At 43.0% G+C, this 144,179-nt stretch overlaps 2 protein-coding genes across 3 annotated transcripts; both read left to right on the top strand.

The window, feature by feature from the left end:
* Positions 1 to 12,883: 12,883 nt before the first annotated feature.
* On the top strand, positions 12,884 to 37,773 carry LOC141154301 (uncharacterized). The gene is made up of 8 exons (XM_073639969.1): positions 12,884 to 13,036; positions 26,275 to 27,058; positions 27,809 to 27,890; positions 28,370 to 28,477; positions 31,675 to 31,814; positions 32,717 to 32,802; positions 32,884 to 33,056; positions 33,576 to 37,773. Exons 2-8 carry the CDS (start codon positions 26,333 to 26,335, stop codon positions 33,758 to 33,760), a joined length of 1,500 nt encoding a protein of 499 aa, XP_073496070.1. The 5' UTR covers positions 12,884 to 13,036; positions 26,275 to 26,332; the 3' UTR covers positions 33,761 to 37,773.
* Positions 37,774 to 58,202: 20,429 nt separating this feature from the next.
* On the top strand, positions 58,203 to 143,709 carry LOC141154300 (semaphorin-3F-like). 2 transcript variants are annotated; one of them, XM_073639968.1, is made up of 19 exons: positions 58,203 to 58,770; positions 61,173 to 61,204; positions 61,623 to 61,734; positions 121,364 to 121,524; positions 122,861 to 122,923; positions 123,399 to 123,518; positions 123,896 to 123,989; positions 124,077 to 124,196; positions 124,408 to 124,547; positions 124,637 to 124,751; positions 132,200 to 132,269; positions 132,510 to 132,654; positions 134,766 to 134,988; positions 135,086 to 135,174; positions 136,115 to 136,156; positions 136,380 to 136,543; positions 137,189 to 137,256; positions 137,348 to 137,481; positions 142,953 to 143,709. In XM_073639968.1, the coding sequence occupies exons 3-19, from the start codon at positions 61,635 to 61,637 to the stop codon at positions 143,196 to 143,198; spliced, it is 2,094 nt and encodes a 697-aa protein (XP_073496069.1). In that variant the 5' UTR covers positions 58,203 to 58,770; positions 61,173 to 61,204; positions 61,623 to 61,634; the 3' UTR covers positions 143,199 to 143,709. The 2 variants fall into 2 exon arrangements, with proteins under 2 accessions (XP_073496069.1, XP_073496068.1); XM_073639967.1 differs by lacking the exon at positions 61,173 to 61,204.
* Positions 143,710 to 144,179: the final 470 nt, after the last annotated feature.

Below are 144,179 nucleotides of genomic sequence, written 5' to 3'. Positions count from 1 at the left end.
AACTGCATCTCACGTCTCCGACTCTCCTTTCTGCACCATCACTACCCCCATCATCCGCACCAGCTGCCCTGAGGCCATACCCCTCCCGTTGGGGGTTATACCACCATCGCTGCACACATACTACCGGCCTCAGCGGACTGTTCTGCAGCGGCGGCCTTGTGACCGCAAATCAACGGGTGGCGTAGTCGACACTGAAACAACATCTACCAAGACTGCCACACACTTAGTTTGACACCCTGGGCACGGACCGGGTCACCGCCACGAGACTACAACCCTCAACAGATCCGGCTCCGGGTATCCCTTGAACATGGCCCAGGGGGCGCGTCACATGCTTAGCAAAACCTAATTAGGGGACCCCTGCTTGCTTCCAGGCATGGCATCACCTCTTGTGAGGGAGGCAATGCCACTGTGGCAACCGGATTCCTGGGGTGCTACATTAGGGTCCCGGGCAGTACTCCATCCTTACCTGAGAGTGGGATACCACACCTCTGGGTGAGATGCAGTACCTCTGTGGCGACTGAACCCGCAGGAGCGCCACATACCCCCCTGGTAAAACACAACACGTCCGCTTGCTGGAACAGAGTAAAAACAAGGTATTTTAGACATACAAAAATTTTTAGATGCATCACTTAGAAGAACAATCTACAACTTTTCTTCCCTTTATGGGAGGCTCATATTCTTTAACGTTACAGGTTTCTTTATCAAAACATTTATAAAACTTTCTCCAATAAAATTTTCTTCACATCTATAAAACATTTTTCACATAAAACAATTTTCAGCTCAATACAGTGAGATCCACAACTGGGGGGTCCATCTCACTGAAGAAGGTGCAATTTGAAGGACTCGTCAGAAAACCCTCAACGTAGGCCCTGGGCGTGTCTGCAGGGCATAGGTGATCGAGCTGTTGGAACACGTCTTCGGCCACACCAAACGGGTTTTTGTTCAATGGTCTTTTTATATAAAACAAATAAGAAGCACTTTAAGTGCAAACTATTTATAAGGGAAAGTTCTTAGCTGCTCACCGTCCACAGACTAAGTGTCCTTCTCCCTTTACCAGGTACACACAAAACTGACAACTAAAACTTTTTAAACACACAGCATTCTTGCTATACCCCTACGGGTAACTATATTCAATTTCTTTTACTTTTAACTGATGATTCAACAGTGGTGCTCCCTCCTGGGAGACACCTGTCCACTGTAGGCTAGCCCAGCCGGGTCGTCATCCTCGGACGCAGAAGCATGTCCTCCTCCTCCACTACCCTGCGTACATGGAGGGCATACTATCCACGTGGTCCCTTGTGCCGGGTATAGGTGACATGGTCATCAGGGTACAGGTCTCGGCCGGGATGTCCTTGCTGGAGATGGGACTCCACGTCTCGCTGGTTCACAAAGAAGTCTTTAGATAATTGCGGCTCTCTTATGAAGCCCCATCCGGCTTCCAGATCGAACTTTACTACAGTCCCTTCTGCACGGGGACTGGGTGTGGCCGGCTTTACCTTGCGGGCCTGGGCCTTCTCCTCCATGTTGAGGGCCTCCATTCTCTCCCACCGCACCTGTCACTCTTGACGTTCCGTTGTTAACTTCTGGAGCTCCCGCCGGCACTGTTCCTCCCTCCGGAGGGCTTCGGTCTCCGTCTCCCTCGGGAACCCCATGAGGTTACCCTTCTGGTTGTCCCACCGGACCTTTTCTCCTCCCTGGCAGGCAACCGGGGCGCGGGGCCGGGGGTACTAGTGGGGCTCTCTGCTGATCCTCGAACTTGGTGGACCAGTCCCACGCAGGGCGCCCATACACGCGGGTGCGGGGAGAGGAGGTTCCGGTAGGGGGCCCAGGAGCAGGTTGTCTCTGCAGGCGCCCGGGGCAGGGGGTTCCAGTAAAGGGCCCAGGAGCAGATCAGCGATGTCAGCGCCCGGGGCAGGGGTGTCGTCATTACCTTCTCCTGCGGCCGCTCCAGCACTGTTTGTCGCCTCCTGGTCCAGGAGAGGCTCCGCCGGGGCTGGTGCGCTGCTTATGGAATGCAGTGTGGACTGCTGCTGGGTCATTAGCTTCTCCAGCAGCTCATCCCTCCAGATGGCGATGGTAGCCTGCTGGGCCTCCTCCATCCGCCGGCCCAGCTCCTGTACCTCTTCGCGGAGGAAACTTGTATCCTCCAGGGATAATTTAGATAATACCCCCTCCAGGTTGAGGGGTGATGCTGCAGGCAGCAGGCCACAGGCCGGAGTTTCAGGCTGGTCTCCTTCCATCGTGCCTGCCGGGTGCGGACTGGCTGCTCTGCTGGAGACTCTGCCCTGTCTCCCAGGTTTCTTCTCTCCTCTCCCCTTTCTGGGGTGGTCCCATGGCTGCTTGCTGTCGGCCACACCTGGGGGCGGCTTCCCCAGACTGATGGACAGATCCAGGTATATGGCCACAGGCGCATGGGGTGGGTTGCGCTTTTGGCGCCATTCTGGGATCCGGCCCACGATGGGAGGTTCTTTGTTGTCCTTGATAATGCACATAATGCCGCCCGTTCTTCTGGGTCGGGTGCCACATTCAGTATAGAACACAGTCTCTAGGCGCACAATACCCGGTGATAACGGGTGGGTTCATATCCTGTTCGTGACCCCAGTTGCAGCGGCCGTGAGGGCCTAGGGTACTCGGTAGCCGGGCCGGTCGTTGCTAGGGGAGATGTCACAGTGGCGGTGACCCAGTCCGTGACCCAGGGTGATCAATGCAAGGGGTTTTTAAAGAAAAGGATTATAGTTTTTATGTTTAATGTTCGTGACGCCACCTGTGGTATGCGGCTATATGGAGCCGCCGCTGCATAGCAGGTCCTCTGGAGCTGTTGTTAATGCTGCAGAGTTGGTTCAGCTCTCCACAGGTAGAGCTAAGCTCCAGGGCGGTGCGGTGATGGTAAATGATGAAGTAACTGTTGTTGTGCAGTGTGGTGCAGAGGATGATGGCGTAGCAATAATTCACAGAGACAGTAGGGTGCAGTCTTCATGGTTTACTCACGATTTTCACGTTGCTCCTGGTTACAACTGCAGTTCATAACCACCCACGTTGTCCGTTGTTTACTCAGGGAGGGGTTCAGCAAACCCTCAGGTAATTTAAGAGCACTTAGTGGGACCCCTTTCTGTGTGTCCCTCCTGGTCGTCTTCCTGCGCTGGCTCTCACCCTCCTGCCCTGCGCCTCGCAAGCAGTGTCCCAAGCCGGTAACCTCAGATCTTGGCGGGCAACCTGGAGTACCCTGGATCCTGTGTGGCTACCTTTTTGGCGATTAATTGCGGCTGTGGCAACTACACCCTAAAAATGTAGAAGCCTCCAGTTTCTAGTTGAATATTGCAATTCTCACTAGTTAGGGGCCGGTCCCCTCTGCGGCCTGATCCTTCCACTCCTGGTAGATTCGGGCATACGGGTGGTCTCCAGCACTTCCCGTACCCCTAGGATCCACTCTTCCTTTCTTGGAGCCTTCCTCCCTGCTCCTCTCCTCTCTTCAGTCAGTCTCACCTCCTGGGCCTCTCTCACTCAGGCCTGCTCCTCCTGAGCAGGGGTCCTGCAGAGCTCCTGCTCCTTTCACTGTCCTCCTCTGACTGATCTGCACTGAACCAAACTGAACTCACACCCAAGATGGCTTCCCCTTTTTATATCCTCCTTCTCAAGTGCTCCCCTGATCTGCTTCTTCCACCCACACCCACTACATGGTTCCCCCTCTCTTGGTTCCCCCGACTCCAGCCAGGGACAGGGCTCAGCAGCGTAGCAGTGCATCTTTCCCCTTCTGCTGGTCTGGAGTAGTGTAGTGTTGGATGCAGGTGTTTGGGTCCCGGGCAGTACTCTCTCTTTACCTGAGAGTGGGATACCACACCTCTGGGTGAGATGCAGTACCTCTGTGGCGCCACACAAGCAGAGCTGAATCCAAAGGGCAGAGACAGACATCCATATAACTTGTGCGAGGATCGCATCATAAACCTTGTACTGGCTCTCTGCCCTCCTGACCTGAGCTTGACAGCTGCATAGAAATACATCATGCTGTCATGCTCAGGTCAGGAGAGATGCCGGCCAGTCCGTTCAGTGCCCTTACAGTGAGGATATTACACGCTGTCAGGATTGGCTACAAGGCTTTATTTTATAATTAAAGGGCTTGTCCAAGTTTGAGATGAAAGTCTGCAGTTACTCAGTGATTACAAGCTTCTGAATTCTCACAGCGTATGCAATGCATACTTTTAGGATTCCCCATTGCCGGTGGCAAGAGTGGATGGTCATGTCAGCACAAGTATGCGATTTGTATACATTCTGACTAGATGTGTCCGGCCTCGTTCAATTTATTGTCATTGAGTGAGGCCACGCATGTCTAGTCGGCATGTGACCACATGTATATAAATCGCCGGCCCGAGAGAATCCTGACAGCGTGCAGTGCGCACTGTGAGAAGTCAGAAGTCTGCAGTCACAGAATTACAGAAGACTCATCACAAACTTGGACAACCCATTTAATGCTCCCAGCAAATAAAAACATAAGAATTGGTCAGTATCACAAATAACATTTACATCCAGGTACCTGATAGATGACGTTGTCTCTGGAGTCGTTCTCTTTCTTTTCTTCTTCATCTTGTCCAGACGCCATAATGACTTTTCCCATCCATAGCTAGTATCTGCAGATTTCCATCTTCTCCGGTCTTCTGCGGCACATCCCCACACGATGCCCTTAAAGATAACAGTGTCATTATAATGCTCCTAAATAAAAAATATCTGCCCTACGCTGAGCCCCTGAATAAATAATTTCCCCTCACTATATTCCCTACACAAAATATCACACCCACACTGTCCCTCTTATAGTACATGCTCTCCACACTGCCCTCTCCTTTCCATACAGAGCCCCCTCCTCACACTGTCCACTCACACTGTGTCCCCCCTATAGGGCCCAGTCTTTATACGGTGCCTCTTAATCACACTCCCCCCTCCTTGGCATACTGTCCCCTCCTGGCTCTGCATTACACTGTCCTCCCATGCTACCCCCCACCCACTACTCAGTCTCTATTCTGTGCCCACTCACTTTGCCCCCCATACTGTCTCCTCACACTATTTCCCCTCCCACTTCATACTGTCTCCTCTCACGTTCCCCTGCTAACCATACTGTCTCCTCATATTTACCCCCTAGCTCTTCATACTGCCTCCTCACACATCCCCTGACTCCCGATACTGTGTCTATACACATCCCATCACCCTTGCTTCCCATACTGTGTCCTTACACATCCCATCACTCTCTCTCCCCATACTGTGTCTGTACGCATCCCATCACCCTCGCTCCCCATACTGTGTCCGTACACATCCCATCACCCTCGCTCCCCATACTGTGACTGCACCCATGCCCCCACTCGCTCCCTATACTGTGTCCACATACATTACCCCTTCACTCCCCATACTGTGTTCGCACCCATCCTCCCCATTTTGAATCCACACCAATCCACCCACTCGCCATACTGTGTCTGCTCCCATCCTCCCCTCATACATCCCCCCAACTCCTCATGCTGTCTGCACCATCCCCCACTCACCATACTGTTTCCTCATACATGTCCGCATCTCCCTTCTTTGTTCCTCATAGTGTCCTCAAATTTGCCTCCAGCTACACCAAATCTCCCCAACCCATTCTCGTTACACTAAATCACCCCCCTACTAAATACCCCCATTCCAAATCACCCCCCACTAAATACCCCCATCCCAAATCATCCCCCCACTAAATACCCATATCTTCCCCCACACACTAAATACCCATATCTCCCCTCACACACTAAATACCCCCACACACATAAAATACACCCATCCCAAATCACCCCTTCCACTAAATACCCCCATCCCAAATCTCCCCTTTCACTAAATACCCCCATCTCAAATCTCCCCTTCCACTAAATACCCCCATCCCAAATCTCCCCTTCCACTAAATACCCCTATCCCAAATCTCCCCTCACGCACTATGCCCACATTCTAAATCACACCACAAGCACATTGAATACAGCACACTATGTCTCCGGTGTCTTCATCTCCAGTGTGGAGCACTTACCATCAATGTGCATTCCTATCTGCACTGCAGCGCCAGTGAGTGACGTCAGCAGCGTGATCACATGACCTGATCACGCTGCTGGCGTCGCTCTGACCCTGCAGTGCAGACAGAGCTTCAATTGCGGGGAGCTGTAGCTTCTCTGAGCAGGCTAAATCAGCCGGTTCAGATGCACAGCCAATAGTTATCCATGTAGTATAATGCTCAGCCGAGAGTCATCCATGTAGTATAATGCACAGCCCATAGTCATCCATGTAGTATAATGCACAGCCCATAGTCATCCATGTAGTATAATGCACAGCCCATAGTCATCCATGTAGTATAATGCACAGCCCATAGCCATCCATGTAGTATAATGCACAGCCCATAGTCATCCATGCATTATAATACACAGCCCATAGTCATCCATGTAGTAGTATGGCCACCGTGTACTCACTGATTTAAAAAAAAATAAAACAAATACTCACCTCTCATCTGCTCCAAGGCCTTGTGGCGTACTCTTCTGAAGCTGGCAGCTGACATCAGCGTGTAAGTGACGGGAGCGCATAACGTCACTGCGGTCACGAGCACACCGACGTGAGCTGCTGACCTCTGTTTTTGTATTGCCGCACATGAATACGATGGGTCTTTGCACTGCAATACACTTTAGTTGAATGTGCGGCCGAGGACGCACATCCAGCTGAAGTGTTTGCTGGCGTCGGCGGGCCCATCCCCCGCAGAACCACCACCCCTATGCGGGACCATTATTCTGTATGGAGGACTATGTGGGGCCCATTATTCTGTATGGAGAACTATGTGGGACCCATTAGTCTGTATGGAGGACTATGTGGGGCCATTATTCTGTATGGAGGACTATGTAGGGCCCATTATTCTGCATGGAGAACTATGTGGGGCCCATTATTCTGTATGGAGGACTATGTGGGGCCATTATTCTGTATAGAGGACTATGTGGGGCCCATTATTCTGTATGGAGGACTATGTGGGGCTCATTATTCTGTACGGGGGACTCTGTGGGGCCCATTATTCTGTATAGAGGACTATGTGAATGTGGCGCCCCTGAGGGTTCAGTCGCCAAAGGGGTATTGCACCTCAGCTTGAGGTGTGGTATCTCCTCTTCCAGGTAAGGATGGAGCACTTCTCGGGACCCTACTTCATCACTCAACACTACACCACTCCTGCCCTGTAGGGGGCCTAAATGCACCAGGGTGCTGCCCAGTCCCGGGATATAGGAGATGGGGGGAACCAAAGATAGGGGGAACCATGTAGTGGGTGAGGGTGGAGGACACACTTTTAGGGTACACTTACTAATTCATATTTAATCTATGGCCATCTTAGATTCAAGGTCTTTGATTGTGATCTTCATCAGTGATTGTGGTCTCCGTCTCTGATTGTGGTCTTGTCATGTCGGTCCATGGAGGTCGCAGCCCAGGCGGAGGAAGCCCAGGAGGCCGTGCGCAACCCAGGAGCGGGTAAGGCGGAAACCCTTATCCCGGGCGCGGGGCGCACTGTACCGCTCCTAAGTATCCTGCCGGCACCCCTGTCCCCGGGCGCCATCATATGGGAGCAGCTATCGGCTCTGGAGGCTGAGGCCCAAGCCACCGCCGTCACCGGAGACCTGTTATGCCTCCCGGCTCCTGGCCCAGAAAGTCCTGCGTTTCATGGGGAATCCACCTGCTCCAACCCGGACTGGTCCGCATTAGTAGGGGGTCCGCAGCAGCTTCCGCTTTTGCCGCTCCCTACACCTCCAGTCACCTGCCCGCCGGCAGACGAGTATGTCTGGGACAACCAGGGGGGCGACCTGATGGGCTTCCCCCAGGAGACCCGGGCGGAAGCGCGGAGGAGGGAGGAGATGTGCCGAAAGCAGCTCCTCCAAATTGACAAGGAGCGACGCCAGAGGGAGGTCCGCTGCGAGCGTCTGGAGGTGCGTACCAAGGCCGCAAAGTCGCGAGCCCGTCAGGCAGAGGCCACCCGTCCAAGCCCCCAGGAGGAAGGCCTAATTGTTCGATTCCACCAGGAGGCCGGATGGGGCTTCATTCGCAGTCCACAGTTCCACTGAGATGTTTTGTAAACCGGAGGGACGTCGAGCCGCGGCTGGAGCAAGGCCACCCAGACCGGAACCTCTACCCGGGGGCGACTTGGTGTCCTACACCCGCCACCACGGGGAGTGTGGGTGGTACGCCCTGGAGATCCACAGGGTGTTTAAGGAGGATACCTCCACTCACCTGCCCACAGAGGACCGGTCAGGCTCCGTCGGCAAAAATGAGCCTTTTCCCTGGTGGGGATGCCGCTTCTAAGCAGCCCCAGGAGATGCATCTCCCTGTTAAGTGAACTGTTTTTGGTTTTCTTTTCTACACCCGGATTTCAGTTTGAAGAGACATTTGTCCCTGCAGACACTAGCAGTAGACAGACTCCCAATTGTATATAGTTTTGCATCTATTTAGGTGCTCCCTATTGGTTTTATGCAAAAACCGCTTCTACTTCTACCTCAGACCTCAGAAGTAAAACCTGTCTGGAGTGGCTCTCCTGGAGATCCAACCCAGGATTTCCATGCCCTGCAGCCACCCCAGGGCCTACGTTGAGGGTTTGGGACAGGTCTCTCATGCTGCTGAGCTGACACTTTTCTACAATGTTTTCTACTAATCTGTCTACATGCATAATGTCTCTTTACTGTTTTTCTACATTTATACTATATTATATTTATATATACAGTACAGACCAAAAGTTTGGACACACCTTCTAATTTAAAGATTTTTCTGTATTTTCATGACTATGTAAATTGTACATTCACACTGAAGGCATCAAAACTATGAATTAACACATGTGGAATTATATACTTAACAAAAAAGTGTGAAACAACTGAAAATATGTCTTACATTCTAGGTTCTTCAAAGTAGCCACCTTTTGCTTTGATGACTGCTTTGCACACTCTTGGCATTCTCTTGATGAGCTTGAAGAGGTAGTCACCGTAAATGGTCTTACAACAATCTTGAAGGAGTTCCCAGAGATGCTTAGCACTTGTTGGCCCTTTTGCCTTCACTCTGTGGTCCAGCTCACCCCAAACCATCTCGATTGGGTTCGGGTCTGGTGACTGTGGAGGCCAGGTCATCTGGCGTAGCACCCCATCACTCTCCTTCTTGGTCAAATAGTCCTTACACAGCCTGGAGGTGTGTTTGGGGTCATTGTCCTGTTGAAAAATAAATGATGGTCCAACTAAACGCAAACCGGATGGAATAGCAAGACGCTGCAAGATTCTGTGGTAGCCATGCTGGTTCAGTATGCCTTCAATTTTGAATAAATCCCCAACAGTCTCACCAGCAAAGCACCCCCACACCATCACACCTCCTCCTCCATGCTTCACGGTGGGAACCAGGCATGTAGAGTCCATCCGTTCACCTTTTCTGCGTCGCACAAAGACATGGTGGTTGGAACCAAAGATCTCAAATTTGGACTCATCAGACCAAAGCACAGATTTCCACTGGTCTAATGTCCATTCCTTGTGTTCTTTAGCCCAAACAAGTCTCTTCTGCTTGTTGCCTGTCCTTAGCAGTGGTTTCCTAGCAGCTATTTTACCATGAAGGCCTGCTGCACAAAGTCTCCTCTTAACAGTTGTTGAAGAGATGTGTCTGCTGCTAGAACTCTGTGTGGCATTGACCTGGTGTATAATCTGAGCTGCTGTTAACCTGTGATTTCTGAGGCTGGTGACTCGGATAAGCTTATCCTCAGAAGCAGAGTGATTCTTGGTCTTCCTTTCCTGGAGCGGTCCTCATGTGAGCCAATTTCTTTGTAGCGCTTGATGGTGTTTGCAACTGCACTTGGGGACGCTTTCAAAGTTTTCCCAATTTTTTGGACTGACTGACCTTCATTTCTTAAAGTAATGATGGCCACTCGTTTTTCTTTACTTAGCTGCTTTTTTCTTGCCATAATACAAATTCTTACAGTCTATTCAGTAGGACTATCAGCTGTGTATCCACCAGACTTCTGCAGAATACAACTGATGGTCCCAACCCCATTTATAAGGCAAGAAATTCAACTTATTAAACCTGACAGGGCACACCTGTGAAGTGAAAACCATTTCCGGTGACTACCTCTTCAAGCTCATCAAGAGAATGCCAAGAGTGTGCAAAGCAGTCATCAAAGCAAAAGGTGGCTACTTTGAAGAACCTAGAATATAAGACATATTTTCAGTTGTTTCACACTTTTTTGTTAAGTTTATAATTCCTCATGTGTTAATTCATAGTTTTGATGCCTTCAGTGTGAATGTACAATTTTCAAAGTCATGAAAATACAGAAAAATCTTTAAATGAGAAGGTGTGTCCAAACTTTTGGTCTGTACTGTATATCATGCAACGTTAAAGTGTCCTTACCTCCCATAAAGGGAAGATTGTTATTGTTATACAAAAATTTGAAATGTCTGTACCACTTTTTACTCTTTTGCAGCCCGCAGACGTGCTGTGTTTCACCAGGGGGGAATGTGGTGCCCCTGAGGGTTCAGTCGCCACAGGGGTACTGCACCTCAGCTTGAGGTGTGGTATCTCCTCTTCCAGGTAAGGATGGAGCACTTCTCGGGACCCTACTTCATCACTCAACACTACACCACTCCTGCCCTGTAGGGGGCCTAAATGCACCAGGGTGCTGCCCCGTCCCGGGATATAGGAGATGGGGGGAACCAAAGATAGCGGGAACCATGTAGTGGGTGAGGGTGGAGGACACACTTTTAGGGTACACTTACTAATTCATATTTAATCTACGGCCATCTTAGATTCAAGGTCTTTGATTGTGATCTTCATCAGTGATTGTGGTCTCCGTCTCTGATTGTGGTCACCCCACCAGAGTTCAGTAATAGGCCTCATCCGACTGAAGATACACGATCCTCGTTCTCTGGCCTTGAGAACTCACCAAGGAGAGGAACACACACCAGAGGGGTCTCGACAGGTGCTCCTGATCTACCAGGAAAGTTCTGGACCCCCTTCCCGGTGGCCGCAGTACGCAGCGAGGAGCAGAGGGAAGCTTTGCGGCTAAAGTACATCTTAATGTGAGTAAAAACCCTGGATGACTTCACACCCCGCTTCAGCCTGTTATTTTCCGCGTGGCACTGCACCCACCATTCCTCATCACACTGCCCTGAGGCCTGCTCTGCCTGCGGGGAGCCGTCCCATCTAAGGTGCCTTTAACACCGGCCTCAGTGGACTGAAGCAGCGCTGGTGTCTATCACCGGAAACCGTAGGTGGCGTAGTCGGAAAATACCACTCAACCCTGAAAAGCCCATTAAATCTTTTATGTGACCGCCCTGGGCACGGACCGGGCCCGGGCTATGACTGCAACCCCAAGACATCTACACTGACCCGGCTCCGAGTAACCCCATTTCCCAGGGAGGGCTGTGAGCGTCACATGGGGCCCATTATTCTGTATGGAGGACTATGTAGGGTCTATTATTCTATATGGAGGACTATGCGGTGCCCATTGTTCTGTATGGAGGACTATGTGGGGCCCATTATTCTGTATGGAGGACTATGTGGGGCCCATTATTCTGTATGGAGTACTATGTGGGGCCCATTATTCTGTACAGAGTACTATGTGGGGCCCATTATTCTGTATAGAGGACTATGTGGGGCCCATTATTCTGTATGGAGGACTATGTGGGGTCCATTATTCTATATGGAGGACTATGTGGGGCCCATTATTCTGTATGGAGGGCTATGTGGAGCCCATTATTCTGTATGGAGGACTATGTGGGGTCCATTATACTGTATACTTGTTGTCCCGCAACTTTGTCCAAGTTTTTCATTTTGGCCATCTGTGTTTGAGTTTGACATCCCTGGTCTAGAGGCATTAGATTGCTGCACGCTAAGCACATTACCGAAATGTACTTTCACATTGCAGCTCCCCTTTTAAAGGTCATCTGCTCCTTTAAAAAAAAAAAGTTGGTTTGGGTGCAGAAGCCTCCCTAAACTTTCTTTATGGAAGGTGGGGGATTTGTTGGCACCCAGATTTTCCAACTCCCCAACGAGGTCTCCCTTTTTACAGGAGCCTTATACAAGCTTTGAGTTGGCATGTAAGATTAAAGGGGTTATTCGGTTTCATGGAAAAAAAAGCTGGCTGAAGTTTAAAAAATCAACATGAGCTTTACTCGCCCTCAACAGGTCCAACACAGCAATCTGTCACTGCAGCACTGACGTCCGGTCAATAGTGAGGCAGCCAATCAGTGAGCTCTGCGGCTTTGCCAGTGAAACAGTGGTACCCTGCCGATGGGCTGTGTCTAATATTGCAGCTTGTTTCCACTGATGAAACAGCTCAGTGCTGCAATACTATATACAACCTGTGGACAGGGGTGGCGCTATTTTGGGAATATGCAGCCATTTTTAACCCTGTATAACCCCTTTAAAGCATCAGTAGGGGACCACGCATTTGTACAGCCTCTGATCAGTAGATACACAATCAAAGCACATTAAATATTTAAAGCCAATAAAACCAAAATTATATTTTCTGCACATATTTAATCCATGAAAGAACGATAACTGGACACAGCTGTGAGCTCCCGGCCGTAACAGTTTGGCACATTCTTATTCCCTGTGAAGTCTGCAGTACAATCCCTGAGGACATCATCAGCAATAACAACTTGTCCCCACCCATCACACAGTTTGCGTTCCAAACCTCGGTCTCATAACAAGCGGCAAACGCACGACTCGGATTTTTCATTCCTATTGGTCAACACAGGTCCTAGGCGTGGTGCACATTACATTTTCTGCAAGATTATTGGTTTAGCCAGAATGATTGACAGTAGGGTAGGACTGGGAGGAAGTGGCTGCCGGTCACGTGATCCCTGCTCGTATTGGGCGGGAGATGCAGCAGGGCCGGAGCCGCCGACGTCACGTTCGTTGGTCACGTGCTGTGTTGTTGACGTGACGTGGCGCCCCGTGACTGGCGCAGAGGTGACAGGGGCGGTGACGTCACGCGGTGACAGTTCTCGTGGTGGCATCGGGGGGGACAAGTTTTTGAGGGGGTCCCTGTGTGGTGAGTTTGTCGTATCGGGGAGAAAGGGACGGGATGCGCTAATGATGTCGTCTGTGTGACGTAGCTCGTTTCTGTGTGGTGTGTGCTGTGCACTGCGGCTGTATTGAAGCAGTTGCTTGGGTACGAGTATATTAGGCTTTCGTGTTGTGTCCTGAACTAATATCCTCCCTAAAAATGTAGTGTTGAAATCCTATGGGAGGCTATACTTATTATGTGTCAAAGTTATGGTTCATACCTGCTGTATTTGCCTGATGTATGCAATATTTGCTTCATACATGCGATATTTACCTCATACATACGATATTTACCTTCCTAGATGTGATATATACCTCATACATGCAATATTTACCTCCCTATATGCGATATTTGCCTCATGCATGCAATATTTACCTCATGCATGCAATATTTGCCTCATGCATGCAATATTTGCCTCATGCATGCAATATTTACCTCATACATGCGATATTTACCTCCCTGTATGTGATATTTACCTCATACATGCGATAATTACCTCCCTATATGTAATATTTGCCTCCCTAAATGTGATATTTACCACATGCATGCAATATTTGCCTCATACATGCAATATTTACCTCATACATGCGATTATTACCTTCCTATATGTGATATTTACCTCATAAATGCGATATTTACCTCCGTGTATGTGATATTTACCTCATACATGTAATATTTGCCTCCCTAAATGTAATATTTACCTGATGCATGCAATATTTACCTCATATATGCGATATTTGCCTCATGCATGCAATATTTACCTCATGCATGCAATATTTGCCTCATGCATGCAATATTTGCCTCATGCATGCAATATTTACCTCATACATGCGATATTTACCTCCCTGTATGTGATATTTACCTCATACATGCAATATTTCCCTCCCTAAATGTGATATTTACCTCATACATGTGATATTTACCTCCCTACGTGCGATTTTTACTTCACTGATATCAAAGTTAGGACTCATACATGTAATATTTACCGCGTATTACATTTAGTGTTTATACATGTAATATTTACCACATAACTGTCAATGATCTGTGTAATGTCGTCCTCTTATGCGCGGAGTCGTCCTCGTACATATGTCAGACTTGCGCTCTATACAAGTTTATGTCTTATTGGGCAGCGATTTACTAATTCTACCTTATGACCTATGAGGTATTTTGGTGCAGTGCTGCCATTTTTCTCAACTGGGTAAGCTCAAATATGTCCATAGAGTTACGTTAGCCAGACAGGTGTGCCCTTTTAATCCTCGACTAGCTGTCCGGTGAGTATACCCCACACCCCAAAAAAGCATAGGAGATAGCTTACTGATGGATTGGGGTCCAATCATTGAATGAAGCGAAGGTGCACATGCTCGACCGCCGCTCCTGTACTTGCATATAGGACTGGTGGACATAGCGGGGCAGGGCTGCCACTAAGAATTTAGGGGCCCCATACTGGCAAAATTTTTGGGCCTCCATTCGTCTAACCTTCTACAGTCCCACCGCCCACTCTTGGAAAAACTCCACTTCTGCACCACGTCCTCACCAATCACACATTACCAGTCCCCATCGAACACCAGATCACACACGTGGCCAGCAGCTTTTTGTTTTGATCAAAAGATTTTTAAAGCTGCCACCATGATAAGGTAGACTCTTCTGGCCGGGCCCTACTCTATTCTGACCTATTAAAATTTTCTTAAAGTATCCAATACTCTTTTTAGGTATATTTTTATTTATTTTTCTTTAAGGGAATGTGTCATATACATTTTTTAAAATGACCAATAATACCACATACAAGGATCAAATACCACCACGCCATGATCAGATCACATATTACCACCACATAGTGACCGAATAATACCACATAGAAGGGACAAAAACCGCCACACCATGACCAGACCACATATTACCACCACATTGTCACCGAATACTACAATACTGATCATTAATAAAAAAACAACAAAAAAAACCCACAATACTAATATTACCATAAGTGCCATTATACACTGGAGCTCTGTACATGGTATACAGTGTATAATGTAAGTGTACTGGTAATATAGTTATCACCAGTAACATTATACAGGAGCTCTGTATACAGTGTACAGGAAATACAGCGATCACCTGTGACATTATACACAGGAGCTCTGTACATAGTATACAGTGTATAGTGTCAGTGTACAGATAACACACTGACTCACCGGTGACGTCTCTAGGTGAAGTCCTTCATCCAGCACAGACTGCCATCACTTCTTCCAGCCAGGACTTGTCTCTGCATGAGGCTATGTGCCCACGATGCAGAAATGCTGCATATTTTTTTCTCTTCTCCCTGGCAGGAAAAACGCATGTGGTTTTTACATGCGTTTTTCCCGCCAGGTAGAAGTGTTTGTCAAGCATTTTTGCATGCGAGTTATCAAGCGCTTTTCCAAGCGATTTTAACATCACTTGGAAAAGTGCTTGACCACTTGGTCACACTATATAAATCCATGCAACCGGCATGGATTTATAGTAGTGTGACCAAGTTAGTTAAAAAAATAAGAATGGTAAAAAATAAAGATTATACTTACCTTCCGATGTCCTCCCTGTGTTTTCTTCGCTGAGTCCGGTATCTTGGGCGGCTCGTGGTGGTGTGGAGGAGCTGCGGTGACTTAATTGAGTCATGTGAAAGGTCATATGACTCAATGACGTCATGGCAGGTCCTTCACACCACCGCGACCCATACAGCCGACCAGACGGAGCGGAGAAAACACCGGGAGGACATCGGAAGGTAAGTATAATCTTTATTTTTTATTTTAAATTCTTTTTTTAACAGTTTCTATTGTACCCAGGTCTGGAGGAGAGTCTCCTCTCCTCCAGACCTGGGTACCATCCGCATATTGAACCGTGTGATATCCGCATGTACAGATGCAGTGATGCAGATATCACGCGGTCCAATGTAAGTCAATGGCGGCGATTACGCTGCGTGTCCGCAAAATTAATGGACATGCTGCTTATTTTTCCACAATGATAATCAGCAGCGGAAATTTCCGCAGCATGTGCACAGCACATGCGGATTATCATTGGGGACCATGGGACACGTATTACCAAGCGTTTTTTAAGCAATTTCGCTGCGGAAATTCCGCTGCAAAAACGCTTGAAAAACGCATAGTGGGCACACAGCCTAAAATAACACAGTTATCTCGAGCACATTCCCCAACTTCTACATTACACAGCTGAATACAGACACCACTGTGTCCCCCCACTAACTGTAAATAGCCACTTTCCCCACCTAATAAATATATAAATTAATTATAACCTGTACTCTTTCCCCCAATTTATTACCAGTCCCACTCCTGCATCCGCAACGCCCCCCACTCTGTACCTCCTGCTCCCCCGATTCATTATATTTACATGCACCCTCTGCCCCAAGTCATTGTTATGTATGTGCTCTCCCCACCCTCTATTCATCATAATGTGCTCTCCCACCTCCCCATGTGCTCTCCCACCTCCCCATGTGCTCTCCCACCTCCCCATGTGCTCTCCCAATTCCCCATGGGCCCTCCCCACCCACCACTCCCAATTCCCCATGTGTTCTCCCCACCCACCACTCCCAATTCCCCATGTGTTCTCCCCACCCACCACTCCCAATTCCCCATGTGTTCTCCCCACCCACCACTCCCAATTCCCCATGTGTTCTCCCCACCCACCACTCCCAATTCCCCATGTGTTCTCCCCACCCACCACTCCCAATTCCCCATGTGTTCTCCCCACCCACCACTCCCAATTCCCCATGTGTTCTCCCCACCCACCACTCCCAATTCCCCACCCACCACTCCCAATTCCCCATGTGTTCTCCCCACCCACCACTCCCAATTCCCCATGTGTTCTCCCCACCCACCACTCCCAATTCCCCATGTGTTCTCCCCACCCACCACTCCCAATTCCCCATGTGTTCTCCCCACCCACCACTCCCAATTCCCCATGTGTTCTCCCCACCCACCACTCCCAATTCCCCATGTGCTCTCCCCACCCACCACTCCCAATTCCCCATGTGCTCTCCCCACCCACCACTCCCAATTCCCCATGTGCTCTCCCTACCCACCACTCCCAATTCCCCATGTGCAGCTCGCCCACCCCCCACTCCCAATTCCCCATGTGCAGCTCGCCCACCCCCCACTCCCAATTCCCATGAGCTCTCCCCACCCACCACTTCCAATTCCCCATGTGCCCACTCCCAATTCCCCACGTGCAGCTTGCCCACCCACCACTCCCAATTCCCCACGTTCAGCTTGCCCACCCACCACTCCCAATTCCCCACGTGCAGCTCGCCCCCACTCCCAATTCCCCACGTGCAGCTCGCCCCCACTCCCAATTCCCCACGTGCAGCTCGCCCCCACTCCCAATTCCCCACGTGCAGCTCGCCCCCACTCCCAATTCCCCACGTGCAGCTCGCCCCCACTCCCAATTCCCCACGTGCAGCTCGCCCCCACTCCCAATTCCCCACGTGCAGCTCGCCCCCACTCCCAATTCCCCACGTGCAGCTCGCCCCCACTCCCAATTCCCCACGTGCAGCTCGCCCCCACTCCCAATTCCCCACGTGCAGCTCGCCCCCACTCCCAATTCCCCACGTGCAGCTCGCCCCCACTCCCAATTCCCCACGTGCAGCTCATCCTCCCACTCCCATTTAATTCTATTTAAAAAAAATTAAGTTGTCATACTTACCTCTCATACGATCCCTGCAGTATCCTGGCGCTCCTGCTGCGACGAGGAGATGCACACTGCCGCCAGGTTCTCCTGACTTTTGGTCAGGTGACAGCGCGTACGTGTTATCACACGACCAGAAGTCAGGAGAAGTATGAAGGAGCTGCTGTAGCTGCGGTGCTCCGGTAAGGAACCCAGTGCCGAGATGTGCGGCGCACGACCCAGCTCTCGGCACGTTATTATAGCATAGGGCCCCGTGAGCAGACGCACAAGAGGGGGGGCCCTGACTGGGCCCAGGCTCCCCCTCTGTACTGCTGCTCACTGGGCCCCATACAGCAGTAAGGGCAGTAATGCCCTGATTGCGGCCCTGTAGCGGAGCGCCGTATTCAGCTTTCTCCGGTATTTCTATAGACGATGAATGGAGAGAAGGTGGAGCGTGCGCACGTCTGCTCTGCTCAAGATGGGCTGCAACGAGTTCCAACTGGAGACCTGGAACCAGAGTCCTGTTCTCTGGATTGCTAGAGATCCTGGACACCCGGTGGTCAGGAAGTTATCCTCCATCCTACAGAAAGGAGATAACTTATGATTTTAGGAATATCACTTAAAGCCTTACTCCATTAACGAAGTTGTCTGGTACTTTTTTTTAAATTGCCCAATGTATTCAGCATGTGGGCTTAAGTATATTTGTAAATACCTTGTGTTGCTGATAATGCCTGTGAGCAGCGCTATCGGTGGCCACTCACAGGCATCACGTTACCCCGCGCTGATGTCACGACAAGTGAGTTGCGACTGAGCGCTGGGGTCCCCGCAGTGGCTCCTGGGTTGTGGGCGGGGTTATTCCCCTCGTCACACCCAGCATCCACCGCACGCTTTCCCAAAGAATGGGGAGAGGGGTAGCGCACGGTGGATGCCGGGTGTGATGCAGGGGAATAACCCCGCCCACAACACAGCAGCCACCAGTGGAATGCGGAAGAGGGACTCTCGGCTGCAGCCTGGATTTGTCGTGACGTCAGCGGATGTCAGTGCCGACTGCAGCCGGGGGTCACGTGATGCCTGTGAGCGGCCAGTGATAGTGCCGCTTACAAGCATTATCTGCAACACAAGATATTTACAGAGATACGGTACTTATGCCCACATGCTGAATACATTGGGCAACTTAAAAAAGTTCCGGACAACCCCTTTAAAGCCCAGCTAATGCTATTAGGCATCTGTCACTGCCTCTTTTACCCTATACAGTGGCTTGCAAATGTATTCACCTCGCCTTGGTATTATTTGTGTTTTGCAACCTCACAATCTGAAATTTCAGTTATTTTTTTTGAGCGTTTGCATCAGTTCATGTAAAGAACATGCTTACAACTTTGAACATTTGTTTTTTTTTTTATCGTGAAGCAAACAACAAATAGGACAAAATAACTGAAAACTTCAGTGTGCGTAACTATACACCCTCCTAAAGTCAGTACTTTGTAGAGCCTCCTTTTGTGGCCATTAGAACTGCAAGTTGCACTATGAGCTTTCCACATGTTGCCACTGGGATTTTTGCCCATTCTTCAAGGCAAAACTGTTCCAGCTACTTCAAGTTAGATGGTTTCCTCTGGTGAATAGCAATCTTCAAGTCTGACCACAGATTCTCAATTGGATTAAGGTCTAGGCTTTGACTAGGCCACTCCAAAACATTTACAAGTTTCCCCTTAAACCATTCGAGTGTTCCTTTAGCAGTATGCTTTGGGTCATTGTCTTGTTGAAAGGTGAACCTCCGTCCCAGTCTCAAATCACTGACAGACTGAAATTGGTTTTGCTGAAGAATATCCCTGAATACAGAATCATCCATCTTCCCCTCAACTTAGACCATTTTCCCTGTCCTTGCTGCCGAAAAACATCCCCACAGCATGCCACCATGTTTCACTGTGGGGATGGTGTTCTTGGGGTGATGAGCTGTGTCTGTTTGGCACCAGATATAGGGTTTACCTTGGTGGCCAAAAAGTTCAATTTTGGTCTCATCTGACCACAGCACCTTCCACCATACTTTTGGGGAGTCTCCCACATGTCTTTTGGCTAACTCAAAGCAAGCCTTATAATTTTTGTTTGTAAGTAAAGGCTTTTTTCTGGCCACTCTTCAATAAAGTCCACCTCAATGGAGTGTACGGCTTATTGTGGCCATATGGACAGATACTCCAGTCTCTCCTTGGGAAATCTGCATCTCCTTCAGGGTTACCTTTGGTCGCTGTGCTACCTTTCTGATTAATTCCCTCCTTGCCCGGGTTGAGAGTTTTGGTGGGCGACCTCTCTTGGCAGGTTTGTTGTGTACTTTGTTCTTTCCATTTGATGATAATGGATTTGATGGTGCTCCCAGGGATCATCAGAGACTGGGATATTTTTTTTATAACCCAACCCGGACTTGTACTTCTCAATAACTTTGTCCCTGACTTGTTTGGAGATCTCCTTGGTCTTCATGGTGTTGTTTGGTTAATGGTGTTGCAGCCTCTGTGGCCTTTCAGAAAAGGTAAAGTCTATATATTGACAGACATGTGACACTTAGATTGCACACAGGTGGCTGTCCTTTCACTAAGCTTGTGAGTTATGAAAGTAATTGCTTGCACCAGAAATTTTTAGGGGCTTCATCGCAAAAGGGTGAATACATATGCACATGGCAATTTTTAGTTACTTGATCCCATAAATTTAATTTATGCATATGTTTTTCTCACTTCACCAACTTAGACTATTTAGTGCTGATGCATCACATACAAATTGGATTAGAAAAATATTTAAACACAGGTGTAATGTAACAAAATAGGTAAAAAGCCAAAGGGGGGTGAATACTTTCACAAGCCACTGTATGTCAGGAGTTTTTCCTCCTGGCATATACATTGAACAAATACTATAAGGCTGTGTGCCCACTATGCATTTTTTTAAGCGTTTCCACAGCGGCAATTCCGCTGCAGAAACGCTTAAAAAACGCTTGGTAAAAGGTCTGCCATGTTCCCCAATGATAATCCGCATGTGCTGTTCACATGCTGCGGAAATTTCCCCTGCTTATTATCATTGCTGAAAAATCCGCAGCACTACCAATTATGTTGCGGAATTGCGTCGTTTTCGTCGCCATTGACTTGCATTGAATCGCATAATATCCGCATCACTACATGTGCACATGCGGATATCATGCGGTTCAACGTGCGGATGGTACCCGGGTTTGGAGAAGAGGAGACTCTCCTCCAGACCCGGGTACCATAGTACCTATAAAAAAAGAATAAAAAAAAATATACATTATACTTACCTTCTGATGGCCCACGGACTTCATAGCTATCCGACCGCTGATGTCGCGTGACCCGTCACATGACTAAATGACGTCATGGCAGGTCCTTTTAGACCACCGCGAGACACCGGGGACACTAGACGGATCAGATAAGGACACCGGGGGCCATCATAAGGTAAGTATAATATTTATTTTTTTACCATTCTTTTACGGTCACACTATATAAATCCATGCCGGTTGCATGGATTTATATAGTGTGACCAAGTTGTCAAGCACTTTCCAAGTGATGCTAAAATCGCTTAGAAAGTGCTTGACAACCTGCATGTCCCTGGCAAGAAAAACGCATGTACAATCCGCATGCGTTTCTTCTGCCAGGGAGATGCAGAAATGCTCAGGAAAAATCCGGAGCATTTCTGCATCGTGGGTACATAGCCTAACAAGTAAAAAAACAACACAAATACTAAAACAGCTAAAAAAAAATGTGATATGTAAGTTGTCCTGTAAGGATCTGTTCACACGGTCAGTATTGGCAGCTCTTTGAACGCAGCATACTTTATGCTGCCTGCGTCCAAAGCACTGGACGCAGGTGAATCCGCATGTGTTCATTGAACACATGCGGATTCACCGCATCCTATACTTTGCACTGATAGAATTTCTCTTGCGGAGAATAGCGTCTCTGCAAGAGAAGTAGACATGCTGCGCTCTGTGAAGTTTCGCCATCTCCGCGGGTGAGCAGCAGGAGCACGGAGAAGCATAGTGGGCATGGGAATTCTTGAAATCCCATCCACTATGCTCTAACATCTGGCTACTGCGTATTGCACGCGGCACAAATGCGCTGCGTCCAATCCGCAGCCATTCCTGACCGTGTGCATGTACCCTTAGGGTATATGGACATCTTTCAGTTTGCAGTCGGTGTTGCTTTGATTACTGGGTTCCAGCTCTTGGCAATCTGCTGTTTTTGCTGAAGGAAGCTGTGGCCAGCCAGGCACTTCCCCTGCAATGGCTGCCAAAGGGGGATCTGTGTGCCCATTTGGCGGTCAGTCAGATATTTAGATGAGAAATGGGTGCTTCTCATAGATGGAAGTCCCTAGTTAGAGGTTTCTCCTTCCCCACTGTGACCTAAAAGGCATGTGGACAGGGATAAGCAATATGACAACCTGTGACCAGCAGTACAGTCTGAGGCTATTTAGTGAAGGCCTTGTAATATAAATATTTTAAAATATACTATTAAAATGAGATGATAAATGTATGATTGCAGAGTCACCCGCCGATCACAAGAATGAAGGTTGTGTGTCCGTATTTAAATGGAGTTGTAGGGCTCATACATGACAACCGCTCCCATAAGTAGTGAATGAAGCTGTGCATGTATCCTACTGCTCCCTTGTTCTTGTGATAGATGGAGAATCCCAGCAGTCGGTCCACACATGGTACGTGAATCATAAACCTTGACACGTGGTTGTGTAAATTAAGGGTTGAGGCTGGCTGCAGACAAGTTTTTAAAAATTGTCCGAGTTTCATAGAATCAAAGAATGTTAGAGTTGGAAGGGACTTTCAGGGTCATTATGTTCAACCCCCTGCTCAATGCGGAATTCACTAAACCATCTCAGACAGATGTCTGTCCAGTCTCTGTTTGAAGACTTCCTTTGAAGAAGAACTTGCCACCTCACGTGGCAGCCTGTTCCACTCATTGATCACCCTCACTGTCAAAAAGCTTTTTCCAATATTTAATCTGTATCTTCTCCCTTTTAGTTTCATCCCATTGCTTCTCGTGTTTCCATGTGCAAATGAGAATAAAGATGATCCCTCTACACTGTGACATCTCTTCAGATATTTGTAGCAATTAAAGGGGTATTCCCATTCTCCAAGATACTATCCCAATATGTAGTAAGTGTAATAATAATATTAGCAAATACCTCCAAATAGAAATGTAGCATAGTTTTTCTGATTCGCTATGTCTTTCCTCATGTAAGCGTTGCAGGACCTTAGGTCAGGGCTGCCACCAGGAATTTCAGGGCCCTAAACTGGCACAAAATTTTCAATTTTGAGACTTCGCAGTGAGTGATCACGAGTGACATTATACACGGGAGCTCTATATAGTGTATAGTGTCAGTGTACATGTAATACACTGACTCACCGGTGACGTCTCTAGGTGAAGTCCTTCATCTTCGCTTTTCTCCTTCATCCAGCACAGACCGCCATCACTTCTTCCAGCCAGGACTCGTCTCTGCATAAAATAACACACAGTTGTCTAGAGCACATTCCCCAACTTTTACATCACACAGCTGAATACAGACGTGCACCCACCATTAATATATAATTAGTCATTATGCAACCCACCATTCCAAATATAAATAGAAATCCACCACTGCGCCCCCCCATAACTATAAATAGCCACTTTCCCCACCTAATAAATATATAAATTAATTAGAACCTGTACTCTTTCCCCCAATTTATTACCAGTCACACTCCTGCATCCTCAACACCCCCCACTCTCCCAATTCATTATATTTACATGCACCCTCTGCCCCAATTCATTGTCATGTCCGTGTTCTCCCCACTCCCACCCTCTATTCATCATCATTTACTCTCCCCCACTCCCAATTCCCCATGTGCTATCCCCACCCCTCCACTCCCATTTCACCATGTGCTCTTCCCACCCTCCACTCCCAGTTCCCCATGCGCACTTCCCACCCTCCACTCCCAGTTCCCCATGCGCACTTCCCACCCTCCACTCCCAATTCACCATGTGCCTTTCCCACCCTCCACTCCCAATTCACCATGTGCTTTTCCCACCCTCCACTCCCAATTCCCAATGTTCTCTTCCCACCCTCCACTCCCAATTCCCAATATTCTCTTCCCAACCTCCACTCCCAATTCCCAATGTTCTCTTCCCAACCTCCACTCCCAGTTCCCCATGCGCACTTCCCACCCTCCTCTTCCAGTTCCCCATGCGCACTTCCCACCCTCCACTCCCAATTCACCATGTGCCTTTCCCACCCTCCACTCCCAATTCACCATGCGCACTTCCCACCCTCCACTCCCAGTTCCCCATGCGCACTTCCCACCCTCCACTCCCAGTTCCCCATGCGCGCTTCCCACCCTCCACTCCCAGTTCCCCATGCGCGCTTCCCACCCTCCACTCCCAGTTCCCCACACGCGCTTCCCACCCTCCACTCCCAGTTCCCCACGCGCGCTTCCCACCCTCCACTCCCAGTTCCCCACGCGCGCTTCCCACCCTCCACTCCCAGTTCCCCACGCGCACTTCCCACCCTCCACTCCCAGTTCCCCACGCGCACTTCCCACCCTCCACTCCCAGTTCCTCACGCGCACTTCCCACCCTCCACTCCCAATTTCCCATGCGCTCTTCCTACCCTTCATGTGCTCATCCGCAAGACCATTTAATGAATTTGATTTAAAAAAATAAAGTTTTCATACTTAACTCTCATACGATCCCTGCAGCTGTGCTGGCATCCTGGCACTCTCTGCAGGTGCGTACTCGATGAGTCATCGCATAGGCGCCTTCACCAGCGCGTCACGGGAGGAGGGACTCCATTGAAGCTGCTGCACAGCTATTCACTGTTGAAGGCTGTGAGCGCTCCGGGGGGGGGTGTCCCTGCGCCAGGAGAGGTACGCTGCCAGATTCTACTGACTTCTGGTCAGGTGACGGCGCGTACGCGATGTCACCTGACCAGAAGTCAGGAGAAGTATGAGGGAGCTGCTGGAGCTGTGTGGCTCCGGTAAGGACTTAGCGCCGAGGTGTGCGCCAGCTCTCGGCACTTTGCTACTGCATGGGGCCTTGTGAGCAGAAGCACAAGAGGGGTCCCCCCCCCTCTGTACTGCTGCTCACTGGGCCCCATACAGCAGTAATGGCAATAATGCCCTGATGGCGGCCCTGCCTTAGGTATCCATGGTTACGACCACTGATATACTGACAGTTAGTTAGCAAGTTGCTAGTGGTCGTAACCATGAATACCTAAGGTCCTGCAATGCCTGCACATGAGGAAAGAGACATAGCGAATCAGAAAAACTATATACTGCATTTCTAATTGGAGGTATTTGCTAATATTATTATTACACCTACCACATATTGGGATAGGATCTTGGAGATGGGAGTACCCCTTTAAGTTTCCTCTTAGCCGTCTTTTTTGCAAGCTAAACATACCCAGATCCTTTAACCGCTCCTCCTAGGACATAGTTTGCAGTCCGCTCATGATCCTATTGGCTCTTCTCTCAACTTGCTCCAGTTTTTTAATGTCTTTTTTAAAATGTGGTGCCCTGAACTGGACAACAGTATTCCAGATGAGGTCTGACGAAGGAGGAGTAGAGGGGGATAATTACTTCACGTGATCTAGACTCTATGCGTCTCTTAATACATCCCACAACTGTTTTTGCGTTTTTGCTGCTGCATCACGTTGTTGACTCATGTGCAGTCTGTGATCTATTAGTATACCCAAGTCTTTTTCACTTTGGATGTTGCTTAGTTCTATTCCTCCCATTCTGTAGATGTAATTTTTGTTTTTCTTGCCCATATGTAGAATCTTGCATTTCTCCTTGTTAAATACCATTCTATTAGTCACTGCCCATTGTTCAAGCTTATCTAGATCCTTCTGAATCCTCTCTGTCTTCTCTAGTTTTAGCCATCCCTCCTAGCTTTGCATCGTCATTTCATTCACAAAAAAAGTGCCATCTGTGTGCCTTTTTTTACGTCCGTGTGTGATCCGTATTCATACGTCAACATTTAAAAAATGTACATGATCAAACACAGTTTGGAAGGTTGATAATATATCCGTAAAAATTGGATCCGATTTTATTTTTATTTTTTTAACGCACCCATAGACCTGCTGCAATTTTTTTTTCTTACTGTCTGTCAACCCGAGAGAAAGATGGTTCATCTTAACAGCCCCATTGAATAACATTGGGAAGTCTTGTGTCCTATCAAAAATCATACAGCACAATTCCTATTTATACACTCGTCTGCATGAGCCCTAAAACTTGGAGGATGGGAATACCTGCTCCTTGGCATTATTCTTGCATGTAATACCTTATATACAGAAGACTGCATAAAGACGCCCTGATTAAACGCAACATTATAGCTCAAGGGCTCATGCATATGGTGTTTTTTTGGTTGTTTTATGGTTGTGACCGTACAAATAAACTTCTATGGTGGCTTCTGTACCTCTCATGTTAGTGGCTCACCCATCTTGCACTGTAGATTTGTTTCTTTTTGCTAGGATGCAAATAATTGATATGATACTTTATAATATGTTACGCTCTTGATATTAAATATTGCCTTGCATTTGATTGTCAGATGATCGGCCATGTGGAGCATTGGTAAAATACTATCAATTCTTTAAAGTTCCTACACGATGAGCTGTCCAGAGAAGAGCGAGGAGTGCTCTCCTCCACCAGCTAAACAGAGAAAAGTTTTGGAGACTGAGGAAAAAAACAATGGAGTTCTTGATCTGCCAGATAGTCAGGAAGCCGAGGCTGCTCAGACATTATGGGAGATGACCAATTGGAGGGAGAATGCAGAAGATAAGGAGCAGACAGGAAATGTTATTCCACACACTCCAGAAAATGGCGCAGTAGAAGACACACATGCGAGGCTACCTGTGTGTACACCCGAGAGGGGAGATACGGGAGAAAGTGCAACAGGAACCCCTCACATCCCTGAAGGTGGTGAAACTGGAGAGAAGAAAACAACACCATCAAAGCCAGACTCATTAAGAAGAGATGCCGCAGGGAATGGAGATTCAGATGATCAACGGAGAAGATGTGCACCGCCGAGCCTAGAGATAGCCGACACAGAAGAGCCGGCTGTTCTGTCACCCCTTTCCTCAGATTCAGAAACAGGTGACCGGCGATCGTGCAGCGAGGGTGATTGCTGCATTGTTTCTGTTGGCACCCAGGCTACTGGCACTGATCGCTCTATGCAAGCTCTGGAGTCAGTGCAACAGGAGCTAAGGTCAGTGAATGAACGGGCCGACCGTGCTCTGCTGCAGCTGAAACGAAGGTATGGACAGCTCAGAAAACCACACATCCAGAAACGCAATGCCATCATACGCACCATCCCAGGTTTTTGGGTCACTGCTGTATCCTAAAACAAATTTGTTATTCTTTTCTTTTGACGTTTTATTTTTCCCCTTCTCTGTGAAGATCGTAAGAATTATTATTTATGTTAAAATAATGCACTACAAAGTATTTTTTTTAATCCGATTGTGGGTTTTAACGACAGTAGATGTCAGTGACCTGGAGAGCGAGTGGTAAGAGGAGTGATATGTGTTGTGGAATTACACAGCTCAGATCACCAGAAGCAGGGCTGTGGAGTCGGAGTCCAAGTCGGAATAGGAGTCGGTATAAAATGGACCGCGACCAGCTCCTAAAATATATAATAAATTGGGTACAGTAGTTCAATGCAGTTTGTGGGGAATATTTTTTTCATAAGAATTTGGGAAATTTATGAAATGTCCTATAAATGTCTGTCCTATTCCTGATCTAAGAGCCTATACTTTTAGCTGAGATTAATCTGTGCTCCAGTAAATTTATCACTTAAACATGAGCCCTGTATGAGGGAGTCGGTGTCATGGAGATTGAGAAGCCGGCGTTGGAGTCAAAATCAGAGGTTTGGCTTACCGACTCCACAGCCCTGACCAGAAGTTCTGTATTTCTTAGGAAGGTTTGGGCATCATAACCTTACTGCGTGAACAAGGCCTAAAAGTGTCTATTATTTCTCTCCAAAAAGTTTTACATTTGATTTTGACATTAAAGTGATCCCATCGTCTAAAGTGTTCATATAATAAGAATTCTTTGAAAATATTTTCCTTAACATAAACCTATTTTAGTTTCTGAATCACCCGCAACTTTCTGCGATGATTGACGACCGTGATGAAGATACATTAAGTTACATGAACAATTTACAGGTAGGTGGATATACCCATTATGTGAACCTGCTGATCTCATACTTGCTTATGCTTAAAGGGGTTTGGTCAATACATAATCTGACGTGAACTTCCTTAGAAAACTGTAGCCCTCTTTTCTTACCAAACCACGTTGGTTCATGGACCCCCTGGGCCCAATTTCTGCAGCCTGTGTATGTGCATTCGCTGAATGCCTTCCGCACCAGCGTGGAAGAGGATGCAGGTATGGAGGCGGTCATGTGGTTAAATCACAGGGTTGTAGAGTCGTGATCTCGGGATCGCTGGTCAGAGCCCAAGCAATCAGCAAGTTATCCTCTATCATATGGATAGGGGATAACTTGTTTTTTGGGGGGGATTAATCCTTTATTGCTGGAAATTACTTGTAGAAAATTCAGATCTCTGCTTAATTTAGCCCATGCAATACTGTGACCTAGATTTTGTTTAGTTTTCTCTGCACCAATATCATGATTTTTAATTTTCAGGTAGAGGACTTTACACACATTAAGTCAAGTTGCAAGATCAAATTCAACTTCAACTCCAATCCTTACTTTAAGAACGATGTGATCATCAAGGAGTTTCAGTATGCTTCCTCTGGTGAGTATTGAGTTGGCAAATCAATCTGGGGGATTGGGATTTCAGTGTGAGGCTGTGTGCCCACAATGCTTTTTTTAAGCGTTTCCGCAGCGGCAAAAACACTGCAGAAACGCTTAAAAAACGCATGGTAGAAGGCCTGCCATGTTCCCCAATGATAATCCGCATGTGCTGTGCACATGCTGCGGAAATTTCCGCTGCGGATTATCATTGCGGAAAAAAACGCAGCACTACCAATTATTTTGCGGAAGTGCTGCGTTTTCGCCGCCATTGACTTGCATTAGAACGCATGGATTACGCATCACTGTATATGTAGATGTGGATTCCATGCGTTCCAATGTGCAAATGGTACTCGGGTCTGGAGAAGAGGAGACTCTCCTCCAGACCCGGGTACCATAGAAACTGTAAAAAAAAGAATAAAATAAAAAATAAATATTATGCTTACCTTCTGACGGCCCCCGCTCTCCTTCTCTTCACTTGCCGGTAGTTCGCGATGGACTGAAGGACCTGCGCTGACGTCATAGTCATGTGGCGGGTCACGCGACGCTGACGTCGGCAGGTCCTTCAGTGTAACGCGATCTGCCGGCAGCCGGGACCGTGAAGCAAGACTGCGAGGGCCATCGGAAGGTAAGTATAAATTTATTTTTTATTTTTTGACTTTCTCTCGGGTCACACTATCTAAATCCATGCTGTTTGCATGGATTTATATAGTGTGACCAAGTTGACAAGCACTTTCCAAGTGATGCTAAAATTGCTTGGAAAGCGCTTGTCAAGTGGCATGCGGAAATGCATGTGAAGAACGCTTCACATCCGCATGTCCCTGGCAGGAAAAACGCACGTACTATCCGCATGCGTTTTTTTTCTGCATCGTGAGCACATAGCCTGACACTCCTCTATTGTGTGCTGAACTATGGGCCAGAATCATCAAGCAATTTTCACCAGAATTCTTCATTAAAACTGCGTGAAATGTTGTAAAATTGGTGCACCACTTGAAGCTGAGCAAAAATGTAGCAACTTTTGACATTTTTATGCCAGTGTCAGTGCGGACATACCAGTCCTGGGATTCAATTCACGCAGCGCGAGCTCTGTCAATCAAGAAGAGGGAAAGTGCTCGGCATGGTGATTGATGAGGCGGAACAGTGCAATAAGCCATAGACCACACCAAGTGTACGCCGGAGCCTCACGGATCCCCAGAACTGGGCTCTGAAATACCCCATTTATTCACTTTGAAACTACTGGATGTAGCCGAGTACATCGTTTGACTCTGGTGGTCCCACTCCTCCGTTCCGGCCAGACATTTCAGAGCTCCATTCTCAAAAATGATGGAGGTCATGGCGGTCATCTACTTTTAATGATGTTTTATGACCCTTTAATGTATGTGAGTGCTTAGCCTCAATGTCATTGATCTGGTCAGTTTTGTGGAATGCAGCTAAATTTTGCATTTACTATTTAGAGAGACAATATGAAATTATGCACAAATATTTTTAGAGCTGTTAATGAAAGGGAGAGGTCCATTCTTGGGGTGGGTAACCTTTTGTCTCTTTGCAGGGATTTAACTGCTTTTTCTGTGATGTTTAGTCATAAGTGGTTCTGAATGTTGTGTATTCCTGAACTTTTGTATGTTTACTGAACAATGAACTTATAAATTACATCTCCTAATGGACAATTGTTTTGTCTTTAACAATGACTAAATTTCTTCCTGGAAAAACATTTGCTTTATTTATATTATCAGTGGTCAAACTAAAAAAACTTCAGAGCAGCCTAATGGTGCATTGTAAAGGGTGCCCACCACCATCTACCTGATTATTTTCTTACTTACCCTACCAATACACGCATAGTATACAAACATAGTACATACGCACAAGAAAAACACACAGAAAAAATATCAATCACCGCGGTTTCTTTTTTTCCTACTCTATTTCAACTACTCATAACTTTTTTTTTATCTTTCCATCAACATAGCCATATGAGTGCTTATTTTTTTTTTGCGGACAAGTTGTCGTTTGGAATTACACCGTTCACTTTACTAGAAAAAATAAATAAATAAAAACCCTGCAGTTTCACATTTGTGTTTTGAGTTTCCTTTCTACAGCGTTCATTTTAATGGTAAAAATTGCCTGTTAGTTTGATTCCCCTGATCTTTTTTTTTTTTTACTTTTTTAGTAACCTAAAGGAAAAAAAATCTGAACTTTTGTAGATGAAAAAAAAATCAGATTTGTGTTGTGATTTTTCAAAACCCATAACTCTTATTTTTTTCAATCTATGGAGCTGTTTGAGGGCTTGTATTTTTCTGAGCTGTAGTTTTTCATGGCACCATGTTGGGGGGAGATACAACGTTTTGATCACTTTTTGGGGGAGCTGCAGCGACTGAAAAAAACTGACAGGTGTTTTTTTTTTTTTTTAAATGACCCTCACCATATGGGTTAAGCAATATCATCATATTTTCGTAAATATTTCACTAAGGAAAAATGGGTGATTCCACTTTTGATTTTTCTTTTTCATTTCTGTAATGTTCCTTAAAAAATGTTTTTATAAGTTGTAATAGGGGGCTTCACCACCAACCCATCGGCACCCTTCAATTATGTTGCAATATGTCATTGGGCGCCCTGTATGGAAGCCCGGCAGGATCGGTTTGTCCGCTGCATTTAAGGGGTTATTGCCAGCAATCAGCACTAGCACCAATCGCTGCTGTTAGAGGCTGTTGCGGCTCTGTATCACAACCCACATATTGAGCCCGCTCCACACACCCCGACACGCTCCATGCTGGATATGTCTACCATAGAGTATTAAAGGTGTTAGGATTGTACAACCTGTCGATAAATATGCCCACTAGAGTTATGTTCACATATATTGAAAGTCCTATGTAAGGACACCACACCACTACCACCTAGCAAAAACTGATGTTGATTATTGTAAATCAACCTGTAGTTAGCTGGTCTAATTTAATGTCATGTTGATTATGTTAAGAGGGATAGGTCTTCTGACAATCTAATACTAGGATGGTTTTCTCTTTGTTTTACTACTATTGCTTTTTAAAACTTCCTTGCAAAAACCATATCATCGTGTCTCAACAAGGCCTTAGCCAAGCAAAACTTTATATATACTGCCCATTACATACTACTGGTAAAGTAACATTGAAATATATAGTTTTCTGTGTAATGCACTGCTCGTAAATACAATTTTCCAATTTATTGTTTCAGGCCGCCTCGCATCTCATTCTACTCCCATTCAGTGGTGGCGAGGGCAGAACCCATCATACCGTGGCAAAAACACTTCTACGCCAAGTTTTTTCAGTTGGTTTTCTGATCACAGCTTCCCTGCTGCTGACCGTATTGCAACAGTAAGATCTAAAAAAAATTTATTAACAAAGGCTGGGACTTCCAACAGACTCCTCCTAGCATGATAGCCACAGGCCTAAGAAATAGAATAAAAAAATGCAGTAATGAACAGAAATTGTCAGCATTTTAACATCATAACTCAAGCAAACCTATAGGAGAAGAATTGCTGCAGACCATGAATTACTCCTTGCAGATTATCAGGTTAACAGGGAACCACAAGATTTATCTGTAAATAATTACTAAAGTCCTGTGATTACTGCATCCTCTGCACCAACCAAGAGAAGGAATGTGGCATGACCAGTTTAATTTCGGCTGGTAGACTTGTAGAAACTTTTGCATCTCCTACTTTATCTGTAACATGGCAGACAAAAATAACCCTCTATTCGTGAAGAGGATGGAGAGGTCTGCAGCACAAACTGCTGACAACTTGAGGGAATGACTCCAAAAACCTACAGTACATACAGATCTGAGGACACTAAGAATTTTTTTTCTATTGTTATTTTTTTTTATTTTGTGGTCCACTTAAAGGAGACCTTCCACCAGTTTGAGAATTTTAAATTGGCTACTTTATGGAATAGTGGCTGGAGAGCTGAATAAAATGTGTTGTTTGTTTTTTTAATTTCTCATTTCAGTTGTGGAGATATTAGCTTATAAAGTTTATGATAGGTCCAAGTGAGGGGGGGTGTACTTTTTCCCCTGCTTGATGTTAACCAATCATAAGCAGGAGGCATCATACAGAGGAAAAAACAAAACATGACCCCATCTCTGCAGCTCTAGTGCAGTATAGAGCAGAGTTGAGTGTGATTACAAACACCCCTGGCAGCTTTCATCTCCCAGCAGTCAGTGGGGAGGGGGAGGTCAGAGCTGACAGCACTTTTGTCACAACCACATATGTTTATTTTAGATAATCAAAGAAGATCTATGGCCAAATCCATTGCAGTACTATCTTATTGGTGAGGGTGAAAGTGACGATCATCCAGCTGAAGACAGGTTAGTAAGTGATGAGAAATTAGTGGATTGTTTCAGTCAGTAATATATTCTGAACACCATGGTTTGTATTGTGTTTTATAGCGATCCAGACAACACTGATGATTGTGTTGTTATCGTTGATGATGACGAAAATGACGATGAGGAAGACGGAGGAGAGGAAAATGAGGAAGATGATGATGATGACGACGACGACGATGATGATGATGAAAACGATGTGCATGAAATATCTGATAATACAGAAAAACACGCAGAAGGTAAATGTTGAAACTTATTAGATGTTAGAGGCTCTAGACTGTTTAGGTCCAAACCTTAACATGGGACTGCAAAGTAAATTATGGGGATTTCCAGGCTGTCTGCACCCAAATTAATGTAATCAATTAGAGGTTCAAGGATTTGGGCACAATTGTTTAGTAGTGGATATGCTCTATACTCATGATTAAATAGTAATATTTGTAAATGAAAGAGCTTTTATTAACAACCACATGATGTAAAGTTGTAGGGCTGGTAGATACCTTGGATGCCTTATCCTAAGGTCAGTTTCCATATCCGGCATTCACGCTCTTTGTACGGACTGCAGTGCCTGGACCAGACACTTGTCTGCACCCTCTCAAAATAACTGTTTGAAGAGTCTACAGTGCTTGAAAGAAGCAATGTTGCAATATCGTGAACGGCAGGATGTATAACCCCTTTAGTTGGCAAGAATTATTTTGTTGCACAGAATGAATATAATATGATATTGGTGTCGTTAAGTACTCTTATTACCTGCTCTCCAGGTACTGATAATGATGACGACGACGATGAAGATGATGATGATGATGATGATGATGATGATGACGACGATGAAGAGTCAGTTCCCGAGGAAATGGTGGAGTCAACTGTTGTTGATGAGACAGATAACATTGTGCTGGATGCGAATGATTCCAACAACTCCTCAGAAGAAGGTGGCGATTCAGAGTAGGATGCAAGGACAATATTAAATAGCGAAATATTTAGTAGATGCAGGGAATCCTTCACCCCACTTAGGAGGCAAGTTGCACTACAGCGAGTAAGGTGTGTAAGAAACTTGGTGAGTTCCACTGGCATTGGAAAAAAAAAAATCTACAAATACTTGTGGGGCTTCTCATGTCCAGCTCCACGAGCATGTCTGATCAGGGACAAGCCATTTATACGCTTTTCTAGTGAACGCTGTGGGGAAAGTGGATGTCTGCTTCTATCCATTGGCAGTATCCATAGAATTTGCACTGCAATGTAGGCACACGGGAGCCAGATATGTAAAAAAAAAAAAATACTGGATTTGTTAAGGTAATTTAAAAAGAAAAAAAAAAAATAGAGAGAAGCTATTTTATCAGTAAATTTTAAGTGTTTTTTTAGATAAATATTTACTTCTTTTTTTTTATAATTCAGGGGAATTGTTTTTCTTGAGTTCTATTTTTTAATCTTACAGTTGGCATCATTATGTGCCACCTAAAAAAAAAAAAAAAAAAAGTACCGAGTAGTGGTCTGCATGCTGCTGTTGGTAACCTTCTCATCTTTCTTCCACTCCTGCACAGAGCATATGTCTCAATTGATACAGGGTGAATCTTTTTCAGTGGTCAGTTTATATTTATTACTTCATCGTTATTCATTCCACATCTGTGCTGTCTGCTGTGGACCTCAACCATACCTTTCCGTGACAAGCCTCAAATCTCTCTATGTGACCTAACACCTTCCTCGCATGGACCACGCCTTTGAAACCTCAAGTCCTGTCTTACCCCGATGACACTTTCAGCAAAAGCTGTGCTTCTCTTAGCACAATAGTGTGTACACTGGCTTACTATGTATGTGTGTATTTATAGAAAGAGAGGTGATTGCTAAAGAACTTGGAAGATCATCCTGCTGTGTGCTTAGTAGTATGTAATACAGCCAGCGCTCAACTCTTTGGTCTTTGATCCACCAGTGCTGTAAGTAGTTGCAGCATCTTAGTTTCCAGATACACAATTATTTTGGATTGATACGCAGGGGTATTTTTATTTTTATAATTTTTTTTAGCAGCAATTTATTTCTCACTTGTACAATTCCTATGCAGGCCACGTGTGAAGACACTGCCCCCTGGTGGCAGTTATGTGGACTTACCGGCATAAGTCACTTTGCATGAGAGTCGCATATTTGAGCAACGCGATATCTATTCTTTCACATACATGGCACTCAGTAAGGATTCGCTTATCCCATCTTTTAATCCCATCTTGCATCTGCATGTAATATACAGCCAAGCAGGATTGATGGTGTTTCTATTTTCACCGTATGTCATATCTTTTTATTGTAATGTATTCCAAGGCAAATTTTGGTTGTCAGGAAGGGTGAAAACAAATAAGATGTGCATCATTGTAGATGAAAAGGGGGTGCTTTGGTGTCTAATGATCTAGCGATCAATCAGTATAGAAACTATGGAACTAAAATGTAGGGTTAGAAGTTGCAAATGCTTCATTTTCAGCTGCTAGGCAGTGTAATGCTCAGGATTATAGTGCACTGATTACCTGTAGGACAGCCTATTCTTTCCGTATTTTATTTACTTAGCACTCTCTCTGTCAGAATATAGCATTGTAAATAGAGTAAAACCTTCTCCTAATTAATTTTTTGGTTAGTCTTCTCTGCATTGCTAAGTAGGCTACCTGTGTAGCTGTGTCTTAGGTTTACTTTGTTAGGATGCTTGGGACATGGGGAGGTACAACCTCCTTACTTTATCAGTTTATCATTCATGGTCTTCGCTTGGGATTAAGCTACTGGGGCAAGTAGCGTTCCTCAATCGGAGGTCAAATCCAGAGGGTTTTTTTTTTTTTTGCAGGATTGCTGCCCATGACAACATCCAAATGAATGACGCCAAGTAAAAGAAGGTCTCTAGACACTGCCGTTTGCTAGATAATCATGTATTATGACTTGCTAAATAATCATGTACTACGACACACATGAAATTACTATTCATAGCACAACACATCCTTAAAACATTGATTCACCTTTGAACATAATTTCCCATGTATACAGTATATATGATAAGTGATGATGTTTATTGCTTGTTCTTTCTTGCTTTTTAATTTACATGTTATTTTATAGCTCACCATTCATTCACAATCCTTTGGCTGTGTGCCCACTATGCGCTTTTCAAGCGTTTTTGCCGCGGAATTTCCACAGCGACAACACTTAATAAACGCTTGGTAATACGTGCCCCATGGTCCCCAATGATAATCCGCATGTGCTGCGGAAATTTCCGCTGCGGATTATCATTGCGGAAAAATAAGCAGCATGTCCATTAATTTTGCGGACACGCAGCGTAATTGCTGCCATTGACTTGCATTGAAACGCATAATATCCGTGTCAGTACATTTGTACACACGGATATTTTGCATTTCTCTGTGCGGATGGTACCCGGGTGTGGATGAGAGGAGACTCTCCTCCAGACCCAGGTACCATAGAACCTGTAAAAAAGAATTTAAAATAAAAAATAAAGATTATACTTACCTTCCGATGTCCTCCCGGTGTTTTCTCCGCTCCGTCTGGTCTGCTGTATGGGTCGCGGTGTTGTGAAGGACCTGCCATGACGTCATTTAGTCATGTGACCTGACACTTGACTCAATGACGTCACCGCAGGTCCTTCACACCACCGCGAGCTGCCTAAGACACCAGACGGAGCGGAGAAAACACCGGGAGGACATCGGAAGGTAAGTATAACTTTTTTTTTTATTATTTTTTACCATTCTTATTCTTTTTTTTTAAACTAACTTGGTCACACTACTATAAATCCATGCCGGTTGCATGGATTTATATAGTGTGAACAAGTTGTCAAGCACTTTTCCAAGTGATGCTAAAATCGCTTGGAAAAGCGCTTGATAACCCGCATTCAGAAATGCATGCAAAATTGCTTGACAAACGCTTCTACCTGGCGGGAAAAATGCATGTAAAATCCGCATGCGTTTTTCCTGCCAGGGAGAAGCGGAAAAAATATGCAGCATTTCTGCATCGTGGGCACATAGCCTTTCAGTACCTGAGCTGAAGTCTCCAATCCATCCCTTGTGGCTCATGTCTGCAGACGGCTTATTTTACTAATGTTTATATACGGACACTATGGGTTAGACCAATACTGTTATCTGTCAAAGAAAAAAAAGGTGAGATTACAGTCATTTCAGTAAAGGGACAGTAAACCTTCAAAATACTTGTAAGGTAAACACAAGATAAAAAGACCATTTTTTCTGTACTTAGGAGGAATTCCAGAGATTTTTTTTTTGTTAATTATTCCTATGTTTAAAGATATTGTCCACCTTTTGGGGAGCAATTTCCATATTTTTTGCTTAAATGTCTGTATTTGGGGCCCACAAATGTTTTGCAATTGTATCACAAAAAAAATTGGCACCATTTGGCTTTTTACAGGTTTTATTTCCCTGTAAATTCACCTTTAGTGTGTTCATAATTTATTTGAGAACTCAGAAATAAGAGTTACAAACCTCCTGTCAGACTGTCATAGTTTCACTGACAGATTCTCAGTTAACTCACAGCCAGCCAGCAATAGACCGTGCAACACTGGCTATTTTTAATATATTTAGCCTCGATTACACACATTTAAATAAAAACTAAAAAAATATCCCCAGAGGTGGACAGACCCTTTCCGTTCATTCTGTGGGAGTTTTTTTTAATTTTTATTTTTTTTTTTTTTTTACATCCTGTCCTTATATGCTATATATGATGTTATAGGTGATGTAACAAAAAATGTTTAAAAAAATCAGAAAATGTCTTCGCATCCCCCCAAATGCACATGAAATCTATGTTGAAAAAGCATTTTTTGTACTAGTCATATTTCATATGTAAGGCTGTGCTATTGTGTGTATTTTTGTGATGTATTATTATTTTTTTTTAATGAGCTTCTTGCTTGCGCTGTGGAAACTTTCTCAAATGCCCTAGGTAAGCGATTTCAGCAAATCTGTGCATTAAAAAAGGTTTCCTAAATTGTCCTGTCAAATCGTATTTGGCAACTACTCCAGCTTAGACGCTTGGGTTAGGACTACAGGGGGACACTGAAATCGCAAACTCACATTGCATATACTTACCATAGATTGGTGTGACTTACTTACCATGGACTGTATTGCAAGACACATGCGACTGCGATTTACTTGCGACTTATTTGCCTTTTGGCCATTTTTTTTTTTTACAGCAAAGTCACAGCTATAAAATAGTTGTGCTACAGCAAGTCGCACAAATGTTTTTGCTGTCACATATCGCTGGGTATCTCAAGCCTAAATCTGGCTAATCAGAGCCCTATTTTTTTTTTGTGTGTTGCGTTGTTCAGCATGGGAACATTAAGAACTTTTGGGAAGCTCATCATTGCTAGCAGAAATTTCTGGCAGTATGCAGGACTGGACCTCTTAGAATTTTTTAAGGATGGTATTTTTTACATCAGTTTTAATAAATGGACCTCTGGCGTAAGATGTTCTTAATTTATTACACATCTTGATTACATGTGTCTAATAAAATGTAGGTTTACACTATAATTTATGCCGCTTTCTGGCATAAATTATTGTACACACATACAAGGATGTACATGGCCTACAATCCTTCCAACCTAGCTTCACCCACATTTTTCTGAAAAAAAAAAGTGGCAGAAAAGGTAAAGAAAAATCTGTGTTGCTCACACATGGCATGCACCAAAATTTTCAACGTGTTTACTGTGGAAAATTGGCGTAGGGGAAATGATAAATTCCCCATTTTCTTAGCTGGTGTTGGGGAGATGTTGACCAATGTATAGTCCTTTTTTTTATGCACAGAGACTCTTACCCTTTTACTGACTTTCCTTTTTTCATTTCAGAATTTTGACTATGTTGAAGGTAAAAGTATAGAATGGAAGCATAAACATGGGGTTATTGACTCCCATTTGGAAAATTAAGTGTTTCCCTATGAATAGGAATGAATATTAGTGATATCCCACTGTTCAATGCAACGAATGGCCAGCTATATACATCAGGCGATGCTCCTGACGTATACTTCGGACTGTGCATGAACAAAGGAGAAACTAAGTCTACTGCATTGATTAATTTGGTTCTATACATTGTATTATTTAATGTTCCCACTTGCTAATATATACAGGGTGTTAATACCAATCCCTGATCGCTGCTGCCCAGGAGGCACTGTTCACGTTCTTTCATTACAGGCTACTCTATATGAACTACCTTCTGGTATATGGCCTGTTAAAGTGCTGTTCTTATCCTGTCCACCCAGCCATGTACAAAAACCATGCTGTAGGCATATTAGTAAGTTGTAGCCCTACTCAAGCTCAGCTGTATACATATATATGCATTGTCGTATTTACATGACACGCGTCCTACACATTGGCCATATTGGCATGATACTGCAATAAAATCTACTGTATCTACCAGTGACTTCTTGGTATATACAGCATCCTTTGCTTATAAACACAGTGTGAGCAATTGTCTTCCTGATTTCTGCAGCTGCTTTTCTTTTCTTTTTTTTCATATTTGTAAACATTACTGTTCATTCTTATGTAAGAGCTAGTAATTTGAGGACAGTGGTTGTAAACATTAAATGGATGTCATTAAAAAGAATACCTTTATAAAAATCTGTTTAAAGAGCCACTGCCCTGAAGTTTTGACCAATAAACCTCACATACTTATTGCCTTTATAGGAAAAACTAGTGGAGATCAGACATGAAGTCAAAAATTTTAATGCATTTGATCCACAACAAACTTCAGTCAGGTGATGCTCATTAATTATGCCATAGTCAGGTTCTCTGTCTGCCATGGTCTATTGCAGAGAACCTTTATACATCTATACTACTTTTTTAATTTATTTTAGTTTTCTCTTTAGCAAAAAGACAACTTGTATCACAGGTTTAGTGGTCATTTCACTATTGCATTTATTATATGCTGATATTACAAAATTTCTGTTTGGCTGCAAGAACTTCCCATACTCGCTATTTGCGTAGATTGAATATCCTGTCGGGTAGAAAAGCACGCTCAGTCCTGTGCTCAATCTACCAGATGTAGAAGTACCTGTATCTCAGTAGTCTAAAAGTTGGAGTGTCTTACTATCCTGTTCTTATGCAAGGACCCAGAGCTCCTCTAGCAGTGGGTTGTGGGTTCATCTTATTATATGGCTTATAGTATATTGTATAATGTATCCTAATGGTGTTTGAATGCTTTTCTTGCTAAATACCCAATACTGTTTTTCTTTTTTTCTGTTTGCAGTTTCCTTTTTCTTCTGTAAAAAAAACAAAACAAAACTTGTTTCTTTCCACAGAGGAGGTTGTTAATTTTTAATAAAATTCTTCCTACTTTATTTGTTTGTGCTCTTCGATCTCCTTAGCGATAATTTAGATTTGGATGCACTATCCGTGTTTAGCAGTAAATGAAATAACATATTAACTAGGGGTAAGTTCTTAGCATCTTATTTGATAAAACATAAGCAATGACTACTCATTTTAGTCTGTTTTCACAAGGGTATGTTCACACATTGAAACAAAAATCAGATTTACATTTCCACGTTGGAAATCAAAAGGCTGACCCCCGCAGATTTGCAGTTTGACTACTGCTCATTTCCACTGCCGATTGTTTTTCCCTCAATGTCTCCAAAATTCATGCTCAACACGACCCATGTGAACATAGACCTTAGGTTTCACTGATGTTTATTTAAAAAAACTGTTTACAATACTGTGCAACAATTTTTAGGCAGCTGTGTAAAAATACTGCAAAGTAGTAATGCTTTAAAAAATAAAGTATAATGGTATATGCACATATTCAGTATTTGCCCCACAAAAATATGCTGCAAATATTGGAGTGTTGGCAGGAAAAACGCTGCATAAAATGCACACATTTTTTATGCTTTTTTTTTTTTCCCCAATTAATTTGAATGGGTGAAAAATGCTGAAAGAATTGACATGCTGCAAATTTGAAGCGGCTTCAAATCTGCTAAGAATAAAAATAAGCAACATGTTGGAGTTTGTTCCAAACATCTTGGAGAACTATCTTCAGATCTTTTTGTGGATGTTGCTTGTGGAAATCCTTTTGCTTTTTCAATTGATCCCAGACAGACTGGATGATATGAGATCAGGGCTCTGTGAGGGTCGTATCATCTCTTCCAGGACTAGATATTTCTTAATGACATTTGCTGTGTATGTTTGTAGTCGTTGTCCTGCTGCAGAATAAATTTGGAGCCTATCGGATGTCTCCCTGATGGTATGGACATGATGGGTAAATATCTGCCTGTATTTCTCAGTACTCCTTAAGACACCTTAAGATGGGCAACGTTAAGAACCGTAGATGCAGTGCAAGCCCAGCAATGCCACAGTCTCAGAACTGGCAGTAGCCAGTGGGACCCAGCTACGTCTACTGTTCAGAGAAATCTGATCATAATAAGTGGTCTTCATGGAGGAATTACGGCCAAAAACTATGCCTTCTCTGATTCACTCCAAATTTATTCAGCAGCAGGATAACAGCCCCAAACATACAGCCAATGGTATTATTAACTTTTCAGTGTAAAGTAGAACATGGAGTCCTGGAAGTGATGATGCGGACCCACAGAGCCCTGATCTCAACATCAAGTCTGTCTGGGATTACAGGAAGACACTGAAGGATTTTCAGAAGTGGTATCCAAAGAAAATCTGTGATTAGTTCTCCAAGATGTTTGGAGCAACTTTTCTGCCAAGTTCTTCCCAAAACTGCGTGTAAGTGAACCTAGAAGAATTGAAGGCAAATAATATTGATAGGATTTTGATTTCTTTTTTGTTAATTCGCATTGCATTTTTTTCATTGATAAACTATTAACACTTTTATTTTTGAAAGCATTCTTAGTTTGCAGAATTTTTTTTACCCACACCTGCCAAAACTTTTATCAGTCCTGTATATGGTTCTCTCGCATCTTCACTATAAATCAAAGTGTTGAAGTCTATGGACACCTTTTGTAATTTTATTAACTAAACGTAACCACTAAGCTTAAGTCTGCATCCAATCTTCATTGCCTTTCCTACCCCTTGATATGCAATTTGCAGCCTAATCCAAGTTTCAGATACTCATTTTGTAAGATTGTTCCTTCTAGTCATATAGGCTGGATGTATGGTCTGCATGTATCCAGGCTCCTGCTGTCTTTACTACTCATATATAAGCACAGCTTCTATCCTGAACAGATTTCTTCTTCATATGCGTTACTCCTTATCTGTAGTGTGTTTTCTTTGACCTCTCTAAGATACTCTCTCCCCTTTCTTTGCTGTTAAAATCTGTGTATATCACCTCTCCCTTCACTGCCGTTATCTTTAAAGCTGAGAGACGAGAACAAAGAACAGGAGCTCTGACGGATCAGCACTTGGATAGATAAAGGAGTTACAGAATCTCTGCAACAGCAAAATGGTATGAATTTTTTTTAATGAAGACTATTTAGAAAGTTGTTTAACTTTGCATTTAAGAAGCAAATCAACAATTAGAAAAATTCTGTACAAATGTCTACGTAGCCTTAAAAATCAGAGAATTTCCCTACACCGGAACATAAAAGGATATGAAATAAATTCTTACTCTGATCATAGACCGTGTTCAGTCACCCTCTACATGCCATAAGCATGTTTGACTGCGGTGAAGTGCTTATCTGTCAACCAGCAAGGCAGCGTCTGACGTTTTACTGTGACCCAGTGTGTAAATGAAATCATTTTTATATGTATAATTTTTTTTAATGCCTATGCTTCAAGGCCCGTTACATACACGCCGCATTCAGGTGGGGCAGCACGAACTTCCTGACTAATTGCCTTTATCATAAAATTGCTATGTATTGACATAAAACTAAGATGAATGTAATGGTGCTTGACTTAAACTTCACACTTTTTTTTTTACTTTGCAACTTCATTTGTAGAAAAATGTGCCACGGAACTTCAAAACATTGTCATACCAACAATAAAAAGGTTTGCGCTGTATTTTCACATCATTAGTTAACTACGTGGCAAATTGAATATCTTTGCAAAGCTACGGTAGGAAATTTGGCTCTTCTTTCTGCTCTGCTAAAGTCATTCTGCACTGTGAGTAAAAAAAACATGTATTGCTACACTAAGTAATATTATTGAGCGCCAGGGACGCCTACCTTTTATACCAACGTAGAGCAATAACTAAACTAATCTAGAGTCTCATATAAGCCAAGGAATTACAGATGATTTCTTAGTATGGTTTACTTATCTCTGCAGTTTTAGAATCATTGTTTTATTACTTTCTCATGACTGTTGCAAAAATAAGCACAGTCACGTATTACTGTTAAAATATAGCAGTCAGGCTATATTCACACTTTGTCGTGGTTTCCTCTCATAAAGGAAGCCCAATAGCCTTCATATTTATAAGTAGGCTCTGTCGTGGTGTCTGTCTCTTCCTGGCAAACTTAGATGAATTTCTGCTGGAGCTTCCAAAGCAAATGCTAACAGAGCCTCAAAAAAAAGCCAAAAATCCTGAGATGGTGAAGTTGTTGACTTAGCATTTTAAAGGAAATCGCTTCACCTAGGCAGATTCCATTGGAGGATCTGTATAAGGCTATGTACGCACTTTCAGGAATTGGTTGCAGAAATTTCTGCAGGGTTTCTGCACCTCTTGGCAGCAAAAACGCTACGGAAAATCTGCATTTTCCGGAGCGGTTTACATGCGTTTTTTGCCTTTCGGATTTGCTATGCGTTTTTTCCAATGCATTGTATAGGCAAAAACGCATGCGGAAATGCACAAAGAATGGACATGCTGCATTTTTTTCCACACATGAAATCCTGAAAATTCCTGATAATCTGCACAGAACTTGCAAAATGTCATAGGAAGTCATGGGATAAGGTATGCAATGCGTTTTTGGCCCATATCTGCGCTGAAAAAAAAAAAACGCACCAAAAATGCACTGTATGCACATAACCTTATGTTGTTTCAAAGATGACATTGTAGGCACCATTGTGTTCAATAGCTGATCAAGGTGCTAAGTAGAAAGTCGCAAGTAGAAATTGTATTTAAAGGGAATCTGTCAGCAGGTTTTTGTTATGTAATCTGACTGCAGCATGAGGTAGGGACTGAGACCCTGATTCCAGGGATGTGTCCCTTAGTTTACTGGGTGCTGCAGTTGTGATAGAATCAGTTTTCTCTGCTGCAGATCTAACCGAGCTCGTAATGCTGAGCTCTGTATAACCCCACCCACCTCACTGATTGGCAGACTTCTGTGTAAATTGACAGAAAGCTGCCAATCAGTGGTGGGGGCGTGGCTGGACCAGGAGACACTAGACATCTAGTCCTATAGTGATAATCTCCTGCTGATAAAACAAACACTGATTTTATTGAAGCAGCCTAAAGCCCCCGTCTCACATAGCGAGATCGCTGCTGTGTCACGGTTTTGGTGACGCAACAGCGACCTCACCAGCGATGTCGCTATGTGTGACACTTTGCAGCGATCAGGCCTCTGCTGTGAGGTCGCTGATCGCTGCAAAGTGTCATGGACCATTTTTTGGTCGTTGCCCTCCCGCTGGTCAGCACACATCGCTGTGTGTGACCAGCGGGAGCAGCGATCAGGCTGGTAACCATGATAAACATCGGGTTACTAGGGGCACACGCGCACCTATTAACCCGTTGTTTATCATGGTTATGAGCGTGTGCCCCTAGTAACCTGATGTTTATCATGGTTACCAGCCTGCTCCTGCTTCAGTAGGCTGGTAACCGGAGCAGGACATCGTGGAAAGAATCTCCCCTGATCGTTGGTGAGCCTGCCTGTGTGACAGCTCACCAGCGACCACATAGCGACGCAGCCACGATCCCTGACAGGTCGTATCGTTGTCGGGATCGTTGCAGCGTCGCGAAGTGTGACGGGGCCTTAAGAAGTGACACATCGCTGGAATCTGAGTCTCTGCTCCTACGTTATGCAACTCTCAATTATATTGCAAAAACCTGCTGACAGAGTCCCTTTAAATCTAGCATTACACTTCTATCTATACCCTATAGACATATATGATTAGATGGTAGTGGTTTCCATGTTTAGTGCTTTAGCTAGAGTGGATAAGTGTCCTTCAGGGAAGCACAGAATCGTGAAGTGTTGACTCTAATATGTATGGCCAGCATCCTGGAAGTTTGTCATGTAACCTCTCTCATTTATGCTGCATGAGGGTTATTTGTTGGATCCCCCCCCCCCTATTTTTCTATATAAGAAAAATGTTTTGAACTCCTTAACCTCTTCTGGGACGTTAACGGCTTCCATTTCAAGCCTATAGGCAAATAATCTTGTTTCACATGGGCTTCACAAGAAATGGGAAGTCTTGATTTTGGTGAGTGCTCATTACAAGTCCCAGAGGCAGACAGTGATTGGTCTCACTGGTCAGATGCTGGGGACAAGATGACATCTCTGTGGGGCAAAGAGCACAAGAGAAGTAAATAAGTTGGAAATGTTACATTTTCATGTTTTTTTTCCCCCCAAATTACAAACAGTGACAGTCTTACTGGAGGAGAGGTAATTTACATATCTTTTTTCCCAGGGATTATTAACTGGTCTATAACTCCTCCCTGCTCTAGCTGCTAGTTTTCAGAAAAAAATATGCTACCATATGACTGTCAAAGTCTTTTCACCCAGCCAACCAGTATACGACTCTGTACTGACAAGTGGCAAGAACCTTAAGGCTATGTGCACACTGTGTGTTTATGATGCGGTAGGTAAATCCGCGCAGAATTGACCCCAAAATCGCATTGCAAACCTTATCTCAGCATATTCTATGAGATTTTGCAAGATCTGTGCACATGATCAGGATTTTTCCTTACAGAATTTCATGTGCGTTAAAAGAAGCAGCATGTCCATTCTTTGTGCGTTTTTGCCTGCATTTTTCCTATACAATGCATTGGAAAAAACGCATGGCAAATCTCCAGGCAAAAATGCATGTTTGTGCTGCCGAGAGGTGCAGAAACGCTCCAGAGATTTCTGCAAGCAAATCCTGATCGTGCGCACATAAGTGGTCTGCAGATGGGCGTCTTTTTTTTTTTTTTTTTTTTTTTCTTTTTCCAGAATAGACTTTGGAAGCTCTGGTTCTGCTAAGGATTTGAATTCTTGTTAAGGTTCGTTAGAAGGTTGGACATAAATTTACACAGTGGTTACTCTAATAGACGCCACTAGAAAGATAGCTTTTTCTTGCAGGAGATCTAATTATTATGTCCTCGTTCATTTTCATTGCCAATACCATGGAAAACAATGATGGAAGAGGGAGCCATCAGCTGATGCTCCCTCTGCTATCATTCTCCCTCTGCGTCTGATGTCACAGCACAGCAAGCGTGATGACTTTACTATTTTGCGCCCGCTGTGCCAAGCAGTGCAGAGCTACAGAAGACACACTGAGGAGACCGGAACAGTGGGAAACAGGGAGAGGTGAGTATTATTCTGTATGGAGGACCTTGTGGGGCCATTATACTGTATGGAGCACTATATGGGACCATTATTCTGTATGGAGCATCATGTGGGGCCGTTATACAGTATGGCCCACCATGTGGGACCCTTATACTGTATGGAGGACTATGTGGGGCCATTATACTGTATGGAGGACTATATGGGGCCCATTATTCTGTATGGAGGACTATGTGGGGCCCATTATACTGTATGGAGGACTATATGGGGCCCATTATTCTGCATGGAGGACTATGTGGGGCCCTTATACTGTATGGAGAACTATGTGGTGCCATTATACTGTATGGAAGATTATATGGAGCCATTATACTGTATGGAGGACTATGTGGGGCCCATTATACTGTATGGAGAACTATGTGGGGCCCATTACACTGTATGGAGAACTATGTGGTGCCATTATACTGTATGGAAGACTATGTGGGGAACATTAAACTCTATTGAGCACTATGTGGGCCCATTATATTGTATGGACGACTATGTGGGTCCATTGTGTTGTATGGGGGACTATGTGGGTTCATTATAATACTGTTTGGAGGACTGTTTGTCCCATTATATTGTACAGAGAACTATGTGGAGTCATTATAATACTGTATGGAGGACTATGTGGGCCATTATTTTGTATGGAGGACTATGTGGAGCCAATATTCTGTATGGAGGACTATGTTGGCCCATTATACTGTATGGAGGACTATGTGGGTCCCATTATATTGTATGGAGGACTATGTGGGGCCCATTATACTGTATGGAGGACTATGTGGGCTATTATACTGTATGGGGGACTGTGTGGGGGGCCATTATAATGTGTGGGATTCACAGTTGGGGCATCATACTGTGTTGGGGTTACTATACTTTGGGGGGTACATAAGGGTCATCATACTGTGCGTCTGGCGGGATTTACTGAGGGACACTTTTGTTGACATACTTTATTATCTGTATTATTTATTCAAGGTTTTTTATCCTTTGTTATTACATATTTAAATTAGGCCGTTGGGCCGTATGTTTTTTACTGCTCTTACATATATTATTCCAGTATACCCCATTTGTGATTGTTTATTTTATTCTAAAATTTATTAATTAAAATGTACTTTGTTCGTGGGACAATCCCTTTAAGTTTGTTTTCATACTAAAAGGCTCTTCGTTATATTTGATAAGGAAAAACTTCCTCCATTGTAGACTCTTTTTAAATGAATATCAAGGTGGCCCGCAACTTTGTCCAAGTTTTTAATTTTGGCCCTCTGTGTGTTTGAGTTTGACATCCCTTCACTATATGGATAAAAGTATCCAGACACACTTATTAATGTTTGAATTCCTGGTGTTTCATCCAGTCCCATTGCCCCGGTGTATAACCTCCGGCTCCTCACTGGCCGTCTGCCTTTATTAACATGTGACAGAATGGCTGGTGGTAAACAGCTCACCCATACCAGTGCAGTCTGCAGCCATCAGTGTAACAAGTCCATTCATTACATTTCTTCGCGCCTAAATATTCCTCCATCACCTGTGAGTGATATTAAGAAGTGGAAGGAACCGCAGCAACTCAGCCACGAAGTGGAGACCCCGTAACGTTACAGAGCGGGGGGCCGAGTGCTGAGGAGCAGAGGGGAGAAAAGTCACCAACGCTCTGCTGACTCCATAACTCCAGAGTCCAGACCTCCTCTGGTATTAACATCAGCACAAACACTGCGCCCCACCCCACTTTATGCAGCCTTACATCACCAAGCACAATGCCGAGTATCAGATGGAGTGGTGTAAAGCCGCCACCACTGGACTCTGGAGGAAACATGTTCTGTGCAGTGACGGATCAAACTTCTCCCTCTGGCATCTGATGGAGGAGTCTGGGTTTGGTGATTCCAGGAGAACGTTACCCCCTGACTGCATTGTGCCTGCTGTACAGATGGTGGAGGAGGATAATGCTATGGGATTATCAGGGGCCGGCCTCAGCCCCTTAGATCCAGTGAAGGTAAATCTTAATGTTTCAGTACAAGAGATTGTGGACAATCGTAGCTTCCAGCTTTGTGGGAACAGTTTGGGGAAGGTACTTTTTTGTTACCCGTGCATGTGCCCAGTGCACAAAATCTATACAGACGTGATTGGGGGAGTTTGGAGGAAGAACATGACCGGCCGCACAGAACCCAGACCTCGGCCCCATCCAACACCTTTGAGATGAAGTAAAACTGAGATTCTGAGTCCGGCCTCCCCACAACATCAGTGTCTGAGCTTTTCTGGATGAAGGGGAAAAATTCCCACAGATGACTCTAAAATCTTGTACAAATCCTCAGAAGAGCAGGAGCTGTTATATCTGCGTAGGGGCTGACTCCATGTTAATGTCTATGTATGTGGAATGGGAGGTCAGAAAAGCTCCTGTAGGTGCAATGTGGAGAGGGCATAAGACTTTTGTCCATATAGCATGTGTTCTGGAAATAAGAGCTGTTCATGCTTTCATTTTGGCAGTCTTGGCACTGAATTGAATATAAACAGTGGACACCGGTTGCTACAATAGATCATGAGATACGTGCAGCCTATAACTGTATAATATCCTGCCAACCTCACACACAAAGATGCAATATCTGACCTATTGCCCAGTGTTTTCAGCTTATAAACTGACAGATAAAACTGCAATCAATGATTTGAATAGCCTAGTTTATCTGCTGTTCACCCTGCTCTCCCCAGCAGAGCAATGACAATGCATAGACTGTAGCGCAACCTCCAAGAATTATCTACTATATAATCGGCTTATCCCGTCTGTCTGTCCGTCCAGGAAATCCCGCGTCGCTGATTGGTCCAGCCGCGGCCAATCAGCGACCCGGGATTTCAGAACAAGTCGGGAGATAGCAGGGCTGACTCCGCCCATGTGGTCATGTGACTCACCAACTGCCCATGACGTACTGAACATGTTTTGTCAGTCACAGTGTGTGATGTACTTCTGTCACGTTTAATGAATACGTTCTGTCAGTCACAGTGCGACATAGTTCAGTCACGTTTACTAAACACGGTCAGTCAGAGCGTGATGTACTTCTGTCACGTTCAGTGAACACGTTCTGTCAGTCACAGTGTGACGTACTTCTGTCACGTTTCATTCACCGTGGTACGCGTAACAGGAGACCCCTGGCTGCAGCCGCAAATAGTCGTGATTTAAGCGGAAGCAAGAGCCGGCTGCAGCCGGGGGAATTACGTGCTGGCTGTGCGTGGTCAGCGATGTTGTCACAAGCAGTATTCACAACATGACGTAATTACAAAATTCATTAGGGGCCCCGGGGGGATACATTGGGGGGTTAATTTAAAGTAGTGCACAACCCATTTAAACACTGCTTCGCTCATTAGTCGTGCCCGATCGGCCGCATACATATTCTAGAATACCCGATGCGTTAGAAACCGGCCACCATCTAGTAGAACTATAATCTGGCACCAATAAAAAATGTACGAGTCCTTATGGTACCTCTGTTCAGCCTAGATACACTCTTCAGTCTTTCAGGCAGTTATGCACACCCCACTCCTGTATTGCTGCATAACTGCTATCGTATTTCAGAAAGCTGAGTGACCGCCATTATAGACAATATACTGGCAGCCATATAGAAACATAGAAAGGTAGAGTTGGAAGGGACCTCCATGGTTATCTGGTCCAACCCCCTGCTCAATGCCGGGTTCACTAAACCATCTCAGACAGATGTCTGTCCAGCCTCCATTTGAAGACTTCCATTAAAGCAGAACTTGCCACCTTTCATGGCAGCCTGTTCCACTCGTTAATCACCCTCATTGTCAAAAAGTTTTTTCTAATATCTAATCTGTATCTTCTCCCATTCAGTTTCATCCCATTGCTTCTAGTCTTTCTTTGGGCAAATGAGAATAAAGCCAATCCCTTTACAGTGTGACAGCCCTTGAGATATTTGTAGACCGCTATTAAGTCTCTTCTCAGTCTTCTCTTTTACAAGCTAAACATTTCCAAATCCTCTAACCGTTCCTCATGGGACATTGTTTGTAGACCGGTCACCATTCTGGTCGCTCTTCTCTGAACTTGCTCCAGTTTGTCTATGTCTTTTTTAAAATGTGGTGCCCAGAACTGGAGACAGTATTCCAGATGAGGTCTGACCAAAGGAGTAGAGGGGGATAATTACTTCACGTGATCTATGCTTCGGTTAATGCAATCCAGAATTGGGTTTGCCTTTTTTGCTGCTGCATCACACTGTTGCCTCGTGCAGTCTGTGATCCATTAGTATACCCAAGTCTTTATCACACATGCTGTTGCTTAGCCCTATTCCTCCCATTCTGCATATGCTTTTTTAATTTTTCTTGCCCAGATGTAGGACTTTGCATTTCTCCCTGTTAATATACCATTCTGTTAGTTGCTGCCCACAGTTCCAGTTTGTTTAGATCTTTTTGAAACCTCTCTCTGTCTTCTCTAGTATTAGCTATCCCTCCTAGTTTTGTGTCATCAGAAAATCATTAGTTTACCCTCAATTCCTTCATCTAAATCATTGATAAAGATGTTGAACAACATAGGGCCCAGGATCGAGCCTTGTGGTACCCCACTTGAGACATTCTTCCAACTGGATGTGCAACCATTAATGACCACTCTTTGGGTCCGATCACTGAGCCAGTTCTGAATCCACCTAACGGTTGCCTTGTCCATTCCATAGTTGGTCATTATTTCAATAAGGAATGTATGAGATACTTTGTCAAATGCTTTGCTGAAGTCAAGATATACTATATCTACTGCGTTTCCCTGATCCACTCAGTCAGTGATTCGGTCATAGAAGGAAATTAAGTTAGTCTGACATGACTCTTATTAGTTATAAATCCATGCTGGCTCTGGTTAATCACTTCATTCTCATAAAGGTACTTGCATACATGTTGTTTAATAATTTGTTCAAAGATCTTTCCTGGTATTGAAGTAAGGCTCACAAGCCTATAGTTCCCTGAATCCACCTTCTTCCCATTACTGCTCAATAAAAAAACTTATGCAAAAACGTATGTGTAATATTATGCAATAACTTTACTAGAGATGGGTTCTCAAGTACTTATAATAACAGGTGATTTTTTTAAATTATTATTGTAGAGGAAAAATGCTCTTCATTTGATTATTTTTTTAAGCAAACTTGCTTTTTTAGTATATTTGAGGCCCCTGTTGCACCTTGTGATATTGCTTGGTGAAAATGAGAGTTTAGACGAACCAGTAACAGGCGAACAAGCTTGTTCTTGACTATCGGCTTGTCTAAACAGGCTAATAATCATCCAAGGAACGTGTAAATCAAGTGCGATGGTTTTAATGCATGCATAATAATGTAAGTAGATGATGTGCTGCCGATAATGCAATCCTTCTATGTGCATAGAATGTCGTGTTATCGTTCTGTGTGCATCGATTGTTCGCCAGCCGGTCTAAATTAACAACCGCTGATTGGCTGGTATATAAGTGGCCTGTATCAGCTCATGTAAAAAAGCCATAAGATTTTAGAAAAGACTACAAAAAAAATATATATTTTTTTAGTTTCTTTTTTTTCCCCCTCTCACAGTGATGTTATTTTTTTTCCACTCATAATCATTCTCCTTCACTTCCTCCTCCTTTCTCTGTCTGTAGCATTTTCGTGAATGGAGGACCATTGCATTGTCCCAGTGAAAGCCTATTGACACATTGTTGTAGCGTAGAAAACACCTGTACTTTTCATTTCATCGTCAGGGCCCTCGTCCAGTCAGCCATGAAGAGAAGGCCTTGTGAGCAGCTGGCCGGAGACGTTGTACACCCCAATGCCAAATATTTAAAGAAAAGGGGGGGGGGGAGTCTGAATGTCATACAAAATAAGCCCAACATGAATGGAACGTTCTTGTGCATTAACTTTTTTGCCCTGAACTTGATGTTTAACTCTTTTTTTTAATCTTTAATGAATATTTAAATTTCTCCATAACATTTAAAATCTACTTTTTTTCAATTTTTATTTTAAAGTCTTAACAACTAGACAGAGGAGAATACAGGAAAGTTTAAAGGATTTGCCGAAGATTAGAAAAATATAGTCTGTTTATTTTTCAACGGAAACAGCGCCACTGTTGTCTGGAAATGAAGTTTAACTCCATTCTCTTGAATGAGTGTAATAATGACATGAGTAATATGCTGGCACAATGCAATTTCAGAATTGTAAATACTTTTTTTTTCTTTAACAAATAATTAATTTGCTATAGTACAGTCATGGCCAAAAGTATTGAGAATGAGACAAATAGTAATTTTTCCAAAGTTTACTGCTTCATTTTTTGTAATGGCAATTTGCATATACTCCTGAATGTCAAAGAGTGATCAGCTTAACAGCAATTACTGTACTTGCAAAGTCAATATTTGCCCAGAAAATGAACTTTAACCCCCAAAACACATTTCAACATCATTGCAGTCCTGCCTTAAAAGGAGCAGCTAACATCGTTTTAGTGATTGATCCATTAACACAGGTGTGGGTGTTGATGAGGACAGGGCTGGCGATTAATCAGTCATGATTAAGTAAGAATGACATCACTGGACACTTTAAAAGGAGGCTGGTTCTTGGTGTCATTGTTTCTCTTCAGTTAACCATGGTTATCTCTAAAGAAACACGTGCAGCCATCATTGCACTGCACAAAATGGCCTAACAGGGAAGAGTATCGCAGCTACAAAGATTGCACCTCAGTCAATAATCTATCGCATCATCAAGAACTTGAAGGAGAGAGCTTCCATTGTTGTCAAAAAGGCTCCAGGGCACCCAAGAAAGACCAGCAAGCGCCAGGACTGTATCTTAAAACTGTTTCAGCTGCGGGATCGGACTACCAGCAGTGCCAAACTTGCTCAGGAATGGCAGCAGGCTGGTGTGAGTGCTTCTGCACGCACTGTGAGGCGGAGACTCTTTGAGCAAGGGCTGGTTTCAAGGAGGGCAGCAAAGAAGCCACTTCTCTCCAGAAAAAACATCAGGGACCGACTGATATTCTGCAAAAGATACAGGGAGTGGACTGCTGAGGACTGGGCAAAGTCATTTTCTCTGATGAATCCCCTTTTCAATTGTTTGGGACATCTGGAAAACAGCTTATTCGGAGAAGAAGTGAGCGCTACCACCAGTCTTGTCTCATGCCAACTGTAAAGCATCCTGAAACCATTCATGTGTGGGGTTGCTTCTCAGCCAAGGGAATCGGCTCACTCACAGTCTTGCCTAAAAACAAAGCCATGAATAAAGAATGGTACCAGAATGTCCTCCAAGAGCAACTTCTCCCAACCGTCCAAGAGCAGTTTGGCGCCCAACAATGCCTTTTCCAGCATGATGGAGCACCTTGCCATAAAGCAAAGGTGATAACTAAATGGCTCATGGAACAAAACATAGAGATTTTGGGTCCATGGCCTGGAAACTCCCCAGATCTTAATCCCATTGAGAACTTGTGGTCAATCATCAAGAGACGGGTGGACAAACAAAAACCAACGAATTCTGGCAAAATGCAAGCATTGATTATGCAAGAATGGACTGCTATCAGTCAGGATTTGGTCCAAAAGTTGATTGAGAGCATGCCAGGGAGAATTACAGAGGTCTTGAAGAAGAAGGGGCAACACTGCAAATATTGACTTGCTGCATTAACTCATTCTAACTGTCAATATAACCTATTAGTACTCATAATATGATTGCAATTATATTTCTGTATGTGATATAAACATCAGACAAACACTAATAAAAACCAGAGGCCAGCAGATCATGTGAAAATATAATTTTGGTGTCATTCTCAAAACTTTTGGCCATGACTGTACAAGGCTTATTATTTTCAAGCTTAACGCTTATTATGATGCTTTAATGAACTTTGTTTGAAAAAAAACACGGAGAGCAAACTAACCTTAAAGGGGTTTACTCTTCTGCGGTGTTCTGGAGCACATCGCTCCTCTGCCTCCTGGCTTCCTGCTTGTTTGTCTTGGAGGGTGGTGCACTCCAAAAGATTGACAGTTTGGACCAGTGGCGCAGTTGGGTTGCTGGTCCGAATTTTGCGCTCTTACATGCTACAAACAAAAGCAGCTGTGCCTTTGCAGCATCCGAGAAGTGCAGGGCCTCGAATTTCTGTGTCCGGGCAGCTTCATAGCAAAGATTGCACAATCTAAAACAAAGATCTTGGACGCATTTGCGGTGTATTTTCTTCATGATGATGCATGCGAGTTCATGAATTCTGCGCAAAATCAAAAGTGTTCTATATTTGTGTCTTTTACCTTTTTTGCAGCTTTTTAGCGCATTTGATCCTTTAAAATATCGTACGCAACTCTAATATTAGCACAAAAAAAAAATCTGGCATACAAAAAGAAAATCACTCCAGGGGGCGGTGTGAAGGGACTGAAGATCATTTTCACAAAAATTTAGTAAGCTGTAAATAGTGAACCGGACGCAAATATCTGAATTATAAAAAATTTACCCAAAATGGCGAACAGAGAAAAAAAATAGATGAACAAGTAGAAAATAGACACAACTTTAAAGAATTTGGCAAAAAAACAACTTACAAAGGAATAAAATTGACGAAAATGCAATAGTGAATCGGGCCCTTTAGTGTTTTATTTTATTAAACTGCTAATTTATTTATTTATTTTAAAAAGCTTAAATATCAAATGCAAAGTGATAAATACATAAAATTAGTTGTTTTTTTTTGTAATTTTTTTTTTTTGCTCTTTGTGCTAAGAGAAATGAACACAATACACTACGACATCCAGGATTTATCACTAGACATGCAGCATCCAGGCTTCAATTTGCTTCTGTTTCGCAGATAAGTGCAGAGAGTCATTTCTTACACAGACACAGCATGGCATGCCAGCAGTCGGGATTGTCACCCTTATCCATATGCTATCTACGGATAAGGAAAGATGCAATATGCAGGCAGGCGCCCACATATTCCCTGTCAATGTCACCATCTGCTTGGAGGACGGTGGGATGCTGCCTTTAGAGATAAAACTGTTTTGAACTGGTTACTGATTTTTTTTTTCTTTCTTTTCCACCATTCTGCCCCCTCCCCTCATCTTTCCTCCCTGCCAGCTTGCTCTGCCTGTTTGTCTGATTCTTATCACTGGCTCTCAATGCAGGATTAAACACGCTAACAGGAATGTTAACATAGAAGGCCAGAAACACCCTGAAAATTTGTTAAAGTGGCTAATCAAGATGATGCGTTTAAATTAAGTCCCCCGTCTATCTGTTCCTCTAATTCGTGAGAAATGGAAGCATGGTTTCCCACTGACCCAAGTGACTCTTGGGGCATAAGAGCTCTGCCGCACATACTTACACTACCATAAGTGCTTTCCAGCGTACTTGTCTATCTCAGATAGTGATTCCCTCGCATTCCCCAACGTTCATGTCATCTGGCATGGTGCAACCTTGGCACTGCATTGCCTCTTCATTCCAGCAGAGCCTATTATTTGCCATCTAGTTATGTCATTTAGAGGCAATTATTAGAAGGCTCCCTTTAGAGTCGCCATCTGCTTTCATCTTCATTCTGGTTGTTTCTTATCTTCCAATTTGTTAATTAGTGTAGGTGTCCTCTTCATGATCACTGGGCAAGAAGGCAGCGGTCTCAATGGGACAGGCAAAAATTGTAGGAGTGAGCTCTCACAGTGGGAGCCTTGATCACTTTATGAGACCCTCAGCACATTCCAGACTTTTGTGTCCCTTCTATCCAGTGTTTGCATTGTTGGGGATAAAGAAACCACTTACATAGAAAATGGAAAAAGCGCAGCTCCGCCGTGGCATTTTATCCGGGCACTGGTCTGTCAATGTTCAAGCCTAAAGGTAATGAGGTCCTGATGGTATAGTGCACCTGTGCTTTGCATGCTAATTATGTGCTATTGCTTTTCATCCTAGTGTTAAGGTAAAATTAATTTCTTTTATTCTAGCACATTGCTTAAAATCAGCACCGCTCCGGCAAGCAATTGCTTTTGCTTTTCCTATACATTTGTGGTGGAAAATTTTATTTTTTTCAGCTCACTGTACAGTTTTCACCTAAATGGGCAATGCGAAAAAAAAAATATTGATATATTTTTTTCTTGCATAAATTATGTATTTTGGGCTATCTTTCATTTCTCTTTAGTCAATCTCATTTATATTTCTGGTTTGCTTGCAAGTACCATAATTTAGAAGGAAAAAGAAAAATTTAATGCTGATTTTGTGGTGTCTTTTGTGCTTTGCGAAAGGTGATATTTGCAGAAACGTGTCTCAGTTTGCATTAAGAATTTTTTTTTTTCCTGCAGCATGCAGGTGAGGTTTGTTAAAATGTCATTCAACTTGCTGCTATAATATGTTGCAGATATTTTTTCCGTCCTTATCCAGGCGGGAAATCATGCAACATATCCGCTACATGGGAATAATTCCTTATATATATATATATATATATATATATATATATATATATATATATATATATATATATATATATATATATATATATATATATATATATATATATATATATATTACATATTTGACGACTCTATCCCAGGTCAGCCGTGCTTCCACAGAGTGAGCGAGCAGCCTTGCCTGCTTGCCAGGTATGTCAGCGACCGCGCTGTTACGGTATCTGTTTTTAGAGTCCGCTCTGACTATTTTGTCTCCGCAAGGCTCTATAGCTTAGGCTTTGTTATATTGTCACTCTGTTTTCTCCATCCCATAGAGACTTCTGATGATAAGCCGTGTGTTTAGAATTCCTTTGGGAGGGGATGAAATCTGTTTGGAGTTTGTTTCTATGTGATGCTGTATGCACTGACCTCTCTCCTTCTACGTGTGCGACTAAAGGGGGGACCTGGTATCTTCCTGGTCCATTAATACCATAGCTATTAGATCATTCTAATCCATCTCATCAAACACTACTCTGTTTTGTCTGGGCGAAACTCATTCATCCATAGTAATCGAGAGACGCCGCCAAAGATTATTGTGAACCTCTCGTAAATGAAGGAGAATTAATAAGGTGATTTCTACTTAATGGTTTTTCGAGATTTCATTGAACCTAGTGCCATTAAGAGCGCCTCTATCTTGGCTCGTTGCTATGCTCTGCGTCCAGTTATTTACCACATCTTGGCGTCCCGCTGAGGCAGAGAATAGTCAACAGCTTCCAGCACAGAGCGTTCCCTTGTCTTGCCTTTGGGGTAAAGGGTAGCAAAGGCCTGCACTTCCAATGCCCTTGATATGTCTATATTATGGATGAAGCTATAGGATAGAAATCTACTGCGCTCGGTAGGGAGCTTAGATGGGAAGGTTGGGGGGGGGGGGTTTACTCTGCCAGCGACGTACCTGCTCTGTATATAAATGGGGTGGTTGACAGAGGAGAGGATTGGCAAAACAAAGCAGAAAGGGCACGCCAAGGTCACGAGAACATGCAAAGAACAGAATTTCTAATGAGTTTTTTTCATGGGCATGCAGAGGGACTCTATAATAATAAAAAAAAAAAAGTTGCAATGTTTTGGGCACGGGGCCGCACACACACACAAATACCATAAAATCGAAAGGATCCTTTGGAACTCAAGAGGAAGGTGCATAAATCCATTCAGCGTTGTTCATTTGTGCATATTCGCGATATTTTCTAAAGGGCGTCCGAATGGACTGGATCTTCCGCCTAATTGTCATGGTTAGATGTACTATGTGCGCAGGGTAGTACTCTCCATTACAGCAATCTGTTTCTACGTTGTGGGCAAGACAGAGGTTAATTGCATGCTAATGGCAACCTAGAGAGATCAGACTTCACAGGGCTGCCACTGCCTTGCTGGTACCTTCCAGCTCTCCTTTTTTCCTCCAACCTCTGTGTGCTCCTCTATAACAATACCCCGCTTAGAGGACTGATTTTGTCTCTCAGGTGTTTGCCCTTTATCTCCATGAATAATCTTGTTCTCCTTGTACTTGTGATTTGGAATCAGGTAGTTTGCTCCAATGCTATTCCTTCCCTTTAATCTTCTCTCCTCCCTCATACCTCTGGCTGGGTTGTCCCTCCTTCCCTGCTTACTCTTATTCGCTCTCTTTTAACACCCCCCCATGTTCCCTCTTCTCTCTCACTCTCCCCCTTTCTTTCTCCCTCCTCCCTTCTCCACTGTTTCTCTCCCCCTTTCCTTTTCACTCCCAACAGAATGGAAAGTAGAGCTGTCAGGTTCTGTCACTCCGGACCCTCCCTCATACAGTCATACTTTGCTCTACCAACATAACTGCACAGACACGGTGGCTCAGTATTAAACTGGACTGTGCTTGTAACCTGTTTATTGCTGGCTGGGTTGTACTACTCCAAGACTTTTCTGAAAGCTGGGACTGGAACCACCTGCAGACTTGTCAGCCCTTACCTCCCATTCGCTTGCTTATCTGTTCTGTGACATCCTTTACCTAACCTGTGTTCAACTTACCAGTCGATTGACCAACGGGAAAAAAAAAAAAAAGCGACTTCTCTCTAGACGGATTACACACCTGAGTACACCTGCAGTTTCCCTCCGGTCAGTCTGACCGCTCGCATGTTGTCTCCAACGATCACGTACACTCCCCGTAATGCACATTTCGAAATGGTACGAAGTCATATCAGCTGATTGGAGATATCTGCCTCCTATTCCCTTATCAAATCCTTATTCGCCAGAACATATCTGAGGTATGTACCACTCTCCTCTAAGCTCCTAAAACATCCTGTTATCCGTCAATGTTTCCAAGTATTGTATATGTTTTTCCTACGACTTTTTATCTAATGTTTTCTCTTTCTTTCTAGTCTGTATATATAGACTTTTTATTTCATGTTTTTTTTTCTCTTTCGTATATTATTATTATTATTATTTATTTATTATGATCCATATCTTTAACATTTACCACTGGGGCATTTGGTCAGTAAATGATGATGATGATACGCTTGTGACATGGTGCATTGGTCTCGTCCCTTGCACCTTGGTATTATTCATGTCCTATCATTGCTTCCCCATGTGTCATTCTTAAATTCTTTGCACTATATGGATTTTTGTTTCTTCTCCTTATAGTACAGTAGTTTCTGCTGTGTACTTTCTGCTTACTGTTTCTCCATTCACGCCCTATCCAGTGTCTCATTCCTTTGACTTGTCCTTCCCTCACCTTTTTATAATTGAGAAGTTCATCTCTCACTCCTTAAGTCTCCTCCCTGTCTGGTCTTCTTGAGTTTTCCTCATTAACCTCATTCCTCCATCCTTGGTTCTCACTTTCTTTCTTTTTTTCTTCCCTTCCCCTATTCTTTTCATTTTTTTTTGTTCCCCCTTGTTGTCCCTGCCTTCCAGCACGTTCTCTCTCTCTCTCTCCCTCCCTTCCAACCTCTTTTGTAAGTTGGACAGAGATGGGAAAACACAGAGCCGCTCCATATCTAGTGCCTGGTACGAGGTGTCCCAGGTTTGAGAGGTGGTGGTTTGCTTTCGAGAGAAGCCAAACTGTCAGATCGCCATCCTTTCCTTTTCTAAACCCTGAAATCATATCTCTGCCAAAAATAGGGCAATTACGCTCTTAACCCTTTCCCCACCTCCCCCAGTCATGCGAGGACTGATTAAAAAAAAAAAAACCTTATTGTCTCCTTAATGTGCCGTTTCCTAGAATCTTTTCATGCACAAAATAATGAGAAGCAGAGACATTAACTTCAGATTAAATGCCTAATAGGTTTATCGGAGCTAAATGGCTTCTATAATGGATCGTGCAGAGTGGCGTTTCTCAGCAGGTATCCTCGCCTGGTACTGTAGTCATCAACCGTGATAATGCTGTAATGTGTTTTGTTACTTTTAATCAGAGCAGAGTTTATGCACAGTGATGGTGAAAGTTCCTTTTAAGCTATGACAGAAATGTAACTTTTTTTTGCAAGTCAGTCTCCAGAAAAAAAACACAATGTCTGGTCTGGTCTGGCTGAACCATCGTTCATGTGACAATGAAGGCTATTTAAATGCACGCAATCCCAAACACAGTCAAATCTAAAAATGTTATTTCCTAAGAGTAAAAATAAGTTATTTCCTATAAGAAATCTAAATTTTCTCCCTTGTGTATCCTACTGAAGGACACTCTGTCATAAAGGACTTCCTTTTTACCGCAGTATATTCTCACGCTCCTTCCCTTACACACAAATCCCTTGAAAGCCCTGGGCCGAAGGTACAATTGTTTTGGACAAAGTGCATTTGCATCCTAATTTGACCCAGAAATGCTTTGCCCTGGCACCACATCCTGGTCATTGTTAGTTATAGAATAATGTCATGGTTTCCATTTTCGGGACCTTTTTTGTACTCCGACCACACAAGAAATATGTGTTTGGTTTTTTTTTTTTACGGCCGGTCACATTTTTAGGATAAACCTTTAATCTGTGGCCGGTTTTAATTATAGTGACATAAAAATATACATCGTAGTTTTAAATAAATGACCATAACAAGTCTTCATACATCAAGCACTAAAATGTTTAAGAATCTGGGATGTGAACCTTGTAAGTTAAGAACAGATAGACCATGCCTGGAGCAAAAATGTAAAAAGTAAATTGCTTACTTATAAGTTACTACTTCCGAAAAGCTACATTACTGCTATGTAATTTTAAGGCCAAGGTAATATAAAGTGTCGCATAATTACTATACGGAAGCCTGCTCCATTCGCTGCCATGCGGGTACTTGTTTGGTAGGTACTTGATTATTGAGAAATGTTAGTCACAATAGAATTGCTTTCCCTGAGTAAAATATCATCAGGGTCAAACATTGATTGAGAATTATGTCGAGGACCTTGCAAATAAATAACCTCCTTTCTCATCTTTTCAAGGCCCTTTTGAGTTTGAAATCAAAGTGAATACTGGGATGGGGCTAGAATTTTGGACTTAAGTTGGCTAGACACGTGAGATAAAAGTAGACTGTGTGTGGGGACCTCCTTGCTGTGCACTCAATGGCAGATGCTGGAGGAAGAAAAAAAAGGGGATTGGGCATGGCGGCTAAACTTTCTAAGATTTATCAAGTAGCAGCGTCTTCTGGAGTACATTATCGCTTCCGATATTAGTCTAAACACTCATTTGTGTTCCCACAGGGCATGGAACATAACAGCGCGCATGTATATACGTAAGTCTATGCGATCTGCCGTCATTAGGTGATCATATTTTAATGAGCCCTGGGAACAAAACAAATGAACAGATTTCCTCTTCATTGTCTGCTTTTGCTCACGATTCTGGGATGCTTATTTTTATCAGCTTGACTAATATCCACATCACTTTTCCTTTTTCGCTAGAAGGAAGGGAAACTTCCCGGTACGACCCAGGACAGATTAGATAAGAGCATTTACAGATTTGTTCTCTATTAGAGCAATAAAATCTCATATCCTGCTATGAGTCGTCCGGTCAGTTTGATTTACGCCCTTTTTTTATTTGTCCTGAAAGGTGATCTAAAGTAGGACAGTGAATAGATATGCGTCCTTATTGTGATGTTACTGTGGGAATACCAGTGTAAACTTTGTGTTGTCACTCTCTCTCCTTGCGTCTAGGGTAGTGGAAACATGCTGGTGTCTGCGCTGCCATCTCTACTCCTGCTGCTTCTCAGCTTTTCTGTGAGGACATGGACCTCCAGACCAGCACGTGTCTACCTGTCATACAAAGGTAAGATGAACTCATGATTCACATTCAGAGGATTTATGAAGCAATGTGTTGGCAGTCAACTCTTTCCTTCTCTATACAACATCTGCTGTGTCAATTTATGTAGTACAATCATCCATCCAATATCACAAGGATGCTTTAGGTCTTTATTTCGGATGGGATCAGAATTTCCTACCCAGAATAAATTGCTGTAATTCATCATAGTGGCAGATATTTTCCAAAATCAAGTTTACAGTCAGTGTGAACAATGCCATAAGATGATGCTGAATTTTTGCGGATACTGATCAGACCTATTAATTTTACTACTTTTGCAAAAGTCAAAGAAAAGGAAAGTCTGTAGGGGCCCGTGTATGGGCGTGATTTGTATAGCTGTGCTTTTTCGGTTGCAATTATTTGAGTAAGCTTTACCTTGGAGCAATATTTTATGTAGAATTAATTTATATGTAAAAGTTTTAAAAACTTTGTGGAGTGCTCATATTGTACTGGTCCTGTATTGTGCTCCAAAACTGTGTTTACAATTCTGCAGGCTTCAGAGCTGAAATCTCCAGGTATTCCTTATTGGCCCAGTGTTTGCACAGATCTTTATTTGATGATTTGCATTCTGGGAAATGTAGACTTTATACCCAGTTTCACACATCTGTGTTTCGTGGTCCAAGCATGGGTCTCCTGAGCCGAACACAACAGCTTCACCAGGTAGATATGAGGCTGGAGAGGAGACTCCACAGCCAGTCCATGCATGGATGTGTGAAACCGGCCTTAATCTGATGTAGGAGAAACTCTAGGCCCCACCATATGTCAGATTAATGTCGTCCGAACCCGCCCATATCAGCGGGATCGACCGACAGCCTAATTTTTATGGGGGCTTCCTGACTCCCACCATTTGCTAAATTACCTACAGGGGTAGTCCAGGATAAGGCCAAACTAGATCAAAGGCAGGAGATGCTTTATTTTATTTATTTTTTTATAAAAATCATCATTACTTAATAGCTGCCTCTTCATTGCTTCCTGACTTTGTTTACAGAGCTGCAATGGTGACGTCACGTCTACAAAGCACGACTGCTGCAGCCAGACACTGGCCTGATTGGCTGCAGCAGTCACCTGTTGTAAATGGAACGTCTCCGCTGCAGCCGTGTAAACAAAGACCATAGAGGAGCAGTGGAGAGATGCAGCGGCTCCAACAGGTAAGTAATGCTTATTTTATCATCTTAAAGCTTTCCTTGCCTTAGTCCGATTCTAGACACAATCTCTTTGCTGTTTTCCTTGTACAGTTTAGACATATTTATGAGAGATGGGTTTGTTTATATCTATACAGATATGTTTATTTAATTTTTTTGCAGACACTTTAACCAGTCCAATCGTATAATGGTCTCTTTAGACTTATTCTGCATCTTGCTATTCATCAGCAGACAATTCATTGTGGCATGCAGCAGTGGTGTCATGTGTGAATGGGACCCAGACTGTCATAAATTTGTCTGCAGTCTGCCAGTCGATAGCAGGGAAGCCAAAGGGGTGGGAGGAATTGGAATTTCCCATGTGAACGCTGTCATTTTTTTTACTTTGCTACAGCAGCAAATGCGACAATAATAATATTATATAAGGGATTTGTTATTGATGCCACCGCTTGCTGTTCTATAACTTGCAATATTTCTTGGAAAGCGTAAAAATATAACTTTAGACTTTACCTGTATAAAATGACCGGCACCTGCCCGCTGTGGAAAGGGTACACGTTCAGTCTAGTAGTAAAGGTATTACTTTACAGAGGGACACCTGCACCTTACACCATTTCTTTTCTGACCTCTCCCTGTCATGAGCCCCTCGGGCAGTGCTGTGACCCCCATTTCAGAAGCCCTCTTATTGCCTGAGATAAAATGTGTCCTGTGTGTGGGTGACCTTTTACCGTAGGGTCGTCAAGGGGGAAGAGATTACCTTGTGTTTTTGTGTGTATTTGACCTCTAACCCTTAAAGGTCGCAGAAGGGTGAAGAATTGTCTTATGTTTCCTCCTGGCTCGGTGGTGGGGGGTGATGTTGGCAGACTCTTTGGTATTGACATTATTAAGGGTTGGTGAACAATGACAGGCTGTTTAACACCTATCCTTCCATAAACAAGCTTGTGCAATAAAAAAAACACACCCTCATTGTCACCATTTTGTACAGGGTTTTTGGCTGTAAGGCGGGAGACTAATGCTCAGGCCATGCCATCTTTACTGCTCTTGGCAACCAGTTGTACACACACTCATGTTACAAGCTACAGCAAATTCTCTGATATGGTAAATTAGTATGAAAAGGATATGAGAATGGCTGGACTTTATAAATAAATGAGCGGGATGTGAACCAGCGGGTACAAGAGTCACGTCGATCTGCACCAGTTGTGCGTTTAACGTGGCTTCAATGTTGATTACCGGGAGAACAAAGAGGAAAGGGCAGTTGTCAGGATTTTGATGTACTTTGTTCTTGACAAGCGCATCCCAAAAATACCACGGTTACCTCACTGCAGCCACGGGGGCCTATTAATAGGGAGCACTGAGCCCCGCTATCTGTGTGTGACAGCTGGGTCTTTATCCCTCGAGTCACCGGGTGTGAAGCTGTGTGCTGCATCTCCACAGCAGGCAGTGCCCGGGGACACCCCTCTGTGTGTCTGAGTATAAATCCTGAGACATCCTATGTGTCAGGGCAGATCTATCTATGAGCAGGATGAGCTCACAGCCAGTGCATGCTTACTGGAAAGGAGGCATGTATGTTGAACCAGTGGGTTTATGAGAAATTTAAGCAGACTATGCCAGCTCTAGTTGACAGCAGATACATCTCTGCAATCCCCCCTAACATTGTCATAAATCTCAGACCTTTCACTCACAGTCTGCAGCTATTCATCCTATTTAACTTACATTGAGGTTGTTATTTTAGTAGTCAGGTTTACATTGATTTCTGTCCGGTCAACATTCCTCACCACCCTCCCACATGACTGTAAAGTGACTGGTTACACACATTGATTGAAATTCCCGTGTCATTTTTTAGTGCAGGCGTCTTAGGGTGCAGGAAAACTTCTCTCATTCGTTAATTTACGCAGTTTATTTCTCTTCATTGGTAGTATAAAGTGTAGTCACTGGAAATATTAGGGTATCACCTTCTGTTACATTCCCTAGTATAATGCTAATAATTGAATTATTACACAAAGACTCAGACGATGGGATTATAACCAGGCCTGTAGAGAATCCAAATTCTTGCAGTCAGCATGTGGATGTAGTTTATGTGTTGTGTGCATGGTGCACTTATAAAGGCTGTTTATAGAAAAAAAAACAGGATTTCCAATTACATTTCATTATGGATTAGCAAGGTGATGTCCACCCTAAAAAGATGCATCTTTAGGGCTTGCTTAAATCTGTGGACGCAAGAAATTAAAAACGGATTGTCTGAGATAGTGTATTTCAGAGAGATGGCGCAGCACGAGAGAAGTCTTGAAGATGAAAACGGCAGGTGCGGATTATGGAGAATGTTGTTTATAGATTATTAGCAGAATGGAGAACACAGGTAGGGTGGTAGACGGATTTGATGAGAAGATGGAGGATGGTGCAGCACTGTGGAGAGGATGGGTAAGGTTGGAAACTGAGATGAAGATCAGATTTAGGGCTGTGCAGCACCGTGAAGAGGACTGATAGGGTGGTAGACGGAGATGAGGGAGGAGATGGAGGGCGGTGCAACACTGTGGAGAAGATAGGTAGGGTGGTAGAAGGAGGTCAGGGAGGAGGTGGAGGGCGGTGCAGTACTGTGCAGAGGATGGATGGGGTGGTAGACTGAGATGAGGGAGGAGATGGAGGATGGTGCAGCACTGTCGAGAAGACGGGTAGGATGATAGACGGAGATTAGGGAGGAGATAGAGGGTGGTGCATCACTGGAAAGAAGGGTAGGGTGGTAAACGGAGATGAGGGAGGGTGGTGCAGGACTATGGAGAGATTTTTTTGGGTAAATGTGATACACATAAGTTAAAAGTTGGCTGGAATGGCCATTTGTGCTGATTTAAGCTGATGATTATTTAGCAACAATTAGTGAACGATCAGTTGATTTGTGCCAAAAATGTGATGTGGTGAATTCATCCGCTGCTATTCACTGTTGTTTTATGCTAGTGATAATGATGATTTCAGCACTGTCTCTTTTGTCTGCCAGCAGTGGAATTTTTGTGACATTTACACTTTGTTATAGTACTCACATCTTCACTGTAAGAAAGGGGTCTTTGGTATTCATGAGCTGAGGTATCTTCCCCGTCACTGACTGACCACTTCCTCCCTATCAGTATGGATAGGGAGAATACTGGCAGCCGGTGGGGCTACGGGAATTGAACAGTATTGGTCAACCAGCTAATACAATGCTGCTCACCATTATTGGCACCCCTTAATTTTTTTTCATAGACTACAATAGCTTCAGAAATAAATGGAAATATACCCAAGTTATATCCTCAGGATTTTTCAATTATTGTTCCAAAGTAATACAACAATAAAATATTGTTTTTCAACTTCCATGTTGCAATTTCAAAGATGAAACAGAATAAACAGCATGTGCTGCAATAAAGGCACCCCTAATTAATACTTGGTTGCACACCCTTCCAGTTCCAGATGCAGCAAAGTATCCCCACAGCATTATGGATCCTCCACCATGCTTAACTGTTGGTCAGGTGTTTTTTTCCTTATAAACTTCACTGCGCGGTCTGTAAGCAGACTGTTGCTTTGCATTGCCAGAAAGCTTATTTTTGTTTCATCTGTCCACAGAACATTTTCCCAGAAGGATTGTGGTTTGTCAAGGTACTCTTTGGCAAATCTCAGTCTTTCCTTTTTATATGTTTTCTTCAGCAATGGTTTCTTCCTTGGCCTTAACAAGCTCTGCGGTGTATGGTACTTGTTGAAACCATGACCCCAGACTGTTCCAGCTTGGCCTTCAGGTCTTTGGATGTTTGACGTGGTGTTTTTTCCACCATTCACATCAACCTTTGAAGTCATCTCTTGTCAATTTTCCTCTTTCCCCCACATCCAGGGAGGTTCTTGATGGTTTCATGCTTCGCAAACGTCTTAATAATATTGCGCACTGTTGAAAGTTGGATACCAAGGTCTTTGGAGATGGCCTTATACCCTTTGGAAGTCTGGTGTTTGCTAATAATAGCAGTTCTGATGTCCTCAGACAGCTCCTTTGTCTTCACCGTTGTGACAGAGGAACAAGGCCTACCATGTGGCTTTTTAAAACAGTGAAGTCATCATTTATTGGCTAATTCATGTCACATGGGCACCAACTATTAATCACACGCGACTCTCTTTTGTGATTTACCACAGTCGAGTCAAAATGTGTTTCCATTCTAAATTAATGAAAAGGGTGCCAATACCAGTGACACAGCAAGCTTTAGGTTTTTCTATTTTTCCCTCCCAATTGTTTTTTTATTTTAAATTATTGTTTATCATTTGCTCTTTTGTATTTAACACGAGTGCTCTATACAAAAAAACAGTTTCACTTGATTCATTTTTTTCCGGAGATATTCCACATTATGTACTTAAACTTCATGGGTGCCAATAACGATGAGCAGGACTGTAAATACTGATGACTCCTGAGCCTGTGTATATCATTCATAGGACTCCAGGAGGGCAACAAGAAGGTGGTGAACTGTATTCCATTTAATAGAGGAGCAGTTATGGTTTCCAGCTCTTGTCAACTCGGGCAAAACGCTGTTTCAACCAGTGGAAGCTATGGCCAGCAAGACATATTGGATTCTGCATGCGGAAATTGCATGCGGAAATTGCATGCTGAGCGGTCAGCTAATGTGAGAGCCACTTTCCATTAAGCAGCTTTTTACTCTGTGTCATATTGGGGGGTCCTGAGCCGGGACAATTAATTCTTGACATGACAATCCCATTTTAAGGGTCTTATTTTTGTCACTGAGTAATGAGATTCCCATTGCTTCCATGGATAGACCTTAGAAAGAGACCTGTTCAGTCTGTTTATCCAATAAAGCCTCACACGCATCAATATCTGCATCCGTCTCTATCTAATTCATGCATTTATTTTCCTTTAGTTTTGGGGAGATCCCAAAGAGTTCAGCTGGCTGCATTCCTGTTCCGGTCTATTAACAAACCCCTTTGAATTGGAGTCAGGAATGGACAGGTCAGACATGTGATATAAAAAATATAATAAAAGATTTTTTTTTTTGCTGTGTGCAGTCAGTGACGGCCTATCATTTATTAGGAAATATTGCCTTCCAAAAACTCATTGACCTCTCCTATAGAGAGAAGCAGACTTGTACGCACCAGCCAGTGTGCCAGGCGTCTTCGTCTAACAGCAGCACAATAATTTAACCTCCTCCGGGAGAAAAGACATCCTGGATGTCCACTACACATCTGCTATTAATAGAAGTCAGTGCCCTCCTGGACAGTGGTTTCCTCCACCCTCACCGGACAGCAGAGCGGTGGCAACCCGCTGCACACAATCTGTGTAGGTCTGAGAACAGAAAAAATGTCCATTGTTGTCTGTTGCGCTAATGCACTGTGAGCTGAAACAGCTGCCTTCAGATAAACAGTATATTCTGGCACTAGGTAACCTAGATGTCCCGCGGGAGAGATGCCCCTTTCCTCCATATGGTGGATAGAAAATTAAGGGGGAGAGAATGTCCAAATGTGCAAATCCCCTTAATAACTTAGTGAATGTAGCTACAATGTTTTGTAACCAAAGACAACTACAAAATATTCACTCTTATTAGTCCTAAACATCTCCCACACTGGTGAGAGCAATGCTGTAGGTTAAGCCTATTAATGCCTTGTGTGATGCTTTTTGTCCTGCTTTGAAAGAGCTGTTTTATTGTCTTGTGTTCTGCGGTTGTATGTCCTGCTGTTAAGCTTGACTTTCCCTTGCAAGTTAGGCCAGGGTTTGTAAAAGAGCACAATAATTTCTTTTCTTTTTTTTTTTTGATACTACCAGTGATTGCTATTTAGGACACATCTGTACAATTAAATTGAGTAAGCTTTTGTGTTTTGTAAATTAAGATGTTTAATTTTCATAGTTTATTCATTGTATAAAATTTAATTAGAAAAATAAATAAAAAAAAAAACACCATTTTTGCTGCAGACCCCATGATTAGACTTGGCTGCCACAAGTCTCAGTACATTTGCAGCGCTATTACAACTTTTGTGCGGCCTCAATGGAAGATGCTACTTGACAGCTGCTACTACTTGGATTAGAGTTTTGTCGGGCCGGCCTTTCTCTTTCATAATGAAGCAGTAAGGTCATGTTGGCCCCAGTACAGCCTTAAAGAAGCAATAATGTTTTTTTTCTTTTATAACTGTACGCCCCCACCTGATTGTCACACACTGCACGTCTCTTACACTTATTTACATGATGGTCAACCTCCTGTTTTCTGCCTTTTCTGCTTCGTTCTAGCTCTCATCCTACATGTTATTCCTCTATGTTCGTTTATCAATCCCATGTTGCATCAGTACAGCATTCCATGACCAGCAATAGCCAGTCCCATCTCTATCTGCTGGGATGGGACTGTTATTATTCTTCCTTCTATATTCTCCTAAATAAACTAAAAGATTATCAGTATACAGTCAGGGAAACTGATCTGTGAACTCCTATATTACAACTGCGTGACAGGAGCTGTGCAGTCATCATCATTACCCTAGATAGTAGCTTCTGTCCCCCCTACTGTGGAGAACTTCAGTGGTACAGTCGATGGAGTTACATCACACAGGACATTCTGGTGCCTGATATGATGACCCCTTTCACAGAACATAAAGCCATATAGTTCTCAGTGGGGTCACCATGTGAGCACATGATGACCTAACAGAAGAGAAGGAAATCGCGAATTTTGAGATAGAAAGGAACAACTGCATAATGCTAAGGTAAGGTAAGGCAAGTTGAATGATATGCTCCTCAACATTGAAATTACAACACCAAGAGGGAAAAGTCGTTGAATGATGGAAATCACAGGATGGATAGACATGTTAATGATATACAAATGAGGAAAAAATGGAAACAACACTCCGGTGCAATGACGTCCCATATGTGATCGGTGGGAGAAAATTCTGGAGACACGGCAGGCCATGGTGACTGCCAAATAGTGACAGAATGGAGTGGGAAAAACCTTGGAGTACTACTTTATTTTTATTGTGAATTGTTTGTGTCTTTGTGGCACCTAAGCTTAAAGAGGTTGTCCACTACTTTATCATTGATGACCTATCCAAAGTTGCTGTGGCTTGGTACTGCACATACGCCTCCTATTCAAATCAGTAGGAGAAGGATGTGCAGCACTTTGCCGTAGCCACTATCCGAAGACTGAGCAGCTCCGGTCGCCGACACCGAGAACAGCTGCAGGTTGCTGAACCCTGCCTTAGATTTTTGTGATCCACTTCTGCAGGGAAAGAAAGACCTGACACAACACTCACTGAAATTGGGGTGTCCCTTTATTGCAAGCTGTGGCTTTCTGATCTAGCAATTAAAGGCTGGGTGGGGGGAGTTTCTACAGTTTGTCTAAAGCAGACCCCTGTACATTTGTTTCTGTGAATCTGGGAGACAACCAGCATAAATGCCAGTAGTTCTCTCCCAGCTTTTCCTGCCCTTGGAATGATAAATCTGCCAAGTAATAGTGTTTTTTTTTTTTCTTCCTGACCCTAAATCTCTGCATTACTAGATGGATTAAGACTTAGGAAAACCTCTAAGATAACCCTTAAAGCAGCAGTAACTTTTAATTGTCAGTTTTGAAAAACAAGTAAGCGGGAAAAAAAAACCTTTAAAAGATAAGAAACTTAAGACTTTGTGCCAGGTTCATATTCTGTTAGACAAAACACAGACTTACAGGGACACATTTTCTCATTTTTGACAGAAGAATCACATGACTTTTGTTTCGGTGACCTTTAAATGCCACTTGCCGACATGTATGCAGATTTATTACTGCTGTAACAGGGTCAAGTTTTGAGTTGTATAAAAAAATAAATAAATAAAAGAAAGAAAAGGAACACTTTGCTTTTGTGTCTGCTACATATTTATTTTTTAGATAATGGTCAACTCATAATAAAAGTGTTCAAATCTAAAATAAAACTTGTAGAAGGGAGCACACAAGCTCTGTGCCAGTTTTGACCTGTGATATAAATGCTTCTTTTTTATAGGGTAAAGTTAGAAATTGGTTTGTCGAACAATCAAGACTTTTGTACCTATCAACTGGATAGATGATAAATATCTGAAACTGGGACCAAAGCCCAACAATAGTCGTCCCTCTTTGTGGTTGGTACTGATAATAGCCAGGTACAGATACTGGCTATCTTTGTCAATCCTGTACATCGGGTGTGTACGAACTTCGCTTCATTCTAACATAGAAGACAAGACCCCCTTTTCTTGTGATCTGTGGGGATTCTAGCAGCAAGACCTCTCCTATCCGCGCAATACATCTTTGGTCGTACAGAGATGCAAGTGCTCTGCGCCCGGCAAGTATGGTAGCCGAGGCTTCAATTCCCTACTGTGCATGTGGCGGTCACCGTTTACAGAAGACAGTGGATGACACCTATTACAGGAGGGTTCACTTACAAATGAAAGCTCTGTACGTAGAACATATATATGCACAGAGGAAAAATGGCTGTAGATTTAGAAAGGTTTTAACATGACCTGAAGTGTGGTAGGACCACTTTTTTGGGGGTAACATTTGATGACAGGTTCCCATGAAGATACAGGCACAATTCACCTGCCAATGCAGGATGTTTTTTTTTTTTTTTTTAAAGTTTATGTATGTAAATTTAAGCAGACAGCAAAGTGTGTAAATGTCACCCAGTGTGTGGTAGAGCACAGAGAGATTGTAAGTCTCTGTATGGATTCTAGAAAACTGCAGCAGAGAATGTGATCAGATGGTGAATTTCACCATTTGTTTCTCATCTTTGTGAGCCAGAGCCTTGTGCACTGTGAATCTGGAATGGGGCCACATACCAGACAAAGGATGCCTTATGATGGGTGAGAAAAAAAAAAGAGTGGAACAAAACCCCTCCGCTGTAAAAGAAAAAAAAATTACAATGCAGATAAAGGTGACTTTATGAACATAAGGACTTTCAAGGCTTTTTGAGCTGCAGAGTTATGCTTGAAAATACCATTTTATTTTCTCAATAGTAGATCTCTAGTCTTTTTTTTCTTTTCAACTTTGCTGACATGTTTGTTTTGGTAAATGCTTTTGTCCCCTATAACATTTGAATTTTTGAGCTTTTTTTTTTCATAAATGTGCCATTTCTGTTTTAGATCTCTTGGAAATGCATCATTAAAATCGATCACTTACATTAGTAAAGCTGGCCGTACACATTAGATAGCTGTCAACTTAACCTACATTTTTTTGTGAATGACCCATGTACAGATGATTGGCTCGGCCAAGAGACGCTCAAGGACTCCTCTACCTGCTGCTTATCTCCCCCGCCTAACAAAAGGATGGGGCAATTAAATTCCAACTTCTTGATCCTTACGTCCGTCCGATAATATGTTGGAAGGCAATCTGGACATTACACATTAAATGACCAACCAATCCTGCCAAAATCAGCTGGTTTTGCCAACTTTTATCTACACTGTTTGACACTTTCAGTCTGTTATCAGACTGATGTAGAGACATATTTATTAACAAGATGAATTGGAACACCTAGCTGTGAATTTATTCATACATTTCCATGCATAATAACAGGAATGACCCAATACAATTCATAATTCTTAGAAAAGTGCTCCAGAATCGCCATTTATTTACGCAGACATGTCTTGGAGGGCCTATAGGCCTGTTTTACTGTTTAGAAGAAATTACATTTTGTGGACCTCTGACCATAGACATAAACCAACAATACAAACAAAGAATTTCTGTATACACTGTTGTAAAAGTAACGTTTGAGCCCTTTTCAGTGAGCCTTAACTTATCCACATTAGTATATGCATTTACAGGAAAGATAAGAGCTCAATTTCCTAATATATAAGTGAAGAAGACTCGCCAAACAAGAACATTCTCTTCTCCTATTCCTGCCAGATCAGCATTTTTTTTTTCCTATGCGCTGATTTTTTTTATATGTTTATTAGATTATGTATTACTCAATAAGCTTGCATCATTTATTCTATCCTGTTTACCTGTATTGCTGGAGGCAGTCGAAACTCAAAATCTGGTGCGTCTTGTTCTGTGCACGGAGTGTGTATCTGAAATAACCTGCGTGTCCTGCCAGGGTGGAAGTATAATTGCTGAGTCTTTATTTCTGTTTATTAAAGCCTCTGATATTTCTGGACTAATTAATTTCTGCAGTAGTAATAAAACATTTAATTTAGCATGGCCTGTGTCACTGATGAGGAATACTTATATATACTTCCCATAGACATCGCTTGTATAGGGGCACAGGCCATATAAACGTTAGTTATTCATGTATAAGGATACCTTTCTAAACTTCCAAGGACAACTATAGTCGTGGTTCTACTGACCTAATTTCGAGGTCTAAATTGCCACATGTATGTATTTCATAGCATCGGCACATCCTGTACTCACTATAGTAAAATCACAATCCAGCTAAAGATGAGACAGATGAAACTGATTAGCTATAACATTAAAACCATCTGCCCTGTATTGCATAGGTCTAATTTGTGCCGCCAAGTGCTCTGACCTGTCGAGACTTGAAAACCACAAATCCTTCGATAGTGTCCTAGCAAAGAGGCGATAGCAGCAGGCTCATTTAAAGAGGTTGTAAAGGAGTTTAATATTGATGATGATATCAGATAGGTGAAGGTCCAACTTCCAGCAGTCAGCTGATTTAAAGGAAATGGCACAGTGCCATACACAGCACTAAAGCGTCATTATTGTGGTCACCTAGGCTAAGAGTCACAGAGACCTGTGTGCGAATGGTGTGGCAGGGCTCATACGTGTAGTGGTTGTGAAAGGTACTGCAAGTTCTCTCCTGCACACTTGTGAGTGATATATATACAGTGCAGTCATCCCTTGTTATAGGGGTCTTTTTACATTTATCCCTGCCTTTTGAAAAAAGTCCTTTCCACGCTTTGAGAGTAATGCATGCGCTATTCTTATCACTCTGAGCCAACTTTGTCTTCCCACTTCTGCTCCACCCACAGCATTCAGCTTCACATTCGCAGAGAGAGGGAGGAGGGGGGTGCAGCTGCAGTTTACTTGTCTGTTTAATATACAGTCATGGCTAAAGGGTTGGCAACCTTGAAACTGTTCCAGAACATGAAGTATTTCCTCCAGAATATTATTGCAATTACACGTTTTGTTATACACGTTTATTTCCTTTGTGTGTATTGGAAGAACACAAAAAAAACAGGAAAAAAGGCAAATTGGACATAATTTCACAAAACCCCCAAAATGGGCCAGACAAAATTGGGAAGCCTTTTTACAAAACTGTAGGTAAACAACTGTTTCAAGCATGTGATGCTCGTTCAAACTCACCTGTGGCAAGTAACAGGTGTAGGCAATATGAAAATCACACCTGAAACCAGATGAAAACGAGGAGAAGTTGACTCAATCTTGGCATTGTGTGTCTGTGTGTGTGCCACACTAAGCATGGAGAACCGAAAGAGGAGAAGAAAACTGTCTGAGGACTTGAGAACCAAAATTGTTGAAAAAGATCAACAATCTCAAGATTGCAAGTCCATCGCCAGTGATCGTGATGTTCCTTTGTCCACGGTGCGCAACATAATCAAGAGGTTTACAACCCATGTCACTGTAGCTAATCTCCCCAGATGTGAACGGCATAAGAAAACTTGATGAAAGGTTGCGACGCAAGATGGTGGATAAGCTGCCCCGATCAAGTACCAAAAAAATTCAAGCTGTCCTGCAGGCTCAGGGTGTATCAGTGTCAGCGCAAACTATCCGTCGACATTTGAATTAAATTAAACGCTATGGCAGGAGACCCAGGAGGACCCAACTGCTGACACAGAGACATAAAAAGCTAGACTGCAGTTGGCCAATATGTACCTGAGCAAGCCAAAATCCTTCTGGGAAAGCATCTTGTGGACAGATAAGAGTTCTGAAGTGGCCGGCAATGAGTCCGGATCTAAATCCCATTGAACACCTGTGGAGAGATCTTAAAATTTCTGTTGGGAGAAGGCGTCTTCAAATATGAGAGACCCTTTATTCCAAAGGGTGTGCAGCCAAATATTAAGTTGGGGGTACCAACAATTTTGTCCTGCCCATTTTTGGGGTTTTGTTTGAAATTATGCCCAATTTGGCTTTTTTCTCTTGTTTTTTTTTGTGTTGTTCCAATACACACAAAGAAAATAAAGATGTGTATAACAAAATGTGTAATTGCTATAATTTTCTGGGAGAAATACTTAATTTTCTGGAACAATTTAAAGGGTGCCAACACTTTTTACCATGACTGTCGGTGGCATTTATTGGGAACTGAGAAGGTTTTCATCCATTTACAGAAAACCTGACGGCAGGAGAGCAGACAGGCAAAAAATAAAAATGCAGAGTGGTGAATGGCCAATCACATTGGTATGCAATCCTATTACATTCCTCCTGCTTGGCGGATACTATTATTCTTGGTGTTTCTGAAGAGCATCTACTCTAAGCATCTTTTTCGCATCCAGTCGTCTTCCTGCCATCTTAGATTTTGAACAAGTACTTTCGATAGAGTTGAAAAGACTTGTTAATGGGGTAGATCAGAGAGAAAAATATTTGTTTTCCCAAGTTGGTTAATTCTAAATCGGTACTGTCGCTTGCAGATATTTTTGGCCGTGATGTAACAATAATGACTATGGTAGGAATGATAATTCGTAGACTTTACTTCATCGCTGTTGTACCCAGATAAGTAGGCTGCTGTACTCTGCCAAGGCCTTATTTAGAAGAATATGTCCGCCTTAATTAATAGTTCTGTCGCTGTTAATTTTAATTTGTGTTTCCTACATAATAAAACTTGGCTTGGGACTTTGTGGGCATCTGTTTCGGGACACTGATCACTGATTATTATCAACATGTATGGAGGGAGGAAGTTATTGCTTATACGAGCCCTAAAGCTCACACAGTGGCAATGCGGTTCTCTAACTATATATCTACCAGTAATTAGTCATAATATCAGACGGGCTTGTCACATAATTAGCGGAGTAAGTCAGTTGGTATGTAGGACAACAGGTTTATGACAATGTGTTTTTTTTTTTATATCTCATTTTTAATCTTCGTTTAATGTTTTATAGAATCCAACATAACAAGTTCTAGTGTGAGCAAAGAAATATTTGGGAATTTACACTAGCCCAAAAGCATGGAGAAAACAAATGGGGAAAAACTACCAGGGAAGAGAAGGAAGTAATGATACAAGCATGTAGCATTTTCTAAACAAATCAACCAACATAAATAATATTATGGGTATCAGGTATAGAAGAAAAAAAACGTATCCTCCATACCCATGATAAATAGCCAACTCAAAAATAGATACAAAAAACTAGAGGAAATCGAGTATACGGCGTAAATAGAAAAAGCTTTATTAAATATTGAAAAATCACATTAAAAAGTGTAAATTACAAATACATATGAGTTGCGGAACGTATCAAAAAATGAAGAGTAGAAAAAGCGGCCAAAGTCACGCTGCAGCGAGGGAGAACATACAGACTAGTAGAAAAAGGTAATCAAGGAAGAAATCCTAAAGTAGACCATCAGTAGAAATATTCTCCCAAGGTGCAGAGATGACCAGGCTTACATGGATAATGGTACACTGAAATTGGGAGCAAGGAGTCCATTACTCCAAAGGTCAAAGAGAGTCTAGATACAAAATACATATACAATTATCTTAGAAACATGAAGCATTCAGAGAGCATCCAGCACATACAATTACTATATTTGCAAATAACTCACCAATATAAATATAAGTACCAGGGGCAGGGAGAACAGGAGGGTAAACTAGTAAGGCAGGAGAGAACAGGTGTAGAGCCCGCAAGCCTCGACGCGCGTTTCGCGTAGATCGCTTTATCAAGAGGCGTGTAGCATTGTAGCAACCACATTTCCAGACTTTTCTAAAAGTAAATGTATCAGTGCTCCCATAAAAGACGATTTGGGACAGTTTCACACATCCGTACTCAGACCACAATACATGGACCGGCCAGGGGTCTCCTGACCCGAATTTGACAGTCTCATATGTGCCTATGAGGCTGTTACTTTCAGGTCAGGAGACCTCCTGCTGATCTGTGTATCGTGGTCTGTACTCGGACCCAGGGTTGGACACAGGCAAAAAAATAGTATATGTGGGCCCTTTGTAGTCCAATAGCTCGTCATAATGCACCCTGCTATGTGTCTGTGACAGAAGCTGATTTGGAGACAGAAGTGAGCTCCTTTACCTCGTTACACCAACGGTATGTCTGCCCCTGCTTGGTCCATAAAACATGGATGTATGAAACTGGTGGCTTTAGGGGGGAACCTAAATTGTATATGAAGTAGAAGAAGGCAAGTTAGAGAGAAGAGAAGGGGAAAAAGATGAGCGAGGACAGAAGAGTTAGCTCTAACCTAAGTAGGTTGAATAAGATGAGATGATTTTAAGGTTTATGCACAAAAAGTTTTTTGTTTTTGTTCAGTGCATCTAAAGTAAGAAATTGAAGCAACTTTGCTAATAGTTTTGATGTAAAATATCCTATTGTTTTTTGTATGTGGCTCCTATACAGACCAATGGTAACAGACTACAAAAATTCCTACGTAGTGTGATCCTACAGTCATACTCTGTGCTATCTGTACCTCACCTCATGTACAACACCCTCCGCCAAGGATTGCAAGAAGTTAGGGACGGACGGAAGGATGAAATATGGCTGCAAGATTTTACTTACCAAGGTTTGTTTTTATTCTATCACCTTGGGTTAATATTAGTCTGTATAGGGGCTGCAGACACAGAAATAAAGCATGAGTCGCAAAGTCCCATGTGTGAATGGAGTGCCAGTGCTCACGCATGACCTCTGCTCCTCACATTACCATGGGACTGGTAAAAAATAAATAATCCATCGACTCATCCAGAAGTAGTTAACATCAACATTTATTTCCTAAAATACCAGACAAACAGGATATCCATATCTTGTGTACATGCTTCCGTCCTTAGTCATAGAAGTTCTCGACTATCATAACTTTTATCTACGTTTGTCCCTTTAGAAGTGGATAGAGCAGTGGTCACTCATTCGCAATCGTGGAGTTCCAAGCAGTCAAATCCCCAGCGATCATACATTTATCCCCTATCCTGTGGAAAAATATTAAATATATTAACATATTTTATAATGTTACTTATTGAACAAGCCCAAAAAATCCTAAAAAGAAATCTATTTAGTTGCACTCACAATGATCATCATTTTTAAGGAAGGTGTTTGACTCAGTTTAAAGACTAATTTATTGTTAATCTACATGGTCTTGTGTTGAGATCTCATCAAGAATTGATTTTAGTACATTAATAAAAATCGTAGACAATTTCTTTATTTCTAGAACTACTTATGCCTTTTATACATCGGCTGTCTTCTGCACAGCTTGGGCTGTTTTCACATTAGTAATAAGATCAGGAAAAAACCCTGAATTTATGCAGTGACCGATCCATCACATGACTGACACCAGTGGTGCCTGATGGACCAACATTGACTACATCGGGGGGGGGGGGGGGGATGAAGTTCTAGCATGGTGTCAGAAACACTACCAAAGAAAATATTGCAACATGCCTCATTTTTTTACTGTAAAATTGAGGAAATCTGCAAAAGAGGCTTCGAACGACAGTGAGGACTAAAGGACAGCTCAAGGACTATATTTCTGGGGTATTCTCTAGCTGCCATAAACAGGGGCATACTGATTAAAATCAGTACTTTTTAAAAAATTTTAATAAAAGGATATGTGCTGCTGACTGTCCTCGGAGGCTGACAGCTTTGTGGTACAAAGATCTGAATCATCCTTTTTCCAGTCTACCGCATCTCCCGAGTGGTCTCTACCTCCCATCCAAACACTGACTGAACTGCCTCTATTATATTCTGCTCTATTAAATCCAAGGCACTCAAGCTTATCGAACCATTACAAAGTTTACCAGCAATTGTGAGACCCAGCTCACCCAGGAAGGGCAGCCCTCTCTTTGGGACCCCTTGTAACCGCTTTCATTGGAGGCATGGAAGTAGAAAATAAACATTAATGGGGGCACAAAACATTTGATGCCATTTCTGTCTCATTTTATTACTCTGGTTTACAGATTGCTTGATATATTACTGGCAGGCTTTTGTTTTGCATTGTGTCTTGCTTTATGTTCAGTAAATGTTTAGTCTTTTGCCTATTTGGCATTCTTGGATTTTAATGACAGGCTTGTCCTTGGGTACAGTTGCAATTAATGATTAATGCTGTTACAGAGTGATAAAAATAATAAAGAGGTATTTCTTTTCCCTTTTTTTTATTATGTGAAAGAATATTTTGCTGTGGGGGGAAAAGGCCTATATGGTAACCAATTAGTCAGACAAATTTGATTCATTAGCATTGAGTCCAAAATAATTAGAGAACGTGGGAATGGAGAATGAAGCAAGTAGCTCATGACCTGCAAAAGGTGAGGATCTTGCGCTAGTGTAAAACTAAAGACCCATTTACATTGCCCGATCCCATGCTTAAACGATTGGCTACGTACAGTGCTGTTAAACATTATTGGCACCCCTTCATTTTTCTCATAGACTGTACAATATCTTCACAAATAAATGGAAATGTACCAAAGTTATAGTCTCAGGATTTTTTAATTAGTGGTCCAAAGTAATACAACAATAAAATATTGTTTTTCAACTTCCATGTTGCAATTTCAAAGAAGAATCAGAAGAAACAGCATGTGCAGCAATAAAGGCACCCCTAATTAATATTTGATTGCATACCCATCTATAAGCTTCTTGCACTTCTCAGCTGGAATTTTCTCCCACTCTTCCTTTGCAGTTTGTTCAAGCTCTTGAATGTTTGCAAGGTTCTTTTCCCAATGGCAGATTTCAGCTCACCCCAAAGATTTTCAATGGGATTGAGGTCAGGACTCATTGCTGGCCATTTTAAAACAGTTCATTTTTTTCTTTTTCAACCATTCCTGTGTACTTTTGGATGTGTACTTTGGATCATTGTCTTGCTGGAGGACCCATGATCTTCGACTCAAACCAAGTTTTCTTACACTGGGTAGGACATTTCACTCTAAAATCTCTTGATAATTCTCTGATTTCATGATTCCTGTGATACGGTCAAGGCCTCCAGTACCAGACGCAGCAAAGCAACCCCACAGCATTATGGATATTCCACCATGGATAACTGTTGGTAAAGTGTTATTTTCCTTATAAGCTTCATTGCGCTGTCTGTAAGCAAACTGTTGCTTTTGGCAAAGATCAGTCCTTCCTTTTTATGTCTTTTTTTCAACAATGGTTTCTTCCTTGGCCTTCGCACATAAAGGTCTGTGTCAGAATTCCTGTTGTCCTTCTACAGTTTGACCACTAGTGGCTGCTATTGTTCACCTTAATTGTGCTGCAATCTCACTCCTTACCACTGGAGGCTGCTGTTGTGTTCTGCAATTGCCCTTTACTAAGATGGCAGATTCTGAACCTGTGGAATCCATCTTGTTTCCTGTTTGGGCCTACTTAAAGCCGCATGGATTTCTCACTCATTGCTTGAGTATTGTGTCTAGCTGTTAGCCTAGTTCCAGTCTCCAGCTCCTGAACATTCTTACCCAGACTGTTCTCACCTATCTACGGATTGTTTCCTATAACTTCTTTGCTCCTCCAAGAACTTCTACTACCACTTTCTGTTCCTGCTCATGCTCCTTTGGCCACAGGTTTCCAGCAGTACTTCGCCTTCTGTTCGTAACATTCTGCTTGGTTTAGTGTGCGGCTTATGGTACTTGTTGAAATCATGACCCCAGACTGTTCCAGGTTGGCCTTCAGGTCCTTGGATATTTGATGTGGTGTTTTTTCCACCATTCGCACCAACCTTCGAAGACAACTCTTGTCAATTTTCCTCTTTCCCGCACATCCAGGGAGGTTCTTGACAGTTCCATGCTTGGCAAACTTCTTAATAACATTGCGCACTGTTGAAACTGGGATACCAAGGTCTTTGGAGATGGCCTTATACCCTTTGGAAGTCTTGTGTTTGCTAATAGCAATTCTGATGTCCTCAGACAGCTCTTTTTGTCTTCACCATTGTGGCAAAGTAACAGGACCTACCATATGGCTTTTTAAAAATCTGAAATCTTCATTGGCTAATTCATGTCACATGGGCACCAACAATTAATCACACGCGACTCTCTTTTGTGGTTTACCACAGGTGAGTCAAAATGTGTTTCCATGCTAAATTAATGTAAAGGGTGCCAATACCAGTGACACAGCAAGCTTTAGGTTTTTCTATTTTTCCCTCCCATTGTTTTTTTTTTTTTTTTTAAATTGTTTATCATTTGCTCTTTTGTATTTAACACGAGTCTCTATACAAAAAAACTGTTTCACTTGATTCATTTTTTTCAGGAGATATTCCACATTATGTGCTTAAACTTCATGGGTGCCAGTAATGATGAGCCGGACTGTACAGGCCGAGCAGCGGTCATTTAATGGCCTATTTAGACCAGCTGACCATTATTGTGTGAGCACAGAACGATCATTAATAGAATATTATGTAATCAGCAGTACATCACCCATATACACAGAACGATGTGCTGCTGATAAAATCATCACACCTGTTCGTTCTTCTGCTGTTCGCCGACACATTTATTTAGATGGGATGATAACCGTTCCTATGAACGCTTATTCCCCAATTATTGGCCTGTGCAAAAAATGGCCATTAAGCTAGTGGATGCGATAGTCCCCAAACCTGCTCGTTAGGGCCATTCACGTTCAAGAGATTTCTGCTACATTCATCTGAATAGCTTTGATTCTGTAGCACGGGGCATGGATTTCTGTAAGCCCCACTCAGATGAATTGGATGGTGGCAGGAATTATCTTGTGTGAATTATTCCTATGAAAGAACTGTCTGGATAAAAAAAAGGCATTAACGTGTCATAAAAAATGTTTTAAATACCCACTTGGTTCTCCCGTGTGCAGGTAGAGCGGCTCCTTACATATAGCATACTATGGAGGCATTATACAGTAGCTTGCGAAAGTATTCACCTTCCTTGGCTTTTTACCTATTTTGTTACGTTAGAAGCTGTGTTTAAATATTTTTGTAATCCAATTTTTGTGTGAAGCATCAGGACTAAATAATCTAAGTTGGTGAAGTGAGAAAAATAAAGGCAAGCAATCACCTTCATAAATTACATGCTTAGATTACTCACAGGTGGACTTCCTTTCACTGTGTCCAATGGTCTGTCAGTATATACACTTTACCTTTTCTGAAAGGCCACAGTGGCTGCAACACCATTAAGCAAGAGGCACCACTAACCAAACAACACCATGAAGACCAAGGAGATCTCCAAACAAGTTAGGGACAAAGTTGTTGAGAAGTACAAGTCAGGCTTGGGTTTTAAAAAAAAAAAAATATCCCAATCTCTGATGATCCCCCGGAGCACCATCAAATCCATTATCATCAAATGGAAAGAACATGGTACCACAACAAACCCGCCAAGAGAGGGCGCCCACCAAAACTCTCAGCCCGGGCAAGGAGTGCATTATTCAGAGAGGCAGCACAGAGATCAAAGGTAACCCTGAAGGAGCTGCAGAGTTCCCAAGCGGAGACTGGAGTATCTGTCCATATGACCATGATAAGCCGTACACTCCATAGAGGTGGCCTTTATGGAAGAGTGGGTAGAAAAAAGCCTTCACTTACACACAAAAATTGTAAGGCTCATTTTCAGTTTGCCAAAAAACTTGGGAGACTCCCCAAATGTATGGAGGAAGGTGCTGTGGTCAGATGAGACCAAAATTTTACTTTTTGGCCACCAAGGTAAACGCTATGTGTGGGGCCAAACCAACACAGCTAATCATCCCAAGAACACCATCCCCACAGTGAAACGTGGTAGCAGCATCATGCTGTGGGGATGTTTTTCGGCAGCAGGGACAGGGAAAATGGTTCATGTCGAGGAGAAGATGGATGGTGCGAAATGCAGGGATATTCTTGAGCAAAACCTGTTTCAGTCGGTCAGTGATTTGGGACTGGGACGGAGCTTCACCTTCCAGCAAGACAATGACACAAAGCATACTGCTAAAGCAGCACTCGAGGGGTTTAAGGGAAAACGTGGAAATGTTTTGGCGTGGCCTAGTCAAAGCCCAGACCTTAATCCAATTGAGAATCTGTGGTCAGACTTCAAGATTGCTATTCACCAGAAGAAACCATCTAACTTAAAGAAGCTGGAGCAGTTTTGTCTTGAGGAATGGGCAAAAATCCCAGTGACAAGATGTGGAAAGCACAGAGAGATTTATCCAAAGTGACTTGCAGCTGTAATTGACGCAAAAGTCGGCTCTACAAAGTACTGACTTTAGAGGGGTGAATAGTTATTTATGCACACTGAAGTTTTCAGTTATTTTGTCCTATTTGTTTTTTGCTTCACAATTTTAAAGAAGACCAAATGTTCTCAGTTGTAGGCATGTTCTTTACATGAACTGATGCAAACCCTCAAAAAACATCAACTGAAATTCCAGGTTGTGAGGTAGCAAAACACAAAAAATGCCATGGGGGTGAATATGCAAGCCACTGTATGTGCCCGTGATGGACTATGCACATCATATTATGCGTCTCTAAAAGACTAATCTGTAATTTTCCCATGTGAACAAACTGTAAGGGATAAGGCAGCTATGTAGTACTACTGTTATTGGTTCATCTAATACAGTGTTCCCCAACTCCAGTCCTCAAGGCCCACCAACAGGCCATGTTTTCAGGATTTCCTTAGTATTGCACAGGTGATAATTACATCACCTGCACGGGCAATAATTCCATCACCTGTGCAATACTAAGGAAATCCTGAAAACATGATCAGTTGGTGGGCCTTGAGGACTGGAGTTGGGGAACACTGATCTAATAGACGCCCAAATGTTACAAGTCCATCCATATATTTTTTTTTTTACAAGCAGCAGAGATAAAGAGAACATAATATTAATTTTGGAAGTAGTTTGTCTTTGTGCTAGAAGAAAACTGTGCCCATGATTTGGGTCTCATGAATTGTTGACAAGTTTCCTGTAAGGCCTCGAGGGAGGGAGAAGGGTGCAAGGAGACTTGGCAGAACTCAAGACTTTGCTGTCATCTATCTCTCTGCACATTAACCAGAAGTACATTTAGAGGGGGAACGTAATCTCCAATCATTTACAGCACTACATCAATTTTCAAGCAATATTTTTTAAGAATGTGGCTATTATCACTGAAGCAGTTTATCATAAGATAGTAGTTATTGCCAGATGCGTTGGTTGCCATTACAGTGATTGGGAAGAAGGTTTGTTATAACAACTGAATGATGTATGACAGTAGTAATGACAGAGGAATCTATGAGCATCGACATTTGAGTTTATCAGAAATGGTTGTTCGGCACGCTCTCAGCAGCTGGATTATCCAGCACAACGTCTGTAAACAGAAGGCTGATTCCTGGCACCGAAACCTCGTACTTGTCATGTACACAAGTAACAAGGATTTGGCAACAATCAACGCAACCTACCACCAAGAAACATGGACAGCTCATGCGAAAACATATATTGCCGATTCTGGCGGCAAGCTGTCTCCGAGACGCTGGCCTCTTTTAATTTTATTAGATACATTTGATGTGATTGAAAGGTTATCCAAAAACCGACGTAAGTCTGGACTGTTTAAATTTTGAATATACATGGTAGAAATTTTTAACTGGTGCTGTAAGCCTAATAACTAGTTTGGTGAAGACACTACTTGCATATGAAGATCAACTTAGAATAAAGCTGCATTGGTTTAATGATCAGCGACTTAAGAGTAGCTCTTCTTTGCTTAATATACTGTCCTTGTGTTGGAGGACAGGTGATAATAATTTTATTTATATAGCACCAACATATTACTCAGCACTTTACAATTGAGTGGGGACATGTACAATAAAGACATTTCAAAGTAACACATAGGGCCATCACTCTTCCTGTAATTGTTGAACTGTTTTGTATTAATCAGATTCTCTGGGATAGTGCGTTCCAGAAAACAGGCGCAGCACGAGATAAGTCTTGGAGATGGATGTGGGAGGTTCGGATTATGGAGGTTGTTCGTTTTAGATCAGTTGCAGAATAGGGAGTACAGATAGGGTGATAGACAAACATGAGGGAGGAGATATATGGTAGTGCAAAACTGTGGAGAGCTTTGTAGGTGATAGAAAGAAGTTTATATTGCACTCTGCAGCAGATGGGTAACCAGTGCAATTACTGGATGGATGTACCAATGCTGACATTTTTGGTTATAAGAATGAAGTAAAATGTTTGTCTCTTGCAAGGTTTTTGTTTTTTTCTTCTTCAATAAAACATAAGCTTCACCAAACAGTCAAAAGAACATTACGCTGCCATAGACGTCTAAATACATTTATCTTTGCAATTTGGGCGTATGCGTCCAGCAAAATGCACTGGATAAGTATCAACATAGTCTTATGCTGCAAATATAGCTTTGCACTCCACCTCTTGTTAGACTAGCACAGTATATGTGGAATGGCACCACTTGTGTGAATGTTTCATGATAAAAATTAGCTGGTTGGAAGACAAGTGGTTTTCCAGCTGACGAAGTGCTAGACACGTAAAAGTGTCTGATAGTCGTCTTATCATAGTGTGCCACCAATCGTCATGCAGCAACTGCTCGGTGGAGCGTGTGTAGTAGTTCTTTACCACCTCTATATCGTAAGCAGCTATAGAAGGCAGGGAAGTCTTATCAATTACCTTGTACTATGTATAATGTGGCATGTTTTGGTCTGGCTAGTTGCCATAGTGTCATCTATCCCATTTTATCAGTAGTTTTTCAAAATTGTTCTATTTTCTTAATCTTTGCAGATTCTCTCTGTTGCTCTCCTTGCTGATCAAACATTAGTTTTTATTTTTTGCTAATACACAGACTACAAAATTCGCTACCTGAAGCTGATCTGTCACCAGATTTCAGAATACAAATGGCACACCTTTTTAAAAAGATCTCTTAGACCTGATGAAACTGATGTTTTTACTTTGGAAATCCATGTCACAATGGCTGCGTGATGTGATATTAAACTGAGAATTTTATGGGTCCACCTATAGATTGAGAGCTCTTATAAGTCCAGTGCTTTCGGTCTCCACCTGCCCTCCTGCCCAGCGTGACTGACAATTGCAGCTTGTACTGAGTAGTGTGAGATCTCAGCAGGGAGGAGGAGACACTAACAAGCTCTCAATCAGGCTAGGTGAGCGAAAATTGAGTTTAAAAAAAGGATTACACAGCCATTCTAACATGGATTTTCAAAGCAAGTACACCAGCGTAATCAGGTCTATTGGATCTTTTTAATAATGTATATGAAATCTGGTGACAGATCCACTTTGGGTAGAGACTTTTTCCAGCCTGTGTGCCACCGAGCTCTCAGCAACTTACCTCTGATCCGATCTGTGTTCTGATGTGGTGTAATGGTGATTGTTAAAAACTATCTCTTCTAATTAGATTATTAATGTTTATTGCTAAGGTCTGTGATCATAGCTTTATAGTCTCGTCTTTCCTTATTAAGTTCTTCCCCCTATATAAGTTAATAACATAGTTTATCAAAATTCAGTAAATTTTAACTGCCTATATATCAGGGCTGTGGAGTCGGAGTCGTGGAGTCGGAGTTGGAGTCGTTATAAAATGGACCGACTCCTAAAATATATAATAAATTGGGTACAGTAGTTCAATGCAGTTTGTGGGGAATATTTTTTCATAAGAATTTGGGAAAGTTATGAAATGTCCTATATATGTCTGTCCTATTCTTGATCTAAGGGTCTAGACTTTTAGCTGAGAAAAATGTGTCCTACCGTAAATTTATCACTTAAACATGAGCCATGTATGAGGGAGTCGGAGTAATGGAAATTGAGGAGTCGGAGTCGAAGGTTTGGCTTACCGACTCCACAGCCCTGCTATATATGGCTACTGTTCTTTTGGTGATGCTCAATGTTGGCTTTGCACCAAACATAACTTTTAGAATTATGGCCAAAAAGATCAACCTTGGTCTCATCAGACATAACATGTTTTCCCACATGCTTTTGGTAGACTTGATGTAAGTTTTGGCAAAACTCGGATGGCTCGGATGTTTTTCTTTGTAAGAAAAGGCTTCTGTCTTGCCACCCTACCGCACCGGCCAGACATATGAAGAATATGGGACAATGTGTCACATGCAGTACACAGACTGTACTTGCTAGAAATTCATGCTGCTTTTTTTAATGTTGCTGTATGTCTCTTGGCAGCCTGCCGAACTAATTTTCTTCTTGTTTTTTCTTAAATTTTTGAGGGTCGTTCATTACTAGGTAATGTCACTGTTCTGATAAATTTAAGCCACTTCTTGATGACCTAATGCCTTGGAAATATTTTGGTACCCTTCTCCTGACTGATAACTTTCAATAATGAGATCCCTTTGCTGTTTTGTCAGCTGCTTACGGCTTTTGCTGTAAAATGCAACTAAGAGTGTGTCAGGAAAATCCCCCTAGAACAGCTCAACTTTCTATGGGGTTAATCAGAATCACTGTAAATAATAACGGCCGTGTAAAGACTACTATGTTACGTGAGTGTAAATGTGATTGGCTAATTCTGAACACAACCACTTCCCCAATTATTAGAGGGTGTTTACACTTATGCAACCACATGATTTTAGTTTTGTTATTTTTATTTCTCTCCCTCTTGTACAGATTATGGCGACATTAAAGGTGGAAAAATTTCTGAAATTATTCTTCTTGGTAGGATTTTTTCTGACAAGAAACCCTCTGGACATTTGCCTTGTGAATTGACCCTAACAGGAACCATTTATTGTCACGATTGTGTAGGGTGGGTGAACTGCTCCATACGGTGACAGGTGGCTTGGAAAAATGCAGAGCACACCTCCTTGCAGTGGTATAAAGTATACAATACTCCATGTTTCCAGACAGCACTTTATCGTCATGGGTAGGTTTTCCTCTCAGGGATGATATCACTTTCTTTAGAACAACTGACTTGTTATTCGGAAAGTAAAAGATGGACCTTGATTGACATAAGTGTGTTCTCTTATTTCAGTGCTTGGTGCAGTCAGTGATTTCACAATAACATATTGTCCTCAATACCACAATGGCCCCACGCTGCCGGGAACTCGACTGAATTAGCAGGAACATTATCTGTTCAAGGAGTTGCCAAGTTGTCAATAACTATTTACTAGCTCTTACATTAATGTGTGTTTTTGGTTTACTATAAGCCTTTGTGCCCTGGTAACTGTCTCATATGACCTTGTAACTTTTTCCCAACAGGGGATTAAAAACCAAACAAAAAGAAATCAGGACAAAACCTACACTTACCTGCTCAAGTGGCTACCATAATCTGGTCGTGGTCTAAACCCTATGTTATTTATGTGAGCAACTCTAGCATTAGGCTGGGGCTAGACAGTCATGCTACCTTTGATCTGTATCCTACTTTTTTTTTTTTTTTAGTATAAAATAAAAAATAGTGGCATTCTCGCCCCCCAGCGCACTTGCAAATGTAGCGCATGCTGCTCTTGAGGTCTGGGCCAACTTTGGAAGCAATGGTTACTCCGCTTAGAAGCCACATAATTTCTTCAGTCCTTGATCAGCCCAAGCGTCCAGGTGACCAAAATGGCACACCATCAGAGAAACAGCCGATGACACGCTCTGGCCACCTGACTGATGCAGCCAACCACTGGATACAGCGGTCTTGCCACCTCCTAACGGACATCTTGCCCCCACTTTAAATGGATCGGGGTATGACAGTTCTGTCCTATCTGGTACTACTGGAGGAATATAGGGGAATTATACAGTCCTGCTCATCGTTATTGGCACCCTTGAAGTTTTAAGTAGATAATGTGGAATATCTCCTGAAAAGAATGAATTAAGTGAAAGTTTTTTTTGCATAGAGCACTCGTGTTAAATACAAAAGAGTAAAAGATAAACAATAATTTAAACCAAAGAACAATGGGAGGGAAAAATAGAAAAACCTAAAGCTTGCTGTATTACTGGTATTTGCACTCTTTACATTAATTTAGTATGGAAACACATTTTGATTCACCTGTGGTAAATCACAAAAGAGATTCACCTGTGATTAATTGTCGCTGCCCATGTGACATGTATTAGCCAATGAATGATGGCTTTGCTGTTTAAAAAGCCACATGGTAGGCCCTGTTCCTTTGTCACAATGGTGAAGATAAAGGAGTTGTCTGAGGACATCAGAACTGCTATTATTAGCAAAGACAAGACTTTCAAAGGGTATATGGCCATCTCCAAAGACCTTGGTATCGCAGTTTCAACCTTCAAGAGCCTCCCTGGATGTGGGGGAAAGAGAAAAATTGACATGAGTTGTCTTCGAAGGTTGGTGTGAATGGTGAAAAAAGCACCATGTCAAACATTCAAAGACCTGAATGCCAACCTGGAACAGTCTAGGGTCATGGTTTCAACAAGTACCATATGCCGCACACAAAACCAAGAAGAGCTTTATGGGCAAAGGCCAAGGAAGAAACCATTTCTGAAGAAAAGACATAAAAAGGAACGACTGATCTTTGCCAAAGAATACCTTGACAAACCACAATCCTTTTGGGAAAATGTTCTGTGGACAGATGAAACAAAAATAGAGCTTTTTGGCAATGCAAAGCAACAGTTGGTTTACAGACAGCGCAATGAAGCTTATAAGGAAAAGAACACCTTACCAACAGTTAAGCATTGTGGAGGATCCATAATGCTGTGGGGTTGCTTTGCTGCGTCTGGTACTGGAGGCCTTGACCGTATCACAGGAATCATGAAATCAGAGAATTATCAAGAGATTTTAGAGTGAAATGTCCTACCCAGTGTAAGAAAACTTGGGTTGAGTCAAAGATCATGGGTCCTCCAGCAAGACAATGACCCAAAGCACACATCCAAAAGTACACAGGAATGGTTGAAAACGAAAAAATGGACTGTTTTAAAATGGCCAGAAATGAGTCCTGAGCTCAATCCCATTGAAAATCTTTGGGGTGAGCTGAAATGTGCCATTGGGAAAAAGAACCCTGCAAACATTCAAGAGCTCGAACAAACTGCATAGGAAGAGTGGGAAAAAATTCTTCTGAAAAGTGAAAGAAGCTTATAGATGGCTACAAGAAACGTTTGGAGGCTGTCATCAATTCCAAAGAGTGTGCAACCAAGTATTAATTAGGGGTGCCTTTATTGCTGCACATGCTGTTTATTCTGTTTCTTCTTTAAAATTGCAACATAAAAGTTGAAAAACAATGTTTTATTGTTATTACTTTGGACCACTAATTAAAAAATCCTGAGGATATAACTTTGGTACGTTTCCATTTATTTATGAAGATATTGTACAGTCTATGAAAAAAATGAAGGGGTGCCAATAATGGTGAGCAGGACTGTAAGTTCCCTTTTTATCCTATATACTGTGTAGAAAACCTCTGCTTTTATATATTTAGACCAAGAATCCTAGGTCTTTGAATTGTGTATATTTTGCAGATTACAGAACTTCACCGTCTTTTATGATGATGGGAGAACAACTTCCAAGCTGTTGCAAGCCCTTCAGGGCAGCACTGATCTGTGGGTTAATGCTGAAAAGACCCCCTGGAAGTAATCCAATATATCACTTTGTACAATGCCAGGTGCTTCCAAGCTCCAAACACATTCATTGAACCCTGTCATGTGTATCTTCATCTAAGGGCACGTTTAACCCATTGCCTGCTGAAGATACTTGGACCATACTTCTTTTTGTGCAGGAAGAGATAAATCTAAGTTTTATGATTAATGTAATAAAATGAATATACAGTTTTGAAATCTTAGACGATGTTCAGTATTCAGTATATTTGTTTCTGAGATAGCTGGACGAGAACCAATATGGCCTCTATATGAGATACAACGGTGGACATTACTTAGTCTTCCCTCACTCCTGCCTGGTAAATCTGTTTTAAAACTGTGAAGGTGTTATGTTCTGCTACCAAAGCTAAGGAAAGAGAGGAGATCTGTCCCTACTATAGGACTCAGCTGAATCCCTACGATGTAACAGGGAACCTGATCCTGCGATCAGACCTGCTAAAGTCCTAATCTAGTCTGTACGGAGACCTATAGATGTGGGGAGGGAATCCCTACAAGTACTAAGGACTGGGAGGAATATGGGACACCTCCTAACAGAAATAGTAGCAGACAGACGAACAAACAAAATAGATAGAACATAGAGGTCCGTAGACCAAGCAAACTAACAGAGCTAGATACAGAGCACAGGCTAGCTAGAAAGTAGATATACAATGAAGTCCAGCAAAGCCAGAAGGGCGGAGCAGGATTAAATAGGCCAAGAAGGTCATGTGACCAGCAAAGGAAAAATAACCTAACAGCAAGGTTCTAACAGAAGGCTCCCATACACATTGGATAAAATTGCCTATTTTAATAGGATCAATCAACTATCTAGTATATATATGTCTAAAAGATTATGTAGGGCAGGGATGTCAAACGCAAACACACAGAGGGTCAAAATGAAAAACTTGGAAAAAAGTTGCGGGTCAACCAGTATACAGTATAATGGGCCCCCACATAGTCCTCCATACAGAATAATGCGCTCCCCCCCCCCCTTCCTAGTCCTCCATACAGAATAATGGGCCCCACATAGTCCTGCATACAATATAATGGTCCCACATAGGGATGGCGGTTCTGATGTCGGGGGCCAAAAATAACCACCCTGTGGGCCAGATTTGGTCCATGGGCCGGAGTTTGACATGTATGATGTAGGGGGATAATAAGGATGGGTGGCTTATAATTAAATACAAAAAAAACAATGGAACAGAGCTAACCAAGCTTGCTCGTTGGATGAACAGCTGAGAATGTCAGATTGGTGGGTGCCAGATCCTGCTGGTGTGGCACGGCAAAATTACGAATAGAGAGGAAAAGTTCGGCACATCCATCCGTTAAAACACAACAAACTCCCTTAATTATAGCCTTGTGGATCTTAACCCTTGACACAAAATATTCTCATGTTATGAATTTTAGAAATTATATATTTTTTTATTTATTAGTTTTGCTTAATAGTGTTTACTTGTGTATTTATTAGGTTACTTACTTGACGTATATTTTTTTTCTTTCAATACATGTAGCAGCCCCTTATTCGTCAAACATTCGTCGGTTCCCGCATGTTTAAACCAGACTCTCATGATTCTTTTGTCGTGCTATGAATAAGGACGTTTGATACGCCAGAAACGCATCAGTTTTTAACATCTGTGTTTAGATCTACTCCTTTAAAAGGGAATCTGTCACCCCCCTGGGTGATATCAGACCACTACTATGGCCATACAGGTGATAGAAAAGTAAATCTGTACTTACCCGTATGGACAATAGCAGTGGTCTGAGTTCAGAGAAATCTTCTTTTATAAAGTTTCTTCTCCAGAGGCTTCTCCTCCTATCTGCTTATTATGCAGCTAAATCCCCGCCTCTGGGCTAAATTATCATCCCCCCCCCCCCTCCCTGGCACGTCACAGGACCCTGTGACTGTCCTGTGACGTGCTCTGCTGTCTCTCCTGACGCGCATGCACACAGCGCCGCTCCCAATACAAGGGCTGCGGCACGGTGCGGGCCAGGGAGAGACAGAGCGTTCCATGGTAGCGGCGCTTTGCGCATGTGCGGCAGGGGAGACAGCAGGGCACGTCACAGGGCCATGTGACGTGCCGGGGAGGGGGGGGGGGAGATGATAATTTAGCCCAGAGGCGGGGATTTAGCTGCATAAAAAGCAGATAGGAGGGGTTTGCTTGTGACGCGCCCAGGGGATGGGGACGACTCGGCGCCCGGGCCTTGTTGCCTGGCTCTGGGGATGTCGCGGTGGTCGGCTCCCGGGCCCGTACCCTGGGGTCACTCTTAAAAGAAGGGGGGAAGTTGTATGGGATATGGAATGTTCGTGACGCCACCTGTGGTGTCTGGTGAGGATCACCAGCGCTGCGATAGTCCTCTGAGGCCAGCGTTTAGGCAGCTTAGTTGGTGCGGCTCCCCACAGGTGGGGCGGGGCCTCAGGGCAGCGTAAGTGTAGGGATGCAGGACAGAGGGGACCCAGTCGGGTCAGAGGAAGAACAGGCAGGCACACGGGAGTTCACTTCAGTACCTTTACTGGTGGTGTTTCTGGCACGGTCCAGGGTATTTCAGGGTGAAGGGTGCATATCAGGACTCTCCCCAGTGAGCAGGTGTGGGGCCTCCTGTTCCTTGATAAGTTTCTGACCTGCCTGGAGCTAGGCCTATCTTGGTCTCTGTCTTGCACCTGCTGACCTGGTGGTAGGGCCTTCTGTTGGAGATCACACTCCCTGGTCTCTGGGGCCTCCGCGACTCCTGGCCCTGGTATAACAGTCAGCTTCTGGTGAACCTGGGACGTATAGTTCTCCAGGGGTTCCGGTTATTCCTGCTGGGGATATAGGCCCCCTGTAGGCGCGGACCCGGTATCCGGTAAATGGTTTTGGGGTGAGCTGGTTAAGCTCCTCTGCCCCCTATGTTGCTTGCTTACTCCACTCGCCTTCGGCCACACTCGGGGCCCTCACTAGGCTTCACACGGACAGTAGGCCTCGCTACTCTTCGCCGCTCTCTGAGCGTCGGCACGCTCCTGGCTCACTAATCTGAGCTCACTGAGTCTGAACTCTCTCTAGAGGAACTGACTGAGCTCCACTGCAGACTGACCTCTCTCAGGCTTATCTTCTGCAGGAACTGGAACTAACTCTGTCCCCTGAGGAAACTGTTCTCTAGACTGCCTGCCTAACTCCACCCTCCAGTATATATATCCCTATCCGGGCTCCCTCTGGTGGTCTGAGGTGGTAGGGTGGAGGTGTGTGAATGCTATGAGGGCCTCTTGTGGAGAAGTCCATCCATGCACCCCTCTGGGATCTGTGGCACCAATGCGCAGCAGGGCACCACACTTGGCGTCCCCCGGCCGCCAAGCCTCTGGAGAAGAAACTTTATAAAAGAAGATTTCTCTGGAATCAGACCACTCCTATTGGCCGTACGGGTAAGTATAGATTTACTTTTCTATACCCTGTATGGCCATAGTAGTGGTCTGATATCGCCCAGGGGGGTGACTGATTCCCTTTAATGGAATCCTATTAAAGGACTTTTATTTTACCGGATAGATGTGCCAAACTTTTCCTCACTCTATTCGTATTATTAAAACACTTGATCCCTTTGTTCATCAGGAAGATGAACCGCTGGCAGATGATTTGGCAGCGGCTTTCTCATAGAGAGCACAGGAGCGTTAGGCTGAGCGTTTCTGTGCGGGAGGGATGGAGGAAGATGGCAGTTGACCGCTTACACTTGTTAATCAGCTTAAAGGGAATCTTGTCAGCAGGTTTTTGCTATGTAATCTGAGAGGAACATGATGTAGGGGAAGAGACCCTGATTCCAAGGATGTATCACTTACTGGACACCTTAGTGTAGTTTTGATAGAATCCCTGGTTTATATATTGTAGAACTAGCAGTGCTCACCATGCTGAGCTATGTATAACCCGGCGCACACCACTGATTGGCTGCCTCATGTGTACACTGTGCACTGTCAGCAAGCGGCTAATCAGTGGTGGGGGATGGGGGGGGGGTTACACAGATTAGTCTGACTGCTGTGCACATGAGACATAGGCAGTGATAATCTCCGGCTGATAAAATACTGATTGAAACTTCAACACACAGCCTATTAAGTGACACATCCCTGGAATCCAGTTATCTTCCTCTACATCACAATGCTCTCATATTAAATGGCAAAAAACCTGCTGACATATTCGCTTTAAGAGACTGTGTGTTAGCCATAATGGTAGTAGTATTGATTGACTACTGGGACCAATGAATAGATAATCTGTTTCCATTTGAAGCAGGATTGCTATGTAAACCTATTTATATACAGAGTGGAATATATGTATTCCATTCCCTATAAACTTATAATATTGAAAAATCGATCAGAACTACAGCAAAATTCCTTTATTCCCGTAATCCAAAAAGTCTGATAATTGTTCCCAAAAATATACAGTAATTTGTAATCTAGTGTGGAGTTTCACAAGACGAAAAGACTGAATGGAGGAAATCCGTTCTTATTTGCCTTCTTGCTTGGTTGTATGGGTTGTCTGTTTTGTAAGCTCCCGTTATTACGCTGCCTGATTCTCTGCAGGTTTTTTTTTTATGTCTTTCTAACTTTTTTAACTTTATTTTTTTCCTTTAAATGTCCAAACATATTCCTACTATACATTTGTTATCTTATAAGAGGCTGCATTGCAGATGTGATGCTTTACATTAATGGCTATTATGTGAGAATTGCCGGTACAGAAATCTGTCTCCTGTTGTACATTTTGCACCTGTGATGTTACATGTAACTCCTCGTTATGTCATCTCATCACATTACTACAATGGGATACTCACCTGTGTATATATGAAGCGCACACATTATTGCTTTGACTCCAACCCTGCCCATAGTATTCATTTGCCATCAGTTCTTTATTGTAAGCATTCACTAAGAAATGCTAATGTGAATTATGGGAGTAGTTAATTGTCTCGTGTGTATATTTTTATGTAACAATAGTCTCGAGAGATTCATTATTCACTTCTACATCTGGTTTGTCTTTCAGTGTGGGGACAATTTGCTTTACGGCGTTGCTTTGTGGCACTAAAGTGTTGGGCTAAAATATTATCTGGTACTGTACATTGTTTTATAAAAAAATTCCCTATAGCGCTTCTGTGTTGGAATAAACCTGGCACCGTTATATTTGTAAGATTCAAGTTGCTGCGTGGGCTGGAATTAAGTTATGGCACAGATCTTTGTTGGTAGTAATTGTGGCGTGGGCACACTGTCATAATATATCGTGGTTTTACAGAGGTGTATTAAACGTTTATTAATATGTAGACCGTTTGCCTTCTAATTGGAATTTCCCACGAATGACTCCTGTCAATCAGACACACTGGCAGCTGAAAACCAGACTGATTTGTGCTTTTCCTGCAGGGTTTTCCAATTGATTGGTAATGGTCTCATGATTTTGCAGCTTTAAAGTCCTCTTCTTTACTGCATTTACTAGGGGACTTAGCCGCAGCTTTATAGCCAATGCAATCTAGCTACATTGCATCCTGACATCTGACATCTCAGCTGTTAATTTACTGTCCCATTTCTGGGTGACTGACGATCTCCATATTTCCTGCTCACCCCTTCTGAATGATTTGATGCTTCAGGAACGGTTTTATTCGTAGGACATCACTATGTAGAAGAGATCTCACAGAGCGACTGAGATCTGTTGGGAATATTTGATAATGACTTTCCAGATTTGAAAATAAAACAAAACTTTGAAGCATAAAAGGCAAAAGGCCATGCCTGTCTAAGGATGCGTGTGCCGTCATGTTTCCCCATTTTGGGCTGCTGCCATGGAAACCATCTACAGAATCGTTCAGCTGAGTACATTGCTGAATAAATGTATATTTTCTGTGTTTACTGGGGGGGAGGTCGGCTGTATAAGTTGGAAGTTTTGCCTCCGGCACTAAGTATCCTTGCAGAACTCTCTACACGCTCTCGGAAGCAAAGGAAAAAGAATTGATTCTTGCCTCAGGATAGGAATTCATTCGTGTAAATGCAATTAATTGAGTAGGCGACTGTCAACAGTAAGGATTGGGGTAGGGGAGACTTCTCTAATTCACAGGAAAATTAGTCTTTTGGCAGAAAGGACGACAGACCAATTGCCTCCAACACACATTAAACTTAAGCTATCCCAAGAGAATGCATGCATATACTGTAGATGGATCTACTGCTGCTTTCTGCCCTATATTCATGCTACAAGTGCTCACCATATGATAGGGTCACTAATGGCATTGTATGGACTTTCTAGGGGCACATATGGCATCAGTAAAGATCTTGTATTGAGCCTGCAGGTGGAGAAATGTTATTGCCGTGTCCTGCCTGTACATAGTTTTCTCGATAGAGAGAGAGGGAAAAAGCCGCTGACTGATACCTCTGGCTGCGGTTTATCTTTTGTGGGGACAAAAATTAATTTGGGCATGTTGAAACTTAACTTGCGCAATGCTCCTTTCCTCAACATCTGCTATCAGGAGGGTTGAAATACCATTTGGTCAGTCATCTAATCTGTATGGTCATCTTTACTGAAGTTCTGCTGCCCCTTTGTTGTTTATCAAGATGTAGCAAAATCCACACTAATGTGCCTGGCACAGCAGAGATCCCTGATTTTGAGATGATTTTTAACGTGCTCTATTGATAGAGGGAGCGGCGTTTAATGTCCAAATTTTCCTTACACTGTGAGTAACATGAGCATCCATTGAAATGAACAGATCAGGGACCTCTAGACCTCAATAAAGTAATCCCAGGAGGCAGAAAAACAAAAATAGGAGATCAGACTGACAATGTGTCATCCTGATCCTTCTGCAGGGACAGGAAACTGAAATAATCTATTTTACAAATTAAAGGGGTTGTTCGGTGTGGAAGATCGGCTCAATCGGCTGCACATAGAGGTAGACACAGGAACACTGTGTGGTGGTTTATTAAGAGTACGGCATAAACCACAGCAATGTTAGCAAAGCAAACACTGCCTTCCCGGCCTAACAGGAAAAAAAAAAAACAATGTATGGCACAGTCCTTGTTGCTATGGGAAATCGCCTTCTTCAGGAACAAAACAACCCTAGGTTTAGCTTTCCTTCACATCACAATACAGCTCAAGAGCTTTTACCTCCAGACCCACACCACACACACTGCTCTATAAAGCTGGGTATTTATCCTCTGGACTCCTCCCAATCTACAGCTGTTCAATCATGGTACCACTAAACATGGCTGATTAACCCCTCTCACCAGTTTGTGTGCTAGATCATTTTTCCTAGGTTTATATTACTGAAGTTAATATCAGAGCACATCTCCACTCTAGTACTTTGCCAGTGACTTTGTCACACCGGTTAAAATAAGTTTTCATGTATCCACAGGGTAGGTGATAATTTGTTGATTAGGTAAAGGCCAACTGCTGGGACCTGCACCGATCAGAGCACTTTTATATCCGTTACAATGACGCGGCAGTGCACATACTCGACCGATAAAAGTTACACGGCAGGAATAAACAATCTGCCAATTGGTGAGTGCTTCAGCAGTCAGACACCCACCGATCAGTAAGTTATCACCAATGCCATCGTCATAGACTTTTCTCAAGCATGGATGTATATTAGCAAATAACATTTAGAGGGACAGATCAGGGGTCTGTAATTTTTAAAGATGTCTGGTCTATCACAACAGGCACCAATGGCACAGCACAGGCTCTATCTACTATTTCGACAATCCCTTCTCAATCCTTATGTTTACCTTTTGTAAAAAAATATCACTTATACCCACCTTCAGTGCTGGCGCCATTCAAACGGTGTTGGCACTGCCTCTCCCGGGGATCGCCTGACGTTGTTGTCAGGTGATCCCTGCGGCAAGTGAGCACCGGCTTCACTCTCCCCTTCATTGGATAAATCGCAGACATCCAGAGTTGGAGTTGATTGCAGTAACTGTCACCATAATTAGACTGTCAAGTGAATGAAACTTATTGACTGCTGGAGGAGACCAGCTTCACCATTCAGTTGGTTAAGGTTCATTTACATTGTATTCCTGTTAGAATCCTCCTGTTTGTTTTTTCCCATCTTGTGTTTTGCGGTCAAGTGACCAACTGCCTTTATATTCCAGCTCTGCCTTTTTGGCTTTGCTGGACTTCAGTGTTGTTTGACTGTTTTGCTAGCCAAGTGCTTCGGTGCCTATCTCTCAGTTCGCTTGGTCCTTTGGGACCTCTAGTACCTTTTTTGTCAGTTTTTATTTTGTTTTCTGCAACAACTTTCTCTGTTCAGGAGGTGTCCCTTTTTTGTTCCAGTCCTTAGTTCTTTTAGGGACCCCTTCCCTTTATTCTATAGGTATTCGTACAGACTAGCCTAGGACTAAGGCGGGTCTGTTCGCTAGGAACAGGCAGACCGCTACATCGTAGGGATTCAGCTTAGTCTTACTTTCCCCTTCTTTCCTTAGTTCTTGTTGCAGATCATAACAGTAAGTCCAGCCCCCCCCTAAAAAAAAGATAAAGGGAAATTAAGAAAATATTAATACGGGAATCAGTATGGCTTCCGTCCAGGATTTGGCTCAACCCTTGCAGGGGTTAACTCTGGAGGTGGCCGAGCTCCAGCAACACGTGAGTAGCTGTTCCGGAGCGCATTTTGTGGAACCCAAGGTAGGATTGCCGGATGTTTTTTTATGGTAAACAGCAAGATGTTTTTTCCTTTAAAAATGCTTGTTTGTTATTTTCGTTTGAGACCAAGGTCCTCTGAGAATGAATCACAGCGCATTGGGTTTATTATGTCACTTTTGCGCAATGAACCACAGGGGTGGGCCTTTTCTCTTCAACCTAATGATCAATGTTTGAGGTCGGTAGAAGAGTTTTTTTCTGCTATGGGTCTATTATATGACGATCCTGATCGAATCTCATCTGCTGAGGCAGAACTCAGGCGTTTGAATCAGGGGTCAGATGATGCTGATACTTATTGCACACACTTTAGAAGGTGGGCTTCTGAGGTCAGATGGAATGATCCTGCTCTGAAATGTCTATTTCTTCTTGGTCTGAGTGAAATGGTTAAGGATTTGCTAATTGCATTCCCTGCACCTGAGACTCTGCAGGATGCCATGCAATTAGCTGTTTGTGTGGATAGGAGGCTGAGATCTAGGCAGAATGGAGGTTGGGGCGATGTCGCTCCACTCTCAGGAAAGAGACCGGAGATTCGCCGAGGGATTGTGTCTTTATTGTGGTAAAGCTGACCATTTGATTAAGTTTTGTGAGCTTTGTTTAAGTAAAGAAAGAAAAAAAAGGTCAGGTACGCCCGTATAGCTTGTTTACACTCTGCAGGAGTATTTCTTTCAGGGAGTACCACTTTGCAGAAAAATTTGATTGAATTTCAGGTATTTGTGGATTGTGGTTCAACACTTAATGTAATTGATAAAGGGTTTTTGGAAAAACTTAAATTGAAATCCAAACCTTTGTCATCACCTATTTCTGTGATTGCAATTGATAACACTCCCTTGAAATGTATTACTCACAAGGTTGCTGCATTTCCCCTCACTATCAATGGTCTTCACCAAGAAATTTTGGACTTGGTTGTATTAGATAATTTACCCTCTCCGGTCGTTCTAGGATTGCCTTGGTTAAAACTGCACAATCCTTTGCTGAACTGGTCTACTAATATGATTAAGTATTGGAGTCCGAAATGCCATGATAAAAGTTGTAATGGTCGCATTGCGGCTGTGGGAAAAGGGGAATTACCTGTACCTATTCAAGATTTTTGGAGGTTTTTTTTCGGAGGAGGAGTCACAAGTTTTACCTCCTCATAGAGATTATGATTGAGTTTATTCCGGGATCTACTCTTCCCAAGAGTCGCTTGTTTAATCTAATTATCCCTGAAAGAAAGACCTTGGAGGAGTACATACAGACTAGCCTGGCTGCTGGTCACATTAGTGTTAGAACCCTCCTGTTTGTTTTTTCTATCTTGTGGTTTGCGGTCATGTGACCATCTGCCTTTATATTCCAGCTCCGCCCTTCTGGCTGTGCTGGACTTCAGTGTTCTACTGTCTCTCTAGCCTGGTGCTTCTGTGCCTTTCTCTGTCAAGTTCTCTTGGTCCTCTGGGACCTCTAGTACTTTTTGTCAGTTTGTCTTTTTGTGTTCTGCAACAACTTGTTTAGGAGGTGTCCCTTTTTATCCCAGTCCTTAGTTCTTTTAGGGACCCCTCCCCTTAATTCTATAGGTCTTCGTTCAGACTAGCCGAGGACGAAGGCGGGTCTGTTCACTAGGAACAGGCAGCTCGCTACATCGTAGGGATTCAGCTTAGTCTTACTGTAGGGACAGCTTTCCCCTATCTGTCCTTAGTACATGTTGCAGATCATAACAGTAAGTCCAGCCCAAAAAACTAAAAGGAAAGAAATTCGGGGATCAGTATGGTTTCCGTCCAGGATTTGTCTCAACGCCTGCAGGGATTGTCTCTGGAGGTGGCCGAGCTTCAGCAACACGTGAGTAGCTGTCCTGGAGCGCATTTTGTCGAACCTAGGGTAGGACTGCCTGATGTTTTTTATGGTAACCAGCAAGATTTTTTTTCCCTTTAAAAATGCTTGTTTGTTATATTTTTTTTGAGACCAAGGTCCTCTGGGAATGAATCACAGTGCATTGGTTTTATTATGTCACTTTTGCGCAATGAACCACAAGGGTGGGCCTTTTCTCTCCAGCCTAATGATCCGTGTTATTAAGGTCTGTTTAAGAATTTTTTTATGCCATGGGGCTATTATATGACGATCTTGATCGAATCTCATATGCTGAATCAGAACTTAGACATATGAATCAGGGGTCAGATGATGATGAAAATTATTGCACACACTTCAGGAGATGGGCTTCAGAAGTTAAGTGGAATGATCCAGCGCTGAGATATTTATTTCTTGCTGGTCTGAGTGAAAGGGTTAAGGATTTGCTAATTGCATTCCCTGCACCTGAGACTCTGCAGGAAGCTATGCAGTTAGCTGTTCGTATAGACAGGAGACTGAGGTGCAGGCTCAATGAGGTAAAGACTCCTGTAATGTCAGGTCCTAGTCCCCAAAAAATCTGCTCTGATGGCGGGGAACCGATGGAGGTTGGGGCGATGTCACTCCGCTCTCAGGAAAGAGACCGGAGATTCGCCGAGGGATTGTGTCTTTATTGTGGTAAAGCGGACCATTTGATTAAGTATTGTGAGCGTCGTTTAAGTAAAGATAAAAAAAAAAAAGGTCAGTTACGACCTTATAGCTTGTTTACGCTCTGCAGGAGTGTTTCTTTCTGGGTGTACTACTCTGCAGGGAGTTTTGATTGAATTTCAGGTATTTGTGGATTGTGGTTCAACACTTAATGTGATTGATAAAGGGTTTTTGGAAAATCTTAAATTGAAATCCAAACCTTTGTCATCACTTATTTCTGTGGTTGCAATTGATAACACTCCTTTGAAATGTATTACTCACAAGACTGCGGCATTTCCCCTCACTATCAATGGAGTTTATCAAGAAATTTTGGACTTGGTTGTTTTGGATAATTTGCCCTCTCCAGTTGTTCTAGGATTGCCTTGGTTAAGACTGCACAATCCTTTATTGGACTGGTCTACGAATGTGATTAAGTCTTGGAGTCCGAAGTGCTATGATAAATGTTGTAATGGTCGCATTGCGGCTGTGGAAAAAGGGGAATTACCAGTACCTATTCAAGATTTTTGGAGGGTTTTTTCGGAGGAGGAGTCGCAAGTTTTACCTCCTCATAGGGATTATGATTGCACCATTGAGTTTGTTCCGGGTGCTACTCTTCCCAAAAGTCGCTTGTTTAATCTGACTATCCCTGAAAGAAAGGCCTTGGAGGAGTACATAGAGACTAGCATGGCTACTGGTCACATTAGACCTTCTAAGTCGCCTGTGGCAGTTGGATTCTTCTTTGTTATTACTGATCTGCCCGTGTCCTAGGGTTTTACTGTCATCTGGGTGGTCGTGGACCGTTTTAGTAAGATGTCATTTGGTTCCATTCATTAAGTTGCCCTGTGCCAAGACACTTGCTAAGGCGTTTGTTAAGGAAATTGTCAGGCTCCATGGCGTTCCCACCGACATTGTTTCTGATAGGGGACCTCAGTTTGTGGCTCGCTTTTGGCGTGCTTTTTGTGACAGGTTAGGAGTCCATTTGTCATTTTCGTCGGGTTATCATCCTGAGTCTAATGGACAGACTGAAAGAAAGAACCAGGATGTAGAACAGTTTTTGCGATGTTTTGTGGCGGACAATCAAGAGGTGTGGTCTGAGTTTCTGCCTCTCGCAGAATTTGCTCTTAACCCCTTTACAACCCAAGGTGGTTTGCACATTAATGACCGGGCCAATTTTTACAATTCTGACCACTGTCACTTTATGATGTTATTACTCTGGAACGCTTCAACGGATCCCCCTGATTCTGAGATTGTTTTTTCGTGACATATTGTACTTCATGATTGTGGTAAAATTTCTTCGATATCACTTGCGTTTATTTGTGAAAAAAACTGAAAATTTTGAAAATTTAGCAATTTTCAAAATATGAATTTTTATGCCCTTAAATCAGAGAGATATGTCACACAAAATAGTTAATAAATAACATTTCCCACATGTCTACTTTACAAAAGCACAATTTTAGAACCAACCTTTTTTTTATTATTAGGGAGCTATAAGGGTTAAAATTTGACCAGCGATTTCTCATTTTTCAAACAAAATTTACAAAACCATTTTTTTAGGGACCACATCACATTTGAAGTCACTTTGAGGGATCTTTATGACAGAAAATACCCCAAAGTGGACACCATTCTAAAAACTGCACCCCTCAAGGTGCTCAAAACCACATTCAAGAACTTTATTAACCCTTCAGGTGCTTCACAGGAATTTTTGGAATGAGGAAGAAAAAAATGAACATTTAACTTTTTTCACATAAATGTTACTTTAGACCCAATTTTTTTTTTTATTTTCGCAGGGGTAATAGGAAAAAATAGACCCCAAATTTTGTTGTGCAATTTCCCCTGGGCACGTAGATACCCAATATGTGGGGAAAAAATACTGTTTGGGCGCACGGAAGGGAAGGAGCGCCATTTGACTTTTTGAATGTAAAATTTGCTTGAATAATTAGCGGACACCATGTTGCATTTGGGGAGCCCCTGATGTGCCTAAACAGTGGAAACCCCCCACAAGTGACACCATTTTGGAAACTAGACCCCTCAGGGAACTTATGTAGATGTATGGTGAGCACCTTGAACCCCAGGTGCTTCACAGAAGTTTATAACATTGAGCCGTAAAAATAAAATTTTCACATTTTTCCCACAAAAACGTTTTTCAGCCCCCACTTTTGCATTTTCATAAGGGTAACAGGAGAAATTGCACCATGCAATTTGTTGTGCAATTTCTCCTCAGTAAGCTGATACCCCATATGTGGGGGAAAACCACTGCTTGGGCGCACGGCAGGGTTCGGAAGGGAAGGAGCGCCATTTGACTTTTTGAATGTAAAATTTGCTTGAATAATTAGCGGATGTGCCCCTGATGTGCCTAAACAGTGGAAACCCCCCACAAGTGACACCATTTTGGAAACTAGACCCCTCAGGGAACTTATCTAAATATGTGGTGAGCACCCTGAACCCCCAAGTCCTTTACAGAAGCTTATAACATGGAGCCGTGAAAATAAAAAAATCAAAACTTTTTCCACAAAAATGATGTTATAGCCCCAATTGTTTTATTTTCACAAGGGTAAGAGGAGAAAATGGACCCCAAAAACTTTTGTGCAATTTCTCCTGAGCACGCCAATACCCCATATGTGGGGAAAATACAGTGTTTGGGCGCACGGCAGAGTTCAGAAGGGAAGGAGCACTGTGTGACTTTTTGAACGCAAAATTGGCTGGAATCGAGAGCGGATGCCATGTCGCGTTTGGAGAGTCCCTGATGTGCCTAAATAGTGGAAACCCCCCACAAGTGACACCATGTTGGAAACTAGACCCCTCAAGGATTTTATCAAGGGGTATAGTGAACATTTTGAACCCAGAGGTACGACACAGAATTTTATAACATTAGGTCATCATATTGAATAAGTTGTCATTAGTCTTGAGCACAAGTGCTCGCTACTTGAGTTTGCATCGGGTACTCAGGTATGCACCATGTATCACGGGTGCTCATGTGAAATGCTCGAGTCCCCGCCCGCATGTTTCACGGTTATTAGACACCCAAAAAAAACATGCGGGGATCGCTCGTGCATGGCAGGCAATCGCCACAAGGTTTTTTTGGCCGCGAAGCATATGGGGCAGAGACTCGAGCACCCGCGATACTCAGTGCATACCCGAGCACCCGATGCAAACTCAAGTAGCGAGCACTTGCGCTCAACACTAGTTGCAATATCGTCATCTTTTTTTTTTTTTTACATTTGAAAAAAACCCCAACCCTAACCCAAGAGTTTATTTTTTACCCCATTCCTTGTGCAGTATAAGTGATTAGACGACTTTATTCTTCGGGTTGGTGCGACTACAGAGATACCAGAATCATATCGAGTTTTTATGATTGACAGCTGTCACACACTAAAAGACGCATTTTTTTGTAAAATCTAGTTTTTGCATTGCCATATTTTGAGAGCTATAATTTTTCCATATTTTGGCCAACAGAGTCATGTGACAGCTAGTTTTTTGCGGGATGAGTTGACGTTTTTATTGGTGCCATTTTCAGGCACGTGACATTTTTTGATCGCTTTCTATTCTGATTTTTGGGAGGCAGAATAAACAAAAACCAACAATTCAGGAATTGTTTTTTATTTTTTTGATTCTGTTCCGCGTGTGGTAAAATTGATAAGGCAGCTTTATTCTTCGGGTCAATACCTTTACAGCGGTACCGCATTTATATCGTTTTTCTATGTTTTGGCGCTTTTACATAATAAAAGCAATTTTATAGAAAAAAATATTTTTTTGCATCGCTTTATTCTTAGAGCTATAACTTTTTTATTTTTTGGCTTATGGAGCTGTATTGTGGCTTTTTTTTTTTTGCAGGACGGGATGATGTTTTCAGCGGTACCATTTGTATTTATATTCGTCTTTTTGATCGTGTGTTATTCCATTTTTTGTTTGGTGGTATGATGATAAAGCATTGTTTTTTGCTTCATTTTTTTTTTTTTTTAACCGTGTTCACTGAAGGGGTTAACTAGTGGAACAATTTTATAGGTCAGGTTGTTCCGGACGTGGCGATACCAAATATGTGTACTTTTATTGTTTTTTTTTGTTGTTTTTTTTCATAATAATACAGTATTTATTGATGGGTACATTATATTTTTATTTTTGCTGGATTATTATTTATTTATTTTTTTACAATTTTTTTTTTCACTTTCTGACTTTTTTTTAAACTTTTTTACTTTGTCCCACTATGGGACTTTCACTTTTTTTATTCTGATCGCCTGTATAGCACAGGAATGCAGCACCATCCCTGTGCTATACAGGCTGTCAGTGCTGCACAGGGAAAAGATAGTTTGGTCATGCACTGCGCATGACCAAACTATCTTACTGCTGTCTGGTGACCCGGATGTTGTCATGACGACATCGGGTCGTCATGGCAACATCCGGGAAGCCGCGGCAGACAGCGCTGGAGACCGGAAGAGGAGGTAAGTATTGCGATCACCTCCCCTTGCCACCGCAATGCTGCGATCGACTTTGATCGCAGCATTCCGGGGGTTAATGTGCCAGGAGCGGTGTGAGACCGCTCCCTGCACATAGTACCGGGTATCAGCTGTGACAATCAGCTGACACCCAGCGGCGATCGCGCCCACACAGCGTGTGTGCGGGCGCGATCGCAATGACGTATTAATACGTTTCAGGCTCTTAAAGCACAGGGCGCAGATACGCATTAACACGTCTTGGGCTTTAAAGGGGTTAACAACCATACATCCTGCTCAGCTGGGTGTTCTCCTTTTTTTGTTGTACTGGGAGACATCCGTCTTTTGGTTCGTTCTCCAAATTGGGGTCGGCGGTGCCGGAGGAGGAGAATTTTTCCGGTGATTTGGAGAGAGTTTGGACTAATGTACGTTGCAACCTTCAAGAGGCTAACAAGAAGTCCAAGAAGTATTTTGACAGGAAACGTAAGGAGGTTTTGTTTACTGTGGGTGACATGGTTTGGTTGTCCTCAAGGAACCTGCGGTTGTGGATTCCCTCTAAAAAGCTGGGTCCTAAGTTTGTGGGTCCATTTAAAGTGCTTCAGGTTGTTAACCCGTCTGCGGTTAGGTTGGATGTCCCTACTTCTTGGAAGGTTAATCCTGTGTTTCATGTTTCCTTGTTGAAAAAGGCTGATGTATCTGATAGGGATGCCACTGTTACAGTTCCTCCTGTGGTGGAAGACGGTGAATATGAAATTTCACTTATCTTGAATTCTAGATGGCGTAGAGGGATAGTACAGTATCTCATCTCCTGGAAGGGTTTCGGTCCCGAAGACAACTCCTGAGTGAGGGCGGATGATGTCTCTGCTCCTAGGCTTGTTAGAGCTTTCTACAAGAGGTTTCCGGATAGGCCTGGGCCTGGAGGATCCGGAGGATTCTCTTAAAAGAGGGGGTACTGTTAGAATCCTCCTGTTTGTTTTTTCCCATCTTGTGTTTTGCGGTCACGTGACCATCTGCCTTTATATTCCAGCTCCGTCTTTTTGGCTTTGCTGGACTTCAGTGTTGTTTGACTGTTTTGCTAGCCAGGTGCTTCGGTGCCTATCTCTCAGTTCGCTTGGTCCTTTGAGACCTCTAGTACCTTTTTGTCAGTTTTTATTTTGTTTTCTGCAACAACTTTCTCTGTTCAGGAGGTGTCCCTTTTTGTTCCAGTCCTTAGTTCTTTTAGGGACCCCTTCCCTTTATTCTATAGGTCTTCGTTCAGACTAGCCTAGGACTAAGGCGGGTCTGTTCGCTAGGAACAGGCTGCCCGCTACATCGTAGGGATTCAGCTTAGTCTTACTGTAGGGACAGCTTTCCCCTTCTTTCCTTAGTTCTTGTTGCAGATCATAACAATTCCTACATAAGCTGTCAATCACCTGATGAATGAACAAAACGCTTTGTTCGTCAGGTGAAGTTCTTTTTAAGCTTGTTTAAAAATCATTGTTTTCGACAGCATCTTGTCCTATTCAAAAACATGAAGTGCTGTCGAGAACAATGGCAGTTTGTACACTGAAATGATTTATGAACAATCGTCCTTAGGCCATTCGACCTGTCTAAATAGGCTATTAAATGATCGGCTTTCTCGTTTGGCTGCAGTTTGTCTAATATAAATGTACCCATAGGTTAATGTAGTTTTACCAGATAACAGGAGGATTTTTTTTTAACCCGAATGCATCGTACCAACTATAAAGTTTAGTGGTGGATGACAGACACAGAGGCCAGGCCTGTTCTACTCCACAGATTACTTTTTTCAGTGTTATCTTTCTCACCAATGTCAAAATGTGTGATTAATTCCACTCTGGTTTGTTGCTTTTACCCTGTGACCCATTAAAAAAAACACATAAGAAGGAAATCGTATGTAATTGCAAATGCAATAAATAGTACATGTCTGGCTTTACTCTTTGAGCTCTTTTCAGTACTTGTAAAGGATTAACTTTCTAACATATAAAGGAAGACTGGCTGGGGAAAGAATGAGAAATAATATTAGAAAGTTTTCTGCCGTTATTTCTACATGTCTCCATAAGTGTTCCCCTGGCACTGGGCAGCTCCTGGCACACCAGATGGTGTGGGATTTCCCCCCTATTATTTTGTAATAATGGGGACATTGTGTGATTAGTATTGTCAGGAAACTATTGTATGTGATTTAATGGCCCATTAAATCAAGGGCAGAAGAATGAAAGGAGTTTCTCTACAGTCACTGTAGAGATCACATTAGAAGTTTCCTCATAGCGGAGTCCTCCTGTATTCTACATAAGAACTATTTAACACTTCTGACATTCATGGTTTGAACATAGTTTGCAATGTCTGTACCGGCCACTGGTCTCCTGACTCAAACTCAGCAGCTTCATATGTGGCTAAAGTTCCAGACAGGAGACCTGCGAGCATCTCTCCGATGTGTGAAATCGGCCTAAGAAGATGCTTCATAAATACTTGGGCTTTATTCAGACGTCCGGTTTGTAAGTGCTCTATCTGTGTTTTTCACTGATAGAGCACATACCCATTATAGTCTATGGGGCTATTAACATGTCCGTGTTTTTTTTTTACTGCCTTAATGGTTTGCAAAAATCAACGGAGACATGTCCGTTTTAACCCCTCGCCAATGCAAGTATATGGATGCGTGAAAATGGTGAACAGCGATGCAATCCGTTTACAATATGTGTGCTGGTAGATATAATATTATACAGGTAGAGAGAATGAATGAATATGAGAGAATCACTGATGAGACGATATTACTGATTACTTTACTGATTCTGTACTGATCTTGAGTTACATCCTGTATTATACTCCAGAGCTGCACTCGCTATTCTGCTGGTGCAGTCACTGTGTACATACATTACATTACTGATTCTGCTCTGATCCTGAGTTACATTCTGTATTATACCCCAGAGCTGCGCTCACTATTCTGCTGATGCAGTCACTGTGTATGTACATTACATTACTGATTCTGTACTGAACCTGAGTTACATCCTGTATTATACTCCAGAGCTGCATTCACTATTGTGCTGGTGAAGTCGCTATGTACATACATTACATTACTGATTCTGTACTGTTCCCGAGTTACATCCTGTATTATACTCCAGAGCTGCACTCACTATTCTGCTGGTGGAATCACTGTGTACATACATTGCATTACTGATTCTGTACTGATCCTGAGTTACATCCTGTATTATACCCCAGAGCTGCGCTCACTATTCTGCTGGTGCAGTCACTGTGTACGTACAGTGGCGACCAAAACTTTTGCATTTTTTTTTTTTTTTTTAAAGTGTGATTCCTTCTGTCTGGTTGTTGTAATGTAATTTCCCTGGTGATGAATTGAAAGTGCATGAAGTTGTCATCATACAAGACCTTAATTGTACCCAAAATGCTTTTGAATATAAGTATGGTCATTTAATTAAAGAAAACTGACTGCCAAAAGTTTTGCATCTACTATTTATTGATTACAACTTAGAGAGTAATTCATTGTACAATGCCATAACTTAGTATTTTGTAGCATAACTTCTTGCTTTAATTACTGAACCACACACCGAGGGGGCATTGAAGCCACTAGGGGATTCAAGACTTGAGGGATCTTGCTATATTCAATTTGCAAATCTACAAACAATTTATCTTTATTGCTATGGGTACGGGCCCCATCTCGTCACCGTAACTGATCCCAAAGCTGCTCTATAGGATATAAATCAGGTGATTGGCTTTGGCCATTGCAAGAGGTGAACATTTTTCTTTGCTAACCAATTTTTGACTAAATTGGATGTGTGCTTAGGATCATTGTCTTGCTGGAATCTCCATCCCCTGCCTACTTTGGGTTTTACCATGTGGCAGCATTACATTCTCCAGTATATCCTTGTACATGATAGCATTCATATTTCCATCAATTCTATGCAGAGAGCCAATGGCAGATGCATAAAAACAGCCCCAAACCATGACATTGCCACCACCATGTTTCACTGTAGGTGTTTGGTACCTTCCATCATTACATTTTCAAATTGGGCGGTATATATAGTCCTTGCCATCACTACCAAACAGATTGAACTTGGATTCATCCGACCACAACACCTCAGACCAATCTGTCTCTTTCCATTGGCTGTGTTCTTTGGCAAACGCAAGTCGGACCTTCCGGTTCTATGCAGAGATGAAAGGCTTGACTGGAACTTGTTTTTTCAACCCCACTGCTCTTAGCCGTCGCATTTAATCAAAATTCGACTACCCTTGAGAAAATATGCAAAACATTTGGTCCAGCAGATGTTGAAAACTAACACATAAAGGAATAAAACAATGTCACACACAATTTTCATCCTTATAGCTGACAACCATTTGCTTCCGGTTTACTAAAATCACCAGGAAAATGGCGTCACTACAACCAGACAGAAGTAATCATACTTTTTAAAAAAATTCCAAACCTTTGGTCGCCACTGTATATTATTACATTATTACTGATCCTGTAGTGATCCTGAGTTACATCCTGTAATATACTCCAGAGCTGCACTCACTATTCTGCTTGTGCTGTCACTGTGTATTATACAAATAAGTAATGTATGTACCCAGTGATTCCATTAGAACAGGGTTTGGGAGTATAATACAAGATGTAACTCAGAATAAGTAATTTATTTGCATGGTGGCTTTTCCAGCAGAATCAGGAGTGCAGCTCTGGAGTATAATACAGGTTGTAACTATTTATATTTATTATATCTATACGTCAACTGTAAAATGGTGATGTTGGCTTACCCGTTAGTGTCACAGAGTGTGAATAGGGTGTTAGGCTGTGTGCCCACTATGCGTTTTTTAAGCGTTTCCGCAGCGGCAATTCCACTGCAGAAACGCTTAAAAAACGCTTGGTAGAAGATCTGCCATTTTCTCCAATGATAATCTGCATCTGCTGTGCACATGCTGTGGAAATTTCCGCTGCGGATCATCATTGCGGAAAAATCCGCAGCGCTATCAATTATTTTGCGGAATCGCTGCGTTTTCGCCGCCATTGACTTGCATTGGACTGCATGACATCCGCATCACTGCATCTGTACATGCGGATTCCATGCATTTCAATGTGCGGATGGTACCCGGATCTGGAGAAGAGGAGACTCTCCTTCGGACCCGGATACCATAGTACCTGTAAAAAAAAGAATAAAATAAAATATATACCCGTCACATGACTAAATGACGTCATGGCAGGTCCTTTTAGTCCACCGTGAGCGGCCGGCCAGCCAAGACGCATCGGATAAGGACACCGGGGGCCATCAGAAAGTAAGTATAATGTATATTTTTTATTTTATTCTTTTTTTTACAGGTACTATGGTACCCGGGTCCGGAGGAGAGTCTCCTCTTCTCCAAACCCGGGTACCATTCTTTTACGGTCACACTATATAAATCCATGCCGGTTGCATGGATTTATATAATGTGACCAAGTTGTCAAGCACTTTCCAAGTGATGCTAAAATCGCTTGGAAAGCGCTTGACAACCCGCATGCGGAAATGCATGCAAAAACGCTTCACTTCCGCTTGTCCCTGGCAGGAAAAATGCATGTAAAATCCGCATGCGTTTTTTTCTGCCAGGGAGATGCAGAAACGCTCAGGAAAAATCTGCATCGTGGGCGCATAGCCTTACTGTGTCTTTTTTTCCTTCCCTTGCTAAGCAAAATTCTTTTATTTGCTGTTTGTTATGCAGTTAGCAGTGTGACTCAGTGTCAGTATCACAGACTCATCTACACACCCTGTACTGCAGACTAGTGATAATACGTCCTCACCCATCTGCTATAATGACCCAACCATCATTAATCAAGGATTAAACCTGCTGCCTAAACAGGTGCAACAAGGAATGGGAAGTCTGACAATTATGACAACATTTTATATTGCTTTGAAATAATTTTAATTATGAAATTTGAGGTCATAACATTTTATTTTTTTTTTTATGTTGCCATAAGTGCTAAAATCGTTCGGCCAGTTGATAATTAGCATATAATAATCTTTGCATTCTTTTAAAAATCAAGAAAGCTTGACAGACTTGTTTCAAGATTGGCGTATTAAGGAAGATTAGGAGATTTAATACTGTGGGTTTCCTTACTATAAGAAGTTTGCAGAGGATTGCATTAGGATCCTCCTCATTCAGAAGATAGAAAACATCAACCTCAATCATGGGGATTTAGGTAAACCACACTTCAAATATCACAACCATTAAGTATGTAAACCAATCAGAAGAGCCTCGGTCGCCCATCTCCTCTCCACTATTTAGGGTGTATAAATCAATCAGAGAGCAGAGCCCACACCACAAAAGTGCATATGCGCTTCAATGTTGACATAAGAAAGTCCGGTAAAACCCTTCCATTCAGCGAGCGGCTATAGGTGAAGCGGTAGTTACAGTAACCGCAACAGCATCAATACCGCAACCATCTGCGCCAGGGTCATTGCAGGCTGTAAGCTTTCTTGAAGAGATGGATTTTCAAGTTCTGTTTGAAAATTCTGAGTGCAGCACAGAATTCCAGAACATGGTATACTCGAGAGAATTCTTGGAGGCAATTGGGTGAGGAATATATGAGTATGGAGTATGGAGGAGAGGTGGAGGTTTTGGGAGGACTGTAATCTGAGTGTCCTCAGCATATAGGTGGTAATTGAAGCCATGGGACTTTATGAATTGTCCCAGTCGATAGGTATAAATTGAGAAAAGAAGGGGTCCCAGGAAAGAGCTTTGAGGGACACCAACACAGGGAGGGTGGGATGAGGAGATAGTATGGAAGTGGAAGATGGTAAGTGTGCAGTTAGAAAGGTATGAGGAGACCCTGGAGAGGGCAAGGTCTTGGACACCAAGGGAAGAGAGGATTTGTAGTAGGAGAGAGTGGTTGACTGTGTCAAGGCAGAGGACAGATGTAGAAGGAGGAGTATAGAGAATTGGCGGTTAGCTTTAGCTGTAAATCGTTAGTAATTTTGGTCAGTGTCGTTTCGGTGGAGCGGTGGAGACTGAAGCCAGATTGTAGGTAGGCAAGGAGTTAGATGGGAGGAAAGTTCAGCATGGACATGTGTTCAAGGAGTTTGGAGACGAACACTAGCAGCGACATGGGACGATACCGGGATGTAGAGGTCAGGTCGAGGCCTGGTTTCTTAAAGATAGGTGTGGTTGTGGCATATTTGAAAGCAGAAGGGAAGGTGCCAGAAAAGTTAGTGATAGGTTCAAGAGATGGGTTAGTGCCGGGATAATCGTGGTGTTGAGGTTGGGGGGGAGGTGAGATGGGTTGGGGTCAAGTGCACAAATGGTGAGATGCGATTTGGAGAGGAGATGAGCAAGTTCTCCTTCAGTGATGGTGGGGAGGAAGGTTATGGGGGAGGGGCACGGGTCTGTTATACGTAGGGGTTGTGGTGGTTGTGCGGTAAAGACTTGTCTTGTTTGATCTTATTTTTGAAATATGCAGCAAAGTCATCTGCAGGGTGAGTGAGGTCGGAGGGGGCGGTATTGGCCGGAGGAGGAAGTTAAAAGTGTTGAATAGCTGTTTGGGGTTGTGGGATAAAGAGGATAAAACGGTTGGGATGTAGAGCTGTGTAACGGAGGTGAGGGCCGACTTTAATGTGAAAGTTGCTTTTTGAATGTGGTGAAGGTTTCTTGCGAATGTATTTTCTTCCACCGCTGCCCGCACAACTATGACATCGGGCTGTTACGCTTCCCGTTGGAAACAGAGACGAAAATTGGGTAATTTATCAACTCAATATCTGCAAAAAGGGAACCCATAAATCATGGGAAACAGCACTGTGAGACAAATCCAGAACGGGTGCAGGCATCTAAAGGGTTAACTCAAATCCATAAGAGTAATATTCCTCCCCAAAAAAATGGAACAGAGCAACACTCCTCAAAAAAAACCCAGTAAAGCCACAGCTTTAAAATGTCTCTAAAGAAGAGCTGAAACAATGCTGCCTATGTCTTGCATGTTTTGGATGTAATAAACCACTTTTTTTTTTTTTTTTTTTTTTCTTACTAAAGCGCTGTTTCACTTATTTTGCATAACAACTAAATTATCAAATGGTCTTAACAATAGGATATTTGGCAAATATCATAGAGCATGACAAAAAAAACCACATTGTATGCATGAAGATGGACTTGGTCCTGTATATAGTGCACTGATAATTGCATGGCGAGTATTTCTGAGATAATACATTGAGTAAATAATCTTATCTCTGCCCAATAAACCATTAACATAAAAGGGACCTACATTTTTTCCTACATCCTCCATATGCACATCTATAAGTATTGCTACCTCCTATAACGATCACGTACCCCTCCACATTCACAACATGGCCCCTCAGATGTATTTCCATTCTAGAAAAACAAGATACAATCAATAAGATCAAATAAATAGTAAAACATTGTAATCTATATTTTACTCATTAGGTGTTATACCTCCTGATCCACATAATTTTTTTTCCACTGGCACCCAATGGGCAAGTTATGGCACTGTCTAACTACACATTGGCACACGCCTAAGCCTTCCGTCAGAGGCATACTATACTTTTCGATGGAAGGCTTGAACTCTACAGAGCCGTGCATAGAATAAAAACCAAAAACCTCACCGCTTCCCATTTCAATCCAATGATTCAGTATGACCTCCTCCCCACCTTAAAAGCGAGTGCAAAGGATCCTGTCTACCAAGCATGGTAGCAGCAGAGATATAGAAATGGTGGGGTCACATCTCAACACTCTTTAAATAAAATCACTTCTTTATTCACCCATTCTAAATGTCTAAAAAAAATATTACAGGGCAAAGAGCAAAACAGGACCGCCAACGCGTTTCATGGCCATGAGTAAGTGTTTGAAACGCGTTGGAAGTCCCTTTTTTTTGCTCCTTACACTGGTATATTTTTTTATGACTTTGAAAATGGATGAATGAAGAAGTGATTTTATTTGGAGGATGCTGGGATTGGTGTGTCTCCATCATTTCTATAGAGCCGTGCAAAGTTCAGGTGTAGATGTAGCTGACCTTTGTGGTGAGCGGGCATGTGAGTCTAATTCTCAGCTGAATTCTCCTTATAAAGATAGTCAGTGTTTATTTTCTCATGCTATTTACATCTTACTGGAGTGTACTGATTTCTCCAAATGTTTTTTTTTTTACTCCTGTCCAAATTTGGAGATTGTCTAATTTGTTTATTTCTACATTCAGGAAGATGAAGTAAACCAAGAATCCTGATTAAAGCCGAGGATATTTTCATCTTATTAGTGTGTATAGCTAGAAATGTTGCATTTATTTGGGAGTTTGTTAGTGATGTGATTTTTTTCCTTGAGAAAACAGGTTTTGGATGAGTTACTTTTCAGTTGATGTTAACCTGGCCATATATATGTACACTGCTCAAAAAAATAAAGGGAACACTTAAACAACAGAATATAACTCCAAGTAAATCAAACTTCTGTGAAATCAAACTGTCCACTTAGGAAGCAACACTGATTGACAATCATTTTCTCATGCTGTTGTGCAAATGGAATAGACAATAGATGGAAATTATTGGCAATTATCAAGACACCCTCAATAAAGGAGTGGTTCTGCAGGTGGGGACCACAGACCACATCTCAGTACCAATGCTTTCTGGCTGATGTTTTGGTCACTTTTGAATGTTGGTTGTACTTTCACACTCGTGGTAGCATGCAACTGACTCTACAACCCACAGAAGTTGCTCAGGTAGTGCAGCTCATCCAGGATGGCACATCAATGCGAGCTGTGGCAAGAAGGTTTGCTGTGTCTGTCAGTGTAGTGTCCAGAGGCTGGAGGCGCTACCAGGAGACAGGCCAGCACACCAGGAGACGTGGAGGGGGCCGTAGGAGGGCAACAACCCAGCAGCAGTACCGCTACCTCTGCCTTTGTGCAAGGAGGAACAGGAGGAGCACTGCCAGAGCCCTGCACAACGACCTTCAGCAGGCCACAAATGTGCACGTGTCTGCACAAACTGTTAGAAACCGACTCCATGAGGGTGGTATGAGGGCCCGATGTCCACAGATGGGGGTTGTGCTCACAGCCCAACACCGTGCAGGACACTTGGCATTTGCCACAGAACAACAGGATTGGCAAAGTCGCCACTGGCGCCCTGTGCTCTTCACAGATGAAAGCAGGTTCACACTGAGCACATGTGACAGACGTGACAGAGTCTGGAGACGCCGTGGAGAGCGATCTGCTGCCTGCAACATCCTTCAGCATGACCGGTTTGCAGTGGGTCAGTAATGGTGTGGGGTGGCATTTCTTTGGAGTGCCGCACAGCCCTCCATGTGCTCGCCAGAGGTAGCCTGACTGCCATTAGGTACCGAGATGAGATCCTCAGACCCCTTGTGAGACCATATGCTGGTGCGGTTGGCCCTGGGTTCCTCCTAATGCAGGACAATGCCAGACCTCATGTGGCTGGAGTGTGTCAGCAGTTCCTGCAAGATGAAGGCATTGAAGCTATGGACTGGCCCGCCCGTTCCCCAGACCTGAATCCGATTGAGCACATCTGGGACATCATGTCTCGCTCCATCCACCAACGTCACGTTGCACCACAGACTGTCCAGGAGTTGGCGGAGGCTTTAGTCCAGGTCTGGGAGGAGATCCCACAGGAGACCATAAGCAACCTCATCAGGAGCATGCCCAGGCGTTGTAGGGAGGTCATACAGGCACGTGGAGGCCACACACAATACTCAGCCTCATTTTGACTTGTTTTAAGGACATTACATCAAAGTTGGATCAGCCTGTAGTGTGGTTTTCCACTTTAATTTTTGCGGTGACTCCAAATCCAGGCGTCCATTGGTTAATAAATTTGATTTCCATTGATGATTTTTGTGTGATTTTGTTGTCAGCACATTCAACTTTGTACAGAACAAAGTATTCAATGAGAATATTTCATTCATTCAGATCTAGGATGTGTTATTTGAGTGTTCCCTTTATTTTTTTGAGCAGTGTATATATATGTCTCTATCTCAAGGGGATCGATCTCATCTCAGCAGTTTATCTCCTGATGTAAGAGAAGAGCGGCTTATAACCCTCTCACTATTGAAATATGCATCTTTGTATGAGCCGAGGCTCCACGTTTTTGGCTAAGTTGGCAGAACATACATGTCCACATGGTCTCCATTTTGACTGCAGATATACTGAATGAGAAGCACTTAAATTGTTCACTTTGTAAATCTATAGTGTATTGAAATAAACAATGTGGGGATGCAGCCGAAAAACATCACCAAACTGCCCCGTGTGAACCTGACTTTACCCTGCTATAGACAGCTGATCTGCTATAGACAGCTGATCTGTAGACATGTGGCAAAATACTTGACTACCGAGGTGAAGTTTACGAACGTAGTCTTCTAGACACTTTCATAAATATTGGTGATTTCATGAATGATTGACTTAATATTTGAGGACATACAGGATGTTTGGGATAGTTGTATTTTATAGGTAATAAGTCTTAAAGGAAATTAGAAAAATGCATAGTTCTCCAATTTATATTCTAAATTTTGTCCAGTTTTGTAGCAGAAAGCTGTAGTTTTATCGGGATCAGTCAGACATTATGTAATCACTGTCTGACCAGAAAAAAAAGTCTGTTTAGTTTTATAACTTTGTGATAAGCCGGCAATAAGCATCTCAGATGACTTCTCCAATGTAGGTAGGACTAGAAAGCTATCTAATGTGTGATTTTTTTCTCCAACAGGACATACAGTAGCTGTCAGCCGAACAAATGATTTTTGACTGGTCCAGGCTACTATTTAATGTGTATGGGGGTGTCCTCACTCTCCCCTGACAACAGGTGTTGTGGTAAAAAAAAGGGTCAATCATCATCATGCCCAATACTCTGTTCTTGTAGGACACCCCAGAGGTGTCTGGCAGCGACTTGGGCTGGTTTCACTTATTCATGTATCGGAGTACAGACTGTGATGTACTGTACTTACAGGTCTCATGAAATCGGCCTTTCTCTCCTTTGTTCATTTAGAACACATGCATGCTCTGTCAAGCTGAGTGTGCATGTGTGTGTGGGGATATATGAGGTTTGGACACCTTTTAAGGTCCACACAGTAAACATGCAAATAAAAGATTGTTCTAAAAAGGTAACTGGATTGGAAAAAATGCTGGCAGCGTGAGCTGAGAACTTGATTCCCCTCTTATGTTACACATAGTTTTATCTATCGATCCATGTTTCTGACAGTTGCTGATAACGTGAAGATTTGTTTTGTGCTTTCAGCTGCATAACAAATTGTTCTCATCTGTCAGCCAGGTGGATGGGAAAAAACTAAAATAAACGCAATCAATTACGGGATCGGACCAATTACTGAACAGATTCTTGGGTTGTGTTCATATCCCAATATTAGGAATTCCCTATGCTTGTGATGCTCATAAAAATTCCCCTTGTGAGTAATACCTTTTCGAGAAACATCATTTTGCTACTTTTCTCAAGTGCCTCCTGCTCTCTTGCACTTGCCCGTTAAAAGAAAATTCCAACTATGAAGGAAAGATCATTGTAAACAGTACACGGTGGGAAACGACTTGAGGTATGCAACACTTGTCTCGTTATTGTAGAGATGTGTAGGAAAGTAGTTAGAGATGAGCGAATGGATCCACAAAAACCCAGGTCCTGCGGTCAGGTCACTATTTTGTGGCTTCCGAACCGTAACCCTGCAAATTGACCCCTACTTGCTGGCATTACTGACTCCTCATGTGATTAGTTCCCTTTCGTGACGTCATGCGCGTTTCATGCCGCAGGCTTGCTAATCAAAAGAGGAGCTGGGGTCGCTGGCAGGTAGGAGGAATGCTGACCTGGCCGCTGGAATTGGGTCTTGCGAATATATTCACTCATCACGAAAAGCCAGTGAGAAGCACACAAACACACACACAAAAAAAAATCACTCCTGGTAAATTCCAGTATAATGAGGCAAGATTCTGATAGACACTTATACCTCATCATGATTGAAGGATCGTAGGCCTTTTACTAAAAAAATAAGGTGGTTTCTAATGTTCAAATCATGGGACTCTTTATTAAGTTGTCATTTTAGTCCAAGAAGTGTGTATATTGTGCGTTTTATCCAAAAGCCGTCAGTATTGTAAAATGTGATTTTTGCAGAGACACATCCATCGACACGTTGAAGCAATGGGGCAAATTTACTTATCCTGTCCACTATTTAGACAGCGCATGCTTTGATTAGGTAATCTGAAAATGCCCAAATGTATCTGATATATCAGATACATCAGTGGGCCTTATTCACATGTCAGTATTTGGTCAGTATGTTGCATTAGTGTTTGTAAGCCAAAACCAGGAGTGGAAGTTACAGGGACTATAATAATTGAAAGATTGACACCTGTTTTGTGTTTTGGAGACACTTCTGGTTTTGGCATACAAATCAAAAATAGTGAATGCGTGAATAAAGCCTGAGATAGTTTTGTCTAACTTTCCAACACTTATTAGTTGGCTTATTTTGCACCTGAAATTTGGGGCATGTTGTCTCATTTTTAAGCCACTGCCTCTTTATCTCTCTCTTCCTAAGCTACGTCCCCTTGTTGGATGAGCCACACACAGTAGCTATAAATGGGACTAAAACTTGATGCAACATTATGTTCCAAAATGCTTCAAATTGTGGACCATTTTTTTTTCAGATCAAGGTGCAACTACATCTGTCCCCAATCCTCAATCCTCTCCACTATTTGGACAGCGCAGACTTGAACTAAAAAGTCTAAAAATGCCCAAATTTATCACAGCGTCTCAAGCATGAGCTCGATTAGTTTGCTTACATTTCCCCACTTCTTTGCGTCTGAGTTTTCTTGCAATTTGGCCCCCTGTCTTTTTTTCTCTCTGTTACACATTCTTGGCTCTCAAGCTTGATGCCATAATATTCGGTTCCAACTGCACTAAAGGTCTAGGTGCAAACACCTTGTTTTCATACCACATATGTGCGTATGTGAATTTGTTTGCATATGTTGCTAACTGTAGGCCATGATCCCCCCCAGCGCAGAAAATATCAACTGCAATCTTTACATTTTTACATTATATTTTTCCCCCACTAATTACTATTTCCAAATCTCACATCCGGTATCATACGCTTTAAAGAACACATTTATGGTAACGATCCATGTGACATTTTTGATTCATGTGTTTGGCCAAACTGACCGAACATTAACTTGGGCACCACCAAGATCCATAAATAGAATCCGATTCCATTTTTGGATAGGATTTCATCAGGTATTTGGATTAATCCAGGCTGGACAATAGCCACTACAACACTTGTATGGGGTCATCATTCATCTGGGATATGCAGGTGGAAATTCATGGCATTAGGATCGGGCTGTTCAGCCAGGCTCCCTGATATCCACATGAATACAATTACACTATGATCGAGCCATTCAGCAGCAGAAGTGCGACCACTGCTACGGCGGATAGGATGTGCCGTGCTCATAAATCTCCACGCCGTGCGGCTGGTGTTAGTGCATATGTGTGTGAGGCACTGCAGAACATTACACCGGATAATTGTGATACAGGGGGAATTAAGCTCGAAACTCCCATCGTTCCGGCACAGTGTCCCGGGATCAGGATACCAGATTGAAGGACTAAATAGAATTAATCTGAGGTTTGAATCGCACTTCAGGGAATCAATTTGTAAGACCTTAGGGGATATTGAAGGAATTTGTTTAGTAGATGCAAGCGACCATACTTGTATATCTCAGTGACCCAGGGCCGAGGTGTACATTACTTACCGTGAGGCACACATATTTCTGCTAATGGATTGCGCCACATTATCGGAGTGAATATAGCTGTTGGCTTCTATTACAGCGGATTTAGCATAGCTCACTATATATTCCCTGTTATACTCCAGCTGCCGGCTCCTAATGTTATTATGATAAAATACCCCAGTGCGTAGACCCGTATCAACATGAATAATTCATTTTAAATGTGTAGGTAAAAATTAATATTGCATAGAGGATAGAGATTGTGATCTTCATGATGTATAGGTCTGTCTGACAATACATTCAGCTTGTCAACATTAGAAGTAACCTTGATTTTTAAAGGGGAAGGTGCGCTCTGTTTTAAGGGAGTATTTAGTCATTTGTGTCAGGTTTAGTTGTGACAGAAGATGAGATCAGGTCTGTGCATGGGATACAAAGTATGTAATTAATTCTGAATGTATAGACAATTACACAGCGATGCTGCTTACATACAGGTAGTTGTATGGTACCTCATCTCTTGTATGTCGACTGTATGGGGGGCTAAGGGGTATCACATCTCTTGTATATTTGGTGTATGAGCGACTCTATGGTACCACATTTCATGTATGTATGATGTATGAGCGGCTGGCTGTATGATGCCACATCTCATGTATGTATGATGTATGAGCGGCTGGCTGTATGATGCCACATCTCATGTATGTATGATGTATGAGCGGCTGTATGGTACCATATATATATTTATATATCGCTGTGTCTGAGTTTTTGTGATTTCTGTCCACTAATTTTAATTTGCTGTCACTTTCTGCGTCTTTCTGCAGAGCTCATGGAGTCCCGCACTGCGCGCTTCTTCAGCTTCGGCTTTAATACCAGTGACTATCGGATCCTTCTCCTAGACCAGGATCAGGACAGGATGTATGTGGGAAGCCGCGACTACTTGGTGTCAATGGACCTCGGCAACATCAATCGTGAGCCCTTAATTGTAAGCCCAGGAATTGTAAAGTATTGTATGCTAGAAACTAAAGTAAAATGTTCAGAATTATTACATTATTACAAGCTTATTCAGTAGTAAATTATTGGCAGACATATTAATTGTGTTCACTAGAGTGTAATCAGGGTGGAATATTAAAATATATATCAGCCTGACGTCTTATCAGCCATCTGGGTCAGACGTATCGCAGGATGCTAAATCATGATAGATGATGGTAAGCGCTGCCAAAGAAATGGGTGGGAGGATGGATGCAGGTTGGGGTGTTCAGGAGAACAGATGGCTTACAGTAATTATAATATACAGTGATTACTGTAATAAGTGTAGACCAGACACTGATATTACATAAGACTGTGTGCCTTATCAGGGTAATATATGAATACAGTACTAGAGTCCAATACTGCACGATTATAATGCTCATTTCCAGCTCAGGTATCTGCACAAGGGGTGGCACAATTGGGGAGCCGATTCATCAAACAGTTTTCTCCAGATTTCAGTCGAAACAGTGTTTAATTTTTTTTCAAACTGTTTGTGTAATTCATTGAACAAACATTTGGATAGATTTCAGAACACTTGTTTTTCATAGCTGTGCAAACGTTTGCAACGCACATGATAATCTCGTAATCCTGAATTGCAAATAGGTCTCATACTACGTGAGTGGTGGTCTCGCATATAGCTTTTACACTACGGCCTAAGAGTTTTAAGCTGTCTTTAAATCTAAATCTGATGAAGGCATCTCAGACGTTCCCCACCAGTTGCACAGGTCACGTAGGGAGCAATTACACGTTGACGTGGTCATATGAAGTTTACTGCAGACAAACAGCATGTCATCCTGCTTTACTTGTAAAATAAGGGAGTTGTCACGTATATTATGTATAGTGTCACAGTATAACGTGTGTGAACTACCCACAAGATTAGTATACAACCTGTCCCATAAGTAAGATGAGAGACACTAATCCTGGGACAGTATGAGTGTGGGTGGAAGGGATGGCACATGCTCATTAGTATCCATATACATTTACATCACGTTATGATATTGAGTTGTGGCCATTTTTCTTGACACTGAGTATAAAATCATTGTCCACGGGTAACATAATAGAAAATAATGTTGCTTTCAGTTGGAAAAACAAGATAATCTTGTAGTTATGATACCTTTTATTGTGAAGCATCTGCATCCCTGGCACTGGAAGAAAGCAAAACTGGCAGCAAAAACTGGATTATTCCTGCCGTATGGACTTATTAATGGGGTCCCAGCAATTCTTATAGGGTGCATATACCCCATTATGTGTCAGTAAGCTCATTAGTGACCGTTCTCTTTTCTCATTGTCAGATTCATTGGCCCGCTGCCCCAAGTCGGCAAAAGGAGTGTCTGATGGCCGGGAGGGGACGTGCAGTGAGTATAATAGTCTGTCCTTATAATGCTTCATGTATGTAATTGCCTACTTCAGTCCACAAACACGTACAGCGCCTCACATTACTTACTCTATAAGATGTGATGGGATAATGATATTGAGAAAGGAAGTTTATAGATATATGAAAGTCTATATTGGCTCTCTGTGATATGTAAGCGTGGAAAGTTCTTCGTAAAGGAGATAATAAAATACATATAAAATGCAAGATCATGAAATATTGACCATGCTTTTCTAAAAAGTTACAAATGGAAAAAGTTTCCAAAATCGATCCTTCCTTATAAGATGGAAAAAGCAAATATCCCATCGATTGTCCGACACTTTATTGTTGGATTGATTAGCGTAAACTGGTTACTTCTATTACATTTATATTATCATTCGCTTTTTCATTCCTTCTCATTTTAAAATGTAAATTTCCAGCCGCCTTATTTTACCCCTCCTGTCTTGCTTATCCCATAGGACGAGTGCGCCAATTACCTGCGCGTCATTCAGCCGCTGAATCGAACTCATCTCTACGCTTGTGGGACGGGTGCTTATCAGCCTCAGTGCACCCTTATCTATCGGGGCTGGAGGTCAGAGGTGAGAAATGAGACATATACCATAAATGCCTATAGTCTGGGACAAAATGTCACCACGTCCCGTGGCTTCCTCTGCATATCTGTGGCCTTTCATCTCGCTGTTACATGGCTTACTCACTGTTATCTCTAGGAGTTTCAGACTTTGCTTCTTGTATAAGAATTGCAGCACCATCTTGTGATGATGATGGTTACTACAGGAAAAAAATCTCAGTTAACATCCCAACTACACTCCTATTATTATTACAATTGTATTTTTGCTTCCATCCTAAAATATATTGTATATATAAAGCTGCTGAGCTATTTTATGATTTTACTTTTACAGTCTTGACCATGTTGGATTAACGTTTGCACAAATGTCATGGTTTTTCTCTATCCCAGGACTATGTATTCCGAATTATTTCTGGTTCTCATGAATCTGGAAAGGGGAGGTGCCCTTATGATCCCAAGCAAGAAAACATGGCCACCATTATTGGTGAGTTCCTTGAAAAAAAGAAATAACTAATTTGTACTTGGAAAAAAAAAGTCCCCAAAAGACTGTTTTATACATTTTACATTTCAGACGGGGTGCTATATGCTGGGGTACAAGTGGATTACATGGGAACAGACTCTGCAATTTTCCGCACGATGGGTCACAAACTTCCAATCCGAACCGAGCAGTATGACTCTCGCTGGCTGAATGGTAATATGTCCGTTTCCTGTGAAACCCAATGGTTTGTAATTTGCAAAAAAAAAAAAAAATGCATCAAGAAGGAATTGAAGGATTTTTCTTGCATCGTAAACGCCGAAGTCTATGTGAATCCATGGGCGTAGATGCAGACAGGAAATATGTGCAAGGATCATGCAGTCTGTGACCTGGCTGAAACCAGCATCATATTTTTTTCTTTTCTCAGACCCTGTATTTGTGGGATCACTGGTCGTGTCCGAGAGCAGCTTTAAAGAGGACGACAAACTCTATATCCTATTCCGAGAGAGGAGTCTGGAGGGGGAGAGCGGCCCTGCTATGGTATCACGCATTGCACGGATTTGCTTGGTGAGGACAAGGGTTGCGTTAGGTTTTTTTTTGTGCATTTACACTATACACTGGAGATTACTTGACTGTACTGCCATCAATCATTGCAGAATGATGAAGGCGGAATGCGCTCACTGGTCGGAAAATGGACATCCTTCCTCAAGGCAAGACTCGTTTGCTCTGTTATTGGTCCAGACGGAGTGGAGACCTCATTTGATCAGCTACGTAAGTAATATCCATCAATGCTATGCCACAGCAAAGAATAGTGCAAAGAGATCCAAGGCACAAGACAATTCCTATACAACGTAGCAAGTATTTATCTTGTCAAAAAATGGCGACCTTTTAGCGACACGGTATTTTCTTTTAAGAACAGGGAATTATTATGTTTTCCCAGTATTAGAAGTGATTGCACATCACAATGCTATCTAATCACTTCTGGATACAACTATCAGGACCCTGAACTATCAACAAAATGAAGATCTGTCCCCTACACAGCAGCTTTCCTGTTCACTTTAATGGTGCTTTGATTTTCCCTACACAGCAAGTGAACAGTAGCATGGGTCATACGCCCGCCAATCGAATGCTAATGTATTTAATGTGTGATTTTGTCTTTGACAACCAATCCCACCCCATCTTGCATTGTCTATACTTTGTTGAATAATCTCCAGACCTTGGACAGCCCCTTTAATAAAATGTTTTTGAGGGAACTGCTTTTAAGTCCTTCCAGCCAATTTTCATTTTTAAGCTTTCGCTTTTTTCCTCCCTTTCTTCCAAGGGCTACAATTTTTTTATTTTTCTGCCAACATAGTAGTATGAAGGCTAGTTTTGTGCAGGATGAATTGTAGCTTTGAGTGACACCAAAACAGAAAAAACGTTCCAAGTGTTGTGAAGTCGTGAGGAAAAAAAAGCACAATTCCCCCATTTTTTTGTTTTGTTTTATGGTGGTGTTTGTGAAGTAAAAATGACCTAGCAACATTATTTTCCAGGTCAGTACAATTACGGCAATACCAAACTTGTATATTTTTATTTTAGTCGTGACAAAAAAAAATCTGAAATTTGTAAAAATAAAAAGAAATTAGTTTGTCGCCATTTCTATTGCTTGAGCTATATAACGTCGTTTTTTTTGCATGCCAAGCTGACATTATTTGTACCATTTTAGGTCACATAACAAGGTTTTGAACACTTTTTATTTCGTTTTTTTTTTTTGTGGAGGTGTGGCGTCTGAAACACGGCAAATCTAGAGTTTGGGATTTTGTTTTTTTATGCCACTTACTGTACATTTTTTCTCTAAAAAGTAGATCAATATCAAATGTGTTTATTATTATTTATTTTTATTAATGAATTTATTTTTAATGGATGGAAATAGGTGGCACTTTGAACGTTTTGGTCTATTAAATATTTTAAAAACTTTTTTTTAGTCCACTTAAGGGACTTGAATCTACAGTAGTCTACTCTATATACGCTACACAAACGGAAAAAGGAAGTTCACCATGTTCAAATGGAGATCTAAGACCATCAGCCTGGAAGCATCCGGGTGCCAAATACCTCTTTAGGTCACTAGTAAATATTCGAAAAACAAGGAGTTTTAAAAACATAGTAATTGATTTTTTTTTTTTAATCCAGTTAAAACACGTGTCCCACAGAGTGGAAAAACACTCACGCTTTTCTGGTGTACACACCACCCTTATTCATGGAAAAACACTGACGTGTTTCTGGTGTACACGCCGCCCTTATTCATGGAAAAACACTGACGTGTTTCTGGTGTACACGCCACCCTTATTCATGGAAAAACACTGACGTGTTTCTGGTGTACACACCGCCCTTAGTCATGGAAAAACATTGATGCGTTTTTTTGTGTACACACAGCCCTTAGTCATGGAAAAACACTGACATGTTTTCTGGTGTACACACTGTCCTTAATCATGGAAAAATGCTGACTATTTCCTGGTGTACACACTACGCTTAGTCATGGAAAAACACTGACGCATTTCTGGTGTACACATTGCCCTTAGTCATAGAAAAACACTGATGCATATATACCGCCCTTAGTCATAGAAAAACACTGATGCATATATACCGCCCTTAGTCATAGAAAAACACTGATGCATATATACCGCCCTTAGTCATAGAAAAACACTGATGCATATATACCGCCCTTAGTCATGGGAAAACACTGATGCGTTTCTTGCGTACACACCACTCTAAGGGTATGTGCCCACGATGCAGAAATGAAGCAGAAATTTTCCGGAGCATTTCTGCATGTCCTTGGCAGAAAGAACGCTTGCGGATTTTACACGCGTTTTTGAAGCGTTTTTACTCGCGGATTTGCCATGCGTTTTTCCAATGCATTGTATAGGCAAATCCGCATGCGGAAACGCACAAGAAATGGTCATGCTGCGTTTTTTTCCACACCTAAAATCCGTGCTGAAAAAATCCTGACCATGTGCACAGAACTTGCAAAATGTCATAGGAAGTCATGGGATAAGATGTGCAATGCGTTTCTGCTGCATTTCCGCATGAAAAAAACGCACCAAATCCGCATCGTGTGCACATAGCCTTAGTCATGGAAAAACACTGAAGTGTATATACCGCCCTTAGTCATGGGAAAACTCTGATGCTTTTCTTGCGTACACACCGCCCTTAGTCATGGAAAAATGCTGATGTGTTTGTGGTGTATGCACCGCCCTTAGTCATAGAAAAATGCTGATGTGTTTCTGGTGTATGCACCGCCCTTAGCCATAGAAAAACACTGATGTATATATACCGCCCTTGGTCATTGGAAAACACTGATGCGTTTCTTGCGTACACACCACCCTTAGTCATGGAAAAACACTGATGCGTTTTTTGTGTACACACAGCCCTTAGTCATGGAAAAACACTGACGTGTTTCTGGTGTACACACTGTCCTTAATCATGGAAAAATGCTAACTCATTTCTGGCGTACACACCACCCTTAAGCCCCCGTCTCACATAGCGAGATCGCTAGCGAGATCGCTGCTGTGTCACGGTTTTGGTGACGCAACAGCGACCTCACCAGCGATGTCGCTATGTGTGACACTTTGCAACGATCAGGCCCCTGCTGTGAGGTCGCTGATCGCTGCAAAGTGTCCTGGACCATTTTTTGGTCGTTGCCCTCCTGCTGGTCAGCACACATCGCTGTGTGTGACCAGCGGGAGCAGCGATCAGGCTGGTAACCATGATAAACATCGGGTTACTAGGGGCACACGCGCACTTAGTAACCGCTGTTAATCATGGTTACGAGCCTGCTAAAGTGAGCGGTAACCTCCCGCTCACCGTAGCAGAGTGGTAACCATGATAAACAACGGGTTACTAGGTGCGCGTGTGCCCCTAGTAACCAGATGTTTACCATGGTTACCAGCCTGCTCCTGCTTCAGCAGGCTGGTAACCAGGAGCAGGACATCATGGAAAGATTCTTTCCACGATGTCGCTGCTCCCCTGATCGTTTGTGAGCCTGCCTGTTTGACAGCTCACCAGCGATCACATAGCGACGCAGCAACGATCCCTGACAGGTCGTATTGTTGTCGGGATCGTTGCAGCGTCGCTAAGTGTGACGGGGCCTTTAGTCATGGGAAAACACTGACGCGTTTCTGGTGTACACAACCACCCTTAGTCATGGAAAAACACTGATGCGTACACATCGCCTTTAGTCATGGAATAACACTGATGCATTTCTTGTGTACACACTGCCCTTAGTCATGGAAAAACACTGACTCCTTTTTGGTGTACACATCACCTTAAGTCATGGAAAAACACTGACGCGTTTCTGATGAACACACCGCCCTTGGTCATGGGAAAATACTGCCCGTTTCTGGAGTGCACACCACCCTTATTCATGGAAAAACACTGACACGTTTCTGGTGTACACACTGACCTTAGTCATGGAAAAACACTGCCCCTTTTCTGGTGTGCACACTACCCTTAGTCATGGAAAAACACTGACGCGTTTCTGATGAACACACCGCCCTTGGTCATGGGAAAATACTGCCCGTTTCTGGTGTACACACCGCCCTTATTCATGGAAAAACACTGACACGTTTCTGGTGTACACACTGACCTTAGTCATGGAAAAACACTGCCCCTTTTCTGGTGTGCACACTACCCTTAGTCATGGAAAAACACTGACGTGTTTCTGGTGTACACACCACCCTTGGTCATGGGAAAACACTGTCCCGTTTCTGGTGTGAACACCACCCTTATTCATGGAAAAACACTGACTCGTTTCTGGTGTACACAACCACCCTTAGTCATGGAAAAACACTGACACCTTTCTAGTGTACACACCGCCCTTAGTCATGGAAAAACAGTGACGCCTTTCTAGTGTACACACCGCACTTAATCATGAGACGCATATCTTAGTCATGGGAAAAAAAACTGACGCATTTATGGCGTACACACCACCCTCAGTCATGGAAAAACACTAATGCCTTTCTGGTGTACAAACCGCCCTTGGTCATTGGAAAACACTGATGCCTTTCTTGCGTACACACCGCCCTTAGTCATGGGAAAACCACTGATTCGTTTCTAGTGTACACCCGCCCTTAGTCATGGGAAAACCACTGACGCCTTTCTAGTGTACACACAGCCCTTAGTCATGGGAAAACCATTGATGCGTTTCGGGTGTACACACCGCCCATAGTCATGGGAAAACCACTGACGCCTTTCTAGTGTACACACCGCCCTAAGTCATGGGAAAACCACTGATGCGTTTCTGGTGTACACACAGCCCTTAGTCATGGGAAAACCACTGACGCCTTTCTAGTGTACACACCGCCCTTAGTCATGGGAAAACCACTGATGCGTTTCGGGTGTAGACACAGCCCTTAGTCATGGGAAAACCACTGACGCCTTTCTAGTGTACACACCGCCTTTAGTCATGGGAAAACCACTGATGCGTTTCTGGTGTACACACAGCCCTTAGTCATGGGAAAACCACTGACGCCTTTCTAGTGTACACACCGCCCTTAGTCATGGGAAAACCACTGATGCGTTTTTGGTGTACACACCGCCCTTAGTCATGGGAAAACACAGATTTTTTTTTTTGCGCACATACCGCCCTTAGTCATGGAAAAATGCTCATGCGTTTCTAATGTAGACACCGCCCTTAGTCATGGAATAACACTGATGCATTTCTTGTGTACACACTGCCCTTAGTCATGGAAAAACACTGACGCCTTTCTGGTGTACACATCACCTTAAGTCATGGAGAAACACTGACGCGTTTCTGATGAACACACCGCCCTTGGTCATGGGAAAATACTGCCCGTTTCTGGCATGCACACCACCCTTATTCATGGAAAAACACTGACGCGTTTCTGGTGTACACATCGCCCTTAATCATGGAAAAACACTGCCCCGTTTCTGGTGTGCACACTACCCTTAGTCATGAAAAAACACTGCCCCGTTTCTGGTGTGCACACTACCCTTAGTCATGAAAAAACACTGACGCGTTTCTGGTGTACACACCACCCTTGGTCATGGGAAACCACTGCCCCGTTTCTGGTGTACACACTGCCCTTATTCATGGAAAAACACTGACGCGTTTCTGGTGTACACACCGCCCTTAATCATGGAAAAACACTGCCCCGTTTCTGGTGTACACACTGCCCTTATTCATGGAAAAACACTGACGCGTTTCTGGTGTACACACCACCCTTGGTCATGGGAAAACACTGCCCCGTTTCTGGTGTGCACACCTCCCTTATTCATGGAAAAACACTGACGCCTTTCTAGTGTACACACCGCCCTTAGTCATGGAAAACCACTGATGCGTTTCTAGTGTACACACCGCCCTTAGTCATGGAAAACCACTGATGCGTTTCTAGTGTACACACCGCCCTTAGTCATGGGAAACCCACTGACGCCTTTCTAGTGTACACACCGCCCTTAGTCATGGAAAACCACTGATGCGTTTCTAGTGTACACACCGCCCTTAGCCATGGAAAAACGCTGATGCATTTTTTGCACACACAGCCCTCAGTCATGGAAAAAATACTGACTCGTTTCTGGTGTGCACACTGCCCTTAGTCATGGGAAAACACTGACGTGATTATGAATTACACACTGCCCTAAGTCATAGTAAATATGACTAGGGTGGCGGTGTGTATGCCAGAAACGCGTCAGTGTTATTTTTTTTTTTCACTACGTGGTATACATGGAGGCAAATAAATAACGCTGCTGGCATAGGCTGAGTATGGTGTGTTCTCCGCTTACGAGTTTGCCTCATGCAAACACCCAGGACTTATGCCATTCATGGACGGCGGATGTCAGGAAGGGGTTAAAATAACTCCCTAATATAATTTTTTAGGTACCTCAAAATTATACTTGCACTTTAGAAAATGGCTAATTTTTATGGAAAAATCCTTATTTTACAGTATTTATCATTCACTGTAGATAACGTACACCGACAGCAGGATGTTCCCCCCGAGCACTTTCCATTTCTTCGCCTGTGACTGCTACATGCAAAGCGGAGGTGACAGTGCTGTCAGATCTGGAGCAGTGGGGGAGAAGTTACAGATATTAGTCATTAACAGTTTGCAATGTACGTGTGGTGCTCGCTTCACAGGAGAACTTTCTTCCATCACAGCAGCCAATTAAGCAGCTGAAGCAGACAACATACAGATTTGTACTCTTGTTACCTCTTCTTTGGTATTGTGCTTGCTCCATCACTTCTGCTGTTTTTAATTGGCTGCTCAGTGATGGGAAGACGCCTGTGTGAATTAGGCCTAAGGGAGCGGAGCTGCGGCGAGACAAACGAGTGACAAGAACAGCTAAACAAAGAGCATGTCCTGATTTGCAATCTTGTCAAGCGACCAAATGTTACCAATCACCAGACTCATGGTTATCCGTCGTCATGTTACATTTCTTTTTGTCTGACCGTATTTAGCCTAGTCGACATTTATCCTGCAGGAAGGGATGAAGAGCCGGGGGGGGGGGAGCGAGGGTTTATTTAATCTTTTACAAATGTTGCTCTATAAAAAAAAAAAACAATGAACTCCCCGTGACACCACTTGAGTCACCACACGTCTTGGCAAAGCTTTCTAGCGCATGCCAGTGGACTTGCTCTTTTGGTGATCGAGTGTGTATTATTGCAGGCAGACTTCTCAGAAAGGAGAACGGGTATTACTTAAAAGAGGTTTCCTTCCTAAAATTACCGGAATTACATTTTGGGTTGTATGTTTTATTTTTCCATCCTGGTTTGTTAATCTAGTTTTTAGGTGTATGCATTTATAGCACATGATTAACACGTAGCAGGAGTTGTATCTTGTGTAGAAGTGATCTATGTCATACATCCAAAGGAAATGGGGAATAAAAAACGCCCAATTACTGAGAAAGGGAAATACAGAGATACCGTAATCTCTATGTTAAAATTGTGTCGTAATACAACTTGGTGGTGCATTTCTTTGCAGGACTAACACCTTGGAAGCAACCTATGTTTTTAGGTAACACCCCAAACTTTGAGGGATTGCCCCTTCAGTAAAACACATGCCCATAGACAACCTATGGATGTCACATTGGGTTCTTCTCCAGCTAACAAGCCGCGACTCTCCCTCAGTCACCCCAAATGTATTTTATAGGCAGATTACCTGCAAGATTAAGAATAAAAACTGATGATATTTTTTTATACAGTTATGTGTCATTTTGTCTTCCTACAGGGGATATTTTCATCCAGCAGACTCAGGACAAGCAGAACCCACTAATTTACGGAGTGTTCACCACATTAGGGTAAGATCAAGGATTTTCTGTCCCTTCTCTCCTATGTGACTTTATATACTGCTTGTGCTGCATATTGTTCCTTCATCATGGTATGCCAGCCCTGCATGAAGACCAGTCTGCACTAGGCCTGTACTGGTACGCCTTGTCCTCCTTTGCATGGTACACGGCTGTTTTGTCGCCCCAGTGTGTGATATCTTTAGTCACCCTGCTGTGTGTTTCCTAATGTATCTGTCTCTGTGCGTCTCTTAGTTCCGTGTTCCGGGGCTCTGCCGTCTGTGTGTTCTCTCTTGCTGACGTCCGTGCAGTGTTTAATGGGCCATTCGCACACAAGGAGGGACATGGGTACCAGATGACTGCGTATACAGGGAAAACACCCTATCCCCGACCTGGAGCGGTGAGATACGTTATGACACTATGAGAGTTTAACTGACACGATGAATGCACCGAGGGCGTTACTCCGATATTGGTAATTACTTGTGATGGAAAGGAACCTGCTCTAACACAATGAGGAAGGGGATGAATAGTATTTTCCTAATACAAATTCCCATCTTTAAAGTTGCGCTGCAGCCTCTACAAACATAATGGGGGAATTATGCACCATGACTAAGGAAAAATAAAATGATCTACTCCTAGTCAATTAAAAAGATGAGGAGGGTTGAATAATTTTGGCCACTACACATGTTCAATTTGCTTACCCTTGAACACTGTTTTAATATTGTTTAATTTAGTTAGGTTTAAATTTCATCTCTGATCAGTTTTTTCTTATTTGTGAACTGTGGTCAGAGTCCGTCTGTCTGATACAGAGCTGCAAAACCTCTTCATGGACAGAGTTAAAAGGGGCTGTCCTGGTATGTAATCATTCTACCCTTCCGGTGTTATTCAAAGCAGCCAGTCAGAGGCAGAGCTGCAGGAGGAGAGAGCAGCCTGACCAATGGCGAGGCAGTAGATGTGTCTCAGACTACCTCAGGCCCCCTGTAAGTAGCCAAATTGTAGCCACAGATCACAGCTCTGTCCTAATGGAGTTGAGCTGAAAAGCAGGTACATTGCAAGATTAGAGGACAATAAATAGCAGGTAATAAATCTTCTGCGGGTAACGACTTGCAATTTATTTTTGAACTACTGATAAGACCATTGCATTAATTCTGTGCAGGGAATTTTGAATTCATGTTTGCATTATATAAAAATGAGCATAGTTTTGATTGGAAACACATAATGTTAAAATGTAAAGATTAACTTTAGGATAAGGTCATTACAGTCAGGCTTCTGAATATACACCCACCACTGGGTAGTAGAGCCTAAAGTTCCCATGATTCTGTGTGAAACTTAGATCAGAGTAGACACAACCTAGAGAATTATGGGTTATAAAAAAAAATGGCAAACTGCTAAGATAGGTCATCCCTTTATGATCAGTGGGGGCTCAACCTCTAGGATTTTCACTGATTCTAAGAATGGGGGCTACAGGACTGGGACCCTCAGTGATCCTGAGAATGGGGCTGCAGGACTGGGACCCTCAGTGATCCTGAGAATGGGGGCAGCAAAACTGGGACCATCAGTGATCCTGAGAATGGGGTCAGCAGGACTGGGACCTTCACTGATTCTGAGAATGGGGTTGGAGGACTGGGACCCTCAGTAATCCTGAGAATGGGGAAATCAGGACTGGGACCCTCAGTGATCCTGAGAATGGGGGCAACAGGACTGGGACCCTCAGTGATCCTGAGAATGGGGGCAGCAGGACTGGGACCCTCAGTGATCCTGAGAATGGGGGCAGCAGGACTGGGACCCTCACTGATTCTGAGAATGGAGCTGCAGGACTGGGACCCTCACTGATTCTGAGGATTTGGGTAACAGGACTGGGACCCTCACTGATCCTAAGAATGGGGGCTGCAGAACAGGGGATCCTCACCGATCCAGAGAATGAAGAGGCTGCAGCTCATGTTAGCACTGTATTCCTTTTAATGCTCAGCATTCCCTGGCCTCTTGCTATGCAGGCAACTGTAGCACATCCATGTGAAAATGCATAGTACTATGCTGCAGTTCCCTGCACAGCAGCGCTCACCACCACCCGGCTCTGAATGAAAGGGGGACATTGTGTTCAATCGGTTCTGTAGCCCTTTCATTCTCAAGATTGGTGTGAGGGTCCCTGAGGTTGAACCACAAATGATTGTAAAGTGATGGCATATCCTAGCGATTTGCCTCTGTATATTAAGATGAGATTAGCCCTTTAGGACTATTGTTACCTCCAGTATTTACAGCATATCCATGGGAACCCCATTCCCTGATTCACATTGTTTTCACCACAGATTGGATGAAGGGGTGCTGCTTGAAATACGGTTCACCTAGTAATTTTCTATGGGGAAAGTGGCTATTTGGTTATGGTGATCCTTCGCTTATGTCATGATGCTAATATCCCTGGCCCATGGTAAATGTCAGAGTTAACCCTGAAGTAATTTTTATGATTTCTATGCTAATTTTCTGTACTTTATTTTACTGTAATCTATTTTGCAGTGTGCAGGTGGATTCTCTGTTACTGGCGTTCACTCCAGTAAACTTTTTGGGGAGGATGTGCTGAGGTTTGTACGGACGCACCCCCTCATGTATACCTCGGTGTATCCTGTCAACCGGAGGCCCCTTCTGTTACTCTCAGACGCTTCATACACATACACCAGTATTGCTGTAGACACTGTTCCTGCTGCTGATGGGGAATACACCGTTCTGTTTTTGGGCACAGGTAAGTAAAATCACATGAGATATACATTATTATCAGTGGTGTCACAGATGAGCTGAGTGTAGCTCATCACCTACCTCCTGTCTCCTACTATCTACAGATCGTGGTACAGTGCAGAAGGTGATGATTCTGCCTAAGGGTCCTGAGGAGACAGAAGGTATCACCCTAGAAGAAGTGGAAGTTTTTCGAGTAAGATCTGTATTTATTAGGTGACTTCTATACAGAGTTCAAACGTGATAGTGGTGGGAAAAATAACTTTTTAAGAAGTGCAAGTTTTTCGAGTAAGATCTGTATTTATTAGGGGACTTCTATACCGAGTCCAAACGTGATAGTGGTGGGAAAAATAACTTTTTAAGTGGAGTTTTTCTTTAACATCCAAGCAAAGGAAGTTTCCTGGAACTTTCAATTGTTAATGTGACGCACCAACTTTAGTTGTTATCTAAATAGCCAATCTTTATAATTAACTTTAATTTCTGTTTTGCTTGAAGTAAATTTCCCATAATTGACACTTGTGATAAGTGTTTGATTGCTGGGGGATTAACTGTTGGGATCACTAGAGCAGGTTTCTTGAGTCTCTATGAATGTGTGACCTCTGCTTCATTTTCTGGCCATAGGAATGGTGGAAATAGCAGAGTGCTGTATCAGTCCCAAGAACAGAGTATGGAGCAGTAATTATGGGACAAGCCTTTGTCCACATCTGCTCTGTACATACGGCATGTGCCGTATCTATTAGGTGTAATGTGCTGTATAAATACTGCTCAGGAGCTGAGACCACATCATCTGCAGCGATAATGGCTGAGACTGAAAAGAACTCCAATCCCAACTGTTCCAGCCCATAGATGCTGAGGTCACTACTCAGCCATAGCATCCAAGTGGTTAGATGGCGCCATGTAATCACCACCAGTCATGTGCTGGCAGGAAACTACACACAAGCAGCTGATGTGCCTGGATGTCGCTCCCCTGCATCGTGCTCTCTCTGCCTGTGATTATCATCAGCCCTGACGTTTTGACCCCTAAATATCTGATGTTTTTTAATATCTGAACCCATTTTGTTTCTGTTATCTTGTACAATTTCTCACTATGGGCATTTGTCAGTAATGTTAATGCTTTCTTACATTGCTCTACACAGGTGCCGTCTCCTATTAAAAATATCAAAATTTCTTCTAAGAGGGTAAGCGTCTTATTTATCATCTCTCTACTCCCATACCGGGGAGATTCATGCTTATGTTAACGTATCACGCGTAACCTTTGGCCATGCATTGTGTCTGTAGCGGACGCCCTAATTGGAGAACATCTCACATGTTATTGTGAATACACAGTGGATACAACTTGTGGTGTGTGTATAACAAGGCACCATGCCAAAGTCATCACTTTCCATTTCTCTTCCATTGCAGCATCAGTTGTATGTCTCTTCAGATGTGGGAGTGACACAACTCTCTCTCCATCGCTGTGCGGTCTATGGCAAGACGTGTGCAGACTGCTGCCTCTCCAGGGACCCCTACTGTGCTTGGGATGGAAACTCCAATGCTTGTGCCCGTTACACCCCAACGCCGGTGAGGTAAGTTACACTGAACACGTCTGATAGGGATAGTCTCATAAGTGACTGCATATGGCTAGAACTGCCATTACCTCCACCAGCTAAAGGGCCGTCAGCTCTAGTGAAAGAGGTTTTCCAATCTTAGAAAGTACTGGCACATGGTGCATGTCGCTGCGTGGCATACGTAGACCAGCTACTCCTTCTCTTATAGATGTGGATAACCCAAAACTACAGCTTCATCATCACTGCACAGTTTGGGGCATATCTACTTGCATTATGACTTATGAAGGTTTCTAACCAACATTAAATGTTCCAACTTATTGGGGAGCTTTATCAGGACTGGTGTTTCTTATGCCAGACTTACACAAAAAGTCCCTGGGAAAAATATGCACAAAATGAATTAATGCTTTGAGCTGTCTGTGCACCAGAAAATGAAATCTATATCTATTACTAAATTTGTTGTCTAATGGAGCACCCAGATACCCCACTAAGTCACGCCCAATTTTAAGAGACCAAAAAGTTGCAAAATTTATTGACAAATATGGATTACACAAAAAATGTGTGAATTTTTGACACTAAGGTACAGGGAATGATACATTTATTAAATGCACCAAGGAAACCTCACAATTGCTGTCAGGCCAATTACCATCACCTTGTTACTTGCAGACGGAATCGGCGTCAAGATGTGAAACACGGTGACCCCATGAGACAGTGCAGAGGGTACAACATGCAAGGTATGAAGCCATTTCCCCATAGTTCTTTGATTTGGGATTTTTTGGGGGCTAAATGGCGTCATACAATCTGACTAATGTGCTTGGATTACAGTGGATCGAGGAGTTTCTGAGAAAATGCAGATTGGAGTTGAAGGAGGAACTGTATTTCTTCAATGTGATACAAACTCCCCGCTTGAAAGCGTCACATGGTTACTGCAAAGGGACGGGACCCAGCATCGAAAAGAGGTAAGAGGATCAGTACCTTTCCTTTTGCGGAGATCATTTTTATTAGCGTACATGGGGTGGTAAGAACAGGTTACCATGTGATAATGCATTTTTATACACTTCCAGCCCATGTTAATACTTTCCTTCCCAGTCACAGATACTGAACATAAATGGTACAGCAGCCATTATGGCTCTGGTGTTAGTAATGACCAAATGGGTATTAATTTCTATAGAAATAGGTCGCCTCACACTGAGAATATAGTGTTAAGCATTGTCAGTTTTGGATGATGTTCAGCAACCACCATTTATGTTGAATGTAGACTCCACCCAATGACCGGCGGACCCGGCAGCAGCTCCTACTCACATCTGCTGGGATTAACTACACAACAGGCAGCGTTCACATGAAATGAATATTACATTGTAACGTTTCTGTTATTCCTCCTGGAAATATATGAGGAAATTGACAACAGGGAGTTACCACGACAACTGGTAAAACCGTGTTGCCTATTTATTATTACAATTTCCAGAGGAATAAAATCCATGATCTAGTGCAGTTATGGGATGCATTTTCTCTGTGACTCCCACCAGTGTATCTGCCTGTATACATCAACAGTGGTCCACCATAAGTAGAAGAAAGCCCATGAATACAGAGTGCCAGATAGCGGCTCTTGTTGGCTATAATGCAGACAATAATTTGTGATGTTCTGAGTGGTCCCTAAAATATAGTGTCCCTTAGAGTATTCTGTTATGACAGATTCACTTTTACTCCACTTGATTAATTGTTATAATTGTGCCCATTGATTTTAGGATTATTTTTACAATAGCATCTTTGCCACATGTCAGTGACTTCCCCCTTGAAAAACTGGATTCCAGCATATCCGCGGGAGGGGGCCACTGACTTTAGTAAAGGAAACAGTCATTTTCGGCATTGTCAGCTATCTTGAGGCAAGCACAAACGCACAGTCAAACACATTTTTGTGGCCGCCTCAAAAAGACGAACACTGCCGAAAACTTGATAAGAAACCATTGAAGTCAATGGCTCTATTGATGGATCCACCTCAATCCCGTTTATCAGCGGTTCAGCCAGAGGCACTGATGTGGGGAAAAAAGGAAAAAGTGAACCCAGCCGAATACAACCATATAAACCACACGTCGAACTATAGCCTGTGGGCTAAATCTAATCAGCAGGGTGAGTGTATTTGGCCAGCATAGCACTTTCAACTGTATCGGCATCCTGGATGCCGATATACACTGCTCAATAAAAATAAAGGGGACACTCAAATAACACATCCTAGATCTGAATGAATGAAATATTCTCACTGAATACTTTGTTCTGTGCAAAGTTGAATGTGCTGACAACAAAATCACACAAAAGTCATCAATGGAAATCAGATTTATTAACCAATGGAGGCCTGGATTTGGAGTCACCCCCAAAATTAAAGTGGAAAAACACACTACCGGCTGATCCAACTTTGATGTAATGTCCTTAAAACAAGTCAAAATGAGGCTCAGTATTGTGTGTGGCCTCCACGTGCCTGTATGACCTCCCTACAACGCCTGGGCATGCTCCTGATGAGGTTGCGGATGGTCTCCTGTGGGATCTCCTCCCAGACCTGGACTAAAGCATCCGCCAACTCCTGGACAGTCTGTGGAGCAACGTGACGTTGGTGGATGGAGTGAGACATGATGTCCCAGATGTGCTCAATCGGATTCAGGTCTGGGGAACGGGCGGGCCAGTCCATAGCTTCAATGCCTTCATCTTGCAGGAACTGCTGACACACTCCAGCCACATGAGGTCTGGCATTGTCCTGCATTAGGAGGAACCCAGGGCCAACCGCACCAGCATATGGTCTCACAAGGGGTCTGAGGATCTCATCTCTGTACCTAATGGCAGTCAGGCTACCTCTGGCGAGCACATGGAGGGCTGTGCGGCCCTCCATAGAAATGCCACCCCACACCATTACTGACCCGCTGCCAAACCGGTCATGCTGAAGGATGTTGCAGGCAGCAGATCGCTCTCCGCGGCATCTCCAGACTCTGTGACATGTGCTCAATGTGAACCTGCTTTCATCTGTGAAGAGCACAGGGCGCCAGTGGCGACTTTGCCAATCCTGGTGTTCTGTGGCAAATGCCAAGCGTCCTGCACGGTGTTGGGCTGTGAGCACAACCCCCATCTGTGGACGTCGGGCCCTCATACCACCCTCATGGAGTCGGTTTCTAACCGTTTGTGCAGACCCATGCACATTTGTGGCCTGCTGGAGGTCATTTTGCAGGGCTCTGGCAGTGCTCCTCCTGTTCCTCCTTGCACAAAGGAGGAGGTAGCGGTCCTGCTGCTGGGTTGTTGCTCTCCTATGGCTCCCTCCACATCTCCTGGTATTTGCTCCATGCTCTGGACACTACACTAACAGACACAGCTACCCTTCTTGCCACAGCTCGCACTGATGTGCCATCCTGGATGAACTGCACTACCTGAGCAACTTCTGTGGGTTGTACTGTAGACACCGCCTCATGCTACTGTACCTCTAGGGGTGAGAGCAATGGCAAAATGAAAAAGTGACCAAAACAACAGCCAAAAAGGATGAGCACAGAGAAATGGTCTGTGGTCACCACCAGCAGAACCGCTCCTTTATAGGGGGTATCTTGCTAATTGCCGATCATTTCTACCAGTTGTCTGTTCCATTTGCACAACAGCAGGAGAAATTGATTGTCAATCAGTGTTGCTTCATAACTGGACAGGTAGATTTCACAGAAGTGTTATTGACTTGGAGTTACATTGTGTTGTTGAAGTGGTCCCTTTATTTTTTTGAGCAGTGTAGTTGAATGCAATGATGAAAGAGGCAGTCGTTAGCTGATGCGCCCTCCTCCATCATTCTCCCTCTGCGTCTGATGTCTCAGCACAGCAGGCACAATGACTTGTGTTGAGCTAAAGTGCTCGCTACTTGAGTTTGCATCAGGTGCTAGGGTGACATGCTTGAGTCCACACCCCAAGTTTCACAGCTGTTAGACAGGCAGAAAACATGCGAGGATTGTCCATGTATGGCAGGTCATCCGCGCATGTTTTTTTTTTTTTTGGCTAACAGCTGCAAAACATGTGGGGCCGGGACTCGAGCAAGTCACTTGAGCACCTGTGATACTCTATGTGGGGCCCATTATACTGTATGAAGCACTATGTGAGTCCATTACACTATATGGAGGGTTGTACAGGGATCACAGTTGGGAAATCATACCGTGATGGGGTCACCAAACTTTGCTGGGGGAAGATGGAGGGGTACAGTAGGGTCATCATACCTTACATGTGGAGGGTATTATGGAGGAATTCACTGTGGGGTATCATACTGTGTCTGGCAGGCACTTTTGTTGACATTTTTTATTATCTGTATGATTCAAGGTTTTTATCCTTTATTACATACATAAATTAGGCCATTATGCCTTATGCCTTTACTGCTCTTACATATTATTCCAATATGCCCTATTTGTGATTAATAGTTCTTAGAATAAGATAAACACAGTTAAAATGTACCGTATATACGCGAGTATAAGCTGAGTTTTTCAGCACACTTTTTGTGCTGAAAAAGACCCACTTGGCATATACTCAGGTATTTACTCAAGTACATAGAAATCCCGTTGGTGGATAGTGGGGGCGGGGTTGTGGCGGCAAAGGAGCGGGGCACACGCTGCTGCTGCTACCACGTGTGCCCGCTGATAAAGGGAAATGAATATTCCCTCTTCTCCACTCCCATGGGCGCGGAGAAAAATGAATATTCATTCTCTTTAGTAGCGGGCACAGAGGAGCGCTGAGCCGCTACTAAAGAGATTACATATTCACTCTTTGTGGGGAGGAGTGAATATGCCGGAAGCTCACATCAGCGCATGACTGTGACACCATGCACTGCTGAGATGCTGACATGTTCTGCTGATTGTTTCTCACCTGGTTTTGGCTCCCACTGCTGAGAAAAAATACTGACCGAATACTGATAGTGGGGCCGTGGTCTTAGATGTATTTAGGTTGCATGAGCTTTACTTTCAATTTATTTGCCCATCAATATACATAACATTTAAAGGGAGTCGGTCAGCACAGAATGACTGTTCAAACCAAACACAGGCGGCTTGGTGCATTGGCTTGACCAAGCCGTTCAGTGCACCTTCCCATCTACTTGTTTTCCATCAATCTTCACTCTCCTTTGACTCCTGTAAAGCCAGATCCATAACTTAACGCAGAGGGTAGAAATAGATAGAAAATAAGTAGGTGGGGAGTTGCACTTAACGCCTGTGCTTGGTTTGAACACACAGTTTTGTGTAGACTCCCTTATATCAGCACAGAATGACTGTTCAAACCAAGTACAATTGCTTGGTGCTTCAGGGCGGGGCCAATTATTTAAATACACCTTTACACCTGTTTTGGTTTCCATCTTTTTCCACCTTTCTCTGGCCCTATGAAGCATGAGCTGTCAATCGAATAAAAAGGGGGTGGAGATAAAGGGAAAACGAGCAGGTGTGAAGGTGTATTTAAAGGGAACCCGTCATGTCTTATCTACTATGTAAACTGCCCCCACTGCGCTGTTTGCATCACTAACACGCTTTTTTCATTAAAATTGGTGCTAATATCATGAGTCTATAACATTTTATACACTTATATCTTACCTGCTCATTCAGTCATAGGGGTGTTATCCTCACATTCAGTCAGGGCTGGCGCCGCCCACGCGTTTGAATTTGGCTCCAGGCTAGCGCTGATGTAAGTGGGGCGCATGTGCAGTATGACATGGCCAGCCGCGGCTCCCCGCGCATGCGCAGTGAGGCTGTGTAGTTCCCAGGTTCAGTGCGCAGCCGCGGTTCCCCACGCCTGCGCAGTGAGGCTGTGTAGTTCCCAGGTTCACTGCGCATGCGCTGTGACGAGTGGCTCCAGCCACACACCGTGAAGCTGGGAACTACACAGCCTCACTGCGCAGGTGCGGGGATCTGTGGCTGGCCATGTCATACTGCACATGCGCCCCACTTACATTAGCGCTAGCTGGGAGCAAAATTCAAATGTGTGGGCGGCGCTGCCCCTGACTGAATGCAAGGATCACACCCCTATGGCTGAACGAGCAGGTAGGATATAAGGTGTATAAAAAGTCATACTCATATTAGCACCAATTTTAATAAAAAAAAGTGTGTTAGTGATGCACATTGCTTCACCAACAGTGCAATGGGGGCAGTTTACATAGTAGATAAGACATGACAGATTCCCTTTTAAATGACTGGCCCCTCCATAAGGGACTTAGTTTGAACAGTCATCCTGTGCTGACAAGAGTCCCTTTAAATATTGAAACCTCTTCACACAACCCCCTCCCAGGACAGCTTTACTGTCTCCATGATGCACCATGATCCCCACTGATTCTTTCAAAATCTCTGTCTGTAGAATCAGTGGCACATTGCTGTATAGTGTCTGCCTGTAGCTTTCAATGGCGACTTATTTCTGGATCCCATCCCCTTCTACTGTGTTTACTCACCAGGTTCGTCTTCACTCTATGGAAGGAGGTGCCATACTTCGCTCTGTCCAGATAAATGACGCCGGCCTCTACACATGTCTGGGGACAGAGAACGGCTTCCGACGCTCACGTGGCAAAATAAGACTAAGTGTTCTACCCCGCGAAATGCTGGAAAAACTGACATCAGCCCCTACCATGCTCCCATTACCAGCACAATGCCCACCAGCCCGTAACAGGCAAAAATCAAGAACACAAGCAGAGAGGAACTGAAGCTGTCAAAATATGGACAAACCAGCCAGAGAGAGCTGGCCGGCCGCAGCAGCCACAGGACCCACTGTTTCAACACAAGAGACTCCTACCCCTGGGAGACTGTGTGAATATCACCTTCCCAGCTGCCTTGCTGGCGAGGGTGAGGATGAGTATTGGTTTGTGTAGGGGTGAAAGGTGTTAGTGGTAGTAAGACATTCCAGAACGATACTTTGTATAGAGAAGTGTGTGAGTGAGTATGTAGTGCGAGTGTGAAGTATTCCTATTTATCACAAACACTGGCTGCCAGATTTCTTGTTTCAACCTGTGAGCAGCTGTCATGTTGGTGTGCCATCCTCAGCCCAAGTCACTAGGCTTTCTCCTTATGTATCTGATTTCCAGCAGAAGAGACTGAGTTGCACCGCGAGCAGCACATGTAACTGGACAGATGCCAGGCGACAATGCCGGCGCTCCTGTAACTAGCAATATCAGATTCACAACCTGAAGTAAGAAATTAAATCTATTTTGTATCTGTCATGATTGTATTCTCAACGTACCCATGGACTGTGATTCTGCTCACATTTTATATATTTAGTGCCAATATCGCTGCTGCTTATGCTGGGCAGTTGTTTTTTTTTGTTTTTTTTTAAGTGTAAAATATTGGGACTGGAAAGGGGAAATTAAATGTTGTGTTTATAGTCCCAGTTACAGAGAATGAGAGTAGTGCTTCTAATGAACTGCCCTGGCCAGCCGCCGTTACCTAGTGCCATCATGAGGGCTGCAGGAACGACAGCAATGGTTCTTGTACTGAAGGCAGGTACCTCTATGTACAACTGACGGGGCCAGGCTGCCTCTTAGGCTGGATTCACACCATAATCATGGACCGTGCTCAGATCAGAAGACAAGACATGACCTAACTATCTAATGCTAGGGTTAACAACCATATTTTCTCTTGTCTGAGAAAAATCAGTCAGATTATACTAATCACACTCTGATCAGACTGTG

The sequence above is a fragment of the Phyllobates terribilis genome, unplaced genomic scaffold (genome assembly GCF_046119375.1).
Source record: "Phyllobates terribilis strain yellow unplaced genomic scaffold, ASM4611937v1 Scaffold_7__3_contigs__length_470593459, whole genome shotgun sequence".
NCBI lineage: Eukaryota > Metazoa > Chordata > Amphibia > Anura > Dendrobatidae > Phyllobates > Phyllobates terribilis.
Note: the sequence above shows the minus strand (reverse complement) of the source record. Positions and strands in the feature narration are given on the sequence as shown.

What these genes read in the sequence shown, in the direction of transcription:
- LOC141154301 (XM_073639969.1), top strand. Translation starts at nt 26,333, where the DNA reads ATGAGCTGTCCAGAGAAGAGCGAGGAGTGCTCTCCTCCACCAGCTAAA. An exon ending in CATGAACAATTTACAGGTAG is followed by an intron (nt 27,891 to 28,369) that starts GTGGATATACCC and finishes ATTTTCAGGTAG; the next exon opens with AGGACTTTACACACATTAAG. An exon ending in CTGCTGACCGTATTGCAACA is followed by an intron (nt 31,815 to 32,716) that starts GTAAGATCTAAA and finishes TGTTTATTTTAG; the next exon opens with ATAATCAAAGAAGATCTATG.
- LOC141154300 (XM_073639967.1), top strand. Translation starts at nt 61,635, where the DNA reads ATGCTGGTGTCTGCGCTGCCATCTCTACTCCTGCTGCTTCTCAGCTTT. An exon ending in GACCTCATTTGATCAGCTAC is followed by an intron (nt 124,752 to 132,199) that starts GTAAGTAATATC and finishes GTCTTCCTACAG; the next exon opens with GGGATATTTTCATCCAGCAG. An exon ending in CAGAGGGTACAACATGCAAG is followed by an intron (nt 137,257 to 137,347) that starts GTATGAAGCCAT and finishes CTTGGATTACAG; the next exon opens with TGGATCGAGGAGTTTCTGAG.